At 47.5% G+C, this 144179-nt stretch overlaps 2 protein-coding genes across 2 annotated transcripts; one reads left to right on the top strand and one right to left on the bottom strand.

Moving 5' to 3' along the window:
• The first annotated feature begins 33262 nt into the window (after positions 1 to 33262).
• On the top strand, positions 33263 to 137188 carry LOC142574444 (uncharacterized). Its single transcript, XM_075683520.1, has 5 exons — positions 33263 to 33719; positions 34379 to 34585; positions 64073 to 64141; positions 107144 to 107233; positions 136959 to 137188. The coding sequence occupies exons 2-5, from the start codon at positions 34382 to 34384 to the stop codon at positions 137022 to 137024; spliced, it is 429 nt and encodes a 142-aa protein (XP_075539635.1). The 5' UTR covers positions 33263 to 33719; positions 34379 to 34381; the 3' UTR covers positions 137025 to 137188.
• A 5369-nt stretch (positions 137189 to 142557) lies between these two features.
• Positions 142558 to 143265, bottom strand: LOC142575065 (uncharacterized). The gene has a single exon (XM_075684027.1). The coding sequence runs from the start codon at positions 143263 to 143265 to the stop codon at positions 142558 to 142560; it is 708 nt and encodes a 235-aa protein (XP_075540142.1).
• Positions 143266 to 144179: the final 914 nt, after the last annotated feature.

Raw genomic sequence — 144179 nt, 5'->3', positions numbered from 1 at the left:
CCACAGGGTCCTGTGTTGGGTCCGCTTCTCTTCTTAATTTTTATTAACGACCTCCCACTCAACATCTAATCCAACATCCGCCTTTTCGCATTATCTACCGGCATATAAATACTAAAGACGATCAAGCTGCCCTCCAGAACGATCTGAAGTTTATTGAAAATTGGTGCACATTGTGGATGATGGAACTAAATACTTGGAAGTGCAGTTTTATGCAAATTTATCGGAAGCGCTCTAATTTAACTTATCCTTACTCTTTATTTTCTGAGGACCTATTGCAGATAGAATCTTATCGTTACCTTGGCATCGCAATCAATAGCAAATTAACTTGGGTTGATCACATTGCAAAAATCACGGCCGACGCTTCACGTACACTTGGTTTTATCAAAAGATCACTTCCCACTTCACTTCCGCTAACATCAGATACATAACATAACATAGATCACTTCCGCTAACATACGAAAACTGGCAAATGAAACTTCTGTCCGCAGTAGTCTTGAATATGCATCCGCGATATGGAGTCCTCATCAGTCCAACGTAATTAGCATGCTTGAATCCGCCCAGAACTGTGCAGCACGCTTCATATCGTCGACATGCGACTTTCATTCGAGCGTAAGCTCCATTAAATCATCACTTGGCCTCACTTCCTTAGCTCTGAGATAAAAAGTTGCGCGCCTGTGTTTATTCCATAACATATATTTCAATTTTCCCTATCTGCTTGGTTCCCTTACATCTCCTCCCATTCGTACATCGCGCCGCCTAGTCAATTCAAATAGCGTCCAACGACTTCATGGCTCCACTAATGCTTTTAACAAGTCAATCTTCCTGACCGCAATTGAAGAATGGAACCTGCTGCCCGATTCACTCACTAATGAGCACGACGCGACAAGGTGTAAGGCGATGTTGTTAAATAATCCTGGTTGACATGTTCTTTTTGCTCCGATTTGTGTCCATATGAAATTTTATCTTTTTTCGTGTATTGAGTTTTTTTGTTTTCTTCCCCTGTAACCATTGTGTACTCGCCCTACTGCCCTAACGATTCGCCAACGTGTGTGGCGCTTGTGGCATAAAGGCAATATTGACAAGCACCGTTTTAACTATCGCGCTCCTTGCTTCTTTTTATGTCCATGCATTGCATTGTTATATTTTTATGACCTTTGTTTCTATTACCTACCTTGCATACGCTCCCCCCTTATGTATTACCACGACAGGGTCCTTTAAGGGACAATAAATGACGATGATGATGATGAACGTTCACTTTCACCTTTTGATTTTGCTTGCACCAGTATTTTTGAACGATAGACTTTTTCTCCCGGTATATTTACCATTTACTGGCTACTTCATCCTGCGGCAACTGCGCCTTCTTTGCCTGCCTGAGCTCTTGCGATGCTTTCTGTCGTTCGGCGATCGCTTCTCGTATCTCCCTGTTCCACCAGCTTTTTGGTTTCTTTTTTCCTTTCCGACGAACATGTAATTTCTCTTTCCGTATTTCTGTCGTTATTACACTTAGAAGCTCACTATATTCCCACTCTTTATTTGGCCATTTGCCTAGTTCCTCCTCGACTCTAGTGACTGTATTTGCTATTTGTTCAGCGTTCAAATTTGGACTGGCCATTCTGCGCTCCTTGCTCTCTTTCCCAACTACATATACCATTTTCAATATGATGCGTTTATGGTCACTCCCTATGCTGTTATACCCTTTCTCATCAATGACCATTTTTCTCAACTTATCATGAATTCCTTCTGTCATGACAGTAATCAATGGTTGATTGCTGGTTTCCCACTTCCCACGTGATCTGCCCTTCACACTTAGGCCCTGTATTCACGATAACGAGGTTATGTTGCTCACAAAGGTCTAGCATTGACTTCCCGTTGTTGTCAGTATAGCCATCTAAATCCTGTATGTGGGCATTCATGTCACCTAATAGGATAATTTCAGCACCATTCGCGAAACCCTTATTATCAGCGGTTATGCATTCCACTAACTCTTCATTCTTCTCTGTGCAATTATTTCCGGTCCACAAAAACGTAACGCCCAGCCAAGTTTTTTTCGCACGCATTGTACCTGATAACCAAAGGTTCTCTTGACATTTTGAATTTATTCTTTTCCGTTTGGCTCCCTGATGGATGAGCATTCCGATTTCCCCTTCCTTTCTTTCCGACTTAGTTCTGCTGCACCCTTCCCAAACATAATGCTCAATCATTGGCCGCTCTTCTGAGTCTGTAACGTGCGTTTCTGTCACCGCATACACTCCTATTTGTTCGCTATTTAACTGCTCATCCATCTCTGCCCACTTTTCCTTTCTTCTCCGCCCTGCATGTTTATGTAGCCTATTGCATAGCGAGCTCTCTTTCTTGCTTTCCTCGTTTTTCTGTTATCGAAGGCGACGCTTTTCTGAGGTTCCCCTACGGGACCTTCTTCATTACTACGTACCCTGGCCTCCTGAGCGTCCGTGGGCCCCTTAAAGAAGCAACAGCGCGACCACCAAGTCGCCAGCCCACTTTTCGTGCCAGCCTGTAATTGAAGTGGATCCCGTCTCGTTTAAAACCTCCACACCTTCTCACTTCCCTGTTTACTTCGACAACCTCGAAGCCTTTCTCTCGGCTCATTTTCCATATGACTTCATTAGCAGCCTCTACGGCTGTACGTGACAGTGACGTACAGGCACCTGCAGCACCGTGCTCACCACAATCTGCACCTGAGGGGATAGCTCGCGCAAGTCGTCCACTCCCTTCGCCAAGCGCTGGGCTAGTCCTGTCCCTTTCCTGTTTAGGACGTCATTTAGCCCACCTGCTAATATGACAAGGTCGCGCGTGTGAGCACTTTCCGCGAGCTTTTCTTTTGCTCGCTCCATCACAGACCCCAGTGTCCGCCCCGGAAATGTCCCTACCGCCACTCTTTTATCGCCTTTCACCCTTTCCACAATTGCTTCTGAGCCCCCAGCCAGGTTTGAGTCGCCGGCGATAATAACCCTTTCACTTTCTCCAACCTCTCCCTGCTTCCCTTTGTCCTTTTCCGCGTGATTCGGATTCGACAATGGGCATTCTCCCCTGTGCTCCTGCTTTTTCCGCGTGGCAGCCTCAAGGTAGGTGCCGCTCTTTCCAGCTAACCCTTCATCACGCTGCACGCATTCTACGTACTTTGCTGACACTCACTCTGCTGTCGCGTTGGGGGTCTGAGTTCCATTGTCACGCACATTGTCGTTCAGAATGGTGGCCCTGTACAGCTTTTCCTCGACGGCCTCAAGTCTCTTTTCAACTACCTTTCGTGCATCACGCTCCCTGTTTAGCTTATTTTTGAGTTGTTACACATGTTTGACAAGCTCTTCCAGGAAAGCCTCCATTTTCTGCAGCCTAGTAGCCTTATCATAGTGTGTGCCGGTTAATTGGGTGCCTTTTCCGTTCTCATCCGTCTCCTCATCTGCTTTGAGGGACCCCACGTGCACTTCCTGCTTTCCCGGTTTTCTCGCCATATACTGCACGGCTTTTTGCAAATACTATGTTACTATATCAATGCAGAGCACGTGCCTTTTAGCAAAAAACCGATACGCACAAGATCCAAATCCTCTAAATGTCGCAAAGCAGCTCTCACCACTGTTTCAAAAGCAATCAATGCTGCGGAGACCCAAGATATGACGCGCCCACGTTCTCACTTTCCTACCAAAACACGCACAGTAAAACCACTAATAGCTATTAGTCTCAACTACTATTAGTAGTATTAGTCAACTCAACTATTAGTAGCCTCGACTAGTACTAATAACTATTAGTCTCTCTAATAAGTCAACGTCCCACCCGGCTGCATCATCCTGCAAAACCAAATGTACACGAAACACACTCGCGCACACGAAATACGAGAGACAAAGAAAGAAAAAAAAAGAAAACCACCCAATTACTATTTAAAGGCAAAAAACCGGCAAATCAAAAACCTCAGCAAACTCAAAGCATGCACAGAAAGTTATGATTTCGTCGTCGCCACGGAGCCCCGAAAAGCACGTCAATTCGGCGCAAAATCTCAAGCTCTCCTGCAGAGCCCTGCAGAGCCGGCTTTGCTCTGCAGGGCGACACCTGGCGGCAGTCACTGTGTCCAAGATAGTGTGCCCAGGAGCAAGCGCGGCCTAACAGACATGCAGAACCTGCAGAACTGCTTTTGACGAGTGGCGACTTTGAAAAGCGCGATTATTTACTTTAATGAGCACTCGATCGGAGGGCACTTGCGGCAAGGCAAATGTCATAGAATGAAGCGCGTGGGCTGATAACGTGCGCCGGTCCTTTCGCAAAAAATGAACCGCGCTCCCGGACTGTTCGAGATAAAGGCGCTTACGAACACTACCACTCGTTAATGCAACATGCGCAAGTTTGCACGTTCATCAAGCCGCGCATACTCCTGGGCACGCCGTCCTGCTACCTGCGCCAGGTGCCGTCCCGCAGAGCAAAGCCGGCCGTTCGCGCTCTCTACACAGTAGTGCGCGGCACTGTACAACGCCTCGCTGCGTAGAACTGCGGACAACAAGAAAACGCTCTGATCGACGAGTCTTTTTTTTCTTTTTGCTTCTACAGCTCAACCGCCCGCGGTTTTCATGCGATATCGTTAAGTAAAAATGATCGCGAACGATCGTTATAAGCCTCCTTCGAATATGTGTCCCGTGCAATTTCGTAAAGATGCAAGACGCCTTGCGAAATGAGGAAATGTTTATTTTATTCTATATGAATGCTCGTCGTTGCGGGATTTTTGTGCATTCATCCAACGTTGTGGCACCGGGTAAGCAGCAGTAGTTCCCGTACGACGCTCCACCGGACGACGTCATCTGAAAAAAGCAAATTACAAGGATATGCCATTTTGGTATTAACACATACGAATACTGTGCGTAGAGGCGAAACGTCCGAAATTGGCGAATGGGCGGCATTACAAACAAAAGCAGTTCGCTTTTACATACATAGCGTAGAAAATGCCCGACTCATCTCAAACAATACCGTGCATAGCACGAAAACATCGAATTTCCAAACATTTCCCCATTCAGGGGCTCTATTTCCTGCACTTTAAGAGCACATATACGCGGGGTGCTGCTGCTTCCAAAAGGACTTGGCTGCAATCGACGCGATAGTATGCTACGAATACACAGAGGTGGCCACAACACACACGCTCAACCAGACCATGCTGAACGCTCGCATAATTCTTTCTACTCGCACTCAAGACAAATGCGTGGGTGCAAAGCCCGTCTTCAGTCGTTCAGAAGACAATTTTCGAGTTAGAAGTTCCTGGTGTTTGAGCTCCTTCGCGTTATATTTTGCGCGTTCTGCCTGCGCAAGCAACACACTCCCGTGTTATCACTCTTGGCAATTGCTCATCGCGCTTTCGACAAACATGCGTACCGAAAGAGGGTTTAAGTCGTTGCGAGGACATAAAAATTGTCACAAACTTGTCGCAGTAAGATTCAGTACACGCCAAACTAACTTTGTAGCCATGGCCGAACTGCTTTTCGCTCCGTCACGACAGGCACGGCGAGTGTTCCTCAATATTATCCCAATATGCAACGAAAATCATTCTAATCATGTTGGGGGTCAAAGAAAGCGTCACGAATTTGTCCCAGTAAGATTCAGTACACTTGAAAAAACTGCGCCACACAGCCGAGCTGCTTTTCACTAACTGCAAAAAAGAAACGAACTTAGTTACAATAATGTTAGGGGTCAGAGAAAGCGCCAAAACTTGTCCCAGTGAGACTCAGTGCACGCGAAACTGCGTCACAGTGGCCTGTGCGACCAGCGCACTCAAAAACTACCGAAATAAGTTAAAATAATGTTGGGCTCATAGAAAGCTTCGCAAACATCTCGCAGTGGGAGTCATTATTTCAATTTAACTGTCTCACGATGGTCGAGCTGTTTTTCCCTAACTGCGTCACAAGTCTAGGTTCCGTGCCGTAAGCCTAATTGCTTGAAATGCGTCGCAAACTGTCGAACAAAATTTTTCACCTTGCCGTAGTCCAATAGTACAGTGGTGCCGGGTTGAAGTGCAGAAGGAAAGGAAGAATTCGCCGAGAGCCCAGCAAACTAGGCTAAATCCAAAAATAGAAAAACAGGCAGACGGATCACCGAACAGGCCAACGCTCAGTTGCGCAGCCGGTGTCGCTCAGTTTGGCCATATGGTTTGGGGGCGTGTCCATAGGCGTGTCGGACGAATGACGCATGCATCAGCCGCGTCATTCGCCTGTCGCTAGGCAACGGAAGAAAAGTAAGCCGCTAAGCCCCCCTATTCCAAAGTCCACATTTAATGCCTCAGTTCGTCTTTCGGCTACAACATTTCTTAATCATCATGTGGTTCTCTGGATTGTAGGCAAACCAAGACAGATGTTTTGGTACGCTACGCACAGATAGAAGGCAATACGCACACAGCATTTCTCGAGTTTGTAATGTTCATGCCAGAAACTGCCAATTTTGCTATATAGCAGCAACGATCATTTACCGCAGCCGACCCGCAAGTATAAGATCGCCTAGTGGCCACAAAATGCAAAATGTGATTCGTTTAATTTGCATGCCAGCTGCAAAATTACGAAATTTTCCAAAATTCCCGTATCGTTTGTTAGATTGCTCAATATTTCCCCACATTATTCACTTTATTGTTCGCATCACAAATAGTAAATATCGGTAAAATCCGTTGCTGCACTATTACAAATGTACTTGTCTATTTTTTTTATATTCATTTATGTATTTGTGGGACGAGAGAGCTAGAAGTGCAAGACGCTTTCAATAGCGATAATGTCTGCCCCTCTCAATGTGATCCTGCGCTGGCGGCTGTGTGCGTGCGCTCCGCAAAACAAACGCTGGCGCATCGGCTGACTGTGATAATTTCGTGGGGTTTCACGCTAAGATACATGCGAGTGAGATCGCAATCATCTTATTTGAAAATTGAGCTGATCAGCACTTTGTTTGAACAAGACAATTTGCTTCTCTCTATGTAGTAGCGCAAAAAGGACATTATACGAGCTTCGCACCTAACGCATGTCTACGACATGTGTATTTGCACTGGTGCGCTGTGGGAAAAGTAAACGGGATATATAGCGAGTCGCATCAGTTGCAATAGAGGGAGCAGTGCTCGTCCATTAGCGCTCGTGTGTGAGCGAAAAGCAGCCACGCCCTGTCAAATCAATTATTCGCTTATCACATTGCGGAGAAACAATATTGTTCAGCCCATTCCACACTAACGCCCCAGGCTCATCGTGTCTCTATTGCATGGGCACTCCTACGCTTACGGTCAAACATTAGCATATTCAGACAAACGAAACAGTGCGATAACAAAGCCAACTAGATGGTATCTGCAAGACTGATATCTGTGATGGTGTTCTTCGGAGGTCTGCGTTCATCTGTTCGTGGCTAAATGCAGCGCTTCGTTGCGTTCATCTCAATGTTCAGAGCGCCGGCGAATGCAAATAGTGAGGTTGGCCTTGAGGGACATCGACAGCAGTCAACGTTGCCTTGTCGCTATTAGGAAAGTACAGTGGCGTTACCGGCTGCAGAACTCTGCTTGTTGTCGCAATCTCGGGCATTGACGTTCACCAGAGGGTCCGTTTTATTAGTTCTCCGATTTTCGCTGCAGTCTGCACGCTAGAGAAGTAGCTCTCGGGCGAGAAAAGAGGCACTCCACTGCAGAAGGAGGAAGCCAGAAGTCGTTGAATTAGGCCAAGAATTGCGCGCTTACACTGGCGAAAGAACTAGAGATTCGCTGAGCGCGCGTCTCCTCGGGAGTTTTTTTTTCGTCGCAAGACGTCAACAAGTATTCGAACCAGCGCCCGACGATGGGTTTTTCCGAAGATAGCTTTCGACGCTCGACACGTATCCTCCGTTGGTGCGGTGCGTGGTTCATCCAGGATGCAACCAACTCTCCCGGCGGAGCTCCCCTGAAGAGAACGCTGACGCGTCCTTACACTTGGTACTCGGCCCTCTGCCTTTCCACGTTGTTCATCATTGAGTCCGGTCTCATATTCTGGACGCTTCTATTCAGTTTCGGTATGCGCAAAATGTTCCTGAACACGCTCTACGTCGTGCTCCACTTTACCGTTGTTACCAAGACCTTTCTCAGCGTAGTCTCGCTCTCTCTCAATGCCAACAAGTTCAAGAAACTCTTGGCGAAGGCGCGCCATTTCGAGACGTCGCGCAACTTCGTGTCGCTGCCGCAAGAGAAACGTTTCATCACCAAGGGTGTCCTCCGAGTCTGGGGACAGGGCGTACTGATCATTGTGTTCGTGATAATCCGCAACATGGACATGATGTACATGGTGGACATAAGGAGCATACCACTGCTTATCGTAATCAACGTGGTGCTGGGATCAGCCAGCGTGCTTCTCGTGGTCTACGACGGTGCTTACAGCACTGTCCTCAAGGCTCTCGTCGAGATCTTCCTCGCCTACCTGCAGAAGGCGGTGTACACGCTCAAGACGGCGCGCCACGTCACCGGCTCCACGGCCACCGCCATGCTCGAGGCCTGCCGCCTGGACGTCAACTACATCCAGGTGCAGTGGTCACCGAACGTGTGTGAACGTCATCGGAAGAAAATACGACTAAAGAGGCTGAATAAGAATTCAGGCAGGATGGATAGAATAGCAAAATAGCTACGCATTGTTGAAAGAGCAGCACTAGGCGTACCTAAATAATGCAAACGACATATCATGAGGCAAACAGAGAAAATTTTGCTGTTGCCATTGGCACCAATGAAATTTGTATGGAAAACTGATATTGAAAAACATAAATGTATGGTATAGAGCTCTTTATAGCATAAAAATTTTAACGCCATTAATCCCGATATACAATGACGAATCTGTAGTACAGAATTTAAAGGCAAACTTTCCACGTTTTCTTTTTTTTAATCAATCGCTTCAGAATACGCAAACGTATAGTATCGTCGTGGTCTGTGTGAACCTGCTGCAAACTCACAGTGATGGACCACTGATGTCGCAGCATATAAAACACTACGAAGAGTTTCTTGCTTGTTAAAAAGTGGCCACTCTTGGTATGCCTTGCGGAAGGATCAGAAATGTATATATATATATATATATATATATATATATATATATATATATATATATATATGTATATATATATATATTGTAAAGGCGTTTATTAGTCCCTGACGTTTGGGACCGCCCGTTAGAGCAGGGCAGGGCCTCTCAGCACCAGCGGCGTTTTCTGGAGAGCTTCACCCACTAGAAGGCGCTGGACAGGATGGCCCACTATAGTGTTCCTATTCTTTTCTACAATTACCCCCAGGAACGAAAAGGCAGCCGTCCGGCGACCTAAGAGCTGCTCAATGGGAGTAGATCATAGTACGGCTTGAGGCATTCGATGTTGAGAATGTCTCGTCCACGACGGTGCATTTCCAAGAACGGTTCAGTGGGTTCGATCACGTTGCTAATGGGGGATGCGCGCTCGACAATACGGCATGGCCGTTCATACTTGTGCAGTAGTTTCGAAGAGAGCCCAGGTCCAGCGGAAGGAACGGAAAGCCACGTAAGTGCTCCAGAAATGAAGGTGGGTGCAGAGGTGGTGTCACGGGGAATGCTCCTCTGGCGGCCTCGGTCATTGGAGGTTAAGGCCCGCGCAAGATAGCGGCACTCTTCAGCGTGCCTTATCACGGCAGAATGGGCGCACATTCAGATGCATCCGGCCGGTGTGGTACAATTATGTCCATGGTGTACGACGGATGCCTACCATAAAATAAGAAAAAGGGTGAAAAACAGGTGGTGCTCTGAGTAGTGGTGTTGTCTGAATACGTTGCGAAGGGTGGAATGCCGTCCCGATTTCTGTGGTTGGAGGCGACGTACATTGCAAGCATGTTGCCGAGCGTACGGTTGAAGCGTTCTCTGAGGCCATTTGTTTGAGGATGTACGCCGTAGTTGTGCGATGAAGAACGTGACACTCTTTCAGAATGGCTTCAACTACTTCAGAAAGGAAGACACGTCCGCGATATCTGAGCAGTTCCTCAGGTGGTTCATGACGCAGAATGAATCGACAATGCAAGAAGGAGGCAACATCGCGCACTGTAGCTGCCGGGAGGGCGGAAGTTTCGGCGTATGGCCTGAGGTGTTCAACCGTCACAATGGCCCAGCGGTTTCCGGCCGATGTCAGGGGATGGGGCCCATACAAATTGATGGTGATGCGCCCAAACGGCCTCGTAGGGCAAGGTAAATGTTACAGAGCGGCTGGCGAGAGGAGGGGTGGAGATTTCCGGCGCTGACAATCGGGGCAAGAGCGAACGAACTTCTGAACGTAACTGCACATCCCTCGCGAGTAGTGCTGCTTGTCAAAGGCGCTGATAAGTTTTGAAAACTCCCGATTATGCACACTGTGGATCGGCACGGAAAGCATCGAACATGTAGGAACGGAGACTCCGGGTTACTACTAATAACAACTAGCGCCCGTCGGGGTTATAATTGCGTCGGGGAAACAGGCTGTCGCGAATGGCGAAATGGTGAGTGGCTGGTGGTGCTGATGAACCAGAAAGTAAGCCTATAATAGGGATAATCCAATGCTATTTCAACTGCTCAGACGCGATGGTAGTAAGGTCGAGCGAAAATAAGGTAAAGTGGGATAGTGAGCAGCAGTCCTTGTCTTCAGGACATATAGAAAGACACTCAACAAGAGCGGACGCTCCCATAGGTCCCAGCGGCCGAATCGGCTCTAGCGCACCAAGCGGATGGGGTTGACTCCTTCTGGTTTCGGTTTTGGGCGTGCGCGTATTGAACGCTAGCTGGCATGCGCTGAGCTACTCGGCGCCTTTTTTTTCTACTGCTCAATCGCACGCGGTTTAAAATGATTGCGAATGATCTTTACAAGCCTCCATCGAGTATGTGCTACGTGCTATTTCATAAAGTAGACGCAAAATGCTTTGTAAGTGAGGAAATGTATATTTTGCTTAGTATAAATCCTTGTTCCGGGCGTTTTGTGCCTTCATCCAACGTTGTGGCAGCAGGAAAGCAGCAGTAGTTCCCTTACGAAACTCCACCGGAAGGCAACAGCTGGAAAAAGCAAATTACAAGCATGTGTCATTTTGGTATTTAGCCCTTATAAGAATACTGCGTGTCGAGAAGAAACGTGCGAATCTGGTGAATAAGCGACATTACAAACAAAAGCAATTCCCTTTTACATACATGGCGTCGAAAATACCCGACTCATTCAAAGCGGTACTATATATTGTCACGACATCAAAAAAAAAAGCAGTACGCAGGACTAGGACGACTGAAACAAAAACCACCTCTGCATTCAGAGACCGCCAGACCCGACGCGCCAACTTCGTCTTCATTTGAAAAGAAGCGTGGTCGCTGCTCCTGTCCTTCAGTCCGTTTTGTTTTGTTGCTAGCCTTCAGTCGTGATATTAGCCTCTCTTCCGAGAAAGCGTCGTCCCAATGCTTTGTCGTCACGGCAACAGGACCAGGACACGCTTGCGGTGCAGTGAATTCACTCGGACAAATAGGGCTTCATCCGGACCACGTGCACAACCTCTGCTAGTTGCCGTCGACGCTTTGAGCAATGCGGACTATCGGGAGCAACCTCATAATTGACATCAGTGAGCAAGAATTTTATAGGGCCCGAAGTAGCGCCTTAGCAGCTTCTCCGAAAGGTCACGACGGCGAAGGGGAGTCCAAACCCAAGCTCTCTCTCCGGGCTCGCAGGAGACTGGTTGGTGATGCAGATTACAGCGTCTCGAGTCGTAATCCTGCTGCCTATGAATACGTATGCGAGCAAGTTGTCGTACTTCATCAGTACGCTGAGTGAAGTCCTCAGCATCTGTTTCAATGCCATCGCATTCATGTGGCAGCATCGCATGTAGTATAGTTGTGACTTCACGACCATGTAGGAGACGGAATGGTGTCATTCGTGTTGTCTTGGTGTAACCAAGGTTGGTGTTGTCTCGGTGTTGTCTTGGTGTATACCTTGGTGTAACACTAACCCCTGATCTTTCCTGGCGCACCCATGTCACGAATATCATTTCATCGGCTAACCGATAATTAGGATTTCTAAAACGTCATCTACGTCACTCACCTACCACGTAAGACTTTTGGCTTACCAATCGCTATTTCAACCCAAACTTGAGTACGCATCACCCATCTGGAGCCCCGACCAAGTTTATTTGATCAACGCTATCGAAGCAGTGCAAAATCGGGCTGCTCGCTTGATTCATTCTTATTCATGCGATATCAGCGTGTAATCCCTAAAAAATGAATTTAGTCTGCCCACTCCTTCGTCTCGCCGCAGGATCGCCACACTATCACTTTACCCCAAGTTTTATCACATTTCTTTCAGCCATCCACCTTACATCGCTCCCGCCGCGCGCACTTCCCCCCGCACGGGCCATCCACTTCAAGTCACCCGACCCCGTTCTGGCACTACAACGTTTTCTGCATCATTTTTTTTTGCCACGCAGCTTCAGATTGGAATGGCCTTCCCCACGACATTGTTTCTATCACCTGTCCATCACGTTTTATTCAAAGTGTATCCATATACCTGTCTTGTTAAAAACCTGTGGAATTACTAACATCTCTGTACAACCCAACCCTTATGCAACACCCCCTTGTGGGGTCTTTAAGGAAATAAAGTGAAGTGAAGTGATGTAAAGTCTCTTGCTGAACCGAGTTGTTTGCGAAGGTGACATAGGCAAACTTTCATCCCAGTTCTTGCGCTCCACATCCACGTACATGGAAAGCATATCCGTGAGCGTCTGATTCATTGAGGCGTTCTGTCAGTCCGTTCGTTTGCGGATGATACGCCGTTGTTCGCCGGTGAGCTGTTGCACCAAGTATTCATGCTGTGTCCAGCAGCTTGGATGTAAATGCACAATTCGTGACAGTATTATGAAGAAAACATCTGATTTCCAAGCATTCCACCCTCTTCCCGGTCATTATTTCCTGCACTTTATGAGCACAAATGCACGCGCGACTGCTCGTTTCCAAAACAATTGGTCTCAGCTGACGCGATAGTACACTGCATGCACAGAGGTGGCCAGAACACAGGCTCTCAGCCAGACCATGCTAGACGCTCGCAGAATGCCTTCAACTCGCAGTCAAGAAAAATATGTGAGTGCAAAGCGCGTTTTCAGTCGTTCTGAAGATAGAATTTTTGAGTTCTTGGTTTTTTAGCTCCCCAGTGTAATCTTTTGCGCGTTCTGCCAGCGCAAGCAACACGCTCCAGTGTTATCTAGTGGCAATCGCTCGTCGCGTCTTCGACAAGCGTGAGAATGGAAAGAAGGTTTATGTTGCGGGGCCATAGAAAGCGTCATAAAAACGTCTCACTAAGATTCAGTACACGCCAAACTGTGACCATAGCCGGCTTGCTTTTTTGCTAACAGTTTCACAACCTCAGGCGCGGTCAGCGTGCCTCAAAAGAATCCCAAGTAGTTACCAATTACAATAATTTTGAGAGTGAGAGAATGCGTCACGAACTTGTCCCAGTAAGATTCAGTATACGCGAAACTAACTGCGCCATACAACCGAGCTGCTTTTCGCTAACTTCGTCACAACGCCCGGTGTGGCGAGCGTGCCCAAAACCTACCAAAATAAGTTATAATAATGTTGGGACTCATATATATATCTCGCAGCATGAGTCGTTAACTCAAATGAACTACGTCAGGACGGCCGAGCCATTTTTCGCTAACTGCGTCACAAGTCTCGCTTCCGTGGCGTAAAAGCCAACCGGCTTGAAATGCGTCGCAGACGGAAACAATTTGCCACCTTGCCTAGTCGAATAGTGCAGTGCTGCTGTGTCAAAGTGCAGGAGAAACGCAAGAATACGCCGGGAGCCCAACAAACACGCTACATTTAAAAGAGACGGGTCGCCGAGCAGGCGAGCTTCACATACACAGCCATCCTCGCTCGCCTGTACGGCACGTCTGACGAATAACGCACACTTATGGCGCGTCTGGCTTGCCGCTAGCTTGTTGCAAGGTAACGCAAGAAAAATAAGTCGCAAAGTATAAGTTCATTTATACGCAAAAACGTTTTAGTTTCAGCGGGAAAGAAAGAAATAGAACGTCTTTAAGTTCATTTCACATTCTTTTTTTCCGTTGCTCTCGTCAACTAACGGATAGGGTTGACACTAGGTGTGACGTGTTTCCTGCTGATAGTTTTCGCCGAGTGCCTCCTCTTGAATTTCTTTCTCCATGGCCAGGCAAGGGAGACATCGAAAGGGTGTCGGCGTTAGAATGCTGGCGTCTGCCGCGGTAGAGCACGCGATTATCCAAGTCCTGCAGGAGAAAGACGGCCTAAGTGATCTTACAAGGACGACAGCCGAGATAGTGCATGGTGGTACGAGACTGCATCAAATGGATGGTTGTACAAATAAGGCCTGAACTTGGCGAGAGCCCAGATGATAGCCAGGCATTGTTTTTTTTTGTCACAGTGTAAGTGGTCTCAGGTTTCGTAAGCGCACGACTTGCACATGCCACGACATATTCAGGAAACCCCTGCTTGCGCTGGGGAAGAACAGCGCCGAGGCCAACACCGCTGGGATCTGTGTGCACTTTCGTAGTGGCTGTCGGGTCGTAATGGTGCAAAATTGGCGGAGACGGTTGCAAACCACGGAACTTTGCGAAGGCCACATCGCACTCGCACCACCACGAAGTGAGGGGACCGTTTCTTCGAAGTAGTTTTGTCAGAGGCGATTCGATGGCGGCGAAATACGGAATGAAGCGTCTGAAGTAGGAACACACGCCGATGAAACTGCGCATTTCTTTGATGGACGTTGGTTTAGGGAATACGGCGACGGCCCGAAGTTTGGCTAGGCCGAGGAGAATTCCACCTTTGGATACGACGTAAACCATTATTGTAAGCCACCGAGAAGCAAATTGGCCCTTCTTCAGGTTTACTTGTACTCTTGTGTTTGTTAAACACGTTGAAACATGCCGGAGCTGCTGAATGTGCGTGGTGAAGCCAGTAGCAAAAAAAAAAAAGAAAACATCGTCGGCAAGATAGCAAAAGCACGTGTGCCACTTCAAGCCGCGCAGAACTGTGTGCATCATGCGTTCAAACATTGCGGAAGCATTACAAAGTCCAAAAGGCATTACGTTAAATTCGTATACGCCGTCGGGCGTGGCAAAAGCTGTCTTCGGCCGATTGGCGTCTGTCATGGGTACTTGCCAATACCCTGAGCGCAAACCTATATATGGAAAGAATTCTGCTCCTTGTAGATTGTCAATCGCCTCGTCTGTACGCGGGAGAGGGTAGACGTCCTTGCGAGTGACCTTGTTCAGGCGGCGGTAGTGCACACAAAACCGCACAGAACCATCTTTCTTCGTAACTAGGGCGACGGGGGATGCCCATGGACTGTTCATAGCCAGGAATTCCTGACATCGCTTTAATTCACTGTTTTCACACCACATGGCGCACGGACCTTCAAGACTGAAAATTCGCGCGACGGCGCACACTGTGTAGTGGACAGAAACAACATACATATATATAAAAAAACAAGACCACAATATTGGCTTTCATACTGAGCGCGAACCAAGAAACAGTGATTGATAAGCGCTACGCATACGAGCGTGCGGCTGCTCGAGTGTGCATCAGCCCTTTCGTTGCAATTTGTCGGTGTATTCGGGTGGCTGGGTATTGCTTCAAGAAGACGCAATCTCGAAAGCGCGTCTGCCCTTCTCATCCCCTGCCTCTTGGTTATGTTTCCCCAATCGTATTGTCGTTGGCATCCCCGGGTTTTTTAAAGAAAGCAAGAGCGTCCTTTTGTCACCGCAGTTTCCTGAATCTGATAAAGCTAATTCCCAAAAAAGGTATTACAAGCATATGAAATGGAGATGACTGTAGCAGGCTTCATATTGTGCAAACACAAGCTCGACATCCCTAAATTCTGTTGGCCTCAGTTTACAAATCCATCATTTTGTGTGATTGCGTGAAGTCACCCGGTCGTCTTATATCATTTGCCCACAGGTAACGTTTTCTATAGAGCTCAGTAAGCGGCACAAGTGAATATACAAATTCATTTGAAACTGATCACCGTTCAGTGGACCCTCTTCATTGAAATATTTCTATTAAGCAGTCTTAGTTTGAACAACGTTCCTTTCGTTTCTGAAGCTCGAAATAACTAACGTCGAAATACTGCATTTCCTTATGCACATGCAGCGCTACACAAACCGTCCTCGCTTGTCTGCTAAGTGTTGGTGCAAGCGCAATGAAACAGAATAAATTCGTTTGTACCACCATGAAACCCACCTCGCTGCTTCAGTAGTTATGCCTCTAGGTTTTTATAAGGTCGTGATATCAAACCTGGCTATTGCGGCCAATCTTACATGAAAGAAAAAAGCATGTTTGTATCTTTACATTATGTACCTTAAAGGGCCCCTGGCCAGGCAGCATTCAAAATTTTCATCGCACACTGAAAGTTTTCGTTTACTTATGTGAACAAGGGACCTGTAAAGGTCTTGAATAATAGTTTTTTTTTCAGTGTCGAGTGCTTGTTTACCGTAAGAATAATCTATGCCCCTCACCATGCGATGTTCTGTCGAATCATAGATTACACTGAAAGTTGTAAGGTGCCATGTACACGACATTTTTTGAACTTTTGGGGGAAATTATGCATTTGTTGGTAGAGTTGCAAGATGTTGCGTTCTTCTGTTAATGTGCCGTCAGAAGGCCAACATTACTGTCAACTCAGGCAATCTCAGCGGATGCTCCTATATATATATATATATATATATATATATATATATATATATATATATATATATATATATATATATATATATATATACATATATATATAAATATATATATATATATATATAATTCAAGGAAAAGTTCTGTAGGTCCGGTGCATAGGTAGTTGAAGGAACGAAGGAGCACGCTTCCGAAGATTGCCTTTTCTTCTGTTTTAACGTTTCGGCCGTGGCGCGGCCTTTGTCAGAATACACACAAGTGCGCACGCCCTTTATTGGCATGTGAGCATAATCAGCAGTACATGCACGTGAGCACTTGCACATAATGAAAGAATATTTATTTATTTATTTAACATACCTTGCAGGCCCCTTGACAGGGCATTGAGTAAGCGGGGTAATGAAAAGTGCAAAGTAACTTGTCAGTGTACGAACGTACGGCTCGAATTTGCAATTTAACACAAAGGAGAGGAATCGATGATAATGTGGTACGACGGCAAATATAAGGTTGGGCGGGAAAAAGGATAATACGAAAAAAAATATTGGCTGGCATTACACATATGGCAAAACTGCACACACGAACTATAAAGTACACAAATAACAATGTCAACAGGAAAAAGATAAGAAACTACAACCAAAGATAGACTGCCAAACATGCGGATTCTAGGCGCAGAAACAGTTGGCAGGGTTTCAATGACGCACAATGGTAGGGCATGATACAAACGCAGGAACTGATTGCGTGCACAGGAAAAACATTTATCAATATAAAAAATACAGTCGGGCACAAAGTGGGATACCGAAAAAAGAACAGAAAAACACCTGCAGTGGTACAAAAAATGACTGATGTTTTTGGTCTTAAAGCTGTAAAAATAACAAATAAATAAATGCATAAGTGGTATACAGAACATGGCACCGGAAGTAAAACAAAATTAGAAAACTAGTGGCAAGTTTTTATTGCGAAAAGAAAGAGTGCAGAAGTTGACGGAAGCTATCGTGGTCTGGTTCGGATGCGATGCTGTCTGGAAGACCATTCCACAAACGTATGGCGCGAGGAAGAGCAGATGAGTGGAAGGCGTGAGTTGACCCATATAATCACGCGAAACTTAAGTGATTATGCAACCGACGTGATGTAAGGGAAGGAGCATCAAGGTGAAGTGCGAGTGGTCTGTTGCTGTAAACGTATTTGTGAAAAATGCATAAAAGGGCAATGTCGCGACGAGCACTAAGGGGTTCAAGTGAAAGATTGAGCTTAATTTGCTTTATGCTGGTATGATTATCATAACTGCGTAAAATGAAACGGGCGGCCCTTTTCTGAACAGCTTCAAGCATGTTAATTAAATAATTGTGATAGGGGGACCAGATAGATGCTGCGAATTCAAGCTGTGGGCGAACGAAGGTCTGATAAGCTAGTTGAAGACCGTGAGTAGGACAGTTATGTCAATTTCGACGTAAATATCCCAAATATTTTGAAGGTTTTGCGCATATGGTGGTAATATGGTGAGACCAGGAGAGGTTGGGTGTGAAATGAATACCAAGATACTTATATTTTTTGACGCACTTTTTGACGACGTTGCGGCCCTCGAAGAGCTTCTTTGTCGGCGTCAAAAGCCGGGGGTCGTCGATCCTAGTTGCTGCGATGATGCTGCCGTACTGGAGTTCGGCACCGCGTTGGAGTACTCCGGCGTCATGTGCAGAACGAAAGAGCAGGCTTCCATATTTGATTAAATGGCTTGGTAAGGATGAGAATGGCCGTAAAATTCCGGTGCCAACCTGAGGAGGAACGAGGATGCGGCGCGTCAGATATGCGGAAATCAACGCTACGGCGACAGCCGAAACTTGCTTTTGAATCGCTGTTAGTGCGCAGGGAACAACCACGCCGTGTTCCGAAGCCGAAATGCCCGGATCACCTTACGCGTGCCACCTGGCTCGTGCGCAGGTAATGCGCGAGAATCAGACGTGAGAGACGGATGACGAAGTTCAAATGATGACGATATGGTGACCACCACGGCATCGCGAACGCGAGCATATGACCAGTGGCTCAAGTTGATAGGCGCCGCCAGCACTGCGGCGTAGGACGGACAGAGACGGCTCAGAGTGGCTGAACGAACGCTTCGCATTAATACTGCACCCTGGCTGTAAATCATAAGCTTGAACCTTGAACCTTGAACTGGTTCATGAAGACCTTAAAAGGTCTGAGCCTCCTCGCGACCTGTCATAGCACATTATTTGTAGTAACTGAACTGGTAAATACAAGGTGTGTTTTTCTTTTTCTTATCGGCAAAAAATTCTCAAAAATAATCCTTGAACTAAAGCACAACTCTATTTCTTGAGATGACGCTGACATGATCTGCAGTTGAGATGACAAATCATGCAATTGGCATATTTTGATTTTCTATGACGCTGACATTATTTGCACGAATAATCTAAATGAATATTTTGCTGAATAACTAATTCCATAATTAACGTTTAAACACATTACCTTATGGCACATGTTGCAATTCATGAATTTGTACCCGGCGACTTGGAATATCATATCCCTTTGCAAAGAATTCTGAGTATGATACCAGTTTCAATACATGCGGTCCCATAGATTTCGACGGAATGCACTGGTATTCCAGTAATTTTCCAGCTTCAGTGGAAAGAATATTTCTTTAAAAAATAAATGGAACAACAATGCTCTGTTGCCTCAAGTTTCACGATGCTCATTTAAAAACTGGTGCGAGTTTCGAAATTCGTTCCAAGTGCATGTGCTTTGTTAAATTAGTAGCTTCAATTCATACGCTGCAATATGTGCACAAAAGTATTTGGTTGAACAGTTAATGGGAAGAAATTTGACAGTAAATCATGCATTTCGTTTCCGGTTTGAATATGAGTAATCAAGCTATATATATATATATATATATATATATATATATATATACAGTGAAGTATACGCGCGTCTGCTTCACTGTGAATATTTACCCGGACCCAGAACTGCTTTTTACTGGTATATATATATATATATATATATATATATATATATATATATATATATATATATATATATATATATATATATATATATATTGCAACGGATACGAAAGGCGCGGACAAGAAGAGAGAAGATGAAGAGAATGAAGAGTTTGAGAGGCCGGGCTGCGCTGCGATCATCATCCATCGCCTGTAAATCAAACCATTTCTTCGCAACTCTTCGTAACAGTTGTGGTGGAAGGTGCGGGGTAATCGACACCCGAAGACGGAGGCTGAAGCAGCAGTTCTTCGACGGAGCCGTCGCCTTGCTGGACTCCTTCTTAAAAGATCTCTCAAAAGCCGAGAAGATTTTGACGAAACGGCGAAAGTAAAAACACAGGCAGACGAAGTAGCGCACGTCAGAATCAGAACGTGCCACAGGGAAACTGCGTACGGCGCGAATTTTTTTCGAGTCTGGTTGGACACCGGCTGCGTCAACGAGGTGTCCCAACACTGTAATCTGACGGCGCCCGAATTGACACTTCGCGGGATTCAGTTGAAGGCCGGCTTTTCGGAAGACCGCGAGAATTGCAGCGAGTCGGGCAAGGTGGTTGCCGAACGTGGGAGAAAAAAGAATAACGTCGTCAAGGTAACAAAGACAGGTGGTCCATTTGTAGCCTCGAAGAATAGAGTCCATTATACGTTCAAATGTACCAGGAGCATTGCATAGGTCAAAGGGCATGACCTTGAACTGACATAAGCCATCCGGCGTGATGAAGGCCGTCTTCTGGCAGTCCATTTCATCAACTCACATCTGCCAGTAGCCGGATCGAATATCGATCGACGAGAAGTATTTAGCTCCGTTCAAGCAGTCCAAGGCGTCATCGATATGTGGTAGTGGGTAGATGTCTTTGCGCGTGATCTTGTTTAAGTGGCGATAATCGACGCAAAAACGCCAGGTACCATCTTTCTTTTTCACAAGGACGGCAGGCGAAGCCCAAGGGTTGGCTGATGGCTTGATGACCACTTTGCGGAGCATTTTATCTATTTCTTATTGAATGACTCGACGTTCAGCATGCGATACCCGATAGGGACGCCGACGAATAGGATTCTTGTCTCCAGTGTTTATACGGTGGTGCATGACAGATGCTTCGCCAAAATGTCTGTCGCCGAAATCAAAGATGTCACTGTACGATTCAAACAGGTGACGTATGTCCGTGGCCTGTGCAGAGGTGAGGTCAGGTGCAATAATTTTCGCAATGTCATCCGTTAAGGAATCATAGCTGTGAGCTGCAATTGGCGCTAATAAGCCCAATATGAAATTCAACCACTAGACAACGGGAACCACTCTCAATGTGAAATTCGGAACCACTAGAAACGCTGGCCAAGAACATGCCGGCTGGAATCACTTGAGGGCATAGGCTGAAATTCAGAAGTGGTAGAACGACGCTGTTGGTAACCGTCACCAGCGTATGCGGAACAGCAACGTTCCGGTTCAAAAGCATGTCGATGATGGGGCGGAGCACATGTTCACCGTCAGGAACCTGTGGCTGGGCGGTCAAAGTGACGTAAGTACCTGCCTCGGGTGACTTACGCACATCGTGCAGTGGGGCGGCGCTCGGAGCATCGGAGAGTTGAGGCAGTTCCAACTGAAGAACGCTGGTCGCGCAGTTGATGAGAACAGAATGAGTGGTTAAAATGCCCTATCCAAGGATAATGTCGTGAGGGCAGTTGCCGATCACAGCAAAGAAAACAGAAGTAGGGCGGCCGGCTGTAACTTAACGCGCAGTACACATTCCATGAACAACCAGCACGCCACCGGCGGCCACACGAAGCACTCGGCCAGCTGCTGGGGTCGGGCGCTTCTTTAAGCGCCTACGTAGGCTAGCACTCATCACAGATACGTGGGCTCCAGTGTCGACGAGTGCTTGGACAGGTACGCAGTCTATTTTAAGGTCTATTACACTTCTTGTCGGCACAGATAGAGGATTTGCTGCGTTAGTACGCAATGTAGCACCACCTCGAAGTGCTGCATTTCTTAGTTTTCCGAAAGGGTGCGGCCAAATGCCACAGGGGGCAACAGGCGACGTGGCTGCGACGAACGGGAACATGGGCGACGTGTTCGCGGTTAACGAAACTGGTGTCCGCGCGGCGATGGTTAGCGGCTGTACCACGTGTTCCTGGGAGAGTTGTCGGTGCTGTTAGACTCGGCGGTGGCCGAAACATTGCGGGCATTTCCATCAAAACGGCTCAGGTTGGTCGGCGTGCAAGGTGTTGAGGGCCATGAGTTGCGACAGTATCTGGTGACATGACAAATGCGGCGACCGGTGAAACATATCGGCGGGTCGTCCGCAGTTCTGCGCTCAGTCGAGTTGCGATAACGCTGAGACAAGCGTCGGGGTGGAGCGAAAATAGTAGAAGGGCATTCGTTAGCTCTGGAATGGGTGACAGCACACACAGAATGTAAACCAATGTTTTCAAGTTCCTGGAGAACGATGGCTTGTACGAGGGGAACTGAAAACGTGGTAGCAATGGGGCTACAAGAACTGAAAGCCCCGGGTGTCATCGCATCCAGTTCACGTAGAACGATTCGCATCACGTCCTCTGAGGGCGACGCATGCGGCTATGCGGGCTGGTCTTCACACGTCGACGTTGCGGCAGTATTGGGAAGTCTGGCGAATGGCTCCAACACGCGTTGGCTTTTGGCCTGCTCGAATTGTCGGCACTCTTTAATGATTGCATCAACTGTAGAGCAGCTTTTGCACATGATCAGATTAAACGCGTCGTCAGCAATACCCTTAAGCACGTGCCCGACCTCCTCAGCTTCTGTCATGTCGTGATCGGCCTTAAGACAAAGTGCCATATCACGTCACGGATGTACGAGACATAGGGCTCCGTGGGGGATCGGGCACGGGAAGCCAGTTCCTGCTTTGCGGCAATATTAAAGGCGGCTGGTTTTCCAAACAACTCTGTCAATTTCTCTTTTATTGGTCCCAGCTGGTTAGCTCCTCTTCGTGGTTTTCGTACCGCACCTTTGCCGTGCCTCTTAGGGAGAACAGCAGGTTAGGTTTCAAGCGCAGGATCGCATCTGTTGATTCCACTCACGCGTTCGTACATGGCCACTCACTCTTCAACGTCGGCGCCATCGGTCCCGCAGAAAGTTAGAGAATCCTTGGGTTGCACAATGACAACCGAAGGTGACAGCGACGTAGCATGCGTTGGTGACGTAGGAGGCGGCAACGACGTGGATCCCGAGTGCTCAACGTCATTCATAGTGCGGACGGTGATGCGTCGTCCACTGCGGAACTCCGTTTCCAGCCGTGGTACCCAGCACCTCCACCAATATGTTAGGGGGATGTCGGGAGTATGGTAGATTATATTTACAATATATATTCAAGATCAGTCTGAGTAGTTAAGATGGCTGACCACCAACAACCCGCAGCAGCCAGCGTCTCGCGATCTTTTTTTCTTCCTCTCTTCGTTTATACTTCCTTAACAATCTATATATATATATATATATATATATATATATATATATATATATATATATATATATATATATATATATTAATGGATGCACTGAACAGTTCCTACGGTAACGTCTGATCGTAACCGACAAGGCAGGTGACGCAGAGCAGGAACAGCTGGTTGCCCGAACGACTCACACTCGTGCTAAGCACTGGCGATCCGGTTGGCCAACTGGTTGCACAGCAGGCATGGAAGAGACGATCTGGCTGGCCTTGTTCTTGTGCTCTTCTTCTTCATTACAATTACCCCCGGTGCAAAAGCGGAGCCATCCTGGCGACTTACGACGTGCAGACGAGCGGGTCATAGAAATGTTTCAGGCGGCGAACGTGAACAACATCCCGTTCACAGCGGCGCTTGTCGGATGTCTATGTAAGCGGCTCTATGACATAGTTGACCGGAGAGGTGCGTTCGACGATGCGGTATGGTCCATCATACTGCGAGAGAAGCTTTGTCGAAAGTCCACGCGTGGTAGAAGGCACGGACAACAAAACAAGTGTGCCGGGAGCGAAGTTCGGATTCGTAGAGTCGCCATTACGATTGGCTTTTTGTCGTTGTTGGTCGGCGGAGGTGAACTTTCAGGCTAATTGACGGCACTCCTCGGCGTATTGGGCGACGGCTGAAACGGGAGCACACTTTGACGTGTCTGGTGTATAAGGCAAAACCGTATCGATGGTATGGGAAGGGTCGCGACCGTAGAGAAGAAAGTATATAGAAAATCCTGTAGTACTTTGTGTAGCCGTATTATATGCGTATGTGACAAATGGGAGGATGATGTCCCAGTTTGTATGCTCCTATGAAACGTACATGGCGAGCATATCACCAAGGGTGCGATTGAAACGCTCTGTGCGCCCGTTAGTTTGAGGATGGTACGCCGTGGTGGTCCGGTTAACTATACGGCACTGAGCAAGCGGAGCTTCAACCACCTGTGACAGAAACACACGGCCTCTATCACTCAGCAGCTCCCGAGGTGGGCCATGACGAAGAATGAAACGATGGAGCAGAAAGGATGCAACGTCACTGGCGGTCGCTGCAGGTTTCAGCATAGCGTGTAAGGTGATCAACTGCGACAATAATCCATCGTTTTCAGCGGGTGTTAGCGGTAGCGGCCCGTACAGGTCAATTCCCACATGGTCGAAGGCACGAGCAGGGCACGGAAGCGGCTGTAATAAACCGTGGGCTGGATGTGGCGGAGATTTGCGGCGTTGGCATCGCTGGCACGAGCGGACATAGTTTTGGACGAAAGTAAACACTCCTCGCCTGTAGTAACGTTGCCGCAGGCGCTCATGCGTCTTCAAAACGCCTGCGTGTGCACATTGTGGGTCAGTATGGAAAGACGCGCACATTTCGGAACGCAAAGTCTTAGGGATAACCAGGAGCCACTTGCGATCATCGGGATGGTAGTTGCGTCGATACAAGAGGTTATCCTGGACAGCAAAATGGACAGCCTGGCGACGCAGGGAGCGGGAGATGCAGGCGGGCCAGAAAGGAGATCCAAAAGAGAGGCCATCCAAGGATCCTTGTGCTGTTCTGATGCGAAGGTGTCGATGTCGACCGAGAATACCGTCTTATTGGCGGAGAGGGAGGCCGTGTCGGCTGGCAGCGGAGAGTGGGACAGAGCGTCAGCGTCAGTGTGCTTGCGACCTGAGCGGTATATGACGTGAATGTCGTATTCTTGAATGGGCAGTGCCCAGCGGCAAGGCGTCCAGACGGGTATTTTAAAGAGGTTAACCAACAAACAGCGTGATGGTCAGTAACCACACTGAAAGGCCTGCCGTATAAATAAGGGCGAAACTTTTTCTGTGACGCTATAATTGCGTTCCACTTTGGTCAGCGCACGACTGGCGTAAGCAACGACGTACTCGGACTAGCCAGACTTGCGCTGCGCAAAGACAGAGCCAAGGCCAATACCACTGGCATCGGTATGCACTGCAGTTGGGGTGGTGGGGTCGTAGTGTCGCAGTATAGGCGGAGATGTCAGGAGACGGCGTACGATCACGAACGTGGTGTAGCATGCAGGAGACCAGGAGGATATCTTGTTGGCGTCACTTAAGGGTTGTGTCAGAGGTGATATTGAGGCAAAATTGCGAACAAAGCGTCTAAAGTAAGAACAGAGGCCGATGAAGGCGCGGAGTTCTTTGAGTGTCTTAGGTTTCGGAAATTCTGCTACAGCGCGAAGTTTTGATGGGCCGGGGCAAATGCCGTCTTGTGGTACGACGTGACCTAGAATCAGGAGCTTGTGCGCGGCGAACTGGTACTTTTTCAGGTTCAGTTGCAGGCTTGCGTTGGTCAAGGACGTCAACACTTGCGTAAGGCAAAGAAGATGCGTGTCGAAATCAAGGGCGAACACAACGATGTCGTCGAGGTAACAAACACGTGCTCCATTTTAGGCCGCGCAAGATATTGTCCATCATTCGTTCGAACATAGCAGGCGCATTGCATAGGCCAAATGGCATCACATTAAATTCGTATAAACCATCTGGGCAGCCAAATTCGTATAAACCTCAGCAGTCATGAAGGCATTACGGAATCAGGGTGTAGACGAGCCGTATGTAAAAATACTGAAAGATATTTACAGCGGCTCCACAGCCACCATAGTCCTCCATCGAGAAAGCAACAAAATCCCAACAAAGAAACGCGTCAGGCAGGGAGATATGATGTCTCCAATGCTATTCACAGCGTGTTTACAGGACGTATTCAGAGACCTGGATTGGGAAGAATTGGGGATGAAAGTCAATGGAGAATACCTTAGTAACCTGCGATTCGCTGATGATATTGCCTTGCTTAGTAACTCAGGGGACCGATTGCAATGCATGCTCACTGACCTGGAGAGGCAAATCAGAAGAGTAGGTCTAAAAATTAATCTGCAGAAAACTAAAGTAATGCTTAACAGTCTCGGAAGAGAACAGCTATTTACACTAGGTAGCGAGGCATTGGAAGTGGTAAAGGAATACATCTGCTTAGGGCAGGTAGTGACGGCGGATCCGGATCATGAGACGGAAATAATCAGAAGAATAAGAATGGGCTGGGGTGCGTTTGGCAGGCATTCTCAGATCATGAACAGCAGGTTGCCATTAGCCCTAAAGAGAAAAGTGTATAATAGCTGTGTCTTACCAGTACTCACCTACGGGGCAGAAACCTGGAGGCTTAAGAAAAGGGTTCTACTTAAATTCAGGACGACGCAACGAGCTATGGAAAGAAGAATGATGGTTGTAACGTTAAGGGATAAGAAAAGAGGAGATTGGGTGAGGGAACAAACGCGAGTTAATGACATCTTAGTTGAAATCAAGAAAAAGAAATGGGGGGCATGGGCAGGACATGTAACGAGGAGGGGAGATAACCGATGGTCATTAAGGGTTACGGACTAGATTGCAAAGGAAGGGAAGCGTAGCAGGGGGCGGCAGAAAGTTAGGTGGGCGGATGAGATTAAGTAGTTTGCAGGGACGACATGGCCACAATGACTGGGGTTGTTGGAGAAGTATGGGAGAGGCCTTTGCCCAGCAGTGGGCGTAACCAGGCTGATGATGATGAAACCATCTTGAGTAATGAATGCAGTTTTAGGGCAATCAACTGCTGACATCGGGACCTGCCATTAGCCTGAGCGTAAATCTAACGAAGAGAAGAATTTAGCGCCTTGCAAGCTGTCCAGACCATCGTCAATGCTCGGTGGAGGGTAGACGTCTCTTCGCGTTATCTTATTAAGACGGCGATAATCGACTCAGAACCGAATAGAACCATCTTTTGTTTTGTGACGAGAACCACCGGTGAAGCCCACGGGCTGTTGGAAGGTCGAACGACGCCGCGCTGAAGCATGTCGTCCACGTGCTCACTGATCACCTGACGCTCCTTGGTGGATACGCCGTATGGGCGCTGCCGCAATGGCGTGTTGGAGCCAGTGTCGATGTGGTGGCTGACGGATGTGGTGGCTGACGGTGGCTGACGACCCAGAGTAATCTGAGCGACATCAAAAGAAGAGCGGAACTGGGCAAGCAGGTGAAGAAGCTGGGAGCGCTGCTCGGAAGTAAGGTCATCGGCAATGAATGGTGTGAATATGTCAGGAGATGGCGGAGCAGAAGTGGAAAGTGCACAGAAGTTAGTGAGTTCTGCATACGAAGCATCCGGCACGTCCGTTATAAACATGTAATCAAGAGGCTGAACATAGCCAAGTGCTTCGCCGCAAAGAGCCATCAGGGCTGTAGGAAGCGGATTGCAGACAACGATGGCGCTGAAACCGGCTGAAATGTCAAGCGTGGCGAAAGGGAGTGGAACGTCTTTGCGGGTGATGAAGTGTTCTGAAGGAGTAAAGAGGACAGCGCCTTCAGAGACAGCGCCACAGAAAACGGGAACAACGGCAGACGAGTACGGCGGTATGGCGATGTCTTCTCGAAGAACGAGCTTAGCGGGAAGAGAAGTGGCGCCGACGAGGGGCACGTCACACAGGGGCGATAATTTGACTTCAGCACGCGCACAATTTATGACGGCGTTATTTCGCGAAAGACAGTCCCACCCAAGTATCACGTCGTGAGAACAAGACTGCAGAACCACAAACTCCACAATATAGAGAACGCCCTGAATAGCAACTCTAGCTGTGCATGCTGCTGAAGGCTGAACTGGCTGGGCGCTTGCTGTGCGAAGAGAAAACCCAAAAAGTGGAGTCGTAACTTTTCGTATAGCGCGAGAGAGGCGTTCGTTTAGGGCAAACACGGTTGCTCCAGTATTAATTAGCGCAACGGTAGGGACGCCGTCAACAGTAAGGTCGACAACGTTTGAAGGCGACAATGGAGGACTTGTACAGATCGATGGCGACGCAGCTCCTGCCTCCTGAACTGCGGTGCTTCGTTTTCTTCTTGCGTGGGTGAAGGGCGCCGACGCATGGGGACAACGAGCGGCGACGTGGGGAAGGTGAACGACGTGTAAGGACCGGGCACTCGCCTGGTGGCCTGTTCGACTGCCGACTATAATAAGTGTCGTGGAAAGGCTGCACGTCGGCGTAGGGAGGCGACTGCACAAACTCATCAGAGTGCAGCATGCGGCGGCGGCAGAGTCGTGCAACATGGCTGGGAATACCGCAGGCATAACATATGGGCCTGTTGTCTTGCGTGCGCCAAGGATTACTAAAGGCAGGAGCAGGTCGAAGAACGGGATGATGAACGGGTGGTAGCGGCCGAGGATGTAGCGCAACGAGTGGTTGACGAGGAGGCTGCGCGGCGACGGATCCGTAAGTAAGTGGCACGGCGACAGGGTGTTTATGCTGCGTTGGTAGAGCCTCAGCAACTTGGTCTTCCATAGCCCGCCGGAGCGTAGGAGCGAGCTGTGTAGGGGGCTGTTGCGGCAGCGGCTCCTGTTGGGGTAGCTCAGCGAAGGGTAGCAGAGAAAGCTGACGTGCTACTTCCTCCCGAACGAAAGCTTGGATTTGTGTGAGCAAGGGGGAGCGATCAGAGAAGGCTGTCATGGAAGAGAGGGCCTCGTCAGCCACTGAGGGTCGCCTGGTCAACTCGCACTGCCTGCGAATCCGAGGCGTTGCCACAGAATTTGGAAACCTCAAGAGAAAGTGATGACTACGACCACTGCGACTTCTACGGAAAGGGTGACACCGACTTACCTAACGCTGCTGAACCACCAAGTGCCGACGGCTTGTCATGGCGACACATTTGAAGACTGGCTGGCGGAACTCGAGCGCGTGGCTGCGTTTAACAAGTGGGACAACAACGCCAAACTCGGAAACGTCTAGTTCAGCCTCCAGGATGGTGCGCGCACGTGATTTATGAACCACGAAAGTGCCCTGTCATCCTGGCCTGAATTCCAGCGCAAGCTACTGGAGACTTACTCCAGCCCCGATCACCGGGAAAAAGCGGAGCGAGTCCTTCAGTCACGCGTCCAAAAGCCCAACGAGAGCGTCACGATGTACGTGGAGGACATGACGCGTCCCTTTCAGCGTGCCGATCCAAGTATGTGGGAAGAGAAGAAGGTGCGTCATCCGATGAGAGGGGTAGAGGAACAGCTCTTTGGCAGTCTTGTTCGGAATGCGCCCAAGACTGTCGCGAAGTTCCTCACCGAAGCCACCGCAATGGAGAAGGCGCTTTAGCAACGGTCGAACATGTATAACCGACAAGTAAATTCCGCCTGCACTCCGGATACGCTGGTAGGCTTCAGGTGCGACGTCGCCTTGCTTTGCGAGCTGATTCGCTCAGTGGTTCGCGACGAGTTGCAGAAGCACCACGGTACGTCGCCACCGCCAGTCAGCTCCCTCACCAGCGTCGTACGCAACGAAGTACAGCAGGCACTGCAGGCATCTCTTTCCAGCAGTGAAGCGCTACCTCTGCTAAGTGAGCCCCGGCGCAAGACTTGCGCAGAAACATTACTGAGCCCCGCCCAAGCTTTCGCACCTACTTTTGTTGCGCCGCCTGTCGCGTTGCAATCGGCGCAAGCCGCTCCGACAACTCCGCTGCCGTACTTCGACGACCGCCGAACACCCGCGAGGAAATGAGAGGTTTGGCGAGCACCCGATCAACGACCGCTATGCTACCACTGCGGGGAAGCTGGTCATGTATATCGGGAGTGCCCCTATCGATAACTCGGACTGCGGGGTTTTTCTAACGATTTGCCTAGACCTAGGTTTGGCCAAAGGCCTCCCGACATCGTAGAATTCATCGAAGAGCAGCGCAGGCCGTGCACATCGCAGCGGCAGTCCCGCTCACCCTCACCGCGGCGATATTTCCCTGCTCGTGATACCACCTCGAGGACGACGCAAGGGAGATCACCAAGTTCACGCCGGAAAAACTGACGTCAGTGACCTTCCGAGGCGGGGCCGCTGATACTCGACGCGCTGAAGACTTCGTATCGTGCCGACCGCAGAACAACGAAAACACGACGACGCCAGAACCAGTTCCCGCGAACAAGATTTCAGTGGGCATACCAGCGTTGATCGACTGCAGAAAAATGAGTGCACTTGCAGATACCGGCGCCAATTACTCTATTCTTAGTGGTAAACTGGTGAGCATTCTGAAAAAAGTTACGCTGCCTTGGAACGGGGCACCAGTTCGTACGGCAGGTGGCCACGTCGTCACACCGCTTGGCTTATGCACGGCGAGAGTAGAAATTCGCGGTGCTGCTTTTCTCGCCACTTGTCTGGTTCTACACGAGTGTTCCCGCGATTTAATTCTTCGGATGGACTTTTTCCGGGAATATGGCGCCATTATTTACCTCCGAGAGCGCTGCATCATTTTCTCAACGCAAAGGGCAACAACACAGACCGATGCCGTTGGACACAGATCCGCACTTCGCGTTTCGGACGACAGCATCACGGTACCGCCGCGTGCGTGTGTTATGGTTCCGGTCAAGTCCGACGAGCTACAAGACGGTGAAGCCATTGTAGAAGACAATATTTCTATGTTGCTGACCCAAGGTATTTGTGTAGCTCGAAACCTTGTGGAACTTCGTGATAGCCAGACAGCGGTCCTCGTTACCACCTTTACCTTTGAGCATAGGCACATTTTTCGTGGCACTGCCGTCGCCTACGCCGAACCATCAACGAACATCGTCGAGTGCTTTGCTTCTGAAGTGGACACAGACGTCGGTTCGCTCAGAGACATCGATTTATACTCCGAGCTTACGGACGACCAAAAGAGCGCACTGCAAGAACTCTTGAACGAATTCCGCGCGTGCTTCGCTCGGTCTACTAAGGTGGGTCAAACGCCAATCACGAAGCACCAAATAACGACATTCGCCGATGCACGTCCCATCAAACAACAGTCTTATTGTGTCTCGCCGAAAGAACGTGAGGCAATTCAAGGCCAAGTCAAGGAGGTGCTAGATGATGGTGTCATTCAGCCTTCGCACAGTCCGTTGTCGTCCCCGGTCGTTCTCGTCAAGAAAAAAGACGGAACGCTTCGTTTCTGAGTTGATTATCGACGCCTCAACGATGTCACCAAGGAGGACGTGTACGCAATACCACGTATCGATGACTCTTTAGACAAGTTGCGGCGAGCTAAGTATTTTTCGTCTCTCGATTTAAAGAGCGGTTACTGGCAAATTGAGGTAGATGAACGAGACCGCGAAGAAACTGCTTTCGTCACTCCATATGGCCTTTACAAATTCAGGGTACTTCCTTTCGGGTTCTGTTCGCCACCATCAACTTTCCAGCGAATGATGGACACCGTTCTCGCTGGTTTGAAGTGACAAAGCTGCCTCCTCTACCTCGACGACGTGGTTGTTCTTTCGGCGACATTTGACGACCAGCTGAAAAGACTGCGGCAAGTTCTCGAAGCCATCCGATCGGCCAATCTCACCTTTAAGCCTCAGAAGTGTCATTTCGGCTACAAGGAGCTCATGTTTCTGAGACACGTGGTCAGCGCGGAAGGCGTAAGCCCCGATCCCGCGAAAACTGCCGCTGTAGCCACGTTTCCAACCAACACCGACCGACAAGGAAGGTGTCCGACGCTTCCTGGGCCTTTGCACATACTGGCGTTTCATAAAAATTTTTTTCGAAGATGGCGGAGCCGCTGCCTCGCCTCACGAGGGACGGTGTATCGTTCGGCTGGGCCTCAGAGCAAGAGACTGCTTTCACTGAGCTTCGACAGCGTCTGGTGCCAGCACCAGTTTTGGCCCACTTTGGCGAGGAGGTGTACAAGGAAGTTCATACAGACCCCGGTAACGTTGGTCTTGTTGCGGTGATTGTACAATGACAGGAAGGTATCGAAAGAGTGATCGGCTACGCAAGTCACACACTATCGCGTGCAGAGACCAACTACACCACTACGGAGAAAGAGTGTCTTGCCGTCGTATGGGCGCTGGCCAAATTTCGACATTACCTCTACGGCCGCCCATTCAATGTTGTAACACCCGCCGTGGTTGCTCAGTGGCTATGGTGTTGGGCTGCTGAGCACGAGGTCGCGGGATCGAATCCCGGCCACGGCGGCCGCATTTCGATGGGGGCGAAATGCGAAAACACCCGTGTGCTTAGATTTAGGTGCACGTCAAAGAATCCCAGGTGGTAGAAATTTCCGGAGTCCTCCACTACGGCGTGCCTCATAATCAGAAAGTGGTTTTGGCACGTAAAACCCCAAATATTATTATTATTATTATCAATGTTGTAACCGATCATCACTCGTTATGCTGGTTTGCAAATCTGCGGGACCCTTCTGGACGACTGGCATGGTGGAGTCTACGTTTGCAGGAGTATAGCGTTACCATCGTGTACAAGTCGGACCGCATACACGAAGACGCTGGCGCACTCTCGCGCGCCCCTATCGACACTACCGACCAAGACATTGAGGACGACGGCGTTTTGCTTTGGGCCATAAGCGTTACTGATTGGTCCACACGGCTGTGCGCAGACGACTCACTACGGCCTGTATTCAGACAGCTGGAAGGACGAAACCCATCAATACCCCGGTACATAGCTCGAGGATTGTCGTCTTTTTGTTTACGATATGGCGTCTTGTATAAGAACACCGCTGCGACCAACAAGACATACCTTTTGGTCGTTCCAGCAGACCTCCGTGCCGAAGTTTTATTCGCCTGTCATGACATGCCTCCGTCTGGCCATTTGAGTTTTACGCGAACGCTTCATAAATTGCGCAAATCCTACTACTGGCCGAAACTTGCCGAGTGTGTTAGGCGGTACGTACAAGGCTGCCGTGAATGCCAGCGCCGAAAGTCGCCAGCTGCGAAGCCTGCGGGATTGCTGAATCCGATTGAGCCACCTGGCAAACCTTTCGACCAGGTCGGCATGGATCTTCTAGGCCCGTTTCCACTGTGATCATCTGGCAACAGGTAGATAATCGTCGCCACAGGCTATTTAATGCGGTATGCTGAGACAAAGGCGTTGCCTCGAGGTACAGCTTCCGAGGTTGCCCAGTTTGTCATACAGAGCATCGTCCTACGGCATGGCGCCCCAGCACGTATTAACAGACCGAAACAAAGCCTTTACAGCGCAGCTCATTGAAGACGTTTTTAAACTCAGCTGCACAATCCATCAAAGGAAAACTGCCTATCATCCGCAGACAAACGGCTTAACCGAACGACTGAACAAAACGATGACTGACATGCTGTCTATGTACGTAGACGTACAGCACAAGACGTGGGACGAGATACTCCCATACGTGACGTTTGCCTGTAACACTGCTACGCAAGAAACAGCGCGCTTCACGCCGTTTTACCTCGTTTACGGCCGTGAAGTGCAGACAATGTTAGAAGCAATGCTGCTGTGCGACAACATCGATCACCTCGATCTCGCCCAAGATGCCGAACTCTCGCTCAAGATGCCGTGCAACGCGCGGAAGAAGCCCGTCAGCTTGCCCGAGTGCACATAAAGAAACAACAGACCATCGATGCGCAACGTTACAATCTCCGCCATCTACAAGTTGAGTTCCAACCTGGCGATCAAGGTTTGGTCTGGACTCCCGTGAGCCCAGAAGGCCTATCCGAGACGCCTTTGAGCCGCTACTTCGGACCTTACAAAGTGTTGCAGTGAATTAGTGACGTGAATTACGAAGTCCTTCCTTACGGAAGCCAGCCTCCCCGACGTCGACAACCCCAATCTGAGATTGTGCACATTATGCGGTTGAAACAGTACTATAGCCCCTAAAATTTGACGTGTTCAGCCGCTTAGGTTAGTTTTTGTTGTTGCTCGTCCCTCAGTACCTCGTGACTATATCGCACATCACAATGATTGTGACTATAGCCTATGTGTTCGTCCTAGGCCATCTCGGCGCTGTCACGTCAAGCCTATATATGTTTTCATTCTTCTATTTATTTATTTACTTTTTTGAAGAGGGGGGTAGTGCCACATGGTGTGGCACAGCAAGGGGACTGAAGAAGAAGAGAACGAGGTTCTTCTCGGCATCGCGCGTAAACGGTTACATTTCGTGAAGTACAAACGCCGGGATCCCCATTCAGCGTGTATGCATCAGCAGGATACACGCGACTATATATATATATATATATATATATATATATATATATATATATATATATATATATATATATATGGTGTGCAATTCCGTTTGGACATCTCAAATGAACAAAATGAATGCGTTATGCTAATATACCACTGATTTTTGAGCGGAGCTCTTGTACAACCTTTGTAAACACTGTAACAGTATAACTAAAGCTATGTCAAATTTGCTTCGGATGCTCTGCTTCTGATGCTCTGCGATATTTGAGTACTAACAGAGCAGATGCAAAATATTTTTCGCAGATTTTAAGCGAGATGTGCACGTTCCTGGATTTTCATGGCCAGCAAAGAGAACATATTGTGTGTATCCGCAGGGCATGATCCGGTACACGAACCGGATCCTCAGAGTCGCAATCATGGTGGCTTACGGGGGAAACCTTGTCATGCTGTGTGGCATCGCCTACTGCCTCGTCGATCCCACGTCAACCTGGTCGCTGCGCATCTTCTGCTTCTGCTACGGATTCCTCATCACTCTCGACATGGTCGACGTCGGATTCCTCGTCGAGACACTGAATCTCCAAGTAAGAAGCTTACGCATCCACTGCACAGTCAAGCTCTACGTAAAGGGGCCCTAGGCCCTTCTCGAACATTGTGAGAAAACGCTGACGATCTGCTAACGAGGCTCCTGTGAACATGTGAACCAAATATTATTGCACAGCATGCAGCAAGGAATTTAGGACCTCCTCTCAAAAGCTGTCAAAAATTGCTTGCTCTCACTTCCGAAATGTAGTTGTTAGGAGCTACGTTTAGCGGAGGCAAGTAATGCACATTTTGACAGGTTGAGAATGAAGAGTAGACTGGCTTTATTCCACAGTAAAACAGGTTTGCCGAGTGGCAGTGGTGGCACCCCTGTCGGTCAGAAAAAGCAGTGGACAATGACGCCCACGTGGAGGCGAGTCGAGCAGTAACTGAATTTCACAGAAGCTGGTGACAAATTACAGAGACAGATCATCTCTACAAGGGCTCCCCCCTAGAATGCCGGAGGCTTAGGTGTGAATGGCGGGAGCAATGAGGCGTTAATGCTCAAGATAGGCGGGTTTCACGGGGTCGCATGGCCGTCGCTTCTTTGCCTCGAACGTCAATCTCCAAGGTTTGCTTTGAACGCGAAACCACATGAAAGGGGCCTTCATAGGAAGGAATCAACGGTGGCTTGATAGAGTCGCGCTGTAAGAAGACGCGCGTGGTTATTTCAATTGTCGGAAATCTAAACACGGGCTGCCCGCGGGCGATAGGTCGTTGGGTGTAGGTCGAAACTGGTCGAGCCTGGAGTCTAGCCTCTCTAAGTGCTTCGCTGCCGCTGACGGAGTGCCTTGCTGGGTGCCGAAAAACTGGCCTGGAACGCGGATATTGCTGATCCATAAAGAATCTCGGCAGCGCTAACTCTGAGATCATCCTTGAATGTTGCTCACAGCCCCAGTAGTACTAGGGGTAGCCTTTCCACCTGTTGCTGTCTGTCGAGCGTGGCGGTCAATGACGCCTTTAGTTGTCGGTGGGGACACTCGACCATGACGTTACATTATGGGTGGTAAGCCATGGTGTTATGCAAGCGCGTGCTGAGTACTCTCGCCAGTGCAGAAAGAAGCAAGCTTTGGGATTGCCGGTCTCGGCCTATAGTTATGCGCGAAGGGCAGCCGTACCACGATACCCACGTAGCAGCCAATGCGTCCGCCATTATTTCGGCCGTGATGTCTTCCTCAGCTTCCTCAGCGCGCTGAGCACATTTTTCGGCGTCAGTAGTTACATGCTCGTTGTCTTGACGCGGAAGCATAGTGTCCAGCATTGTCTGAACTTCCCGGCCGTAAAGGAGACGAAATGGTGTAAAGCGCATTGTTTCTTGTACGGTGGTATTATACGCGAAGCTCACGTAAGGCAAGATGTGATCCCATGTTATGTGCTGGACGTCAATATACATAGGGATCATGTCCGTGATGGTCTTGTTTAATCGCTCCGTACGTCTGTTGGACAGCGGATGGCAAGCAGCCGTCTTTCGATGCCTGGTGTTGCTCAAATGAAAAATTTCGTCCATGAGCTGTGCTGTGAACGCCATCCCTCTGTCTGTGATTACAGCGGACGGGGCACCATGGCGCAATACAATGTGGCAAATGAAGAACTGCGCTACCTCAGAAGCCGTGCCTCGTGGGAGCGCCTCTGCCTCGGCATAGTGGGCTAAAGAGTCAGTCGCAACAATCACCTACTTGTTGCTGTCGGTTGACAGAGGGAAAGGTCCAAGAATGTCCAAGCCGACTTGGTCGAATGGCTTATGAGGTGGTTCGATAGGTTGCAATAACCCGGCGGGCTTCATGGACGTTGACTTTCACCGCTGACATTCACGCCAGCCTTTAACATACTGTTTGACGCTTGCCGTAAGGCCGGGCCAGTAATACATCTCGCGCTCCCTGGCAAGTGTTCGTGAGGATCCCAACTGGCCAGATATGGGTTCGTCATAACAACCGAAAAGAATATCGTCCCGCAAGTCTTTCGGAACCACCAGGAGTTTGGCTCGGTCATTTGAACAGGCGTTTTTCTTGTAAAACACGTTGTCGCGTAGACAGGAGGACGTCAATACGCGACATAGATGGTGTAGATTACTTGTTGGGCGGCCCTCTAAGTGGTCGATGATAGATCGAAGTTAGGTGGCGTCACGCTGTCGTCTGATCAAGTCCGATGCAGTAATTGCGCCCAGGAAGCTGTCGTCGTTCTCTGACTCTCGACTGACAGGTTCGGCGGGTATACGCGACAATGTGTCAGCTTCTTCGTGCTTGTGGCCAGACTTTTAAACGATGATGACCTCAGATTACTGTAGCCGCAAGCTCCACCGTGCCAGTCGTCCTGAAGGATCGCGTATGTTTGCCAACCAATATAGGGCATGGTGGTCTGTCATCACTTTGAAGGGACGGCCATAGAGGTAAGGGCGAAACTTCGTGATCACCCGCACAACCGCGAGACACTCTTTTTCTGAGGTAGAATAGTTCGCCTCGGCACGGGATAGTGAGCGGCTAGCATAAGCTATTACTCTTTAAATGCCGTTTTGACATTGGACGAATACTGCTCCAACACAAATGTTACTGGCGTCAGTATGCACCTCGGTGTCAACGTCGTCGTCAAGATGAGCCAGGACAGGTGCTGACTGCAAGCATTGACGTAGTTTACGAAGGCCGTCTGTTGCTCACTCCTCCAAGCAAATGGCGTGTCGTCCCTTGTCAAGCGAGTCACGGGTCCCGCTATCTTAGGTAAGTTTTCGATGAAACGGCGATAATACGCCCAGAAGCCTACGAAGCGCCGCACGGCCTTCTTGTCGGCCGGAGGAGGAATTACTGCTACCGTAGAAAGCTTGTCGGGATCTGGCCGAACTCTTCTGGCGCTTACGACGTGTCCGTGAAAGTTGAGCTCTTCACATTCAAGTGGTGCTTTTCTGGTTTAAGCGTGAGATAAGTCGATCGGATCGTTTCTAGGACATTCTGCAGGCGATGATCTTGCTCAAATGTTTCAGAAAAGGCTACTACGTCATCAAGCTACACGAGACAAGTCTGCCACTTCAGTCCAGCTAGGACGGTATCCATGATTCGTTGGAAAGTAGCTGGGGCTGAGCACAAGACGAAAGAGACCACTCAAAATTCGTAGAGGCCGTCGGGAGTCACGAAAACAGTTTTCTCGCGGTCCTGTTCGTCTACCTCAATTGGCCAGTACTCGCTTTTCAAATCATGTGACGGAAAATATTGGGCACGCCGCAGTCTTTCTAACGAATCGTCGATACATGGCAGTGGGTACACGTCCTTCTTAGTTACGTTGATGAGGTTCCGTTAGTCCACGCAGAAGCGTTGCGTTGCGTCTTTCTTTTTGACAAGAACGCCCCGAGACGACCATGAGCTCTTGGATGGTTCGATAACGCCGTTTTTAAGCATCTCATTTACATGCGTACGAATCGCTTCTCGTTCTTTCACCGATACGCGGTAGGGCCGATGGCGTATCGTACGTGCCTCGTCGCATGTGATGATCCTCTGCCTTCTGATAGAAGCCTGGCGTGCCTTGGACAAACTTGCGCAGCATGCCCTAAATTCAATCAAGCAAGAGCTCGCTCAGTGCTGCCTGGTTGTCTTTCTATAGCTTTGAATTGATGTCGATGTTGCTCAGTGACTTGTCAGGCAACCCCAAGACTTCAGAGGCAAAACAGTCAGCCACGTTCTCAATTTCGTCGGCAAACTCAATCGAAGTATGACAGAAAAGGTGGAAATGCTCGTTACTGAAGTTGGCGACAAGCAACTGAGAACGGCCATGACTAAGCTGTAGCACACTCCTAGCTGGACAAACACCTCGCGTCAGTAGACGGGATAAGTTGCTTTCTGCAACGACTTCACGTTCGTGTATTCCACCGCACATGACTTCGACAAGGACACTGGATCGTGCAGGAAGCGTAGTGCTTTTGGCGGAAGCACAAAGGGCGTTGTCACGTCTGTTTTCGCCGTATCCGTCGATTGCTCGGTCGGCTGAGAAGGTGAGTACACCTCTTGGTAGATCAATAACAGCGCCATATTTTTGCAGATAGTCAACCCCGAAATGGACGTCACGGGAGCATTCGCGTAGGTAAGGCAGCTCGCCACAAATGTCGATCCTCGAATCCACACTCTGGCCACGCAGGTTCACAGTGGAGTAACGACCACCAGCCGTCCGAACCTTCGAGCGATGCCAAGGGGTAATTACTTTCTTCGGAAGCGTCGCCATCTTCCCGCTTAATATAGAAAAGTCCGCACCGGTATCCACTAAAGCGCTAACCACGTAACCATCGATTACCACCGGTATGTCGAGCGAAAGCCGGTCATTCTGTTCAGCTGCAGTTGACGTCAGATCGGTGCCCGTCCTTGATCGCATCGATCGGAGGTCTTCAGCGCGTCGACTGCCAGCGGCCTCGCCCCCAAAGGTCGCTGTAGTTATTTTTCCCGGCGAGACTGGGCTATCTTGCGCTTGATTCTTGCCGGAGTGGTGGAGAAAATCGTCTTGGCGACGGCGAGCGTGACTGTCGGCCGGTAGGCGGTGGCATGCGCTGTTCATCGAGATAACCATCAATATCCCGTGGTTGTTGGCCAGGCCTGGGTGGCGGCGAGCAGGCGGAAGGTCCTCGCAACCCGAGACGTCGGTATGGGCGCTGGCAGTAGAATTTATCTGCCTCACCGCAGTGGAAGCACAGACTACGGTTGTCCGGTACGCGCCAATTTTCCGACTTCCGAGTGGTCATTCGTCGATCATCGGCGTAATGCACTGGCTGCTGCGCCTGAAGCATAACAGGAGGAGCGGCAAGGGGAAACGCGGGAGACGTGCGTTGTTCTTCGATGTATTGTTGCGGCTGGGCTGCTGAAAGTGCAACTGGATGAGCGGCGTGAACAAACAGCGAAGGTGATGGAGCAGAGAGTCTGAGGGCTTCTGCGTAGGTCATACGCCGGTGTTCAGTGGTTCAGGCATGGTGCTGGCAAGAGTAAAGGTGGACCGGAGCGCTTGGTGCATTTCATCTTTTACAACGCTCGCAATAGAGCTCACCGTAGCCTTTGACGCGCCATAAACATTCTGCATTTCATCACGCACAATGGTGCGGATGAGTCCTCGGAGGTTGTCATCGTGGCCTCCGGTGGCCGTGAAAATATCGGAATAGGATGCCCCGGTCACTTGCCGCTCGTAGAAGTTCGATCGCTGCTGAATCATCTTCTCCATACTTACAGCCTCAGACAGAAATTCGGCGACAGTCTTCGGAGGGCTCCGCACAAGACCAGCGAAGAGCTATTCCTTCACTCCTCGCATCAGGTGACGCGAAATCTTGCCAGTGGTCCTTCCTGGGTCTGCTCGTCTGAAGAGGCGCCTTGTGCCTTCGACAAACGTGATGACACGTTCGTTGGGAAGGTGAACGCGGGCCTGGATTGCTCGTTTTGCTCGTTCGCAGTGATCAGCACTGGCGTAGGTGGCGAGCAGCTGACGGCAGAACTCAGGCCACGACGTCAGTTGCTCCTGACGGTACCACGTACGCGCACCACCCTATAGGCAGAAATGGGCATATATAAGTTTAGTCGAGTCGTCCCATTCTTTGTACTCGGCCACGGGCTTGAAGTCAGCCACTCAGTCTTCGACGTCTTTGAACACGTCGCCATGGAAGGACTTTGGAACCTGTGGGTTCTGAAGTGTGTACCTGATAGGGAGGGGGGTTCACCATGCTATCCGTAGCAGTTGAGGTGGTTGGAATCGCTGTGTTCTCTTGCGAAAGCAGTCCCCTGAACCTACGGATGGTCTGAGGGACGGGCGTGTGGATTGGCACTGGGCTGGTGGTTCCGCTTCCAGGAGGGGTGTGCTGCATGAGTTAGAAATACCCAGCACCTCCACCACTTTGTCACGTTTCTTTAAAGAGGACTCGCGGCATTTAATGAAGACAGCTGGCTTCTGAAAAATACGGTGGTGGGATCTGGCTATCGAGCAGGCGGGGGTAGCACGCGGGCCTCTTCCTTCTTGTCCTTCCTGTCTATTCTCTTGCAATGTGCCCACTAGTGCAGGTGGCAATCTATATATATCTATCTTCTTTCTACACTAGCAGGACTTCAATTGGTAAAAAGTTTGGCTCGAATAATATTTTGTGGTGTTATTCAATGATTTACCCTCTGAAGTGCTAGGGCGCTATATCGTAAAACTACTCCAAAATGTTTTATTCCAATCTCCTTACGTCACATTTGCGTAACCGCCGACGCAAGCATCGGGTGATCACACGCAGGGTTGTCTGAACAGACCAATCAAAAGCTCTCCACGTTCATAGGAGGCCACTTTTTTGCTTACAAAACGAATAAAATTGCCTACACTGAGCGGCTTGTCTTATCTAATTGGCTGACAAGAGGCGGGGAGCACGCTCAAGTGGAGAGGGATTCAATGGGGCCGAGCCACTGTACTGAAAATCGATAACGGGATGACGAGAGTGGTGCCGGCGTTTGCGATTGGTCTGCTTTCCCTTACTTAGCTTGCGGTGGCCGGTCTAAAATCGCGGCGGCATACAACGGAAGCTTAAGAATGACGCTAAAACGGATCCTCAGCAAAGAATAGTTGGCAGAATGAGGTCGTAAACGTGCCGAAAGTGCTCGAAAACGTTGCACGGCCACGCAAAGAGTTTTATTATACGCAAATAAACTCATGCTCTCCGGCAGGTGCGAGTACCCAGTGCCTGAGCGATCGGTGGCAGCCATCTTTTATTCCTTTCGGAACGGGGCAGCTTGCAGCTATTCAGAAGAAAATACAGTTTTATTCGGCATATTAATGCATCTTTAGCGTGTACACGTCACTTTGACGCGGTGGGCTTCTGCGGTTTTGTGACGTCGCGTGACAGCAGGGAAGAAGTTTGGGCGTGTTGGTGGGATACATTCAGACTGGGATACATAGCGCAAAAATTTTTTTCACAGGGACAAGCAGAACACAGGACGAGCGCTAACTTTCAACAATTGATTTATTGCAGCTGGTGAGTACCTATATACTCACTGGGACGCCACTACAATAGAACACACTGAAGGGAAGGAGGAAAAGACAGTCATGTGACCATTATGCCCAAAAATTCAAGCTCTTTCCTTGATAAAAGCAAGCATCTTTTGTGACGACGACGTGAGGCAAGCACGCCAAAGATGGTGGGAACACTCAAGGCTGTTGACATACTCCACTGAAACCTTCTGGCACGGCGTTCTGGACGCCCTTCGTCCCTTGGCTTCACGCAAGGTCGGGCATAGTGAGGACAGGCTCCACACTATAGGTGACGCCGACGTTCCTGAGGAAGTTCACCGGATTCGGTGCCTCGGTCCAAAATTCGCCGTTCAGCCTCGGAAGGATCCCGCTGAGCTTCTGACTTGCGTCCGTGATGTGGCTAAGAGCGCGCCAGTGGAGGAACGTGAGGCCTGTGTTTCTCAGGGAGTCAAGGTGCTCTCTTGTGGCGGACATGAGCGCACGGGTGACCGGATCGGTCGAGTAGCGGCCTCACTTCGGGAACGCAGGCTATGTGTCCTGCCTGCGGACAAGGAAGGGGGTTTCGTGGTGCTTTCCCAGGGTGCTTACCGTGATAAAGCCTGTGCTGCGGTATGTGCCGTCTTTAATCCTAATCGACATGTTTCGCTGAAGAAAGTAAAGTTGCGGGCTAAGCAGATGTGTAAAGATTTTAATTTGGCAAACATTGCAAAGAAAATCAATGGCACGGACGGTGACTGCCTAGAAATGTTTTTCATCGCCAAGACCCATAAGGATGATTGTCCTTTTCGTGTCATTGTTTCGGAATCCGGGACGTGGCAGAAGTGCGTCGCAGAATTCCTGCAAAATAGCCTGAGGCTCCTCAACGTGGCGGATCCGTTCCTTACCAAAGATTCTTCAGCTGTGATCAACTTTTTAAATGGAGCTGACGGCGAGTGTTCAACTGCATTTTCTGTGGACATAAAAGATTTGTTTTATTCTTTGGCACATGAGGGTTTGCCGTGCAGTGTTGAGGCGGCAATAGATGAGCACGGCGCTGTCCTTTTTTCTGACGCTTGTAGTGTTAGTGTGGCAAGGTTTTTAGAGCTTTTATCATTTTATTTGAGGTCCACTTTTGTTCAATTTGACAATAACATTTACCTGCAAAAGCAGGGTGTTTGCAGAGGCTCTTGTATAGCGCCCATATTACGTGACCTGTTTTTAGCTCGATGTGACAAAGCTTTTGCTGCGCGGTTGGGTGATTTGGGCGTTGTGAAGGTTTTTAGATATGTAGATGATTTTTTGGTATTTTTAGATAGATCACTACTTGATCCGGCTGCCAGTTCTCATGTAGATTGCCGTTTTGACTGTTCAAACCCTGCTGTTAGGTGTATTCTTGCCTCATTCAATGAGTATTATAGGCCACTTACGTTCACTACTGAATTTCCAGCGCAGGGCAATATCAGGTTTTTAGACGCGTTTGCATTTCAAAGCTGAACACGTGTGTTGGGTATATGAGCCCAGAGCTAATAAGCCGCCCTTGAGGTACAGTTCTGCACACTCTAAACTCATAAAAAGAAGTATCGTACGTTCTTTCCTGTCATGCGCTCTATCTAAGTCATGTGCTCACTTGCTAGATGAAGGCCTTAGTAAGCAGGTGGCTCGTCTGGAAGCAGCGAACTATCCGACACATATCATTATCTCGGTTTCTGAAGGCCTGCATCATCAAAGGAAACGAACTTCACGCATGAGCGATGAGCAGAGAGCGGATGACGAAAGAGAAAGGAAAGAAAAACGGGACAAACGAAAAGTGGCGGTAATTCCTTACTTTCATAAGGTTTCCCACAACCTAAAAAAGGTTGGGCAACGTTCTGGTGTAAACGTTGTGTTTACAGCACCTAACAAACTCTTGACGTTGAGTGTGATGAGCTGTCCCATGAGGAAACGAAAGCCTTTTGCGAGTGCATGTAACAAAGATCCTTTTGTTACATGCACTCGCAATGTTGTGTATAAGATCCCACTCTCGTGTGGGAAGTACTACGTGGGCCAGACGGGCAGATGTTTAAACGTGCGTCTGGCGGAGCATAGTAACAAAGTGGAGAGCATCGCAATAGATGGGCATCTGGCTGCGCCAGATGCCCATCCAGATGCCAGATGCCAGATGGCATGTGACGCGATGGCACCATGCTTCCCGCTATTAAAACAAGCTGTTGTTGTCTATCGCCACAGGAATAAGATTACGAGGGAAATAGTGGAACCAGCCGAGATAGCCAGAGCAGGTGACGAGTGCGTTAGCACGCCGTCTATATTTTTATCAAGGAAAGAGGTTGAATTTTTGGGCATAATGGTCACATGACTGTCTTTTCCTCCTTCCCTTCACTGTGTTCTATTGCAGTGGCGTCCCAGTGAGTATATATGTACTCACCAGCTGCAATAAGTCAATTGTTGAAAGTTAGCGCTCGTCCTGTGCTCTGCCTGCCCCTGTGTCAAAATTTTTGCATTATGTATCCCAGTCTGAATGCCGCGTGACAGGCAGGTGAAGTGGGTGCAGTCCGAAAACTTTTGACCAATAGCCGAGGGCTAATGGGGAAAAGCATCGAATCGTAAATAGAGAGAGAGATAGCGCGTAACCTTTTATTTCAAATCAACAAGATTTGAGTCCGGCGTCTTTTTAGTGGGTCTGGGCACCCGCCGCGGACGCGGTTCCGAGACCTTGTCTCGAAGCGGCTTCCTCGGCTCGCTGGACGGCCCAGAGTTGTGCTGTCAGGTCAGAGCTGAGCAGTGCGGTCATCCAGCGTGACTGGAGGCTGGCGGTGGAAGAGACGGAGGGGTCGGCACTGCCCGACTTGTTTGTTAGGTCCCGACACTCCCATAACATGTGATTTAGTGTGGCAACCTCGCCATACGATGTACATCTGTTTGTAGTGTACATGTCTGGATACATGGCGTGCATGAGTCTGGGGTTTCTGTAAGAGTCTGTTTTTAATTGTCTGAAGTGTACTGCTTGCGTCCTGTCTAACCTAGCGTGAGGGAATGGGTATATGCGGCTTTGTAATTGGTAGTGTGCCGTGAGGTCGTGAAAACTGGTCATACTATCCTCCCATGCCCAGACGTTTGCAGTACCCCGCGGGGGCTCTTCCTCCGATGCTGCTCGGTGAGTCAGGCCTCGAGCAACGCTGTGAGCCGCTTCGTTGGGGGTGCCCATTCCAGTGTGTGCCGGGATCCATAGCAAATGCCTTCGGATATCAGCGTCGGCCTCTCCCTGGTGTATGGGATGTCGCTGGAGTATCTGATACGCCTCTTGCGAGATGCGCCCATTTGCAAAATTGCGAATTGCCGTTTGCGAGTCGCAGATCACGTATGTAGCTTTGGTTTGTGTGAGGGCCAGTGCTATGGCCGCTTCCTCTGCCGCTTCGGCATGTGCCGGGTTCACGGTGACGCTCGTGAGGTGGTTGCCTCGGTGGCTAGTAACTGCCGCCACGAAACTCTTCCTGTCTCGATAACGGGCTGCGTCGGTGAAGACCGCCTCCTTGTCGTTAGAGTAACTTTTGTTCATGTGTTTTGCCCTGGTTTTACGCCTCCCCGTGTGGTGTTGGGGGTGCATGTTGCGAGGCAATGGGGGTACGTATAGTTGCTCGCGTATGGGTCTTGGAATGTCTACTTTGACGCCGTGTTGCGAATGGTATGTGATGCCGAGATTTTCAAGTACGTGTCTGCCCGGGCGGGTCTTAGATAGGCGTTCAAGTTGGGACACTTGTTGCGCCTCCACGAGTTCTTCGAGCGTATTGTGTAGGCCTAGTTCTAAGAGCTTGGTGGTGCTAACTCCAGGCGCAAGTCCCAACGCACATTTGTACGCCTTGCGTATGAGCGCGTTGAGCTTGTTTTTTTCCGCAACCGTCCAGTTGTGAAATGCTGCCGTGTACCTTATCTGAGAAATGACGAAGGCTTGTATGAGTCGGATGACGCTGCCTTCGCGCATGCCCGCGTGTTTATTGGTGATGCGTCGAATGAGCTGCATCGTGCTGGTGGCCTTTGCCGTTATCTTACGAAGTGCTTCGCCATTGCCACCCTTGTGTTCTATCATCATTCCTAGTACCCGGATTTTCTCTACTATCGGGATGGGTAGGCCGTTTGATGCCGTTAATTGGATCTCTTGCTTTTCCAGGGGGGTGTAGCATTTAGGTGGGCGCCCCTTTCTGATTTATCGGCCGAGCAGGCGAGTCGCGTGCCCACGAGGTAGTTTTCTACGCATTGGATGGCCTGTTGTAAACGTTGCTCGATCGCTCCGTCGCTGCCCGTTCTCGTCCAGATCGTAATATCATCCGCGTATAGCGTGTGATGCAGTCCTTCGATTTGAAACAATCGGTCGGGCAACCCCAGCAGGACGAGGTTGAAGAGCATTGGCGAGATCACCGAGCCCTGCGGGGTGCCCGAGCTGCCGATGTTGATTTGCTCTGACTGTAGTTGCCCCACTCGCATGCGAGCGGTTCTTCCCGTGAGGAAGTCTCGGACGTCGTTGTACGTGCGCAGGCCGAGATTTAGCTTGTATATTTGTCACAATATGGCATCGTGGCGAACGTTATCGAAGGCCCTCTTCAGGTCCAGCCCGAGGATGGCTCTCGTCGAACGCCCTGGATTGTCTATGATTTGGTGTTTTAGTTGCAGAAGGGCGTCTTGCGTGGAGAGATGTCTTCTGAACATAATCATGGTGTGTGGAAATAAGCCGTTGTCCTCGAGGTAATCCGTGAGTCTATTGAGAAACGCGTGCTCCAATAACTTGCCCACACAGGACGTGAGGGAGATGGGGCGCAGGTTCTCCAGCTGTAATTTCTTGCCGGGTTTCGGTATCAGTGTGATATTTGCTTCTTTCCATTGCCGGGGTAGCTTGCCTTGCGCCCAACACTCGTTAATGTATTTTGTTAGTTTCTCGATCGATTCGTAATCGAGATTGCGTAGTGCCCTATTGGGTATTCGATCGGGGCGAGGGGCCGACTTGGTGTTCAGCTTTACGAGGGCCGCCTTGATTTCGGCAACGGAGAATTCCTCGTCTAGGGTGGTGTCGCTTTCTCCTGAGTAGTCTGGATATATTTGCGGTGGCCTTTGGGATATGTAAAGGCGTTCCGCATCTCGTAGGAATTGTTCTTCCGTTCCCCCGTAAGCGTGTATGATTTTGTATATGCCTTGCATGTGTGTGGTCTTGGTGTTGGCGGGATCGATCAGGTACCGCAGTATCTACCATGTGCAACGCGTGGTGAGTTGACCATCCATCTCCGCGCATTTCTCTTCCCATTGTTGATGTTGCAGGTTAAGCGCATGCTTTTCTATTTCTTTGTTGAGCTGTGCTATCCATTTACGCAGTCTCCTATTGTGTCTCTGTTGTTTCCATCGGTGCTGCAGGTGAGTTTTGGCTTCCCACATGTGCAGCAACCGGGAGTCTATTGTCTCGAGCCCAGCTGTCGACGGGATCGTTTGCGTCATGCGCTCGATATCCCACCGCAGTTGGTCGGTCCATTGTTCTATATCTTTGACGTCTTTCATCTGTTGCTCATCACGATGTTTGCGTAGCCGATTCCAGTTGGTGATCTTCATTTGACGACCGGCATTGTGTTCCTGCGGACCACCTTCTGCTTCTATGGAAATAATGTAGTGATCGCTCCCCAAGTCTTGCATGGTGTTTGTCCAAGTGACTTTGCCTGTGGTGCACGTGAAAGTAAGGTCCGGCGTCGCGCAGTGCTTACGCTGTTGCCCTGCCTTGTTGGTGCCGCGGGTTCGGTGACCAGCTCGAGTCCGGCGTATTGCGCCGTTGCCCATAGATGGGTGCCTTTGGGGTGATCGTGCTTGTAACCCCACGCCGTGTGCGCCGCGTTAAAGTCCCCCCCCCCCCCCCCCCCAATGAACAGCTGTTGCCCTTTGGCGATGTCGATTGCCCGTTTGAAGAGGACATGGAAGCGGTGCTGGCGGCATCTGGGACTGCTGTAGACGTTGAGTACGAAGATGCTGTTGCGGGTCTTGCGGGGTGGAATTAATTCTACGAGAACGTTTTCGATGTCTCTGATTTTGGTGTCGTGTTCGATAGCTGTGTGCGCTCGCTTGACCAGTGTGGTGACGTTTGGTTTCTCCGCCTTGCCTGTTATAGACTGGTACCCCGCGAGTTTGGCGGGACCACTCGTTTCCTGCAGTATGATGACGTCTGGGCGTTCGGGGATCGTTTTAAGGTATTGTTGTAAGTGCGCTCGTTTGTTTTGGTAACTTCTGCAGTTCCACTGCCATATCGTGTGTTTTTGTTTCCATGAGTGTCGGGCCATGTTTATATCTTGTTACATGTGTTGCGCCACTTCCCTATGCGACGGTACGATCGTGCTGTTTGCGGCTTATAATCTCGACAGTCTGAGGTGAAAACTCTCCAGGCTCCGCTGGATGGTACGCGTGATGGACGCGATGATCTTTTCCTCGAGATTGCTTAGGCGAGACTCGAGTGCATCTATTCGCGCGTCGCGTATCGCTGCGCGCGTGCGCTTGGGTCGTGTTGCCTCTGTAAGGGTGGGAGTGGGTCTTCATTTGGTATCGGGGAACTCGACCTCGTCGTCCTCTATGGGTTCTTCTTCTGTTACCTGCGTGGCCTGAGTGGTCTGTGAGGGAGTGGGTCTGCATTTAGTGTCGGGGTATACGACTTCGTCGTCCTCTATTGGTTGTTCTTGAGTTCCATGCATGGCCTCTGTATCGGTACCGCTACTCACGGCATGCTGGTGTTGTTGTATGAGGTCGCCTTTTGCGCGAATCTGTGTCTGCATGTGTTCTATTTGCTTCTGCAGCGCTTGTATCGCCTGTGTTAATTTAGTTACCTCCGTCTCTGTTTTAGCGGGTGCTTTGTCGCCAGCCTTCGCGGTTGGTGCTCGTTTTCCCGTGACCGCATCTGCCCAGCTCACCTTCTCGGTGGTTTCGGTGTCTCTTGTTGAGGTCCTTCTGGGGGCGCGGCTGCGAGACCGGCGTTGCTGCTGCTGCCGTGGGTTTGGGGCGCGGCTCCGGGACCGGGAGCGGCCTCGGCTGCGGGTCCTGGATCTCGAGCGCGGCTTGCCGGCGGGGCTGGTGGCTTTGGCGGCCGCCTCCGCTTCCTCGGCGGCCCTGTGTCGTTCCTATTGCCTCTTTGTCACGACGTAGGGGGTCTTGTACCTTGCGCGGCAATTGCGATCCGCCGTCATGTGTGTTCCCCCGCACAGCTTGCAACGTGGGGAGCACTGGTGGTCGGGGCCTGGGTTGAGGGCGTCACAACCACGGCACACTTTGTCCTGAGGATTGGGGCACACGTCCATGCGGTGACCGAGTCTCCCGCAGCCGTGACACATGTCGATTTGCTTGCGATACAGGGCGCAGCGAAGGAGGGCGCCGCCGTAACTGACGTAGGAGGGCACTCGCGGTCCTTGAAAGGCCACTAGGACCGTCTTGGTATTACTGATCCGTTTGGCTGCCAGGGCGTGGGGGTTGCGGGCGTGAACGATGTTGGTGTGAATGGACTTGGCGTCCTCCTCCAACGGGATTCCCCTGATGATTCCCTTCACCGTGTAGTCGGGGGCCGTCTCATAGGCACTAACCTCGTGGCGGCGGTCACCGATGGTGATGGCTTCTAATTGTCTGTACTTAGCGGCGTGAGTAGCGTGAGGTGTACTCACGACTATGATGTTTTGGCGGTTGTTGGTACACACCGTGTCCTCCCCTGCTTTTTGCCCCGGTACGTTCGCCGCCCGGTAAATGGCCGATGCGAGGAGCACGGTTCCGGTGGCGGCAACGTCGAGGCCTCCTCTTGGTCGTATCGCGACCTTGAAATCACTTCGTGGGAGTAGTGGCATTTTATTGTTCCTGATGACTTGCTGCTTGACGCTACGCTGTCTTTGACGCGAACGCTGTCGGTCGCCGTTCGCTCCCTCGCCGGTGCGGGAGTGGGTTCCGTTCTGGGTGTTACTTTGCGCGGCCTCGCGGTTGAATTGGGTCTTGTATCGAATGGTGCACCAACCGTTGCCTTGGAGAAACTCTTCAGGGGAGATGTCCTCCCCGCTCACTTGAACTTCCATCACTGCTCCAGCGAAGCGAGCTCCGGTGAGGGTTAGCGTGGAGCTGGTCAAAAGGCTCTGTGATTGGGAAGCAAGTCGTTTCCCACCTTGAATATGGTGCCAGTAGAATATTGGTGACTTCCTGCATACGCTGGTGTTACATTCATGAGGTGAATGAGCGATAATCACAGCGAAATTTTTTGGGTCAAATCATGCGTAATCACTGGGTACACGTCATATCCGATGGCGAGCTATCGCGGTTTTCGGTGACGTCGCGTGACAGACAGGCGAAGTGGCGGTGGTCCAAAAAAGTTTTTGACCAATCGCGGAGGACTGATTGCGGAATTCGAATAGAAAAGTTTGGAATAATCTTACGTTATAGCGCCCCACACTCTGAAAGAACAGGAAAGAGTTTAACAGGATTGACAACTGGGCAGAATATCCCGTCCGATGTCGACAGAAATGAAATGATCATCATTTATAGTGATAGAATAATGGGCACTGTTCGCGATTTGATATGAATTATAATCTTAAATTGGCAAAGAAACTCTGAAGAACCAGTAAGTAAGTAGCGTTGCTTGCCAGAAAAATCTTGTTACCTCGAATGTAGTATATGAGAGTTCTGTGCGTAAGTGGGCTGTTTTAAACTACAGCGTACTTATTGGTCAATACTGCAGTTTGTATTTTATTTAGCGCTTGCGGCTTCACTCTGTGCGTATTGTGCCACGTACTACGAGCGGCGCTCGTGCCCTGCAATGCATGGCGGCACACATGCTATTATATCTCTGCGAGTTTCCAGGTGATTACCCCGGGTTATGTGGTATACCAGGGGGATACTAAACGCCATCGACTATAGTTGTGCCGTAAATGGGTGCCAGTACTACATTACTAGCACACTTGTGGCTATGGCAACATACTGAAATGCGTTATCACTTGAATACTTTCTTTAGCGCAAAACAACAGACACAAGAAAGACGACCAGGACAAGGCGCTACTCCCAACTGACATCATTTTATTGCGTCACTCCTTTATAGAACAGCTGAAACTAGAGGAACATGCGCAGTGAGCACCAAGCGGTGGAGCCACCAACATCCGATTCCAAGAGCGCAGTCATGCTACAGCATCCAAAAAAACCAAATTCAGCGCTGTACAAGGTTAAGGAAGGCACACTAATGCACTGTGACCCCAATGAGTGAATGAAGAATGCTTCCGATAACTCTCGGGTGGTGGTGTCACGGCTCTTTTTCAAAATCGTGGTATCACGAAACATGGGTTTGCACTTGCATATTTTACAACGCTGAGCCAAATGGGAACCTGTGCCTGTTGGTATAGATCGCTCATGTTCTCTAAGGCGCTCGTTAACACAGCGGCCTGACTGCCCTACATACACTTTGCCACATGAAAAGGGAATCTGATAAACCACACCGACGCTGCAATCTACAAACTTCGCGTAGTTCTTTTCACAATCTGTTTTTTTACTTGTTTTACAAATACGGCTGCACAACATTGACTGTTTCTGAGGAGCAGAAAACACTGCCGGAATTTGGTATCTAGTGGCGACATTCTTTACATTGTGAGCCAGTCTGTGGCAATACGGCACAACTTCGGGTCTCTTCTCTTGGGTAATACAGCTATTTTCGTGCCGCTTCCCTTTCAGCGTATATATATATATATATATATATATATATATATATATATATATATATATATATATATATATATATATATATATATATATATATTGGGACACGCTGACGGAGAAGATGTCAGCTTGGTCGGAAGAAGACGACACTCTGGACTTCGCGCGCTGTATACCATCTTGTCAGCTGCCACAATCATTTTAAATATCCTGTAAATATATGTCTGATTGTTTTTAACATCGTAACATTTTTGGTCGATGCTTAATTGGTTGCCCCGCGAGGCTGAGGAGTGTTCTTGTTTGCTGCGTTCTGCGCATGTTCTATTTGTCTATATGTGGCCACGGGCTCCCGTAAATGAACCAGTTGAAAGTTACCGCCCGTGTCGTTTACGTGTTCTCTTCCGCTGTCCCCGTCTTTATTTGCGGTCAATATGATATGCACTTTTTGGTGGAGGTTGCGGGATCATTATCAAGACGGATTTACGCAGCGGGCGCTCCTTGGCTGCATCTACAATGCCAGCACAAGGCGAGGATGATTCGGGCCAATCGGCACCCACACCCACCGTCATTCTAGCACAACCCCGCGACCCAGGAAGCTTTTCTGGCACCGACGACACTTATGTTGAAGACTGGCTGCAACAATATGAGCCGGTAAGCTCCAGCAACTACTGGGATCAGACCGTCATGCTCGCTAATTTGATAGTTTACCTCGACGGCACGGCACGCGTCTGGTTTCGGACCTACAAGGAGGAACTTGCCAGCTGGCACATTCGTAAACAGAAGCTCAAGGATTTGTTTGGCAAGCCTGTTGGACGTCAGTGCGCCGCCCGAAAGACCCCACTTCGCGTGTCCAGAGGTGCACTAAATCCTACCTCACGTACATCCAGGACGTGCTCGCTTTGTGCCACAAAGCGGATCCGAAGATGTCCGAAACTGATAAAGTTGCACATGTCATTAAGGGCATAAGCAGATGATGCCTTCCACCTCCTTGTGTTCAAGAATTCTTCAACTGTGCAAGCCATTATTTCCGAATGCCGGCGGTTTGAAGAAGCTAAAAGTCACCGCACTGCCCAGCCATTTCCCGGCCTTCCCAAGACGGCTGCTACGTTCATCTGCGAAGACCTCAGCAGTCGGGCCCTGCCCACGCTCCTCAGTCCGACTACTGCCTGACTACACTCCATCCAGCACTGTCATACGCACCCGCAGCCTGAATGCCCCCGCGCGGTATCTCAAACCGGCCGAATGGCGCACTCCAGACGACAAGCCTATATGCTTCACTTGTGGCCATATCGGTCATATTTCACGCCACTGCCGGTCTTCGTGGAATTTGACCACCTGGCCCTACCTCCGATCCCAAGGCCCTCATGCTGCTTTTCGGTTCCCCCTGCAAACGCAGCCAGTAAATTCTGGCGACACTTCTCTGCCTACCCGCTCTAGCCGCTCTCCTACGCCACGTCGCCACTTCTCCCGATCGCCCCCATCTAATCGATCACCATCCCCTAGCTCCTTCCGGCGAAGCCTTCCGGAAAACTAACGGGTGCAGCACCTGGAGGTCATGCTGCCAAACCGACCCGACGCAAACATGCTCTTCTGACCTTGCCCACACATCGGAATCTCAATAAAGTGAACGTGCATGGTGTGCCTGTTACGGCTCTGATTGACACTGGCGCGCACGTATCTGTTATGAATGCTCAGCTTCGGAATCGTCTCAAGAAAGTCCTCACTCCTGCCCCGTCGCCCGTGGTCAGAGTCGCCGACGGTGGAACACCAGCCGTTATTGGCATCTGTTCAGTTCTCGTGAGTGCCGCCGGACATTACACGTCCGTTTTATTTTATGTTCTAGAGCACTGCCCTCACGACCTCATCCTGGGCCTTGACTTTCTGTCTACACATTCCGCTTTGACAGACTGTTCTGCCAGTGTTGTGCCGCTCGCTCTGCCTGCTGCTATTTACCCTCCCGATAGTGCTCCGATACGGCTATGTTCCACAGAGCATCTTCGCCTCCCTCACCGTGCCGTTACATACATAGGTGTCTCCCTCGTTCCACCTATACCAGAAGGTGGCTACATTGTAACCCCTAATCCGTGTGTCCTGCTCTCGCATAACGTCGCTTTTCCTCACACCGTCATTACCATTTCGGACAACACGCCCTGCCTTCCGCTCGTGAACTTTGTACACAAGTACTCCCGCGCCGAATGTGCCTGGCGCAAATAACGCCGGCCCGAGGCTACCACATTTCGGCATTGACTTGTAACAGCTCCTCGTGTTCAACTCTTCCTTCGCCCCCTGTTCCTTCAGACCTGAATGCCCTAACGAAAATGATTGCTCCCGATCTTCCGCCCCAGCGTGCTCAAGAACTACGTTGCCTCCTAGCCTCATACGGGCAATATTCGACCTTGGAGAGCTCCCTCTAGGACAAAGATCTGTCGTAAAGCTTCGCATAAACACCGGTGATGCGAGCCCCATCCTTCGGCGACCCTATTTCGTCTCGCCTACTGAGCGACACATCATCCAACATGAAGTTGATAAGATGCTTTCTCGAGACATCATCGAACCTTCTTGGAGCCCTTGGGCATCCCCTGTTGTACTAGTTAAAAAGAAGGACAACAGTTGGCGATTTTGCGTGGGTTATTGACACCTGAACAAGGTAACAAAGAAGGACGTCTATTCGCTACCACGCATTGACGATGCCTTGGATTGCCTGTATAGAGCAAAATATTTTTCGTCCGTCGACCTTCGCTCTGGCTACTGGCAAATTGCCGTCGATGACATGGACCGCGACAAGACAGATTTTATTACTCCCGATGGCCTTCATCAGCTCAAAGTGATGCCTTTCGGTTTATGTAATGCCCCGGCCACATTTGAACGAATGATGGACGCCCTCCTACACGGTTTCAAGTGGTCCATCTGTCTTTGTTACCTGGACGACGTGATCGTATTTTTCCGACTTTTGCGACACACCTCGAACACCTGTCGACGATCCTATCTGTTTTCCGTCAGGCGGGACTACAACTAAATTCTTCCAAGTGCCATTTTGGTCGTCGTAAAATTTCTGTGCTCGGGCATCTCGTGGATTCTTCTGGTGTATGCCCTGATCACGATAAAATACGGGCAGTGAAAGACTTTCCCGTGCCAACATGTACCAAGGATGTTCGCAGCTTCTTGGGCCTTTGCTCCTACTTCCGTCGGTTTGTCCAAAATTTTGCGAACGTTGCGTGCCCTCTCAATCAGCTGCTCAAGAAAGGCGCTGTATTCATTTGGGGCCCTGAGTAAGCTGGTGGTTTCACCGAGCTGATTAGGCTGCTAATGTCCCCGCCCATCCTCGCTCACTTTGATGCGTCAGTTCCAACAGAAGTCTGTACCGATGCCAGTGGCCGCGGTATTGGAGCTATCTTGGCGCAGAAACAAGGCCGAGAACGTATTATTGCCTACGCCAGCCGCCTTCTTTCCTCTGCTGAGCGCAATTATTCTATAACCGAACGCGAGTGTCTGGCTCTTGTTTGGCCAGTGGGTAAATTCTGCCCCCATTTGTACGGCCGCCAATTCACAGTCATCACTGATCATCACGCTCTGTGTTGGCTTTCGCCCTCAAAGATCCTTCAGGGCGCCTTGGCCGCTGAGCTCTGCGCCTTCAAGAATACAACTATTCAGCTGTATACAAGACCGGCTCGTTGCATCAAGATGCGGACTGCTTGTCGCGTAATCCTGTCGACCCTCCTGACGTTTCTGCGGCCGGCAAACCTGTCACCGTTCTCTCTCTGGCTGCTTTTCGCGATATTTGAGCCGAACATTGTCGGGACGCCACTTTACAAGACCTTATTCAGCGGCTCACTTCAATCACGCCCAATCCTTCCCTTCGCATGTTGGAACTCTAAGATGGTATATTGTACCGCTCTGACATGCGCCCGGACGGCCCTGCCCGTTTCTTCGTTGTGCCTGAGCATCTGCGTCAGACTGTTCTCGCCCAGCTTCATGATGTACCGACTCACCTTCGCGTGTCACGGATTTATGACCGCGTTCGTCGGCGCTTCTCTTGCCCTGGTCTATACCGTGGCGTCTGCCGTTATGTCACTGCTTGTGACCTTGGCCACCGACGCGAAAAGACGACCATACTCTCTGCTGGTCGCCTTCAACCACTTGACGTATCATCAAAACCATTCTTCCGTGTAGGTGTTGATCTTTTAGGCCGTTTTCCTACGTCTGCTTTGAGAAACAAGTCGATTGTGGTAGCAACAGACTATGCCATCCAATATGCAATCACACGGGCGCTTCCTACAAGCTGTGCAACCGATGTCGCCGACTTCCTCTGAGAGAAAGTCGTCCTTCACCACGGCGCCCCTGGACAGCTCCTCACCGACCAAGGCCGCTTCTTTCTTTCTAAAGTTGTCAATGACATTCTACACTCGTGCGCGACTAAATACAAATTTGATACTGCTTACCATCCACAAACGAACGGCCTAACCGAGCGTCTTAACTACACCCTTACTGACATGCTGTCCATGTATGTCTCCGCTGACCATTGCGACTGGGACGTTGCGCTGCCGTTCGTTACTTTCGCCTATAATTCCTCTCGCCATGACATCGCCGGCTTTTCTCCATTCTTCCTCTTGTTTGGCCGCGACCCTACGATACCTTTCGACACCGTTCTGCCTGCTAGTATGAATTCCACATCCGAGTACACCCGTGAAGCCATACTCAAAGCACAAGAAGCACGCCATATTGCCCTACTTCGACTGGTGGAGTCGCAGGACAATGAGCGGTGCTTACATGACGCCCGCCATCGTGACGTCCAATACACACCGGGCCCCCTGGTCTTCCTTTGGTTGCCGTCGCGACGCGTTGGCCTCTCGGAGAAGTTACTTTCACACTACTGTGGCCCTTACCGTGTCTTGTGTCAAGTAACTGACGTCATGTACGAAATCGCCCCTCTTGAGCCAGCCGTGGCTTATGGCTCCGACGTGGTCCACGTCGCACGTCTTAAGTTGTATCACTCGCCCGCCTCCTAACCAGCACCGAGCCGGTGCTTCAGCCGCCGCGGCTCATGTGACACGCTGACGAAGGATATGTTTTCAGCTTGGTCGGAAGAAGACGACGCTCTGGGTTTTGCGCGCTCTCTACTACCTTGTGAGCTGCTGCAATCATTGTAAATATCCAGTAATATATGTCTGACTGTTCTAACCCCGTAACAATGTATATATATATATATATATATATATATATATATATATATATATATATATATATATATATATATATATATATATATATATATATATATATATATATATATATATATGCACATTGTTACGAAGAGTTGCGAAGGAATGGTTTTATTTACAGGAGATGCACGATGCTCGTAGCGTGATCGCAGCGCAGCCCGGCCTATCAAACTCCTCGTTCTCTTCGTCTGCTCTTTCTTTTCTTCTGGTCCGTGCCTTTCGTATCTGTTACATTTCCCCGCGAGCAGACGAAACCCGTGGGGCGAGTCAGGATGGACAAGCAGGGTAGAAAGGCTTCAGGCGAGCAATATGAGTCGGCTGAGTTCTCCTTCATCGCCGACCATTGCACAGTAGGCGAGCTATGACGTAAGTGAGTTAACTCAGGCGGTCCACAACTACAAATGGGCCTGAAAATTGTGACAAGAACTTTTAGCACAACCCACGCTTGCGTTGCAGTATCCAAAGAAGGACTAAGTCACCTTTTTCCAGCGATACTTGTACGTGATGGTCGTCGTATCCCTCTTTCGAACGACTTTGCGAGGCCAGATTACGAAGACGAGCTATTCGACGCGCTTCTTCGGCGAGATACAAAGTCTTCGATACAGAATCATCACTTTGCAGAACGAAGGGTAAGAAAGTGTCCAGGGGGCTTCGCGGTAACTTTGAATACAGGAGATAAAATGGGCTATAGTTCGTGTTTTCGTGCTTCGCCGTGTTGTATGCGTAAGTGATGAAGGGCAGCACATCGTCCCAGTTCTTATGATTGGAGGAGACGTACATGGCAAGCATGTTGGTCAGCGTTCTGTTTGTCCTTTCAACGAGGCCATTGGTCTGTGGATGATACGGCGGAGAATGACGGAACTGTGAAGTGCACAAACGAAGTAACTCTTCAATGGCCTCAGCCGTGAACTGGCGACCACGGTTGCTGATGATGACACGTGGTGGGCCATGACGAAGGACCATGGAACGCAGCAGGAAGACCGCCACGCAAGCAGCGGTGGAAGACGGTATGGCTGCAGTTTCTGCATGCCGTGTAAGATGGTCTACGCAGACAATTATCCAATGGTTCTCGTTGTTAGATAGCAGGAATAGACCCAAAAGGTCAATGCTACTTGCTCGAACGGCGTACTGGGTGGTGTCAATGGCCGAAGGCGACCCGGGGCTGCGGTGGTCGGTCGCTTGTGACGTTGGCACGTTTCACAACTAGTGACATAGCGCTTGGTTGTTTCATACATCTTGGGTCAGTAAAAGCGCTCCTGCATGCGGTTCAGCGTTCGTAGGAAGCCGAAATGACCGGATGTCACATCGTAATGCATGGCGCGTAGAACGTTGGAGCGGGGACTCTCGGTGACAACAAGCAGAAAACGCGCTCCATGCCCGGAGTCATTAGTTTTGTAAAGCAATTTATCACGGACAGTAAAACGACCGCTGCCATTAGAAGTACGGGCGGCGACAAAAAGCGGATCGAGGGTAACATCATCCCGTTGTTCTCGCTGAAAGTCTGCCGCGTCAGGGAACGTAGAAGTAACAGCAGCGAGACAGTCGTCGAAATTCTCAGCATCGCAGTCGGTAGTCGCAAGAGGAATCCGAGAGAGGCCGTCTGCGTCAGCGTGACGACGGCCACTCTTCTACGATACCACAAAGTCGTATTCCTGGAGGCGCAGCGCCCAGCGTGCGAGGCGACCAGAGGGATCACGCAAACCGACCAGCCAGCATAAATAATGATGGTCGGTGATAATCTTGAATCATCATCATCATCATCAGCCTGGTTAGGCCCACTGCAGGGCAAAGGCCTCTCCCATACTTCTCTAACTACCCCGGTCATGTACTAATTGTGGCCATGTTGTCCCTGCAAACTTCTTAATCTCATCCGCCCACCTAACTTTCTGCCGCCCTCAGCTACGCTTCCCTTGCCTTGGAATCCATTCCGTAACTCTTAATGACCATCGGTTATCTTCCCTCCTCATTACGTGTCCTGCCCATGCCCATTGTAGTCTGTGCGAGCGATGCAGCTTTCCCTCCAATAACTGCACCATCTTCTTTTCCTAACGGTAGTCAGGAGTGCTGGTTGCAGGTTGCAGGGGTGATGTCGAGCGTCGGAGAGGGGAGGGAGAGCGGCGGCGACCTGGACGGTAGTTGCGAGGAGCTTCGGGAGGTGGAGAAAGGGAGCGTGGGGAGAGCCGGCGCTGGTAAGGACTCGGAGGAAGCAACGGCTCTCCCTCATAAATATCGTAGCCACGGCGTTCGTCCTGTTCTCGTCTTCGGCAAAAACGCGATATGTGCCCGCGAATACCGCAATAATAACAAATGGGGCGGGGCCTAGGCCGGGTAGTGTAAAATCCTGTGGCAGGCGGATGGGGTGGTACAGTCGCCAAATGGTTGGGGCCAGTAGCAGGGGCAGGAGGCGCTGTCCGAACGAACGCTGCTTGCATAGCCTCGACCTGAGCATGCCAGGTGGATGGCGAAGGAGGGCCACAACTCGCAGCGCAGGTCATGGAGGACAGCTCCTCTTTGATGATGTCGCGCAAGCCAGGAACCGAAGGCTGGAGAACGGGAGGGCTGAGCAGGCCACACGCTTGTAGCTCTTCCCGTGTGAGAGTCCGAATCAGCAGACGCAGGTTGGTATCCGACGAAGGAGGCGCGTCACCGGCGACAGGTTGTAAACGGATGGCCTGCAGTGCGTCCAGGTGTTGGCAAGTCGCGATCACATCGTTTACGGTATTTGGATTCTTGATCGCCAGTGCGTTGAACGCGACGTGGGCAATGCTCTTTAGGATGTGACGAACACGATCAGATTCCGTCATTGTGGCGTCAACACGGCGACAAAGGGCGAGGACGTCCTCAATATAAGAGGTGTATGTTTCCCCGGGAAGTTGCGTGCGTCCATCAAGCTTTTTCTTGGCGACCTCAGAGCGAACGTTGGGAGCGCCAAAAATCTGCCGAAGCTGGTGTTTGAATGCAGCCCAGTCAGGCAAGGTACTCTCGTGGTTGCGAAGCCAAGTCCTGGCAACGTCAGTGACGTAGAATGCGACGTTGCGAAGCTTCCATCCCTACGCGCGGTCTTAATTGTCCAGCCAGTCATCAACGTCATCACTACGAAGGCCACCAAACATGGTGGGATAGCGCTGCCACGTGCTGACGGTCCATGAAGGATCTTCTTGGGGCATGCTGGCAGAAAGGCGGAGCAAGCGGCGGCCTGAACGAAGCTCCAGGGAAACTCGAAGGTGTAGAGGACCAAGGGAGCGAAAGCAGCCTCCACGACTTGCGAGACAGCTGTTAAGCCTCAACGGTTTTTATTTCGCAGCTCGCGCGCTGAAGAACATGACGCTGGCCATGATGATGAATATATACAGATGGAGAACATGAAGGGGTAATATAATGCTCATAACATATATATATATATATATATGTATGTGTGTGTGTGTGTGTGTGTGTGTGTACGTGAATATGGGGGGGTGTCCGTGTGCGTGTTTGTGAAGAACTACGCAGAGTAGGAATAGACAAGAAGAAACATACACCTTATCGACTATCGTTTATAGAGAGTCTAAAGACGAGGAATGAACAACAATAAATAGAGACTGTATCGACTTTCGTCTATAGAAAGTCTATAGACAAATAATATAAAAAATAAAGAGACTGTATGGACTTTTGTCTATAGGCATCTGTTGTGGGGGAAGTAGACAAAAAAAGAAGCAAACATCATATCGACTTTCTTCTATAGACCGTCTCTAGACTGCGAATAGACAAAAAGAAATAGAAACTTTATCGACTTTCGTCTATAGACTTTGTATCAAGAAAAGTCCAAATCTATAGGAAGGCAAGGTCGTCTATAAAAAGTCTATAGACTTTCTATACACAGTCTAAAGTCATTTTTGTAAGGCCTGAGAAACACAGAAGTTACTGCAGATGCCATTATGCCATTGAGAAGAACTGCTTCTGGCGCTCTGTCTCGTCTCCTTTCATGTTCCTGTGTGTGTTCGCGCCTAGCACCCAAGATTAATTTGGAACAACTCGCCCAACAAACGTCCCTTTATGCTTCAGGCCAGCGGGCATAAACGTCTACATAAGCGAGTATGTAACGAGAACGTCGGAATGATGGCAGCAGGCTGACGATGTCGATGTGAATGTGATTGTACCGGGTTCAGGCTGGGCTTCCTCTCTAAGCCCTTCTCACATACTGTACCGGGCATCAGGTAGACGAAAGGAATTAACGGAATCCGCGTTACTTCATCAAAAAGAAATCATATTAGATTGTTTAGAGCGTCAACTTTACATACTTGGAATATTTATCGACTATTCGAAAGCCTTTCATCGGATTAATAATACCACACTTTTAAAAAATTAGAGCATTACGGATACCGTGGGGCATTTTACACACTTGTGCAAAGCTACTTGAGTGATCGCCGGCAGCAGGTACAACTTAACAATTATAAATCAAGCCTTGGATCCCTAAACAGCAGACTACCGCAGTGAAGTATCCTAGGGCCTCTACTTTTTAATGTATATATTAATGACGTAGTAAGAATAGATCAAAATGCCCATTTTGTAGTCTATGATGACGATACTAGCTTATTTCTTTAGCATCACATTGTTGGAAATACAATCCAGAAGAAGTAACGTACTCGCTAAACTGCACACCTAGAGTTTGAACAACTCGCTAACTATAAATAGGTCAAAAACAAAAGCGATTTTATTTAGAGCTAATAAAAAGAAAGTCAACTTTGATTTAGCGCTTCCTCCTGGTACATCACAAATTGAGGTGGTTCCTGCTGTGAAATGTCTTCGCATACTCTTTAATGAAAACATGTCCTGGGATTCGCCGTCTGATTCGATTTGTTTGTTCCAGCCTTTCTCGCTCTGTTGGTATATTATCACGCACACGTTTTCTTTTGCCTGAGAAAGTAAAACGGTTTGTCAGGAGTGACAAGCGTAAACGAAGAAAGAAGGCAAGGAAGAGTGAGTGAAGCGAGCTCGTGGAGCCGCCATCTTGGAGAAGGGGCGCGCGCAAAGAAGGACGTGGTGGCCGTGGCGCAGCGTTCGAGGAGAAGACGACCGGAGATCGCCTCTCTGGGTCCTGCGCCAATTTCTAGGCGACGCATCGACGTCCCGCCCGAGGACCAGGTTCGGCAAGCGAATGACCGACGTCCCCGGAACTACCGCTGGCCCGGACCTACCTGCCAGGACACGTCAGCCCTCACGCCGCTGAACGTAGACGCGTGGAGGCTGGCTGCAGCCAGTCACCGTCCCATCTAGGAAACTAAGCTGGGTCGGCACGCACCAGGAGCGCTAGCCGGCACGAGCCCCGCTCTGCCGGGGCGGGGCGGGCGGGCAGGGTCGGAATGGAAAGAACGGGTGTGTTTGACCCTTCTACAGGTCGCAAGTGACCGTAGGGGCACGTCGGGCCGCGCTAATGACATAGTAGAGGACCAGAGTTCCCGAAGTTCGACTTTAAGTGCTGCGCCGTGGCAATTTCTTCGAAGTACAGCCATCGGTATTGCGTCGATACGAGAGAAGTCATGTGCCGCTGCCGTGACTCGGCCTTCGGTGTACCGTATGTACATCGTGAACTCGGAGATGAAATTGAGGTGCCATAACTCAGGTGCGGTATGAGTGTTGTGATTACCGCGAAAAGCGGACTTCGAAAGCTTGTAATCCGTCATGACGGGAAAGCTTGTTCCTTGCAGCAGGTGTCGGAAATGCCAAACGCCCAAGTATACACGTTTTCATTCGCGCGATAACAGCGGAGACAGTGCGGCCCCAAGGAACTTCCGGTCACGGGCCTTATCAGTCTACTGCGCCGGAACGCGAGGCGTGTCTTTAGTTGTTTGAATGTGTGGAAAGTCAACTTTTAAGTTTTGAGATAAAATACATGCGTATTACGCCCTCAAGACTAATACATAAAATGTTCGTATTACTTACGGCAACATTCACTTGTAAAACTGTCGTTAAGTACAGATGAAACGCGCTGAAAATTTGCGGGCTTAGATTTTAACGCACTCCTGCTACTCGATATTGCAACCAATCTCTTTTTTGCTCGCTACATTTAGCGGGCTACGTCGATGAGCGAAACCGGAAGCTGTCCAGGGCCTATGTTCGCAAACGGTGAAAGGGCCTATACCGCAAGCAGTTCGCGACTGAACGTGCTGTAGCGCGTTTCTGCAGCCTTCAGTATGGGAGAAAAACTCTAGCGAGCACCATGAGGTACGCTGGGTCTTTTGTAAAACGGCGCCGACAGCCGCCCTAGATGCATCGTTGATAAGACGCACTGGCGCAACATGTAGAAAATGCACAAGCAGGGTGGCATCTGCCACTGCGTTTTTGGCACCCTGGAAGGACTGTTCGGCGTCGGATGTCCAGGACAGTGGCGTAGCTTTAGGGGTCTTGAGAAGGTCGGTCAGTGGTATAATAATTCGATCGATGTTGGGAACGGCGGGTGAAGTTGAGCAGCCCAAGGAACTCACGGAGGTCACCCAGAGACGTCGGGCGAGGGTACTCGCGCAAGGCTCGAACTTTCTTTTGGAATGATTCTTTCGGCAGTCGAGTGGTGTCCGAGGAACTCAATGTCGTTGACACCAAAGACGCACTTTGCGGGGTTGATGAAAAGGCCATGTTCCTGGAGCCGAGAAGATGGGAGCAAATAGTTTACCGCTCGGATGAAATAATAGCCACCAGGAGGCCATCGGGGAATGCAAAGATGAAGGGGAGTCTCCGGGTGACTTCGTTCATAAACCTCTGGAACGTCTGAGCAGCGTTTCTGAGCCCGAACGGTATGTGAACGTGCTCGAAAAGACCGAATGGTGTCGCAGTTGCAGTCTTTTGGATGTCCGCTGGCTCGACAGAGATTCGATGGTAGGCCTTCACTTCATTTAGCTTGTTAAATGTTACAATTCCAGCTAGGTTGACTGCGAAGTAATGAATGTGAGGGAATGGATAGCGATCCGGAACGGTGTCTGTGTTGGGCGCACGTAGTCGCCGCATGGGTGCCAATCGCATGGGTCACACTTTCGTACCAACTGGGTAGCTTGAGACCGACTGCTCGACCAAGGACGGATGATGCCCAGTTACAGCATGTTTTCGAACTCTCTCCGTGCGATGGCAAGGCGGTCTCCAGCAAGGTGTCTGGGTCGGCAGAACACTGGGAGGCCTGCGGTTACATGATGCGTGACATTGTGACTACCAGGTTCTGTGGCAGGCGCTGAAGGAACAGCTCACGTAACAGATGGCTCTTTGCCTCCATTCGAACCGATGGCAGAAGCCGAAGAAGCTCTTTTTTTAATCTCCTCCCATTTTCTTCTGATCTCGACGCACGACACATACCCGCCGCAGCGCACCATATATTTCGAGGCAGCCAAGGGAGATGACGATGGCTGCTAGAGCACTCTTACATCAGTTTTCTTTCTTTCATGCCTAGATGCTTATATTTTCATATTGCGACTTTATTTCAAACCAATCATAATATTAACACACCGCCCTAGCGAGTTCACTTACTTGGCAGTCGGTAATGTCTGATGCTTTCTCCACTGCCCTTAATATGCTGATTACATAATTCTGTAAGGAACGACAACTCATTTAGCATATTTCTTTGTTTTGCTTGTCTCCACTTGATGTCTTACACTACGCCACATGTTGCAGAACGCTATAATTTTTCACTGTTTTCAGACGTCGAAGATGAAATGGACCCTCCAGTCAATGAACTTTCTTGGACTGCCCGACAGCTTCTCGAAACAGGTAAGCCTGATTGTTTCAATTAGCCATACGCAAAGAAGGTCGAGAATATTCGTATTCGTGAATAGAACACAAAGTCGTCACTGCACGTTTAAATATCTGCCTGGGTAATGTTTCTTATGTTTTTCGCACATATTAAAGAATATTGTTTTCCTTCACTTTGTATGAAAGTCGCGCAAGCATTCATTTTGGGTAATGTCATCGCCATACCAGGATTCATTTTTCTTATGTCTCTATATTTTCTTTGCTCGGACATAGCCTAAGAGGAGGCACAGGTTCTGAGCTGCCTTTCCATAATTACACCTCAAATTAGCATTTAACAATCTGAGGGTCGTGGCTGAAGGGTCACATCGTCGGCGATTCGCAAACACTCATGTTTCCCATCATTCATGGTGTCGCCATATGGGCTGGCAGAAAACGTCACCATACGTTTCGGAATGTTTATGACTGTGCCTGATCTCGCAGATAATCCGTCTCCAAGATGATGTCTTTGCAGCTGTCGGGGAGAATGACGAAAGTGGAAATGAAGCTGGAATCACCGATGTGAATTCGGGTGGTGAATGTTCCCGTTGGTGTCATTAATTGACCCCCGGCACTTCTTATGTGGGGCCCAGTCCATGGCGCCTTCCCTTTCTTAATGTGGTCAGCCAGGTCTTTCCGCATTATCGAGGATTCTGCGCCAGTGTCAACAAGTGCATTGATGTGATGTCCGTCCACCCGAATGCTGAGATCGGCACGGGCAACGTCGTTGGCGTGAATAGTATTCGTCGTTGTGATATTGACTTCATCGGCGTAAGTACTCGTCGTCGTCATGCCGTCTTGGTCGGCGTTAACATTCGTCGTCGTCATATTGTCTTCATATGGAGCGTGTAGGGTATTTTGGGCGCCTCGATACAAGACAACCTTCCTCCCGGAGGTCGCTGCCGTTAGCTTACCCGGTGCGGACTAGGGGAACAACCAGCCCTGCCGACGTCAGTGGTGAAAGTCTGGCGGTTTGGCGAAGTGTAATGCACAGGTAATGGGGACTACAAGTGACGACGTGGTAAATCTGGTTGACGGGGTGACAGCTGATCACTGTTCGGGGCGCAACGGTCATCGAAGTGCAGAGAAGCGGCAGGCAAAAGGGAGCCGGTTCCAGCATCTGGATGGGGGCAGTAACGGGCAATGTGACCTGGTTCGCCGCAATTGAAGCAGAGTGGTCGACTGTCGGCTGCGCGCAACAAGGTGAACTGGAGGTCGTCTCACAGACTCCTGTTGCCACCACGGCACGGGAACGGGTAGTGACTGAAATGGCGTTACCGGCGGCGAAGGGGGAGGATGTTGGACCATGTCGGCATAGGCCGGTGGATCTGTTGCTGGACATGTTGCTGGACATGGGGCTTCACTTTTCACTTTTATTTCCTTAAAAACCCCTCAGTGGGGGTATTACATAAGGGATTGGGTTTACAAATGTTCATTTTAATTAGTGGCCACATGAGTTCAATGAAGAATATTAGTAATAAGCTCATCATTAAACGTCGTTGAACAGGTGATTTCGGATGTGTGACGGGGCAGGCCGTTCCAGTCGGTTGATGATCGGCAAAAGAAGGATGCAGAGAAGGTTGTAGTTCGGCTGCGTGGACGGGTTACTTGCAAGGAATGCCCTGTATGCAGGGAATGGCGAGGGGGTGGGGCCAACACATATGGTGCATGATGGAGCAAACTGTAATAAAACTTGTGAAAGAGGATTAACGAATCAATGCGATGCCGGGATGATAGCGTGTTTAAGGCGGACTGTGCTTTTAGTAGTGATACGCTAGTGTTGTAAGAATACGAAGAATGAATGAATCTTGCCGCATGATTCTGAATTCTTTCAAGTGCATTGATGAGATAAGTTTGATCTGGTGACCAGATTGGGGATGCGTATTCAATTTTCGGACGTAGGAGCGTCTTGAATGCATGTAGTTTGACGTGTTGCGGTGCATGACGCAGATGGCGTTTTAGGAATCCCAGTGTTTGGTTAGCGTCCTTGGCCGAACAGTCGGTCTCAAGCTCGCCAAATGGTACGAAAGTGTGACCGATGTGATTGGCGCCCATGCGGCGACTACGTGCGCCCAACACAGACACCGTCTCGGATCGCTATCCATTCCCTCACATGGGCGTTACATGAGCAGACCAGTCTAAGTCGTATGAAAGGGTGACGCCGAGGTATTTACATGTGTTCACTTTTTCTAAGGTAGTATTAGTTATATTATACGGTGAGTATAAGGGCTGATGGCGGCGAGTGAAGCACATTACTTTACATTTATTGGCGTTAAGGGTCATTAACCAGTCGTTGAACCAGTTTTGGACTTTGTTAAGGTCATTTTGCAAAATACTGTGTTCATAGTCGTTAGTAATTGTGCGGTAGATAACACAATCGTCAGCGAACATACGGATTTGAGAGGAAACATTAAGGGGAAGGTCGTTAATATAAATAAGAAAAAGTAGGGGGCCTAGAACGCTACCTTGTGGGTCGCCAGATGTTACAGGGAGGGTTGCGGAGGTGCAATTGTTGACATCTACTGACTGTGATCGATTAGTGAGAAATTTAATAACCAAATTTAAGATTTCAGGGTGCAGGTTCAGCTGGGAGAGCTTGAGTATTAGGCGTTGGTGAGGTAACTTGTCCAATGCTTTAACATAATCCAGAAAAATGGCATCGATTTGGGTGTTAGCATAGAGATTAACGTGTAAGTCATGGACGAACACAGCAAGTTGCGTTTCGCACGAGAGACCCTTACGAAAACCATGTTGGGATGGGTGAAATAAGTTGTTCGTGCCTAGGAAGTGCATAATTTGGGTGAAAATGACGTGCTCCATTATCTTGCAGGGTACGCTGGTTAGGGAAATAGGTCTATAGTTACGAGGTGAGTTTTTATTACCTGATTTGTAGATTGGAACGACCTGCCCTTTCTTCCATGTGACGGAGATGCTACAGGAGGATAAAGACTGTGAGAAGAATAATGTAAAGTACGACGAGCAGATGAGTTTAGTATTTTTTAACCGTTTAGAGTAGATGTCATCCGCTCCCTATAAAGATGAGAGTTTTAGCCTTTCAATTATTGCCGTTATGCCATGTTCAGTAAATTCGTTGGGTGCATAACAGATTGCACAGGTGACGGTGGTATAGGTAACAGAACATCAGGTTCAGTGGCGAATACAGATGAAAACGCGCGGTTGAATGCATCAGCACACTCTTCTTCGGGGATTACTATATCGTTGTGGTCGGTGATAGTGATAGCATCCGGTGGCTTGAGGTTTAGAAATTTGCGAGAATTTCTGGGGGTTAGTGTTTAGTACTCGAGGCAACGTGGGGGGGTCATGGAAAAAGGAGTGTTTTTCGCGGCGTATAGCTGAGAGATAAACTTTGTCTGCCTGGAAATATTTGTCCCAGGCCACAGCACAATTGATTTGCTTTGCCGACCGGAAAAAATCGTTTTTTTTCCTGTTTTCTAAGGTTGATAATTTTTTGTGAACCAAGGTTTATTTCTGTTAGTCGGTACTGAAACAACTGGAATGTGGTTATTAGCAAGGTCGGTGATCTTTTGTTGGAAGATCGACCAATTTGCTTGAAGTGTGCGGTTGTGGAATTCATCACTGAAAGTGGGGTAGAAGGACATAAGTTCGTTGTTAGCGGCTTCGTAGTTGCCTTTGCCGTATAGGCGTATTATTTTATTCCATGATTCTCGTTTTGGAAAGGTAAATTTAAAGACAGTGTGGATTACTTTATGGTCGCTAATTGCCGGGAGATAAGATATCGAAGATAGGCTAGACGGATTGTTAGTTAATATGAGATCTACAATGTTGGCCGAGTCATTCATTACGCGTGTTGGTTCTAAGACTAGCTGGGTTAAGTTGAAATTAAAGCAGACTGCGAGGAAATTATTTTCGGTTGTACTATGCGACGAAGGTGGATAGCTATCCCAATTGATATTAGGGAAGTTAAAGTCTGCAAGGAGTAAAATCTGAGCGTGATCGAGTGTATTTTTTTCATTATTGCATCTAGGATGCAGTTGAGCTTCTCAGTAAAGCTAGCTTCTGCTCGCAGGGGGCGGCAGCGAACGCTAAGTAAAATATTTTGCGGGGTTGCACGAAAGTGTAGCCATAATATTTCAAGGTCACTTCTGTTGTGAACAACGGAGCAGGGTATCGTATTACTAACGGCGATGACCACCCCGCCGCCTCTAGAGCGCTGGCGATCGTGACGGAAAACGTGGAAACTAGGTAGGTCATCCATGACCTCCGCGTCGGATACGTCAGCCGTTAGCCAGGTTTCGGTAAGTATCGACGAGTTCCATCCAGATGATAAGACCAGATTAGATACAACGTCACGTTTGGAAAGGAAGCTACGTATGCTAGAATATATTGCTGAAATAGTACTGTTAGGGTGAGTTGTCGTTATCGAACGGTGTGTTGTATGACGCTGATGCAGCGATTGCTATTGGATTTCTTTTACACATTTTGTAGTTTCGTCGTACATGTACTTAGCAGATTCTATAAACAGAGTTTTGTAACGTAATGAAAATGCAGCTGACTTGGTCCTAGCAAAAGCCAAAAGATGTTTCCGGCCATTTTGCACAGTACGAGAGTAGTCTTCGCGAATGCTATAGTTAGTCTCTTTCAACTTTTTCTTTGGTTTTATAAAAAAGAAATTTTACTATTATAGGACGGTCGCGGTTATCAGAATGGCGGCCGAGATGATGCGCACGTTCAATCTCCTCAGGATTCACGGTCATGTTCAATTGGTCTGCGCAAAGCCGAATGATTTTTTTTCCTCTGCCTGAGCGGCGGATTCAGACGCACTTGGTTCGGGGATACCGAAGAAAATAAGGTTGTTGCGGCGGGCTCAGTTTTCTGCGTCATCGATGCGCGCTTCTATATCGGAGAATGCCCGTGTCGTCACGGCCGCAGAAGTCTTAAAAGTTTCAACCTGCCGCTGCAGGTCCTCAATGTGTTTACAGTAGCTCTCGACGGCATGCATGCTTCGGTTTAGTTCGGAAATCGAATTGTTAGTCTCGACTAGTTCGCTTTTTAAACCTTTAATCTCGTTAATTAACTGTTATTTCCCAGCGGACAGTTTCTTTAGTTCAGTTAGTAAAGTAGAGTCAGGACCGGGGTTAGTTTCTATGTCGCCTGACAGTAGCAGCAAAGAGCGCGAGACATGAATACAATTCATTGCGATGGCAAACAGACACTGGGGCTCGGCAGCAGTACCAGAACATAGTCGCTAGATTCCTTAGCGTAAAGATTATAACACTGAATAACCTGCATAATAAACAGCAGCAGTTTATTGGACTGTATCGTGGCACAGCCACCGAGCCCACAGGTTGGCGCGTAAAGGCGTTGGTCTTTTATAGGTGATCTGCCAGATGTTGCTGACGCAGGCAGCTCCCTGGTGATAGGGTTGATCACGCTCGTGGCTAGCGTGACTTGGCGATAGACAGCAGAGGCACGGCCAAGGCACGGTTCCAGGCAGATTAAAGTTGCGTGTGGGACAGCCGAGATGGTAGCGGGGAGAGCTGCGCCGATCAGTGCGATGATGAGCACCTCCATATTAAACAGCAGCAGTTTAGCGGACTGTATCGTGGCACAGCCACCGAGCCCACCCACGCTGGTGAGGAGAACGCTTGCATTAACTCCTGACGCACGACTTTGGCAACAGAAACGACCGGTGATTCTGCAGGAGGAATGCCCAGCGCTCGCAGCTCTTCACTCAGGATTTCTCGAATCATGTCCCGTAAAGAAGTGTGGTTAATAATCTTAGCTGCGGAGCTGAGTGGCGTGTTGTTGGCCTGGCGGTCCAAGTGGCGGCAATGGTGCTGGAGCACCTGCTCGATGACAGTCGCTTCCTTGATGAATTTGTCGACGGTTGTTGGCGGGTTTCCTACAAGACCGGCAAGACTGGTTCCTTAACTTCCCGTATCAGATGACGCACTTTCTTTGCCTCGGTCATATCGGGGTCAGCTCGGCGAAATAGACGGGCCATATCTTCCGCATACATGGCGACGGTTTCGTTGGGTTTCTGTACCCGAGCCTCAATAAGTTGTTGCACGCAATCGCGCCTGTCCGAGCTCGAGAATGTATCCAGGAGCTGACGACGAAAATTGCTCTACGTTTGGAAGTTTGGTTCCCTGTTCGTATACCATGTACGAGCGCTGTTTTTTAGCATCGGCGAGCTTTTGTTGGTCGTTCTAGCGATTTACCAGAGCGACGTGTTTGTACTGGTCAAGCCAGTCCTCGACATCTTCAAAAGCATCGCCGTGGAATATTTCCGAGACGCGAGGGTGTTCAAGAGACACCTGGGAAAAGGCTAGCCACTGTTTGTGAAGGAGGAAGAAGCGCCGCTGATGTAGCCATGCTTGTGGGAGCGGGATCGAATCCCGACCACGGCGGCCGCATTTCGATGGGGGCGAAATGCGAAAACACCCGTGTGCTTAGATTTAGGTGCACGTTAAAGAAGCCCAGGTGGGCAAAATTTCCGGAGTCCTCCACTACGGCGTGCCTCATAATCAGAAAGTGGTTTTGGCACGTAAAACCCCAAATATTATTATTATTATGCTTGTGGGAGTCGCAACAGGAGTGACGTCCGGGCTCAGGCCGAGCAGGCGCCGACTGAAACGGTGCACTCGATTCGCTACGAGAGGTGGAGCTTAGGAACTGGCTGTAAGATTCCTAATAGGGGTTGTCCGCATGGGGTTGAGGCTCCAGCAGCTACGCCACTGTTGCAACTTCAACAGGTCGTATTGCAGGAGGCACAATAGCAGGGGTGCTATGCAGGATGCGCCGAGTTTGGCGAAACTCGGGATCTTCACGAGCTCTGGCGACACCCCAAGATGAAAGCACAAATGGTACCGAGACACAGTTTATCTTTCGACAAGCCTCCAGTTTCATTGGTTTATCTAGATTCACTCTAGTTGGCTATCATTCCTTGGGCGTTGCCTTCTGGGCGGTCGACAAACTGGGGCTCACGTGATCATACCGTCGGTGCATGGTCGCGCCTTCTTTCACTTGTTTGTCGTTCCACCGAGTGCATTACACGCACAAGCGAGTTATAAAACAAATGCATTTAATACAATATTATTAGTTAGTTTGACGTGGTTTAAAAGCATTTTAAAGCTTACAAGATGTACACTGAATGTGTATTCAACTAATTTGTAATTTAGTACGCTTCGCATTATACCACGAGGGAACGCTGTGGTGGCGTCATCACATACATTCATCGGGCGAGCATGGCGGCTAAACATCGAAGAGGCCCAGTGTAAACAAACTCATACAACGAGCTTGCAGTGCGCAACGTAGTGATCAGGCTCGACAATGACCACTATTTCTTGGATAGTTCTGTTCCTCCGTGAGCAATCTTTCCGTGCACCCCGAAAGACTGCGAATAGCTTAGGCGATTTTACAGATCGCAACGCGTACCTACTGTTCACGGCACAATCCTGAACAAACAACTTATCCGGTGCTGCTTCTGTGAGTGCGCTGAGTTCCTCCACTCTGCGTGAGTGCGAGCGTCACGAATATTGCATAGTGTGTGCAAAAGGAAGACAGCCGATATAGCTACGATGTGACAAGGAGGTGGTGCCGACGATGGATCTCGCAACCAACACAGTGACGGAGGCATCGACAAACTGCAGATAAGTATATTTCTACTGTTTCATATTTAGCATAATAATAGTGCACGGATTAAGTCACTTTCGTAGTAACGAACTAAATGTCCAGCAGTTTAAAAAAAGCATTGAGAGCCAATGAGTGTTTGTGCTTTTACATGTACGTGGGCCCGCGAAAATATGGAAAAGATAAAGGTAACCTTCACTAACTTAGTGATACAACAGACATTCATCAGTGGCATTCAGCCCGCAGAATCTATGGAAGAGTATCTTTATCCAGGCAAAATATCAATAGCAGGTACTGATATAAAGCAGGAAACTTACACAAAAATTTCATGGGTTGAACAGCACATGGGAGGCATTCCCGAATCGTGATCGCCACGTTACCGATATCCTTGAAAAATGTTTAGAATCGTTGCGTTCTACCGGTTATGCAATATGGGACACAAACCTGGAGGTTAACAAAGAAACTTGAGAAGTCGAGGACTGTGCAGAAAGCGAAGTAACAAAAATAGTTGGAGATAGCATTAAGGCAGGAAGACAGTGGCGTAGTAAACCATGGCAACTGATATGCTAGTTGAGATTAAGAAAAAAAATGGAATCGGTAGGCAGGCCATGCACGTCTTCAATCACTTGTTGCCAATTTATAACAGGTGATTACATAAGCATGACAGAATGGATGTCAAGGAGAGACAACTGCAGCTGAGGATGGTAGAAAATTACGTAATGGGACAAAAATGATGTTTGTATGCATAGGATGCAATCAGCTCGCATAAGACGGGATTGTAGGGAGCGCCATTGATTTTGCAGCGAACAAAAATAGGTTTGTGGTGCTGACAGTAGAGACTCGTGAAAGTTCGAGGACACCTCAGCTGTTGGCACACTAATAAACATTACAATTGGCTCTAAAAAAAACAACCCATTATGAAAAATAAAGCAATGTTGTCCCGACAAAGTGTTTTATTATGCATACACTAAAGGCCTCCACAGTTAAGGGCAGTTAGTACCAATAGTGCAATGAGCATTTTTATTTGTAAATAATGATTTATATGCGGCTGATTCATTCCAACAATCAACTTTTTTTGCAGCAAAACATTCTGCTGCTGGAGGCACTCAACCACCTGGTGGCAGTGGGCGAGCGCCAGGCACAGGCTCTTGAGAGTGTGGCAAGGTCCAGAGGGCTGCTCTGCAACAGTAGGATCAGTGCACTCACTGCTTTCCAGTCGAGCCCCAGAACACACCTTATAAAGGAGCTTTCACTTTATTATTTTGTTTATTATTCAAGAACATGAATAAAATTATTGCAGTAAACATTGTGCTGTGCATATTGGGACACTTGTAACATGCACTTGATGTCTCTTGAAAATCGGCGAACACTTAAGAACCTGGACTGTGTAAATGAAAAAGACACTAATGCAGCATATACGTCATTGTACTGTTTGTTCTTTCTATGTGCAAGAATACAGTGGGTGTTGATCAGCCACAAGATGAACGGTGTGTGTATTTCGCAATGAAACGACAGGAAACGGCATGACCTTAATTATGCTATCACCTATAGACTGCACATGAATGCAACACTCCCCAATTTAAACGTGCCATTACATGCATGTTCGATACCACATATTCTTTAACAATGTCATATATTTGCATATACTAATTTTCACATAGCTTAAGCCCATGCATAGCTCACTTGTGATGTATCCATTTCATAGGCCAAATAATTGTACACTTTGCCCTTTTGTGTTGTATGAAAAGCGGCATCCTCTAGTCGGATACAACTTCACAAGACAGGAGAGGCCCCACCCAGATGACCAAAGCGCAGCAGCCGATTGCCTCCACGTCTAAAGAAATAGTCCCTCTCCAATGAGCGGGTATTAGTGCGTCCAGCGGCACGACGTCAGTGTAGAGTGTGTGCCCATTGGTGCAGGCTTGTGTTCACCTGCCGTTGAAGAGCAGATTCTGCGGCCTCCTAAAGTTGTATCCGACTATACAATCACCTGCCTTGCACTGGTTGCATAGACTTTAGCAACTTGATAGCACACAATGATCAGGAACAGAAATCTATAAAGGCACCCAAGTAAAGCTGGCTGGCCACACTTCCATTATGAGGGGCTGTAAACAGTTCTCGCCAAATATTCCCATGACATCCTTGAAAAAGAGGTGGTGTTTGGCACTTTAGAATCAAAAACAGATTACAGTGAATGTTGTGTACCTCATTAAAACAAACTGAGCTTGGTTATCTGCACAGCATGTAATGAAAGCATGTGCTTCACATAGGAAACAAAGTGCTCTGTCCAGAACAATTGTCGAGTTTGCTGTAGCACCTATTATGTCATTAGTGTCAACATACAAATTTTCAAAGGCCATTCATTTCACCATTATTTTTGTATGTTGGTTCTATCAAATAGTGCTTGTATTACATGAGTAGGTGGATTTGAAAGCAAAGCTTTGTTTGCAAACCTTCAGACTTCCATAATTGTGTGGCAAGGCACTGGCATGGTGTCGAATAGCTCACACTTCCTCGGTCCTGCACCAAAGAGGCCCAATGCTCTATTTGAAGTTGGATCGCACAACAATTCGACGGCACACAAAGAAGTGTAACACACACAGCGGAGCGTTCTGCTGTGTGTATTTCTCTTTTTTGTGTCCCATCGAATTGTGGTGAAATTCAGCTTCAAGCTTCTATACCGATACAACGAGTCTTCAACCTCACCAATGACCTAGTTATTAAGCCACAATGGCGCACATCTTTGAAATGTCCCAACACGAATTAGCTCTCCAACAAATCACCACAAGCATAAAATTTTGCTGTACAGGTGTTTGCACGTGGCATATTCTGTACCACTAAACTCGCAAGAATCAAAGGGGCAAGCATTAACCAGCCTTACTGCTGCCATTACCATCATCATCATGACACCAATAGAAAGACAGTGCTGCGTTTCAGTAAAGGGAGTGCCGGAGGGAAAGGCGTGATAGCGAGGCTTGAGGCTCACAATAAAAATAGCATTTACAAGACATGTTCAATGCCAAAATATGCTGCATATTGCTCATCCTACTTCGGCATTGCGGCAAGCTTTTACACGTTTGAGCATGTCACAGTTTGTGTAATCATTGCTCTAAAGCTGTACAAAATGTCTATTCGCTCTGCAATCTTTATTTTTATCATGGTGGGTTAAAGACCCACTTTTCATTGGCATCTGCACCACATTTCTCCCGATATGTAATTTTGCCTTGGTGGTTCACGACATCTTCACGCACACTGAGTTCTGCAGAGCATTGGATCTGCATTGTTCTACTGCTGAAGAATTAGAGCCCCATTATGAGACGAAAATATACGATTTGTCCATGCAGAATAACGCTGACCCCCCCCCCCCCAAAAAAAAAAGAAAATACACTGAACCACTGGCACATGCACCAACAGTGAACACAGCAAACACTCCGAAGTATTTTCTTCATGCAAGCCAGCACACGAAGATTCTCAATGCATTTTCATTTTGCCATAAATGCATAGGCACAACAGGCTTGGCGCGACATCCGCATCTCGCACTGCAACGAACTGTGCAATGCCTTGCTGTTTCATAGTGCGGCCGATACATGACGCATGACCAAAATTCAGAATTATGCATACTAAGTAATTTGTGCTACGTACTAAGTAATCTCATAAAGAACCCCAAGTTCTTTGTGAGATTAGCATTCACAGGGTACTTCACACAATTTGTGATATCCATTTATCTATTTATACTTCATTAACCTCCTTCCCCAAAAAGTGAGCCATATGGAAGGCACCCTGATAGACAAGTAGAACAATCGGTAAAAAGTCAGCAACCAGCGAAAAAGTCAGTATCATAGGCTGCCGCATGTGTGACGTCGGTAACACAAAATTTAAGTCGGCTACACAGAAGTGACAAATTTGGCAATATGGTGCGTCTACACATTGCTTCAATGCTAATCACAGTAACGCTGACATTGAAGGCACCTTAATTCCTACGTACGTTCCGTCGACATACCCGACTACGTTCGTAATGTTTCCGCGAAGTAAGAAGCGTTCTTTTATAAATGCCCGCTCAGCCGCAGTCTTCGGGAAAGCCAGCCACCGCTTCCGCACTGCCGCATCAATAAGCGCATCAGACATCTCTGAGACAGAGGCTCACAGTAGTTTGATGACGTCCAATGTAACGCTCGGCGCCGACGCTTCCCTGAAAACTCCCAGTCCCGCGGAAACGGAGGGCGCAGAGGACTTGCTATTCAACGGTGAGCGAATGAAGCCCGTCACGCTGTCTCCACAGACGAGGGTCTTCGCCTAGCTCGTCACACAGCCAGCACACTGATGTCTTCGACAGGCCAAAATGACGCTGAAACTCCACGGCGGTCATGTACGCGAACGGGTCCAGACGGTCATACTGACGCTTGCTGCCGCTGGCTGCAATAACACAGGCTGCTGCTGCCGCCGCCATATTCCCGAGTTGAACTCGGAGGGGGTTTCGCGATGTACGAGTTTAGCACGAGTTCGCCTGTCAATCAAAGCCAGAGGTCACGCCCCGCGCGAGGCACGTAACTCTTGTGCGCGCACCCACCACGGTTGGGCCACGCCCAACTTATCTTTCGGCAACAGCGACGCGGTGCCGAGCTGAGAGGCAGCAACAATATTCACCACCGACATAAAACACGCACAACACACTGTCATCGGTGATGTACTGCGCACTACTATCAAAAACAAAGCGTTGACTGTCGCTGGCTTATGCATATATCTTCTCGGGCTGAGAGGGCCACAGAGCACGGTTTCATTGCCTGCATTGTGGCGACGTAGCGCACAGTAAATAATTATCGGCACGCAACTGTAGCTGCTTGCAAGTGGTCGATGTGCCGAGGGTGACGACGATGCTGAGGAGTGCGTATCGCAGCAGTCGTTTGAGATGGCTGCTCTGTCATCGGTGATGTATCGGAGCCACAACGTCGTAAACACGATCAGCGTCCGAGAATCGCTCGCTCTTCTAGACCCAGTGCAATGGCATTTCTTCATCACAAGCACTGCGCACACAACAGTTCCAACGCGTTCCTCAGTTCGAAGTCTCATTTCATAACCGCACACAAGAGCCCTCGCCTGCCAAAATGCGATTGCTGCGGTGTCGTTACGATATCCTTCTGCGATCGCTGCTGGCTCCAGCATAAGTAATCCGCAAGCACCTTGGTGCGCACAAAACACTCAAATACTGCGTACATGCGCTCAGAGGCACTGTCACTGGGCCAGCGATGACAAGCGATGAATTGTGTCGATGGGAAGCACGCACTTCGCAATGCATCGCCGAGGCTTCGCGCACAAAGATAAACTGGTACATTTTCACTAAACTGCGTCACTACGGGCACTACGGACCGCCATTTTGCATCGACAGCCGTTGCTCCCGTATTTATGACTAGTGTGTCGTTTTTAGTTGGTAAAGTGGAGGCCTTAAGGCGCCTGCGATGAACAGCCGTACCGCGGCGCTGCGTTTCTATTCCTGGCGTTTCTATTCTATCACTGGGCCTCTTCGATTTTCGGAGTTCTGGCAGCCCGCTGGCAGCCAGATGGCAGCCAGCTAGTTCCGGTTCTGACAGGAAGTCACATGGGCTGGGATCCCAAGACAACCCGAACCTGCCCGAAGTTTGCAAAATCGAACGCCGGTACAGCTGGCCAAATGTAAACATGCTAGCAGCATGGCAGCGCCCGTCGAGGCCGGCGCGCGCTCGGCGTAGTCGGCCCATTTATGCGTTGCCAGCTTGAAAATATATTGTTGCATTCAGGGATACGATCACTTTCGCGCGACTCGGCGCAGGACGCGTACTCGGCCAACCTCGCTTAATTGCGCAGCGCAGCATATGGCCTCCGACGCGGCGGATGACAAGGTGCGAAATCGTGATTGTATACTCGAAAGCGATAGCTGGAGGATCCCTGCTCGCAGCGATCACGTCGACCACCGGCGACATTGATGAGTTGGCGTTGTGTCATCACAAGACATGAAAAAGCAGGTTATCGGGTACGTCTAGCTCATACGCATAAAATTTCGCGCCGACCTGCTTGGGCTTCGATTTCATAAAGTTTGTTGTGGCTGATGGTGCTTCTCATTTAAGGAGCTGGGGACGCGGCTGGCGCATGAAAATGCACGTCGCCTGTGACGAGCGAAACATTTCACACGAAAAACAACATTGGTCGCAATCATGAGAGCAATAAGCCAATGCACGTGTGTCTAAATGTACCGAGTGCAATCAGTGTATTCTTAGATCAACGGCCTGCAGTTCGAACACATATCGGTTTCGAGCTGCCACAGCATACGACGGAGAGACGGAGCGAACACGGGCTAGCTGCAAAGCCTTCGCTAACTGCAGAGAAAGGAGTATACATACGCGAGATATGTGAAAAGGAACGCCACCAGAGAAAGACGAACCCAAAATGTACCGCAATGCGTGAATGAGCGTCTACAACTTGCGTGGAACACGATGGAGATAACATGCAAGCCGTGAAGAAGCAATCAGCTGGGGACACGCACACAAAAGCTTCAAACGGTTCACCACGGCTCGTATCACACCGCTTCGCGATGCGGAACGGTGCGTTAGCACCTAAAAGGATAACGCTAGAAGTAAGGAAATCCGAAGATGACCGTAGACAGTTGGCTGAGCGAGGTAAATTTAAGTCCTCAAGCACCCGCGTTGCAATCCGTGAAGTCCCCGAAAAGATGGCGGCGAGCGCCCATCGCCTCTTTTAGTCGTCTGCTAGCCAGAGAACTTCCAGAGAGCAGCCAGACCAAAATCGTCCTGGCAGGTTCTGGCAGCCCGCGGGTAGCCAGAACCGTCCAGCGCGAGCAAAACGAACGCCCGGCGGAAGTGCGTAGCGCGGTGGGCGGAGCAACCCGAGAAAAACGAAGACGCTCTGGCTGGCTCTGGCAGCCCGCGGGTAGCCAGAAGTGGAAAATCGAAGAAGCCCACTGGCGCGGGCGGACGGTGCGGGCGGCGGTACGGACGCTCCTGTGGTCGAGGCTTCAGCGACTTCGTTCGTAGCTAAGTACCTTTTTATCTTTATTAGCTAGTGTTTTGAAGTATTTTCTGTTGCATGGAGTAGGGGCGCAAATTTTGAATTCTTGGTAAGAGTAGCAAACGCACCGGCTTTGTCTAGGTCTGGCGGCTCCCCCGTTAGGCCTAGCTGGTAGGAGGGACCTATTGATAGGCTTCGTTAATTATTTCAGCTAGCTCCTCAGATTCTTGCATGGGGTAGGGAGTGACAATTCTTTATTTTAGTTTGGAATAGCGGTCGAGGTCGGCTTTGTTTGAGTGATTTGGCGAAGTTCCTCGTTGGGCCTAGGAACGTAGGCCTAGCGATGAAATCGAAGAACGCGAAGGCCGCGGGGGACGGGGAGCAAGTGCAGTGCGACGAGTGCCTGCGATGGTGCTTCCTCGACGAAACTAAGTTCCAGAATTTAGCAGACGCGGAGGGGTCTAGCTTCACGTGCAGGTCGTGCGAGGGCGTCAGGGAAGCCGTCCAAAAACTGGAAGGGAATTGGGCGGCTAAGTTCGACGAGCTTAAGGCAGAACTGAGGGAGGAACAGGCGAAGCGGGTAGCACTGCAGGCGAAAGTTGACAATTTTGTCAAGGTGGAGGCGGCCCAGGCCGCGCAGTTAGTAAGGACCGTGGCCGAGCTTGAGGCAGAAAAAGAAAGGAGCGCCGAACTGGAAAGGCGGCTCGACGCGCTGGAGACGCGGGCAGCGGAGAAGGTCGGGTCAGGACAACAAAGTGTTGGCAAAAACTCGGAAAGTAGGGTAGACCCTACAGGCGAAGCGGGAGGCAGGGAGCCAAAGCAAGCCGTCGTCAGCTCGCCGCCGGTGACACGGCGTAGTTATAGTGAAGCTGCACAACGCGCCCCGAGTGAGGCGACGCTGCAGCCACAGGGGCGCCAGCGGGCGCAAAGGGAGGGGCAGCAGGCACAGGCTGCAGTCGAACGGTTTGCACGTAGAAGGGTCCTGGTGATAGGGGACTCCAATGTGGGGAGGGCCGAACAGGGCGTGATGGCGAGAGTGAAGGCGGACGGGCGAGTACAGGTGGAGGTGCAAGCGGGCAAGGGTATGGCGGAAGCAATGACCAAGGCGCGGGAAGTAATTGGGGTCAGCACGGAGAGCGACAGCTTGGTCATTATGCATTCTGGGCTCAATGACGTGCTTAAGGGGAGAAGCCAGGACCTTGAGAGGCACATTGAGACTGGGCTGAGTAAGCTTAGAGAGGCCTCCGGGAGGGTGCATGTGACCATATGCACTATCCCAGAGGTCCAGGGCCAGGCTTACCAGGTAGAAAGGAGGGTGGTTGAGGCCAATCGGGTCATTAGGAGTCTGAGCGGACGACTCGGGTACAGCGTGATGGAGGTCAACAGGGACGTGTACGGAACCGGCTTCCGACCTTTTGTGCAGGATGGTATTCACTACAGTGGTGCCACTGGCAAAAGGATAGGGGGCAGGATGGGTCGCCAGGCAACAGCTTTTTTAGGGGGACCCAGAGCCCTGAAAGAAGCAGTGTAGGCGTGGACGATTCGAGGCAGGAGCCACAAACACGCGAACATCGGTACTGTAGGAGAGGTGACAGGAATAAGCGCAAGAGCCAAATTAAGTCAGACATAGGGTTCATTAACATGCAAGGTGGCAGAAATAGGCTAAAATGGGAGGAAATCGAAGAACAACTAAGGCAGGAGAACTTAATGGTTTATGGGTTTGTAGAGACACATCTTAGGGACATGGAACAACTGCCCTGTAACCCTGATTATGCATGGGAATACTGCAACAGAGTGCAGGGTAGCAGAAAGGGTGGGGGAATTGGAGCATTCATTCATAAAAATACAAATTGGCAAAGGGTCAAACAGGAATGCAAGGAGCATTTATGGCTAGAAGGAAAAGTAGCAGGGGCGAAAACACTTCTGGGCTTTGTATACCTTTGGACAGGATCAAATGCTAAAGAGGAAAACAAAAAAATGTTGGACTGTATAGCAGCGGACATCAATGAGCTAGGAAAAGGATGTGAAGTAATTGTATTAGGAGACATGAATGCGCATATTGAAGATATGGATGGGTACACAGACTCCACAGGTAACATGCTGCTGGATATGTGTGAGAGGCTTAACTTAGTTGTCTGTAACTCTACTGAAAAGTGCGACGGGATCATAACATGGTAGGTAGGGGGTTGACACTCGACAATAGATTATGCGTTAATGTCACATAGGATGTACGATAGATTAGGAGCCATGATTATAGATGAACAGGGCTCCAGAAGTATAGGTAGCGACCACAAACGTATCAAGTTGAGTTTTAAGAGGGAAACTAAAGCACGAACGACGCGCGAGGAAACGCCAGATGTGATTTTCTACTCAGAAGACCAAGTGGAAATAGCGGCCAAACAAATTGAAGAGGAAATATCAGAGGGTACTGAAACTGATTGGACTTACCCAAAGTTAATGAGACTATTTGAGCGTGAGCTAGGTAAGGCGCGAGTCAGGAAAACAAGGCAAGGGATACGAAAACTCAAGAGCTGGTGGGATGAAGAAGTTAAGAAGGCCATAAAGAAACGTCAGGAAGCCTCCAGGGAACACAGGTATTCCAAAAGTAAGGGAGAACCTGAAGCAGAAGTAGAGAGAAAATGGGTAAACTACATAAAATGCAAAAGGGAAGCATCTTATTTGGTCAACGAGAAAATCAAGACAAAAGGGTCCCAATGGCTGTCAAAAATAAGCAATAAAAAAGATAAACAGGCAGCTAGAAAATTCTGGCAACATCTGAACTCCTTGGGTAATAGGACAAGCCTAGAGCAGAGGTATATAGTAACAGCTCAAGGTACTCGGTTAGAAGGAGAGGCGGCAATGGAGCATATAGGAACCATGATGAGGGAAAAATTTACGAAACAGACAAATGGTACATGCAGTACGTCGGAAAGGGATAGCCCGGTCAACCCACTGCTTTCGCTTGGACAAAAAGAGTGGGAAAGGGCGGAGAAGAGGGTACCAAGTAGCACATCGGCAGGCCCCGATGGTATTCCAATTATGTTAATAAAGAAATTGGGCCCGAAATCTAAGAAAGCATTGAGGGAGGTGGTGAGCAAAATGCTAGTGGATGGTAAAGTACCTGACGAATGGAGGCTAAGTAGGATGAGAATGATATATAAGGGAAAGGGGGACAAAGCTGACATAAATAACTACCAGCCTATAACAGTGACGTCAGTGGTTTACAGGGTGGTTATGCAGATTATAAAGGACAGACTGCAGGCATGGGTAGAGAACGAGGGGGTACTTGGAGAGCTACAAAATGGGTTCCGGAAGCATAGGAGGCTAGAAGACAATCTGTTCTCGCTAACACAGTGCATTGAAATAGCTGAAAAGGAACACAGACCCATATGGCTGGCTTTTTTGGACATCAAGGGAGCCTATGACAGTGTACTTCAAGAGGGCTTGTGGGGTATTCTGGAAACTTTAGGAGTGCGAGATGGAGTAACCAATTTCTTAAAAGATATCTATGAAGGTAACCGGGTGATTATACAATGGGAAAAGCAGGTTTCGGAGCCTCTGATGATTCGGCGGGGGCTTAGGCAGGGGTGCCCATTGTCACCTCTGATGTTTATGCTGTACCTACAAGGTCTAGAGGCCAAAATACAGCAAAGCGGACTCGGCTTCAACCTATCATTTCTCAAGCAAGGAAAATTGATTGAACAGTCATTACCAGGACTGATGTACGCGGATGATATTGTATTAATGGCTGACGATGCAGAAGATCTGCAGGAATTAATGGACATATGTGGTACAGAAGGAGACAGGTTAGGCTTGAAGTTTAGCAAAGAAAAATCAGCAGTCATGATTTTTAATGATAACAGTTGCGGCGAGCATAAGATACAGGAGGCCACGCTGGAGATAGTCGATAAATACAAGTACCTTGGGGTGTGGATAAATAATGGCATTGAGTATCTGACAGAGTACGAAAAATATCTAACGACTAAAGGCAACAGAAGTGCAGCGATTATGAAGAGTAGGGCACTGTGGAACTACAATAGGTACGAGGTAGTACGAGGGATATGGAAGGGGGTAATGGTACCAGGCCTGACTTTTGCCAATGCAGTTCTATGTATTAGAACAGAGACCCGGCAACAGTTGGAAATTAGGCAACGTGGTGTGGGTAGGCTCGCTCTGGGAGCACATGGCAAGACACCAAATCTTGGAGTGCAGGGGGATCTGGGATGGTCTTCTTTCGAGGGCCGAGAGGCTAGTAGCAAGATAGCATTTGAGGAGCGATTGAGAAAAATGGGGGAAATTCGGTGGGCTAGGAAGGTTTTCAGTTACTTATACACGAGGAATGTTGACACGAGGTGGAGGAAGCGAACTAGAAAATTGACAAGCAAATACTTGGGAAGTAGCGGGGGAACAAGTAAGAAATCATCTGTCAAGAAAAAGGTTAAGGAGGCAGAGAGGGGTATGTGGAGTACAGAGATGCAAACCAAATCGGCATTGGAGACATACAGGACGTTTAAGCAAGAAATAGCCAAAGAAAATATTTACGATAACTCTAAGGGAAGCTCATTGTTGTTCGAAGCCATGGACAGGTGTACTGAGGACTAAAACGTACCGAGCCAGATACCAGGAGATAGATTTGGTGTGCGAGGCGTGTAGAGAGGAGGAGGAAACGGCGGAACACCTGATACTTGCTTGTAAACAACTTCACCCTGCAGTTGAATCTAACGGGGAACTATTCAAAGGCTTGGGTTTTAAAGACAGTGAAAGTAGAATAGACTTTTAACAGGTAGAAATAACTAAACGGAGGCTATCTGATTGGTGGACAATATCAACGCAAAAGTAAAGGAGTAAATACATAGGTATGCATGCATATAGAACCATTAAAGGCTAGGTGGCGCGCGCCGCCGCCGCCCGATTCAAAGGGTTGAGCCACAATCATCCATCCATCCATCCATCCTAATAGAGAAAGAGTGGTGATCACTGACATTATTGAGAATAGCACTGTAGCGCCCCTAGGCGACTTCTCCCCGTATGAACTGCCTCGTGCGTGCGACCCGCTTCAATGTATCTGCTTCTAAGCTTTCGCCTCACTGTCGCCACTCGCGGCAAGAAGTGCAAAATTTAATAATTTGCTCGATCTCCGTTTGTCATCACAAATTTCTAGCATTCAAAACGAAAAACAGACACTTAAAGAAATAAAAATGTTCGTTATTTTATTTGCTGTATTTTAACGTATTCGTTTGAGCGAAAGCGTAGGTGCAAGAATGCGCCGCATGTACCCTGTTCGCATTCGATGGAGGATAGAAAGATAGTGCCCGAAAGAGGAGTCACGTCCTTGACGCGCCCGAGAAAGGCGTGTCAAGCGGCTCACGGCAAGTGTGCAGACAGACAGCGGGACAGTCACAGTACTGCTAAGTTGGGATAATCCGTTGATAACAATACGCGGCGCTGGCGCGTTTCGTTGTGCAGCCTTCTGCGCTTGAAACGTGGAAGCAGCGTGCCGCGCAGGGTGCGCTCATGTTGTCATACGCGGCTTTTTGTCTTCATAATTTTTTGCCTGTAGCTTTTGCGCGTTGCGCGCTATTTCCGCTCACTGACTGCCGTCGAGCAAACTCGGGTAAAACTCGGGGGAACGAGAAACTCGGCGCATCCTGCATAGCACCCCAGGTCGCCGTTTTTATTATGAGCGCAACCGCGACTTCTTTTCTGCTGCGCCTTGACAAATACGCTTCTGCACACTCGCGTTGTCCTTTTCTTCAACAGAGTACAGGTGTGGCAATATATGCAGTAAAAGTAAAAGCAGATGAATTCAGGCTTGTACTTGCGAACAATTATTCAGTTTTAGAACAGGTAGAGATAACATAGGTAATGAATGACGCTGTAACTGGGCTGATTTCAGTAGCAGCACTTGAAGTGGGCGGTAAGGCACCAAGGCAACCACTAGTTAAGCTATCTCAAGTAAAAAAGAATGTAATAAAGAAATGAGACAGCATGAAAGTGTCTAACGGCAGAGATCACATAGAATTAGTTGAACTGTCAAAGCTGATAAACTAGTAAGTGATATCATCACATCATAACAACATATCGACATCATAAAGACTGAGCAAGCAGTAAAAAGTAGCCACAGCATGAAATCAGTGATAAAAAAACTAGTAATAGGATAGGGCAAGATGTATGCAGTGCAAAAAAGCAGGGTAATGTCATCAGCAATTTTGATGATTTAGTAAAAGCAGCACAACAATTCTATACTGACCCTGTACAGTTCGCTCAGCAGCAAGGCAACCTTCACTAAAAGCATTGATCAACAGGATACAGAGGATCCTCCTATAACTAGCAATGAAAATAGAAGGACCTTGCAAGACATGTCCTGGGGAAAAGCCACAGGAGATGGAATAACAGTTGATTTATTGCTGCGCCTTGACAAATACGCTTCTGCACACTCGCGTTGTCCTTTTCTTCGGGTTTATTATTTATTATGGCGGGTTTATTAGTTTCAATGAAAGAGGGATTTAATGAAAGAGATGCAGCAGTGGCGTAGAGGGAGCATCCGCCTCGCGTGCAAGAGGACCAGGGCTCGAATTCCGGTGCCGCGCAATTTTCCACCGGATTAAGCAAAATAAATTCGCGTGTTGATAAAGTTGAATAAACAAGCCTGGAGTGCAGCCTGATTCCGGTGACCAGAATCGGTAGCACACTCCCTCACCAGAGCAGGATTGGCTACCCTGGTGCAGTACTTGGCCACAACCTCCTATATGAATACAGCAATCAAACCCCGGCCCTCAGTCTCCAGTAGCTGCGAAGCAACTTACCACAGCGGCGGTAAGAGTTATGACGCAGCAGAGGGTGCTAAGAATCTATGGGTCCGGACAGGCCACCATTGGAATCTGAACCTGGCAACGTTTAACGCTAGAACGTTATCTAGTGAGGCGGTCTAGCATTGTTATTGCAGGAATTACCGGGCACTAAATTGTATATAATAGGGCTCAGTGAGGTTAGGACGAAAAAAGAAGCATATACAGTGCTAAAAAGCGGGCCCGTTTTGTGCTACCGGGGCTTCGCGGAGGGACGAGAACTAGGAGTCGGATTCCTGATTGGTAAAGATACGGCTGGTAACATACAGGAACTCTATAGCATTAACGAGAGGGTCGCGCGTCTTATTGCGAAACTTAATAAGAGGTACGAATGGAAGGTCGTACTGTTCTATGCACCAACATCCACTCATGATGACCAGGGAGTCGAAAGCTTCTACGACGGCGTGGAATCGGCGATGGGTAAAGTCAAAACAAAATAAACTATACTGATGGGCGACTTCAATGCTAGTGAAGGCAAGAAGCAGGCTGGAGAGAAGGCAGTGGGGGAATATGCCATAGGTTCTAGGAATTGCATGGGAGAGTTATTAGTAGAGTTTGCGGAACGGAATAATATGCGCATAATGAATACCTTCTTCTGCACGCGGGATAGCCAAATTGGACGTGGAGGAGCCCGAATGGCCAGGCTAGATATGAAATAGACCTCATGCTCTGCGCTAACCCTGGCATCGTACAGGATGTGGACGTGCTCAGCAATGTGCAGTGCAGTGACCATAGGATGGTAAGAACTCGAATTAGCCTTGACTTGAGGAGGGAACAGAAGGAACTGGTACATAAGAAGCCGATCAATGAGTTAGCGGTAAGAAGCAAAATAGAGGAATTCCGGATCAAGCTACAGAACAGGTATTCGGCTTTAACTCAGGAAGAAGACCTTAGTGTTGAGAATATGAATGACAATCTTATGGACATCATTAAGGAGTGTGCAATAGAAGTCGGCGGTAACTCCGTTAGACAGGATGCCAGTTAGCTATCGCAGGAAACGAAAGTTCTGATCAAGAAACGCCAATGTATGAAAGCCTATAACCCTAAAGCTAGAATAGAACTGGCAAAGCTTTCCAAGTTAATCAACAAGCGTAAGACAGCTGACATAAGGAATTTCACTATGGATAGAATTGAATATGCTCTCAGGAACGGAGCAAGACTAAAAGCAGTGAAGAAGATACAAGGAATAGGCAAGAATCAGATGTATGCGTTAAGAGACAAAGCCGGCAATATTCTTACTAATATGGATGAGATAGTTCAAGTGGCTGAGGGGTTCTATAGAGATTTATACAGTACCAGTGGCACCCACGACGCTAATCGAAGAGAGAATAGTCTAGAGGAATTTGACATCCCACAAGTAAGTTCGGAAGAAGTAAAGAAAGCCTTGGAAGCCTTGCAAAGTTGGAAGCCAGCTGGGGAGGATCACGTAACAGCAGATTTGTTGAAGGATGGTGGGCAGATTGTTGTAGAAAAATTGGCCACCCTATATACGCACTGTCTCATTACCTCGAGCGCACAAGAATCTTGCACGAACGCAACATAATCTTAATCCATAAGAAAGGGCACGCCAAAGACTTGAAAAATTATAGACCGGTCAGCTTACTGTCCGTTGCCTACAAAGTATTTGCTAAGGTAATCGCAAATAGAATCAGGAACCCCTTAGACTTCAGTGAACCAAAGGACCAGGCAGGATTCCGTAAAGGCTACTCAACAATAGACTATATTCACACTATCAATCAGGGGATAGAGAAATGTGTGGAATATAACCAACCCTTATATATAGCTTTCATTGATTACGAGAAAGCGTTTGATTCAGTTGAAACCTCAGCAGTCATGGAGGCATTACGGAATCAGGGTATAGACGAGCAGTATGTAAAATACTGAAAGATATCGATAGCGGCTCCACAGCCACCGTAGTCCTCAATAAAGAAAGCAACAAAATCCCAATAAAGAAGGGCGTCAAGCAGGGAAATACGATCTCTGCAATGCTATTCACTGCCTGTTTGCAGGAGGTATTCAGAGACCTGGATTGGGAAGAATTGGGGATAAAAGTTAATGGTGAATACCTTAGTAACTTGCGATTCGCTGATGATATTGCCTTGCTTAGTAACTCAGCGGACCAATTGCAATGCATGCTCACTGACCTGGAGAGGCAAAGCAGAAGGGTGGGTCTGAAAATTAATCTGCAGAAAACTAAAGTAATGTTTAACAGTCTCGGAAGAGAACAGCAGTTTACGATAGGCAGCGAGGCACTGGAAGTAGTAAAGGAATACATCTACTTAGGACAAGTAGTGACTGCGGATCCGGATCACCAGACTGAAATAATCACAAGGATAAGAATGGGCTGGGATGCGTTTGGCAGCTATTCTCAGATCGTGAACAGCAGGTTGCCATTATCCCTCAAGAGAAAAGTGTATAACAGCTGTGTCTTAGCAGTACTCACGTACGGGGCAGAAACCTGGAGGCTTGCGAAAAGGATTCTACTTAAATTGAGGACGACGCAACGAGCTATGGAAAGAAGAATGATAGGTGTAACGTTAAGGGATAAGAAAAGAGCAGATTGGGTGAGGGAAGAAACGCGAGTTAATGACATCTTAGTTGAAATCAAGAAAAAGAAATGGGGGCGTGGGCAGGAGATGTAATGAGGAGGGAAGATAACCTATGGTCATTAAATGTTACGGACTGGATTCCAAGGAAAGGAAAGCTTAGCAGGGGGCGGCAGAAAGTTAGCTGGGCGGATGACATTAAGAAGTTTGCAGGGACAACATGGCCACAACTAGTACATGACGGGGTAGTTGGAGAAGTATGGGAGAGGCCTTTGCCCTGCAGTGGGCGTAACCAGGCTGATAATGATGATGATGATGATGTCCAGACCACCCATTTCCATGAGGGCCGGAGACTCAAAAAGTCTTCCCTGAATTCAGTAGGTACCACTAACTGATCTAGAATCCTACCCTTTCTGTCTGTATAGCTGATACAACTATCCTCCTTTCTCTTGTATCATCACGTTGCGCCTAGCAATGCCTTCTTTAGCTGTGTGATGTAGTTTAGGTAAGCTGTCATCCCGCTTTTGCTCGGCTGCCAGTGACTCTCTGTCCACTCGTAAGAGCTCATCAATGTTCTTTGAGGCCGGTGATAGTAACGACCCTGTCTCGCTTGTGTGTGCGTCAGCTGGCTCTTCCTGCAGGCGTGAACTTTGACACCCTAGTGATACGCTCTCATTGAGCTGGTCATCTGGCAGTGTTTCCTCAACCGTTTTCCCATTCCTTGAGCCTAGCTCGGACTCGGTTACTGAAGTAACCTGTTTTGCTACATCCGCTGGAGCAGCTTTTGCATTTTCGGCCGAAAGCGACGCGATTTTACGAGCTTGAGCTTGCGTGAATGCCTGTACTACGGCCTCTCCCAGTTTAAGCCCTTTGTCACGCAGTAACTGATCCGACCGATCTGAAAAAATGTGTACTGAAGCTACAAGAATTTGGAAACTGCAGCTTTGGTCACTAGCTCCCGGAACGGTCCACTGATTTTGACTTTGGGCATGACCAGGCACACGCTGTGTTCTTCTACAAACGGTTTAATCCATGCTACTGCTCCAGTGAAGTCATCTACCGTCACGTAAGACGGATGGACAATGTCCATCTTGACGGCACTGTCTCGCAGCACCCTGCATGGTTTGCCATTAAATTGCAAGTCGTGAAAATATGGGTTCAAAAGCTGTATATTCTCTCTTTTTCATCCACGTAGGAGAAAACTAAGCTAGGCTTCCCGCAGTTTACCGCGATATGTCCGAGTTTGTGGCACTTATAGCAGCGGGTCGGTGTATAAGATTCAAATTTTCTTTTCTGCTCTTTTTGTACGGTTTCCCCGTTAGACTTCTCCTCGCTGTTTTCTGAGGCATTTTCCTCCACTTCTAAAGGCTCCGGTCGCCTAGTCTGCGAACCCTAGTGTGTGGTCCATTTCGACCCTCCCAATTTCCGTCCTCCGCGTTCAGCTTTCTACGCGTTGCGTACTCTTCGGCTAATTCCCCCGCCCTTCTCACAGTGTTTACATTTCCCCTGTCTTGCACCCACAGCTTCACAGATTGTGGGATGCTTTTGTAAAACTGCTCTAGACACATGCGTTCAATGGTCCTGTCTCTGCTCTCGTACGCTTCCGCGCTTTTCTGCCACTCGACTAGATTGGCCTTTGAGCCGTATGCAAACTCCGTATACCCATCGCTATCCTTCTTGCCTGTGCTCCTAAACCTTTGCCGAAAAGCTTCGGCTGAAAGGCGGTATTTCTTCAGAAGACTAGCTTTAACTTTTGCATAATCATATGCATCCTGTGCACTCAGTCTGGCTATTACTTCCGTAGCCTCACATGGCGACATAGACAGCAACTGCTGTGGCCATGTACTCGGACCGAAGTTCATCTTTTTGCAAGTCCTTTCAAAATTTCCTAGGAACAAGCCTATGTCATTTCCGACCTCAAATGGCTTTAACAGCCTGTCCACGCGGTATGATTCTGCCTCACTTGATCGTCCCAGAGCTCTTCACTTCTTTGAGACAACTCCAAACGTTTGCTTTCAAGTTCAAGTTACATTTTTCTTAACTCGCGAATTTTCTCGCGTTCCTCCCTCTCTCTCTGTCCCGTTCTTCTCTCTCTCTGTCGGGCTTCTCTCATTTTAAGAAGTTCCAACCCAATTTCAATGTTTTTCACACTGGCCTGTTCCAATATTAGCTGCAGTAATTCCGATTTGAGCATTTCCTTGCGTACATCTAGGCCCAGTTCCTCACCAACAATCAACAATTCGTCTCTCAGCATTGTCGTTAACTCCATGATTGCTGCTTTACTGCCTTGGTCCTGCTCGCTAAATTTACCTAGGAAAACACAACCTAGATAACAATCAACAATCTAGCTTCCCTACAGTTCTAAACAGAACAACCACAAAATGAAGCCTAGAGAGTCAAAGCAAGAATCAAGCACTCACCGTAGACGCAGCACCACGTCACAAAGTCCACCTCACCGCTGCCAGACAGTTTTGATGTTTGGGGTCGGGCATGAAATAGTAGCTGGCCCATGCCGTCGTCCAATTTACCCACGCGGAGGACGTTGTTGTAGGGAGAGACTTGTTGTCATCGAGAACGAGGAATGTGGGTTTATTTATAGTCTTTACAAGACAACGTTACAGTTCATCAGCCTAACATGACTGAATCAGGAATGCACACTGCGGAGCCGCCAACCACTCCTTAAATACAGTGTGTCCTCCCTAGATCCCTAGGTGAGGGAAAACGGCCGTTCAACCTGCTATCAATTCGGAGCCTTCAAAGTCATCGTAGCCCACCCGCCTTTGAGGCGGAGGGTTCAAACACACTTCCGCACAGGTTTCACTGACCACGCCGCGGTAAGTGGGTCCTCGCAGACACGGGTTTTGCCCCGAGCAGGCTCCTCTTCATCCCAGTGTTGACTCCGCAGACAATGGCCGCGTCGTCTGTCCATGACTTCTAAGCCCCGTGAGACGGCCGCCAGACATCTCCCAAGAGTTCCAACGCTTCTAACAATCCGTGGCGGCCACGGCGAATCCACGAACAATACTTCGTCTGCCGACCACGTTTAGTCATAGCTGCCCCGAGGGGGTGTTGATGCGGCACAGCGTCTTCCCTACAAAACGAGTTGCCGCGGCAGGTGGGGAAGGTTTCCATGGTCGCTTTTGGGAAGCTAGCCACCTTCGCAGCTGCGGCTGGCTGGGAAAATTTTGTAGGTCGGTAGCCTTGCAGGCCGTTCGTAACAGTATGTACTGTGCTTGTTTAAAATAATATATCTGGTCAGTTCTTGCCATCCTGTATATGATAACAATGCCCGCGTTCTTACATATGTTCTATCTGCACTTCATAAGAAGCCAACAAACAAGGACACCAAGGACAACAAAGGGGAAATGGTAGTTGCTAATTGAATTAAAGAAATGATAAAGCACTGAAATTAAATAAGGGATGAAAAAACATTTGGCTGCAGGTGGGGGATGATCCCGCGTCTTCTCATAAAACTGGGATGAGAAACTGGCACCTTCCGCGGTGCCAGTTTCTCATCCACTTTCTGGGGTATTTATGTTTTACTACTAAAACTAACCATGGGATTGTTAGCCAGCGCCACCACTCACCAACTTTGGCGGCGGATGTGGAACACCCTTTCTGCCACAGGCATCACGAGTACATGATCATTTTGGGTGACGGAACGTGGTCAATAAACCCACACATGCCACCTGAAGGCATCAGTATGGCCGGATTAGAGACCTTCGTTATGTAATGAACGAAAAAAAGGGAACCAAGGGGCCCGGTTTTATTAGTGATATCATAAGAAGCCAACAAACAAGGACACCAATGTGAACATGGGGAAACTTACTTGCATCCCACGCATAATGCGAAGACGTGGGATCGTTCCCCACTTGCGGTTTTTTCATCCATTTTCATTTGGCGGGGGGTGGGGGGTTGCGACAAGCTTAAAATTTATGGTACATTACATTATTTTTGCTAATTTCGTGCGACAGATGTCGCGGGATCCACGGCATTCTAATTTGTTCATATGGTAGTAAAGAATTTGAGGAAAATTACCATCATATATTTGTTTTAACACTTAGTAAATGTTCTGACTGATTATTACGTTGCCTTGTGTTAGAACTTCATTTCATGAACAGTGAATTAGCTCTTGACGAAAACCCTCAAGTTGAGAGGGTGTCATAAAACACATTCATAAAGAAAGTCCTTTCTTTTTTATTTGTTGCTGAGTAACAAAAATATAGGTAGGTGCTCGCTAATATCACATGGACTGGTTCCTGCTCTAACATCCTGAGAATTAACGTTCGTGAGAAAGACGTTGTGGGATGTCATGTCTGCCGAAGGACGAATCCCAACATAAAAACGTAACGATTCTTTATTCGATTAACGATGGCAGCGGACGGGCATACCAACGCTACTTTCGTCCCAGTAGCGGAAGGTAGAAAGCGCTCTTTCTCAGCCAGGCAGCCTGTTTTTATAGCCACCGTCGGTGACGCATACCTAGGGTGACGTGGCGGTGGCGCTATGTTTTATCGACCAAGCAGTCCGGCGTGGAGCTGTGTTATGCTGCGCCAGATGATAAGAAGACGGAGGGTGCGCAGAAATATGCGCGGAGTGTGTCGCCACAACGTCAATTAGCATAGATGAATTGATGGTAACTCTTGCTGGCATATTAATCCTGTTAAGTAGTTCAAAGCTCCCAGGCAAACACGTCATCTCATGTTTAAAGGTTTCCTTAGACGACATCTTCGACTTCGCAGTGGAATGCGTTTTATCTCAGTCGTGTGCCGTGGATACTTTGCCAGTGCGGGACAGCAAATTCCAACTCTGATTTGTTTTTTTTCCTAAGTTATTAAAATTCAGTAAATTTGTGTTACTGAGTCGTTTGATATCTCCTCAAAATACAAGTGTGTTTGCTCATGTGGGAGCCCTTAGAAGGGTTTCCATGCAAACTTAGCAGGTGGCCGACCAGTGTTTACCGACCTACTGTATAGCTAATTGGCGCCTTTAGTTGGCCGTTGCACAAGCAGCGTGTTGGATGCAAATTCTGAGCAAATAGTTACCAATAAGTTCTGCATTGTGCTAGGGAAGTTTCTTAGTAAGACATGAGTGAGTCAGAAAACATCATTAACTAAAACTAAATGACACACGGAAAATAAATATATGCTTGCTCTCAGGTCTAAGGCAATAAAGGAATTTATAAGGACCTTGCTGCTTAGAAAACCCAGGAGACCTGTGTAGGTGGGCCTGCTGTTAGATGTGCAGCATTCTTTGTAAACCTCTTTTTTGGCGTCTGCACTCCGGAGAGACAGTCGCTGGCGAGCCTTCTGCATCTGGGCGGTAAAGGATCAGTGCTCAGACAAAATATTCTTTAGGTTAGGTGCTGCTTGAATGCCACATATGGGGCACTTTGGCTGTTCTCTCTCCGGTGACGTACCAGCTGCGGCACCACTCTATTAGTCACCATCGAGGCGTCACAGCTGGGGTTTTTTATGTTTGTGATCAGAGTACCAGCCCTATGATTGGGCATTACGCCATCCAATTTATGGTGGAGATGTGAGATAGTTGTGGCAATGTAGTGAGTTGTATTTCCAGTGGAGGGAAAGGTGCGTCGTAGACACTATGAGCGTTGGTCGCAATGCCAGCAGACACGCCCTGGTTACAAGAAATGAGTAAGTAAGCGATGGCTACAATAGTGGAATGATAATAACATTGTTAGAATTTTGGCAAATTCGACCAGCTTATTGCATCCTAGAACGTTTCGATGAAGTGTGCGATTAATTAAATTAGTGTATTAAACAGCGTCTTCGTTTTTGAAGAGTACCGCCAGCAGGACCAAGAAATTGCACAATTTCAGGGGAGGCCACATATGGACCCCTTGTCATTGAGATTGTAATTAGTTGAGCCGCTGTTACTAGCACGTCAGTGACAGTAAAGACAACGAAGACAGCAAAGCCACCCGTGCCTGAACTTCATATGCCACGTTTTGAGGTAACATATGGACCCCTTGTCATTGAGAATGTAATTAGTTGAGCCGCTGTTACTAGCACGTCAGTGACAGTAAAGACAACGAAGACAGCAAAGCCACCCGTGCCTGAACTTCATATGCCACGTTTTGAGGTAACAACAACAACAGCAACAACAACAACAACAACAACTTCATATTGCCTCAAAAGAAGCACGTGGAGTAGAAATGCGGCGTAGACTTAGCAGCACTTGATCAGGATTGCGCTGATATGCCTTTATTATTACTATTGGATTGTAGCAGCAGCAGCATCGGCGTCGCACGAGGGATGACGTAGGATGCTCGCGTCTACACGAGGCACGAGCGGCTGGCACGCTCCGGCACGGGCTAGCGTTCCGAAGGAGATTAATTAAAAGAATGCTACGCTAAGGGGAGTGCCGGTTCTTCCTCTCCTGCGAGAGTCCGAGACTTTACCGGTCTACGTGGTCGCTCGTCGCCGCAGTTTGGTGACTCCGGACGTGATACTGCCATACGCTCCTGTGGTAGAGACGACCATGGACCAGACCGACGCTACGAGAGCTCAAGGCCAGAACCCTTCCGAGGAACGCGGTGAACCCTCCTGTTCCGCCATCGCTGTCCGCCTCCCACAATACTGGGACCAGCATCCTTCGGCGTGATTTCGTCAGGCCGAAGCGCAATTTCAAGTCGCTGGTATCCGTTCTCAAGCCTCGAAGTTCCATTACGCCGTCGCAGCGCTCTCGCCCGCCGCCATTGACGAGGTAGCAGATTTGTTGAACTCCCCATTGTCTGCCGCCGCCTATGACGATCTCAAGGCAGCACTGCTACAGCGCACAGCAGCTTCACAACGTTCTCGCATCCAGCAGCTTCTGTCCGCTGAAGAACTCGGCGACCGACGCCCTAGTCAACTTCTTCGCCGAATGAGCCAGCTGCTCGGAAACAACGCGAGATCCATCGACGACACGCTGTTGCGCGAACTGTTTTTGCAACGACTCCCGGCTAACGTGCAGATGGTCCTGGCGACAGCCTCTACCATGGACCTTACCGGACTTGCCGCTTTGGCCGACAAATCATGGAAGTAGCCACCCCAACAATCGCAGCCACGTCACCGTCTCCGGGTGACAATACAACCGCTCTGCAAACTCTTCCCTGCTCTTCCGCAGTGCAATCTCCGCTCGACTCCTTGTGTGAGCGCCTGGAACGCATCATCTGTGGAGCGGAACATCGCCGCGCGTCTCATCGCCCACGCAGCCGTAGTTCCAGCAGATCAAGACGCACGGGCACTCGAAATGAAACCTCAACTACAGCGCCTGGCGTTTGCTACTACCACCGCCGTTTTGGAAACGACGCTCGTCACTGTCGGCGTCCCTGCGCTTGGCAGGGAAACAGGCCGGCCGACCTCTAACAGCGACGAGTGGTCCGGCCCAACACACAAGTCGCCTTTTCTACGTGACGGACAGAGTTACGGGACAACAGAGAGTTTTAGCAGAGCGTTTACGATCCGTTCCGCTCAGACCTGCCTATCACAACAATTTGCACACAGCAGCTCAGCAGAACGTGACCGGGAACACTGAGGCGCATGCGCACAGCAGTCATAGCGGCAACGGAAAGTTGGACACTGACTAGGTTCCGCTAGGGACCCGATATAGAGGTGCGTCAGGGAGCGTGTAGTTGCTTCCGTAATCATTTTACAGCCAAACCGGGAGGACGTCAGTGGCGTCTCTGGGAGACGCTCTTGTTAGATAAGCGAAATCAATGCAGTCTCTGCAGCCACCGGTGCGCGTGAAATGCCTGCGGAGCGGAGCGTAAGCAAACGCTCTACTAAAACTGCCTAACGATTCTTAGTCGACACAGGTGCTGACGTCAGCATTCTCCCCGCCCAGCGCTCCGACCGTTATACACGGTGGCCAGAAGCTACACCTATATCTGACATCTCAGCGCCCACTGTTGCAGCAGCTTTCATGTCTACGTGGATTGCAAGGTTCGGCTGCCCATCCACAATAATCACAGATCGCGGTCGGCAGTTTGACTCAGCACTTTTCAACGAGCTACTCAACCTACTCGGAACGACACGTTTTCGCACAACTGCTTACGACCCTCAGTCCAATGGACTAGTTGAACGTTTTCACCGGCATCTCAAGGCCTCCCTTATGGCACATGAATCGCCGGAGAAGTGGGTCCTACATTTGCCCCTTGTCTTACTTGGCATCAGAGCCGCACTCAAGAGTGACCTAGGTTGCTCCTGTGCTCAGCTAGTCTACGGCACCCACCTACGCCTTCCGTGCGATTTCTTTGTCGCCACCCCCCAAACGCCTATGCCATCACCTGCCGACTACGTTGCCGAACTGCAAGCTTTCTTCAGCCAGATGCGCCCCGTGCCTACACGTTCACAAGAAGCAAGGTCCCCATACGTTTCTCCCGCACTCAGCTCTGCTACCCACGTTTTAGTGCGTAACTGTGCCGTGCGGAAGCCTTTGCAACCACACTACCCCGGGCCATATTGTGTTCTAGAGGGTCGTCCGACGACGTTTGTTGTGAATGTCAACGGCCGATCAGACACAATTGCCCTGGAACGTCTCAAACCCGCCTACATAGAAGCACCCACGCCATCAGCTCCACCGGTATGCGACGCGACCCTGCTGCATCCTTCGCCGCCGCCAGTGCACGTGACACCCAAGACCAACGCCAAGACACGCGGCGTCACGTGGACTTTCCATCGTTCGTCGAACTTTCCTCCTCTCTAAGGGGGGAGCCCTCTGTAGCGGCAGCAGCATCGGCGTCGCACGAGGGATGACGTAGACGCTCGCGTCTACACGAGGCTCGAGCGACTGGCGCTCCGGCACGGGCTAGCGTTCCGAAGGAGATCATTAAAAATGCTACGCTAAGAGACGGACTGTCGGTTCTTCCTCTCCTGCGAGAGCCCGAGACTTTAACGGTCTACGTGGTCGCTCGTCGCCACATATTAAAATATTTTGCGCGCACAATTGACAAGGACACAGTGAAGGGGGGACACACGAGCGCTTACTCACAACTATTTTATTTTCGGAAAGATATAGAACATATATACCCCAGCTATCAGCGCTGAGCATGTGCTGAGCATGTCAGTAAAACAGAAACAGATTAAAAAACAGATTAAGAAGGTTCAACCAGTATTTAAAAAAAGCGAATTCATTTTCAGTGATTACAACCGATGGTTGGCTTATGCATCTTTCAGCGCACTTTTTTATGTGAAATGCTTCTGCAATTTCACGTGTTAGTTTATTTTTATCTGAAAACAAAATGTCAGTGTTAAAAAATACCGGATCACAGTGGCGTTGAGTGCAGTGGTTTGACAAGTGCGAATGATTTTCTTTACCAAGAGAACGTCCATGTTCTTTTAGACGGGTGTTTATGCACCGACCGGTTTGCCCTATGTACATGTTGCCACAGGTCAACGAAAGCCGGTACACAACACCTATTCTGCATTTAGTGAATTTTTGATCGCCTTTTAGACCGCAGCTACATTTTTTCACCCTATTGTCTAATTTATTGGAAATAGCTTGGCACAGTTTTTGCACCTTGTTAGGAGCGCTGAATACCACTTCAACGCCATACCGGCTGGCAACCTTCTTTAGCCCATGGGAAAAATAATGTACGTAAGGTACAACTGCAAGGAGTTTTTTGTTCGTGCTAAGCCTGTTCCCTGAATGTGTGGGTTGTATACCCTTTACTATGTTTATTACCTTTTCGGCCGCTCTGACTATAATGTGTTCCGGGAATCCCACGGAAGCTAGTCTTGTTACCTGATTATCAAAGCTTTCTTTTAGTCGGTGGCAACAAGATTTTACTAACGCAGCCCGAAGGCAAGACACCGCAATTCCGCTTTTTACAATCTTCGAATGCCCTGATTTGTACTGTAATATGGGCTTTTTTGATCTAGGGCTCTACATCCAGCATGTGTGATTGGGTAGCAATCGCAGAGAAAGATCTAGAAACTGTAGTTCATGTTCTTTAGCAATCTCATGAGTAAATTTAAGGCCTAGGCCACATTCACGGAACACTTTCAGTACATTAACCACATTACAGCCATGTTCATTTCCATCAAAAATAACCAAAAAATCATCCACAAATCGGAAAATTTTTGCCAAGCTTCCTAAAGCACTATGAATACTTTTGTCTACATAAGCTAGAAAAATGTCGCTTAGTATTGGTGCTACCTTGGAACCTACACATATACCTGATTTTTGCACATACATTGCTTCATTCCAACCGACAAACGTAGAACTAAGATAAAAGAGTATTATTTCCATAAAGCTTTCCACGGTTTCTCCACTGTCATTTCTAAATTTTACTTCATCATTATCTTCGCAAATACACTTTTTAACATTTTTTAACATCTCTGTGTGGGGAATCAAGTAAAATAGATCTTGTACGTCAACACTGAAGGCGCTGCAACCCTTTGTTTTGTTTTGCCTCAAATATTGTACAACAACCTCAGAATTACAGATTGCTAACGGATCTGGGATTCTTAACGAGGAAAGCTGTTTCTGGATAAACTATGCTACCTGCTGCTGCCAAGTGCTTCTTTCAGTAACAATGGCTCTGAACGGCTCTCCAGGTTTGTGCGTTTTACATGAGAAAAACACTTCAAGATGCAGGCCCTTTGCTTTTTTGACTGAGGCACATAGGTTTTCTAAATTAAGGGAACGCAGTAATTCAATAGCACGCTGTTTTTGTTTGGCAGGCTTAACATCAATTCTCTTGAAATTTTTTTCTATAGCTTCACAATCTTTTTCACGAAACATGCCATCAAATAGGACAACAAAACATCCTTCTTTATCGGCGGTAAGAACACGTAGCCCTCTAGAAGCCAAGTCTCCTGCCACTAGGTTGAGTCGGTTGGGACTCACACATGCAGTTTTTGCCTTCGCGATAGCGTCTACACATTCAGAAACACACCTTGCACGTTCTTCTTCAGGAACCAGTCGGGAGACGGCTCTCGATGCTGCCAGCTTCGCAGGTGGACACAGTGCCAGTTCCAGCGCGAACTTTGGCCCAAGCTGCAGAAGCTTGTTGTCCTTTTCTGGAATAAAATATTCCCCGAGCCGTACCACTCTTCCTTCTGTAGGAGGTGCCTTCTTGACAGTGGGCAAGAGCGGTCTCACCGTGTTCCAGAGGAACACGGTGAGACCGCCCTAGATCAAAAAAGCCCATATTACACTACAAATGAGGACATTCGAAGATTGTAAAAAGCGGAATTGCGGTGTCTTGCCTTCGGGCTGCGTTAGTAAAATCTTGTTGCCACCGACTAAAAGAAAGCTTCGATAATCAGGTAACAAGACTAGCTTCGGTGGGATTCCCGGAACACATTAGAGTCAGAGCGGCCAAAAAGGTAATAAAAATAGTAAAGGGTATACAACCCACACATTCGGGGAACAGGCTTAGCACGAACAAAAAACGCCTTGCAGTTGTACCTTACGTACATTATTTTTCCCATGGGCTAAAGAAGGTTGCCAGCCGGTATGGCGTTGAAGTGGTTTTCAGCGCTCCTAACAAGGTGCAAAAAGTGTGCCAAGCTATTTCCAACAAATTAGACAACAGGGTGAAAAAATGTAGCTGCGGTCTAAAAGACGATCAAAAATGCACTAAATGCAGAATAGGTGTTGTGTACCGGCTTCCATTGACCTGTGGCAACATGTACATACATAGGGCAAACCGGTCGGTGCATAAACACCCGTCTAAAAGAACATGAACATTCTCTTGGTAAAGAAAATCATTCGCACTTGTCAAACCATTGGAATCTATGCCACTGTGATCCGGTATTTTTTAACACTGACATTTTGTTTTCAGATAAAAATAAACTAACACGTGAAATTGCAGAAGCATTTCATATAAGAAAGTGCGCTGAAAGATGCAAGCCAACCATCGGTTGTAATCACTGAAAATGAATTCGCTTTTTTAAATACTGGTTGAACCTTCTTAATCTGTTTTTTAATCTGTTTCTGTTTTACTGACATGCTCAGCACATGCTCAGCGCTGATAGCTGGGGTATATATGTTCTATATCTTTCCGAAAATAAAATAGTTGTGAGTAAGCGCTCGTGTGTCCCCCCTTCACTGTGTCCTTGTCAATTGTGCGCGCTAAATATTTTACTATGAATTCGTACTAACTCGCCCAACTATAAGTTCTGCTACGGCAAATGGTTATAATGGTTATTAACGCAGACAAAACTAAACATCTCAAGTTTACTTCCGCTGCTAACACAAGTCCTAATGCCTACACAGTTAATAATACTATTATTGAAACTGCAGCGTCGGTAATATACCTCGGCGTAAATTTTACCTCTAATTTATCCTGGAGCACTCATATTGAACTGATTACTACCAAAGCCTTAAAAAAACTTGGTCTTCTTATACACCGACTACACCAAGCCAACCAGGATATAAAACTTCACGCCTTCAACATGCTAATCAGGCCTGTGATAGAATACGCGTTAGTGATCTGGAACCCTCATTATACCTATCTTATTAACATGTTGGAATCTATGCAAAACAAGGCTGCACGATTCATCCTTTCCCGTTACTCTCGGTTTCAAAGTGTAACATCACTGAAAATATCGCTCCATGCCTCTGGTCATGCGCAGAAAATTCAGCCGTTTATCCTTTTTCCAGACTCTCTACCACAGCAAGACACCATTTCCAAGTTCACATCTCCCGGCGCCGCACACATCGGCTCGTGTAGATCATATGAAGAAGACTAAACCCATTTTCGCTCGAACAGAACGATTCAAATACTCACCTTTGGTCCTGGCTATCGAAGAGTGGAATTCGCTTCCTTCTAGCATTGCGGCTATCGCTGAAACATTATCATTTCAAACAGCTCTTTGGTCATACTTAGAAAATTCCAACGTAAAATGATCAACGTAAAATGATGTGCGTCGTTGTTTTTTCCTTTCTTTTGTTTTTTGTTTTTTTTTTTGCGTGGCGGCCGTATCGTTCCGTGAAATGTTAGATGCCATGCTTTGCAACTTCTGAAGGTGCTTTTTTATTTTTTGTCTTGTGGAATTTGCTATATGAGCAATTTTCCAGTTCCTGTTCCTAGCCATTTTTTTTCTTAGTAACTTGTACCTAGCTTCTTAACTTGTTTATTTCTGTCTTCAGCCGTTTATAACCTGTGTTGCATATTTATAAGTTTTCTTTGATGAATCTCCCCCTATGTAATGCCCGCACTGGGCCTTTAGGGTATTGAAATAATATAAAAATAACAAAATAAATAAATGCCAATCTAAGCGTGACACTGTGCTCGAGAAGGCAAGAAAGCTGAAACTTTCGACGCGTGACTTTGGCCATAAGTCTAGGACCTCTACTTTTCATTTTATATATAAATGACCTTGTTTTGACTGTTAGCCAGCGGAAATTTGTAATTAATGCTGACGATGCAAGTTTATTTTTCACAGGTAGTTCCATACAATCTCTGGTTTCTGTTACTAACAATGCACTTGATAAACTTAAGGAATGGTCTGAAGCAAACTCTTTACTCACAAACACAAAAAAAGCTAAAGCGGTTCTACTCAGTACAAGACAGTTTCCCACTCAACCCGATGTACATTTATACATAGGCAATTCACGTGTCCAGTTTGTAGACACTGTCAAGATTTTAGGAGTAATCTTTAGCAAAACCATGAGCTGGGACAGTGAAGTTCAGTTCATTATGAGTAAACTGGCAAAGTGCACCGGAATTCTCGCAAGATTTCGGCATTTTCTGGCCGAACACATAAAATTAATTATTTACAATGCGCTTTCTGTATCCCATCTAAATTATTTTTTCTTGGTTTGGGGTACTACCACTAAAACAAACATTAATAAAATATACATGCTTCAAAAGAAAGTTGTAAGCTAGATTGCAAACGTAGACTACCTTGCTCACATTCAGGAACTGTTTGCTCGTTACCAAATTTTGCCGATTAATACCGTGTACGAATATTACTTAGCATAAAAATATAAGCGTTGTATCCAAAATAACCAGCTTAGTTTTCTTGAATTACCCTGCCTCAGTCAAAATCTTTCAGAATACTTCTTTCGCAAGAAAGAAATTTGGCACATTCCCTTCTCCCGTACAATGTACACGCAACAGATGCTCCGACGTAGCCTGCCCACTGTTTTGAATAAATTATTGTCAAGGGGTATAATTCCTGAAACATGTTCAGTAGTTGACATGAGAAGTGCATTAATTCACTAATATCTTCTTTTTGAAAGCTGCGTTCATGTATTTTTTTCTTATCTTGCTGCGATGTATCCTGTGTAATTTTATCTTGCTGCGATGCATTTCTGTGTTTTTTTACTATTATGCTGTGTTTTTTTCTGTTCTTATGCTTTGTTCACAAACTCATGTATATACGAGATGTTTTGCCCTTGTTAAATAGCCAGAGCGTTACTATGTCTTTTACACTTTGCGTTTTCGCTGTATGCCTTGTACAGGGGGGCTCGGGCGTACCTCAAGTGATTGTGTTCACTTTTTGCCCGGGCCTACCCGCATCGTTGATTTTTTGGCGATGTAAATAAACTCGACTTCGACTTCGACGAGCACGGAACATCTAATACAGACGTGGGGGAATCGTCGATGGGAGTAGCGTTGCCGAGTGGCTTGCGTACTTAAACCAAAATTTAAAACAGGAAGAAATACCCGGTTATTTGCGATAGTCACAATGGTTTGAAGAACAGCAACTGTGCGTAGCAGCAGAACATTGACATTAGGAGTCAGCATATAGTCACCGTCAGGAGCAAATGGGAACATGAAGGCTTGAGGTGGCAATCGTACTAAGTCTACAGAACACAAACGAAGCTCAGCTGATTTTGGACCACAGCTGTGAAGAGGCAGCTCGAGTTGCAGGAGGCCAGCAGCGCAGTCAGTCAGTGCTGTATGGTCCGATAAAAAGTCGAGGCCGAAGATCAAATCATGGGAACACCGTTCCAGAACAGCAAATAACACGGAACTGTTCAAACCAGCAGCAGTTATTCGGGCAGTGCACGTTCCAAGGGTAATGGGCGTTGTTCCATCAGCGACCCGGATAGCACGAGATACGGCAGGTGCAAGGACTTTCTTGAAGCGGCAACGAATACGGTTGCTCATCACCAATATTTGGGCTCCGGTATCAACAAGCGCTGCGACAAATATACCGTCAACTTCTACATCGACTATATTGCGTCTGCTCGGCAGGGTGAGTTGCTTTGGTGGACACGTCGACAATGCAGCGTCACCTCAGGGAGCTGCATCTTTTACTTTTCCGAAGGTATGCGCTCAGGTCGGAATGACGGGTGCGGGCAACGGGACTGGGGTGAGCTGGACGACAAGCGACGACGTTGCGGCGAATGGGACTCATGACTGCTCGGCGACGGCGATCGACGGCGCTATGCGGTCGTACCGTCGGTGGCGTGCAAGTTCGGCTCACTTTGCGGCTGGACATGGCGAAAACCGCCATCTGGACGAGGGCTGTTCCAGAACGGCACCGAGGACCAGCGGCTGCGACAGTATCGGGTGGATTGACCGATGCGGCGACAACTGAAGCAAATAGGTCGGTCATGTGGCGTTCGTGGCTCCACCATGTTGCGAAAACGTCGACGGATCCATTGATTTTGAGTATGCACAAGCGAAGGACGGGAACTGGTCACGGTACAAATTGACTGCAACACGGCATTGGCGAGTTCATATCTCACACTAGCCCTAACAAGGGGAACCATAGGATCTAGTGTATCCTTGATAGGTGGGCACAAAGCCGGCGGACACATGGCTTCCAGATCACGCCATACGATCTCAGTCACCTGCTCTGAAGGCTGCTGCTGCCACAAATGAGAGCCCTGTCGGTCTTCACAAGGCGATGTTGAAGCCGTATTGGGAAGTCGTGCAAATGACTAATAAATACGAAGACTTTTCACCTGATCGGAACACTTGCATTCAATGATAATGTCATTAACCGAAGTACAGTTCTTACAAATGAGTAAATTGAAGCCGTCATCGGCGATACCTTTTAATTCATGCCCGACTTTTTCAGACTCCGGCATTTCTGCGTCGGTCTTGCGCTAGAGTGCCAGCACGTCTTGTATATAGGCGACATAGCCTTCGGTGGACATCTGAACTCGTGATCCTAACGCTTTCCTGGCGACCACCTTCCGGCTCAGTGGTTTTCCGAAGCGATCTCGCAGCTTTTGCTTGGAGGTATCCGAGTAGCGGAGTTCTTCTTCGTGGTTTTCAAACTACACTCGCGTAGTTCCCGCCAAGTAACAAAATATGTTCGTCAGCGTCCCTGTGGGATTCCGTTTGTTGTGGCTGCTCGCCCGCTCATGCATCTGCAGCCAGTCGTCGGCGCCAATGGTGCCACAAAAGGTTCCTGGGTCACGCGCATGCGTGAGTACGACAGTCGACGCAGTCGACAGTGGCGTTGCCGAACTAGGCACCATCTCCTGCGACATCGCTGATGAACCGAAACGGTGGCCACTGCGAAGCTCCGGTCTTAGTGGTTACCCCAGCCTCCACCAAATGTTACAAAGGGGAAGCCCGGTGCGCAAATGTATGTACAACTATTTACATGAGGAAAAGTTAATGGTAATCGCACAGGCTGGTACAAAGGTCATAGCTGCAGGAGATAGTCTACCACTCCCTCTTCGTCTCCCTCTTGCGTGCACGGGCCTGTCCAAATGCACCGTAACAATATCTTCAACAGCAGACATTTTAATTAACATGTGTAAGGAACTTATTTCATTTCATCTTACATTCCTAAAAAAATGATCATGAATGCGTTTTCACCGCCTGATCCACAGCCGAACCCCCGGAGTCGGTTGCGCCAGTTCACTAAGAAACGAGCACAATAAGTTCAGCATGAGATCGAGAATATGCAAAATAGGTGAAACTGCAAGAAAAGCTACGTAGAGTGGCAGGTCGAACAGAGTACGAAGATTTTATGCCATAAATGTGACGCTGCCTCAGAACATCGAAGAAGGGCCTCCATGAATCGCACGGACACTAGAAAAGCGAATAGTTGGCCACAGTTTAGCCTTTTTTTTTCTTGAAAAATTGTCCTTGTATCATTTATTCACGAAATTGATATTCTAGGCTTACTTTCAGATTAGATGTGTTTCTATTACAATATTTTATGCTTACATATTCAACTGCTTTAAAGAATGATGAGTTTGCAAACGATTGCGTGCTATTTAAAAAAATATTGGGTGCTTTGGAAAGTGTCTCGCTGGAAACAGCATTTAGTCTTCTAGAATTTTTATGCTGAAATATAGGACAAAGTATTATTTTTGCCGACAGAAATATTTCTTCGACCCCTCAGAAACGGTCATTCTTACGGGGCAACATGGGTACGCAATAAACAATACTAATGGCGTCTACTCGTGATATATACTGTCACGTGGTGGTGACGTTGAAGAACACAGTAGCAATACTGTGAACGACAAAACTAACTTTTATTGGGCGAACCTGTGCCCACAAAACAGGCTACACATATAGCACAACGATAGCGGCGAACACGGTCGGCGATCGTCGGAAATCTCATAAGCGGGTCAAGTGCGTCCGCTTTTATACATCAATCTTCGAATGTTCCAGAGTAATCGCTTGGATCCGCGTGCCTTCTACAAAGTTCTACATTATTCGCGTCGCGCACACATGCGATCAGATTACACAAGGTTCGGTCACAGGCAGCGGATGGAAGCATCGATAACCTTCCAGAAGCTTCCGATACATGCAAGCGCGTTCTGCGCTGTACGATAGATAACATTTGTTAGGCGGTGAAACACGTCGCCCGATAAAGACAAATAAGTACACGTGTCAATACATTATGGCACGCAAACTTCCGGTATGAGAAATGCGTAAAGTGCAGCAAAGACTGCGGTCTAAAACCAGCAGCTCGCTTTTTGTTTGTATCATTTAGGTTTCCATAAGAAACAACGATGACTTCAAGAGAATTGCACTTGAAGCAGGCATTTTCTCTAGATATGCAAGAAGTGGAATTGGCATTTCATGCATCTTTTAATTATTACACAAGGCATTATAAAGAAATAAGAGCGTTTAGTACTGAACAACGATTACGAGGATGCTCACGCAATCGCTTTAACTTATTTTTTCTTTATGCAAATATTCCGGAACGTAGAGATAATACGTAACTTAATACATTCCAAAGAAAACGTCATCGCTCTACGGTGATGACGGTTTCGATTCAGACCAAGAAATATTTCGCAAAAATTCAGGAACAATTCTAAATTTCGAGAACTATTAAAGAGAAACTTTACAAATAGATAACACTCCCAATAAATTATAGATGGCAATTCTCTATACCCAATTCCTGATCGATCCGTAAAGTGAAAAAATATAATGTGTTAAACGCTCACTACACTGCTGCCTGTTTAATAGCAACATGGTAAACGTACCTAAATACTGTGTCTAGCCCTTGAAGAAATTGCGTAGCAGGTGTGCTAAGTGCATGGGAATTCGAGCGCTAGCTGAGAACTCTCTTTTGGGTGTCTATATACGCTGTGCGTAACACGAATATTTTGCGAAATATCATTTTGTATCGCCGTGTGAGGAAGTCGCATACTTCTAGTTGTGTCAAATCGAGCCATTACCACTGATCTTTATGAAAAAGCTAATAGCCTAAACCATAACAAACTAAACGTAAAAGCTATTACATGACTTGTTTCGAATGCAAGAATTGTTTCGCGTCTGGTAATCCATCGTTGAAACCGAGAATTTTTACATATTATAAGTATTTCATTGGCAAAATATGTGTCGTAAAACATGAGCCAAACCGCATTGCTAATAAATCGGCATGCTAGGACCTGCACATTTTTACCCCTTTTGTTCCCGCGCCTCCTTCGTCGGTTTAATGTTTCTCTTTTTTTTATCATTCTATTTTCGCTTTGCAATCTTTCAGCACCTAGTTTCTCCAATAACAATGAACTCTAAGCCATGAATCTCTCCGCCATTAAACCTAGCTAACCCGGAATCAACCACGTGTATTTGCTTCCCCACCCCTACCCAGGTCCGCTTCCTTCATGACTGCCTGGACTCGGACCAAATGTGCTTGAACGCCTGCGGTTTCTTCAAGGTCAACCTGACGCTCCTCGTATCGGTAAGGCTGCGAGCGTCAAGCAAAGCACGCTGCTATATTTACCGCCAGGCAGTGGAATACAGAGAGAGACGAGCGCAAGCAAAGCGCGCGCGCCCTTCTCGAACTTGTTTGAAAATCCCGCGAACGCAGCGAGCAGGATCCGAGCAGCGGCTCCGCACGAGGGCTTAAGCACTTCAGAAGAGCACAGCTCGATGCGAAGACAGCCTTGACAGTTTAACCAGCCTCGCCGCGAGTGAATCACCACGGCGAATCGGTCTTTCTCCCTGGAATGCTTGCGCGTGGAACGAAAGCTAGGAGTCCGCAGCGCCAATATATATATATATATATATATATATATATATATATATATATATATATATATATATATATATATATATATATATATATATATATATATATATAACGTAAGAAGCAAACAAACACTGACACCAAGGACAACATAGGGGAAATTACTTGTGCTTAATAAAATGGAATAATGAAACGATAAAGTACTGGGAATTAAAGTGGTTGAAAAAACAACTTGCCGCAGGTGGGAACCGAACCCACAACCTTCGCATTTCGCGTGCGATGCTCTACCAGTAGAGCATCGCCAGTCTAATCTGAAATCAAAATACGTTTCTTTTTCTATTATTCATTACTGACATCAGTTCAACCATTTGTGTGGAAACCTGAAAGGTGCCGAAAGTCCAATGTAACGAGTTTCTATCATGCATTATGGAGTACGAATGGATGCGCCTATGTAATACTAATAAAAATTATTACATGAATTACGGCGCGCTGTGGAAATCGGTATTATTCAAAGTATCTTTCAGGTCATTTGAGATTCTACGAAGCGTTACAATATGGACAAGCATGTTTTTATTTTTAGCCACCCGATTTAATATGAGGGGTAGGCGCCTTTAGGTGGCGCGGGCTATTCTTCTACGCCTGGAAAAGAAAGAAGATTGCCGTAAAATTTCTAACAAATTATGGCACAAACGTGCTGCAAAACTCAGTCAACATTAGCAGAAAGTTTTCAGCGTAAGTCCAGGAAAGCACAGTAGAGCGCTTGTAGCCTCAGCCTTACTAGGGTATGAGCCATTGCATTTTTTGCTTGTTACAGGGGGTACAGCCATTGAGAAGGTCACTAGGATTTTTTGGTACCACTCGACAAGACCTCGCGTTGCTGTACGTTGTATGCCTGATTCCAGTGAACGCATGCACTATACGCTTCACTTTCATGAATGCTTGTAGCCTCTACATTACGAGGGGGATGAGCCATTGCCTTTTTTGGTTGCTTAGGGTGGCTTGAGCCACTGCGGATCATGACAGCTCTGTTCCTTTGGACCAGACGGCGCGTTTTTTCAAGGCCATCGGCGGTATGAGCCACTGAAGGCATTCGCCTTTACTAATAGGCATTTGGCTCTCAGTCGGCACTGTTGTCTCTCCTTCTCTCACGTTCTATTCTTGCACTGTCTGCGCTCATGTTATTAACCAACCAGCTCAAATGCGCAGGCTTGTATTATCAGGCGTTGATACGGACGCACATCTGTAGTCATTCAAGGTTTTACGTTTTTTTACGTTTTTCTTCATAAACTTCAGTTGTTGGACAGCGATCTTCCTCTGTCCTTCCCTTTTGTGTTGCCATCGTTTTCCGTGCTGACTCAAAAAAAATATGATTCGAATGCACTCATTTTGCAAGCATGTAAACCGCTAAGCATTTACGCGCTCTCAATTTCGGCCAGCCATCGCCAATTGGTGTCACTGGGTATGTGTCACTGAGCATGTTTATACCGCTCTTCAGTGAAGATTGTTCACGTCAACTTAGGTTACTGGGTAGGTTCCACTGCGTATCTGTCGCTCTTCAATGAACCTGTTTAACGCGAAGTTGGCGAAGTTGGCATGTGCACCTTGGTATGTGCCGCTTTTCAATGAGAAAACAATTATAGAAGAAATGTACACGGTACTGGATGACATCGTACCCGCGTTTGATATTTATAACGTTACATATTTATTTAAATTTATATACTGAGACAATCTTGTCTGAACATATCAGAAGCCAATGGTTACGCCGCAGGTAACCACATTATTCGAGCGAGCGTGCGACCCATTGCTGCCACCCCGAGTGGTGATGCTGGGTACGTGCACTGCGAAAGAGGAAATGCACAAGTAGCGCTCACAATACATTCGCACACGCTCCACGCGCACACTTCGTGGAGTCTCCACTAAATGGCGCCGCGTGTTCAATGGGATGCGCGAGAAGGGAACCCGCCTGCACTTAGGCATTACAGATAACGCTTCTCTGCGGCGGCAGTGTCGTGCGTCACTGCACTGCTTAGTCGCCATCCGCATTAATGTCGACATTCATCGGGAGATGGATTCTGCCGGAGTTTTGGAGGTTGCACGAGTGTCGTCTGAGGCTTAATTCCACGCTGCTTTATGTCGAAAGGCTCTCTTTGGCAAGTCATGTGTCCACGTTCTGCGCTCTGCGTGGTACTCAGGTCGGTTCACATATAATTCAAAGAACTTTCACTCGAACAAAAACAACTCCTGAGCGTTCCTCACGGAGAGCCCCAAAGCGCCAAGGCAGACTGTTTGGTGCATTTAGTACGTTACTTAGCTCCATGGACATTGAACATTCTTTAACAAATGTTCGAAATTGTAGGAGTGACAAAGTAACAACGATACTGTCACGTGTAGTGACGTATGAAGAACACAGCAGCAATACTGTGAAAGACAAAACATTTATTGGGCGAGCCTGTGCCCACAAAACAGGCTACACTTATAGCACAACGATAGCGGTGAACGCGGGCGGCGATCGTCGAAAACCTGATCAGCGGGTCAAGCGCGTCGGCTTTTATACAGCAGTCGTCGAATGTTCCAGACTAATCGTTGGGACCTGCATGCCTTCCACAAAGTTCTACACCATTCGCGTCACGCGATGAAATCAGATAACACAAGGTTCGGCGACAACAGACAGCGGATAGAAGCATTGATAACATTCCAGAAACTTCCGATGCATGCAGGCGCGTCCTGCACTGTGCGATAACATTTTGTAGGGGGTGAAACGTGTCGCCCGATAAAGACAAACAAGTACACGTGTCAATATGACGCCTGCATAGGCAGAAATATTGCCAGTCTTTCAGCCAGTTTGAGTAAAGTCCCTTATGCCGGAGCATAATGCCATTACATGAAGCTCTTGCACGCACAAGAGGTCCCAGTGACGAAAGAAATGGGCACATAGACAAAGGTCCCTCATAACGCTGACCACGGGTGACGTCAAATTTAGAAGAAACTTCACATTTACAATCAATTCACTAGTTATGTCCAAGTTAACTTGGACCAAGATTTTTTTTAAAAAAAAGCCAAGAGCTCTAGAGGAATCATACCGACTGCATAGTATCCGTAGTCAACAAGAATTATTTTTTTTGCATGACGAAGTAATGCTTGATAAATTATAATTGAATGGTTAATTAATTCATATTAACTATTGTCCTTTTAATTTTAAATTTTAATTTGAAAAGCCAGGAAACCGTGACGGTGCACTTGGGACTGTAATTTTGCGCACTCATCTAGTTCTGCAGATACGCGCTTCCGGAGCGTATGTTCCTTTTGTTGCCATTAGCAATAGAAACAAACGTTGTGCAAGCTATGTCCACCTAAGGCTTTTTGGCGGATCTGTACGGCCAGAATATGCTGCTATTGATTACGTAAATGATTTTTGCTTGACGTGTCAGCGCGTAGATAATAACAGGAGATCTCAGCGGTACCACGCACGTGACCTGCTCTTTAAGAAGGCAGTTACAAGAAGGCAGCTTCACAAGAAAGCGACACAGGACTGTCATGCCGTCTTGCCACTGCACCAGTATGGCACCCAGACCAACATTGCTCGCATCCGTGTGAAGTGCTGTAGGAACACGCTGGTCTAAATGCGCAAGAATAGGAGGCGTTTGCAGGCGTTCACGTAGTTCGCTTAATGCTACTTGCTCATTTTCCCCCACAGAAAGGGAACATCACCGCGTGTCAGAAACGTTAACGGTGCAGCAATACATGAAAAGTTCGCAATAAAGTGTCGGTAATAGGCGCACAGCCCCCAGAAGCGCCTCACCGCCTTCTTGTCGGACGGTGTGGGGAACTGTGCCGCAGCGTCTGCTTTGGCTGGATCAAGTCGTACACCCTCGTGACTGACGACGTGGCCGAGGAAGGAGAATTCACTCAAACTAAAGTGACATTTCTCGGGCTTTCATCATCATCATTATTTACTAACCCTAAAGGAGCCTTAATAGGGCATTACATAAGGGGGGGGGAGTATAGAATTTACATATAGTGGAGCGAATGCTATTCAACAATGAACTAACTACGTTACTGGTAGGGAGTAGGGACGGAGCCAGGGGAGGGGGCTTAAGGGGCTTCAGCCCCCCCCCCTGACATGACATGACAAGAATTTTATTTGAGTCCTGAGGGACTGAGATCTTGGGGAGCCCAAACCGGAGACTCCCGAAGATCAAGTCGGTGGCTCCGCCCACGATGGGACCGGGAGATCAACTCCCGCCGCAATGTCGTGGGCCCTCTGGACAGCCTGGAGTTGAATGTGGAGATTGATGCTCTTGAGAGATTCCTGCCAATGATCTTTCGTGATGAGTGGAGAGGCGTTAAGGGCTGGGCACAGCCACAGCATGTGGTCAAAAGAGCATGAGTCATGACCACATTTGGGGCATGACTGTGAGTGTTCAGGATATATCTTATTAAAAGACCGAGGAGGGGGATACGAAGAGGTTTGCAGGAGTCTGAGTGTGGTAGCCTGAGGTTTGTTCAATTTGGGGTGAAGAGGTGGAAATGTGCTCCTGCCTAGTCGATAATGGCAATCAATTTCGTGGAAAGTACATAATGGATCTTTGTGGATGTTGACCCGCGATAGCGCGGTGCGTGAAATCGCGTGCTCTCCGGTGGGCCTGCTCGTTAGGGTTACATCCAAGCGGATTAGTTGAACTATATAGATGGGCTGGGAACCACGAGATTTGGTATCCCACTTCGCTGCTCTCCTTAGTCTTTTGAAGTGCTTGTTACGCCTGTTCCGATACGAGGGCGGACGAGAAGGATCTAACCGCCGTGCGCGAGTCCAAGAAGACGATAGCGGGAACTTTTGAGCTGTGAAAAGCCAGAGCGATCGCCGCTTCCTCCTCCACATGGGCAAACTTCGTACAAACAGAGGCTGCATTGACCAGGTTGCCTCCCGCGTCTACCACCGATACAGCGAACTTATCCCCACTGTCATATATGGCAGCATCGACAAAGAGGGCATCTAGTTTCTTCTGATTGATCTTTTTAAAGATGGACTTGGCTCTCGCGAATCTTCTACCCTCGCTATGCACTGGATGGGTGTTTCGTGATACGAGCTCAACCATGATGCGAGTTCTGGTTTCCCGGTTCAAGCTAACCTTGGTCGCCGGTTCATGTATGGGTTGGATGCCCGCTTCTTCTAAAATCTTAATCCCTGGCTTAGTGGATGAAAGTCTAATTATCTAAGCCGCTGTGTGAGCTTGTATTAGCTAATCGATGGTGTTATGGAGTCCTAACTCCAGCAGCTTCTCAGTGCTTGTGGACTGCGGAAGGCCGAGCACTGAGGCCGGTTCTGATCAGGGAGTCGAGCTTGGCCTTTTCCGCTTTACCGCAATTATGGTACGGCGCGATGTAGATAACATGACTGTGGAAGGATGCCTCATAAGCTCGGAGCAAATTGTCATCTTTGAGACCACCGCTTCGATTTGAGACGCGGGCTACAAGTCTTAGGACATTACTAGTCTGTCCAGTGAGCCTGTTGAGAGCCGTCGACTTACAGCCCTAGGCATCAATGAGGAGACCTAGAATCTTGACCGAGTCCATCCTCGGTATGGGATGCCCATTTTTAGCTCGAATTTCTATCGGAAGAGTTTCCAGAGGCGCAAGATTTATGACCCGCTCTCTGGACTGGCGATATAACAGTAGCTTTGATTTAGCGGGGGAGAGTTCAAGGCCCGTGTTTGAAAGAAATCGTCGGTAGCCTCCAACGTGCTTTGTAACGAGTGTTCGAGCATGGTTAGCGATGCACCCGGCACCAAGATCGTGATATCGTCCGCATAAATGGCGTGACCCACGTTCGGGATTGCAGCGAGGCGAGTGGAGAGTTTGTGCATGGCTATATTAAGTAAGAGTAGGGAGAGGACCGAGCCCTTCAGGATGCCGAAGGTGCCTAGTTCGGAGAATCCTCCCGTGACAATTACTAGTCAGAGGTGTGCCTTCCGATTCACGAGGAAAGATATGGTGTAATCATGAAACCGCTGGACCAGGTTGAGAGACGAAATCTCCGTCAGGATGCGTTTATGCGCGACCCTGTGGAAGGCCTTGGAGCGGTCCAATGCGAGGATCCTTCTCACGTCGCAAATAGGGTTGTCAAATATTGCTTTCTTAAGCAAAAGCATAGCGTCCTGTGTGGACAACGCCTGTCTAAAGCCGATTAGGCTGTGTCTAAAGAGCTCCTTGTGTTCAATATGTTCGGTGAGCCTGTTATGTATCGCGTGCTGCTCCGCAACCTTGGCGATGCATGCTGTAAGGTAAATAGGCCGCAGAATATTTATATGTGGAGTTTTTCCTCGTTTGGGTATGAGTACCACTATTGCGGTACGTCAGTCTATCGGGACCTGTCCACCTTTCCATACCTCATTTATTTTGGCCGTGAATATCTCGATTGCCCAATCGTATAGGTTTCTGAGTAGTTTGTTCGTGATTCCATCAGGTCCCGGGGCTGATCTGCCATTTAGATTGAAGAGAACGTGTCTGATCTCTGACACGGTGAAAGGTTCGTCTAGATCAGGTGCTGAGAATCCCATTTAGTTCACACGCTCTGCCGGGTGATCCGCGTCTTTGGATGGAAGAGATAAGTACATGCTAAGTTGTTGGCTAATTCCCTGTCGGTGAGACCTAATGCGGTTTGCTTCTTAATGAGCCTATCCGTTGAAAGGCTAAGGGTGTCGTTAGATTGTTTATGGTTGACGAGACTTTTCAGTAAGCTCCATTTCCTCCCTCTTCGCATACGCCCGTTCGTTTCGGTACACGTCTCATCCCGTTGCTTCCGGGCGAGCTGGGCCGAATAGGTTTCAATCTCCTTGTTAAGAAGCGCGATTTTCGATCAGAGTCTATGATTAAGCTTCTGGGTCTTCCACCTGGCTGAGAGGGCGTGTTTGGTCTCAAGAAGGTGAGCAAGTCTCGAGTTCACTTTAGGAACTTCAAAATCCGTAATGATTTCTTTGGTTGCTCCTTTAACCGCCGCCATGTTCAGATTCTGTAGCAGATCTGTATACGTTTCGTCTTGCGGGACTGTTTCATTTTCTTATTTTTCGAAACAGGTCCCAGTTCACATACTCATATCTCGTGGGTGGTCTGGGTTTGACACGCAACAAAATTTTATGTATCTAATGGTCACTGCCTAGCCCCTCCCCCCCCCCCCTGGAGGTTGTCCCACGTGCCTTCGATACCTCGGAGGAAGGTGAGATCGGCAGTCGTGTCTCGATTGACCGAATTACCGGATCTGGTGGGGAGCCTTGGGTCTTTGACGAGTATTAAGCCGAGCTCTGCAGCGTTCAAGGCCAAGTTCGTCCCTTTTATACTTTTGTAACCGTACCCCCATTCCGCATTGGGTGCGTTAAAGTCACCCGCAACAACGAGAGGCGCGCTTCTCGCCGCCCTAGACGTGGTGCCTAGCAATGTTTTGAATTCTCTTTTCCTGTCCGATGTTGTGCTGTACACGTTGAGAATGAAATTGCTGGAATTCATTGTTATGTTGGGTACGATCTCTATTAGCTGGGCCTTGAGGCCCGCTTTGTACGCGCGGACTTCGTGATCAACGAACGAGATCTTCTTTCTGATTAGGGTAGCGATAACTCTGCCCTTTTCTCTCCTGTATGCGACCGTGCGGTACCCCGAGAGGGAAATTTCAGCTTTACATAGCGTTGCCTGCAACAAAATAACGCTGCTTGTCCGCAATAGACCTGATAAGCTGTCCCAATGGGGCGGGGCCTTGCGCCTCTGGAAACTTGTGCAGTTCCACTGCCAGATTTTCAGATTGTTGCTATTCGCGTTCGCCATTTTGCCTACTGAGAATGATGAATGAGCCCTTTAGCCTCACTTTCGGGATTCGGGTTTGCTTGATTCTGCACTGTCCACACCGCAAGCCTGCCTTTGGCTTGGACCTAGGGTCTCTCTAGTTGAGTTAATCTCGTCTCCATCCCGGAGAGCATTTCCATCATGCGTCCTAGGGTCTTTTCTATGGCAGCTAGCTTGCCTCTGCTGTTTATTTTGGCAGGAGGATCAGCGGCGGTAGCTATGGCTTCGCTCGACTCAGCCCCTTCCTCTTCTGTCTCGCTCACCGGTTCGGCGTTGGGAGCTTTACACTTGGATTTGCCAGAAAGTCGGCCTAGATCTTTAATTCTATCGTCACTGCGGTTCGAGATTTGCCCTCTAATGCTAATTAGGCCTCTTTAAGCTTTGCAAGTTCACGCCAGAGCTGTTGATTTTCTGCCTCAAGTGATTGGATTCGGGGGATCATTCACTCCCTCTGACTGTGCTTCACCACTTGCTCTTTTGGCCGTCGTAGTCTCCTTTCCCATCGACGGCGCTGTGCCGGTGCCCTTGACTTTGTCGGCCCACGTTGCATGTTTCGCGGGCTGGGAGCGAGACCGTGACCGGGATCTCGATATGGATGCTCTGGATTTCCCGCCTTTCCCTGAGCGGGTTCGCCTCCTGGAGCGAGAGCGCCCCCTCTATTGTGAGCGGGCTCGCACGGTGGAGCCACTATATGCTGCCGCAGGTGTCACCGAGCTCTGTGCGTATGAGATACTGATGTCATCGCCGCTAGCCATCTGTACTGTTCGCAACATTTGTCGTCGCCTTCGACGCCGACGCCTAACCATATATGGGACTAGGTAGCGTTGTTTGCATGCCCTATCCCCGGTGATATGGGGGCCGCCGCATGCTTCACATTTCGGTGTGCATAGGTGTCCCTCCTCTTGTGACTCTGATGTCTTCATTTTCCCACAGCCGCAGCACTTCTTTTTTTCCTCTTCATTACTGGGGTGCACACATCGGCTCAGTGACCCCCGTGGCCACACGCGTAGCATACATCCACCTGCCGTTTGAAAAGAAAGCACGGAACGATGGCGGTTTCACACATGACCATGTTGGGCACTCGCACGCCGTAGAAGAGTATAACTACTTGTGTGTTTTTAATTCTGCTGACTTCTAATGTAGAATTTCTTGGGTTAAGGATCATCCGCTTAAGGGCTCCTTCGTCAAATGAAGGGTCGACGTTCCTTATTACACCTTTACACGTGTCATCAGGGGCAGAAATGTAGGCTTACACCTCAAAGGCGCCGAGATTAGTATGTATCTTGCTGATTCTTGCATATGCGATCGCGTTTTGATCGTGAGGGGCAGAGATAACCAAAATGTTCTGCATCTTGTTTGGGCACACGGTGTCCTCGGCAGCCTTCCGTTCCGTCGAGGCCGCCGCCACGGCCAGGGCTTGGGCGAGGAGTATGACGTCCGTTTTGGAAACGTCGAGGCCTCCCTTGGGGCGCACGATGATCTTGATTTGATCCTTGGAATAATTTCGGTAGCCTCGAGGCTGCCGTTACCTGCTTCATGAACCTTTTGGCGGGCGAGTTGGCCGTGCGGCTGCCAGCCGGCATCTTCTTGCTGACTTGTTGCCCGCTATATGACGGCGTACTCGTTGGTTGTTATCGTTTGCTGCTGAGGACGGTCGTCCATCCCGCTTCATCGAGCTCCTCCGGGGCGATTTCCATCCCCTCGACGGCTAAGGTCCCGGGCATGGTTTCTGTTGGTCAGTAGTTCGCTTCGAACGCCGGTCGTCCGCGCCGGCGGGAGGGGGTGGGGAGGATTAGGCCTACGCCTTCTCGCGCTACCTCGCCGTAAGTAGACGTAGCCCGTTAGGATTGGCGCTCTCGCGGCGTGGTCGGAGATTCAAGGTGCCACAAAATGGTGACAAGTCCACCCACCGATAAGAGTCAACTATCTGCGCAATCCTAGGAACTTCCCAGGTAGCACACAAAGTCTTGAAAACGTCGTATTAAGGGATTCAACGTCTGAAACGGATTTTTGACCAAAATCGACGCATCAAAGACGTTCCAAACAAGATAGCTTAAAAACGAGGGGTGAATACGTTTTGATAACGTTGGAAGCCAGACAGCTTAAAAACGAGGGGTGAATACGTTTTGCAAACGACTCAAAACGCCACCGCCACGCCACGGCGCGTCAGCCTCTTTAGCGGCTTCTACAATATTCAACAACCCATCAACGCGATCCAACCTTGCGCAAGGTGGCGATACCGTCGTCAAATCATGTGACCAAGGTGGCCACGTGATTCGTGATGCCGGGCAGCCGGGCGAGCCGGGGCATAGTCGCGTCGTCATGGCGTCGTCGCGTCACCGCACTCGCATTGCGCTGTGGTGTGTTTGCGGCTGTTCTGAACGTGCTGCCGCTGCCCTTTGCTATGTAAGTGTTGCAGTGTTTTGCTGTCAAGAAAACGATATTCTGTGATCAGTTTGGGTTGTGCGATATGTTTGTGTGGTTTTAATTTGGAAATCAGTAGTGTTTTCAATTGTTATGTGATCAAGGCGGCCACGTTATTCGCGAAGCCGGGCATAGTTACGTTATCGCACTCGCATGGCACTATGGTCTGTTTGCGACTGTTCTGAATGTGCTGCCGCTGCCCTTTGTCATATAAGTGTTGCAGTGCTTTGCTGTCAATAAAACGACATTCTGTGATTAGTTTGGGTTGTGCGATCTGTTTGAGTCGGGCATAATAACGTTATGGCACTTGCATTGCGCTGTGGTATGATAGCGGCTGTTCTGAATGTGCTGCCGCTGCCCTTTGTCATGTAAGTGTTGCAGGATTTTGCCGTCAAGAAAACGACGTTCTGTGATTAGTTTGGGTTGTGCGATCTGTTTGTGTAGTTTAATTTGGAAATCAGTAGTGTTTTCAATTGGAGGGCGCGGAGTGGAGGGCACTAATCAGCTCTTCAAGTTCATTGTCATGTTATGTGAGGCGCCTTTTCACTGACGCTGTAATTAAGGCGTTAAGGGCAGTATAAGGACGAAAGTTAGAGGGACGAAATCGTGCCTGTGTGTCCCTAGCGTCGGGGTCGGCCGCTATGCGTGATCCTAACAAGAAAGCATTTTGCAGAATGCGAAGAAAGGCGGCAAAATTTCTGTCTGTGCGCACCTTGCCGATCTCCGCAATAGAGCCATCATCGTGGTATTTTAGTCTCCCGTTTAGCAAGAGTGTTGCAGACAAGGGAACTGGTTCAAACAGGCTTTTTTTTAATGATTCACTACTAGTTCGGTATCCCAAAATGTGAGGTCAAGTGCTCGCCCTATTTTCTTCCCTCGCGCTACAGCGCACTGACAGAATTTTGCGTGCACCATACCGTGCTTTTATCGTTTGCGCTTCAGGTTCTCGATTGTGTTTTCGCCCCCTTTACCCACGTGATGGGTATTTCATGGTATTACCGGGTACCACATGTGTCCATATATTCTGTACAATATATGAAACGGCGAAATTCGATTTTATTTGACGCCTCAAATGGTAGTAATGTATTGAGTCCCTTGTAGCTTTGTGCTTGTTATCAATTTTACTATTTGACGAATGGATGCAGCATGTACGCTGCATAACTCGCTTGTGCATACTGCATACGTGAGTGGAGTATGCCCTTGGTATAAAATAACTTGTGTGCTTTAGGTAGTACGATTGTTTGCAGTTTGGGACATGTGTCGGAATGTACGCTGTGCGCCCTTCGCGCTTTACGGCGGCCTGCCGAGTTCGTGCGGGTGCCATGTGTGCGCATGGAGTTCGCGAAGCGCTCTCGCAGTTTCTTTTAATATATATATACATGTGTTCTGTTCGCGCGCTTTGCACAACAGGGCATGTCGCAGTTCTTTGTCCTTGTGCAACACATTTTCCTAGCGTACGTCTGTGCATTATTTGATACCGGTTTCACACGGGGCTCTTTTAGCCGCTATCCAGTCCGTTACAAATCGAATTTCTCGGTCGTGATGGCTCCTCTGCGCAAGCTACGAGAGTGAGCCAGTCGCATCGATAATTTCGATCCGGATCGGGCTTGATCGCGATCGAGAGTGGTCGTGTGACACCGGTTTTACACATGGCTCCCACATAGGGAACACTTTAAGTTCAATGCTACTGAGTGAAGAGCAAGTGCATATATATGCCAGTGGTGGTATGTGGGCAAGTCTCTCTGGTGAAGCCAATACTTGTGCATTCAAAGCATTTCAATTACCAGCGTAGTGCATCAATGTGTCTACTTCGACAAAATGGAGCACCAGTGCAGATATCTGAACATACCTGTCCAGGGCAGCAAGTGTGTCTAGATTGAAACCACTACCAGCATGTGCGGCAGTTCTATTTCCAGCAGCGGGACTGCACAATAATCAGTAGGGTGCTCTCAAGCTGTTTATCTATGAAGCTCTGCCTGGACTGTGTGCCAAATATTTTTGGACGTGAAAGTGGGGGTGAATTGGTAAACATCAGTGGAACTGTGCCTGGACTTTGTGGCAAATGTTTTTGGATGTGAAAGTGTGCGTGAACTGGCAAAGAATTTGCTCTGGGCTACATGTGTTAAACGTTTTTCTCATTCAGAGTGCTTTTTTTTACTTTAGGAGACTGGAGATGTGCGCAAAGTGTGACATGTCAGTGTGCTAATTAATGTATTTGCTGGTTTGCAAATTATTCGTTGCAACTTTATTTTTGCCAGAGAGGTACAACTTTGCCTCTTGTAAAGGGCTTTTTAGATAAAACACTTACTATTTATTATGACCATTGCTTCCTTTGTTACACAAATGCAGCTTCCAGTGCATTCCATTTTATTTCCATGTTTATGTAAGTTTCTAATATGAGGCTTGCATATTCATTTCTCACGTTCTGGAGTGGCAAGATGCAGCATTACAGTCTCATCGTTCGCTGTGCTACAATAGTGTTCACTTGTTACACTGAATCCCCCATTTAAGTATTCTGTACTAATTTCACTTTATTGCTTTTTTGTTGTATGGTTATTTTTCTCGCCATTACCTTCTTTGATATATCCTAAAGGCAATATTTCCAATTTTGCATTGTTCGCATTTTTTTAAATTTCTGTCACAGGATTGTTTTGTGATGGTATGCGGTGTTATTTCTTTTTGTGCTCTTTTCAAGCTTCTAGATGATTGGTAACATTGCTTGGAGGCAGTTACCATCCAATTCATACTCTTGGATTTTTCAGTCTACTTCTTCCATTGGCTCCGATGTCGCTTCTGCATAACTCTAGTCCATCTAATAGCACGCGCACTTTACTATGATAAATTAGACACTTTAGTACACTCCAGGTTTTTCTGTTCATTTTTGTATGTGTACTTGGAATTTTGTTTATGTGCTAGTGAATGTTCACTTTCGAGTTCATTACGAATCCTTTCTGCGACTTTTGTCATTGTTGATGTACTTTTATTTCTATTTGCAGTTCTCACACAGTTTGTTCGAACCTTGCATAAGCATTACATTTTAATAAAGTGTTCTTGCTTTGTCACAATGTTCTCATTTCATGCACTCTTGGCATGAAGGGCTTGGTCTGGCCACCTGGCAAGACGTGGCCATTTGTTCTTTGCAGGATGTCATTCCCATTGTGGTTGTAAGCATCGTAGCTTACTAAAGGCGGTATTAATGATTTATTATTCCTAACAGGCTCATTTTCGTGCGACTTGGTAGACGATGCGCCGGCCATGCGGGGAACAGTGCTTGGCACTGCGCCATGGCTCTTACAGTCAACACCGACGCTTCTACTCATCTGGGGCGCGATTGGAGATCGTTGTTCGAAACGCCCGATCAGTTTCCCCTCACGCGATTGGCCTAGGCCGTGCCAACGGGCGCGGCTGACGACGTCTGCGCGGCATAGGCCAGTCGCGTGAGGCGAAACTAAACGCGTGTTTTGAACAACGATGTCTGATCGCGCCCGTCACCCGCGAAAATTAGCTTCAGATGATCGTAAACCTTTCAAGACCGCTTCTAGACCAGCTTTTTGATAACGTCCTAAAAACGTTTAGAAATTGGTTACGAATAGTTTTAGCAAAGGGATTACTTGTGTCTTTCCCAATCCTATTTATAGACCAGCTTTTCGAATACGTCTTGCAGACCTGTTCTAGATCGTCTCAAGAAAGTAATTAAGCCGGACATTAGCAGAGATATCCGACGTTTTCCCGCCGAAGTTCTCTCATTCGTGTCTTCTTTAACCCGTTTTTATCGTCTTGGATAAACGCTACGAAAACGTTACGTATCTCTTTTGTGCTACCTGGGTTGCCGCTTCATAAAAGGTATAGTTTCCGTTGGTCGGCTTCGCAAAACAGCCGAAAACCTTAGAAAGTGGGAGCCAAACCAAAACAACCCCCGGCGCTGGAAATCATGCTCGATTATGTCTAGAATGCCCTTTTCACACTCGAAAAGACATTTCAGTGCGAACATTGCGAAATAGGGCTGGATTTCGCAGCAACGCTCATGCACTGCGAGTCACACATCGTAACGCCAAGGAGCTCCATCCGAGCACAAAGTTTGAAAGGCGTTTTGATGGCGAGGGGGCTCGTCGCGGCATCTCGCGGAGACCGTGGAAACCATTTAGCGCTTGGGTTTCAATTCTGAAACTTTATGGGTACAAAGGTCTCATAAACATTTCATGCTAAAGGTGCATTGATATTTCCAAAGTCATGCCTTAGATTTTCAATTCCGGAACTTGGTGGGTTTAATGTTTAAAGATTTCACAGCAAAGGTGCATTGACTTTCTAAAGTCTTACATCAGAACCATACAACAAGACAAGCCAAATCAACACACTATCAGACACGAGACGTTCATTTGAGGGATCGCCAGCCATTTGTGCGCAGGTGCGAGTGAGAGCGGGCGCGAGAGACAAAATGTGGGTGTGGCTTTTGCTCCTTCAATATGTGACTCTGCCTAGGCACTACGGATGAGGTTTCTTAGCGCGGGTCGTATGCGTTTGTCCCCCAGGCATGGGCCGATGCCGAAGATATTGCAATGCCGGGCCGACCCGCGGCGGACGTGAAGCAGGAGTTAAGCAGTCCCCATACGTGGGCCGATCCAGTAGATAGTGCAGTGCTGGGCCGACCCACAGCGGATGTGAAGCAGGCGTTAAGCACTCCCCATGTGCGGGCCGATCCCGAAGATAGTGCAGTGCCGGGCCGACTAGCGGCGGAGGTGCAGTTCGCAGTTAAGAGACCCGCATTACACAGCTTCGCTGCTCATCCTTCTTCCCAGAGTGGAAGGACACTGAGTTTCTTTTTCTCTGGTGGAGTAGATTTTCACCTGGCAGAGCTTTGGACGCTTTCTGGCAAGCTGACGAGAACAAGAAACAATGGATGGTCGCCCGCCGCTATCACTGTGGGGATTCGGCGGACTGCAACCCGTTCGCTTGAGCGCAACCTCTCCGGATAATTGTCTCGCCGGTGTAGGATACCGAGCAGTAATCGTATTGTTCCCCATGAACTAAGCGTATCACGTTTTCTTCGCTATTCCTTCGGTAGCCACAGTAGGTGCCCAAAGTAGGCATTCGATAGTAGCCAACATGAATTTCCTTTGCGTTATTTCGTTTCGGTGCCCCCCGCCCCACAAAAAGAAGAAAAGACATTGTTGCAGCGCAGCGAATTGTCGCATGGTGAAAGTTTGATTTTTTACTTCTTTTGCGGAAAGTAATGGGCCACGGCACGCTTCAGTTGCCGGAGACTCTTATTATATTATTGCGATAGCAGTTGTATGGACACTCCAGGCGCATTCCTTCCGTTGCTGTCACCCTCATGTTCCGCATAAAGTCCAAGGGCAATAAAATCGTGACCGCGTGCCGCATGCTGTATGGGCGAGTGCAATATTAAAGGGGGGGGGCGGAATGGGGGGCCCACAATGGTGGCTCAGTCTAGTGTGCGCAAGGGAGAAAAGGGACGAGGAAGCGCTTCCCCTTCTGTCGCACGCGATACATCAGGGGGAGTGGAGGGAAGGGGTGCTGTGATCTGTGAATCTTTGGTGGCGCAACATGTCTATTTGCCTTGTTTGACGCATCATATATAGTGACGTTTTCCTAGACACGTACATTTATTGGAGACTTATAGATATATTTAAATATCTTCTTGTGAGGTTTTGTGAATATGTGCGTGGAACTTTGTTTCCAGTGACTCTTTTTTGCCCTTTATCAAGTTGTATCTTTGCATTTGTCCATTCCATTGCACCTTCGCAATTCTAGTGTATGAAGGCGAGTGAAATGAAAATGAGCCAACCCACTCTGGGCAATAATGGCTCGGTTCATTATCTGCGAGGCATGCATATGGCGCAGTGGCATCTCTCATTTACAAAAGTGGCACGCAGCTCTGAGGATAAACGTTCTTTAATGTTCTCTCCAACGCATACTGTCACAACAAACGAAGAGATACTTTATAATAAGAGATTGACACCCAACCGGACATACCAATACAAGTCAAAGTATACAACGCATAATGCAAATCAATATCTTTATTGGACAACGCCTGTAACATAAAAATGGTGCGAGAAAACAAAAAAATGCGTAGTTCAAGTTATTTAACAAAGAGTGCAGTTAAGGACTGCCAGAATTTTCTATATTACTCTCAAGAGCAACTGCTTCGGGAAGGCAATTTCAGTCTTCAATGGCGGCGGGAAGAAAGGATTTGTTGAATGCAAGAGTCGAACCATCTAAGGCGTTGGACGCTGTTGGAGTTGAACAGGGGGCGAGAAGTTAGAGCCGGTGGCAGTAACAGTGTACAATGTAGGTGAGAAACGTTGTGATATAGCTTATGCAACAGGCCGAGTCGTGAGGTTCTACGTCTTAGTGCTGAAGGGGGTAGTTATGATACTTGAATATCTTCCAAATAGAAGCGGATTCCATGATGTCATTGCGACCAGTGTACCATGTTGGTGTGAAGTCATTTACCTTTTACGTGTCAGCGCTTTTAACGTCTAAGAAATGTTATCGCTCAGCGCAGGACGCATCTACATGTATCGGAAGTTTCTAAAATGTTATCCATGCTTCTATCCGTTGTCTGTTGTCGCCGAACCTTGTGTAATCTGATTGCGTGTATGCGCGCCGCGAATGGTGTAGAACTTTGTGGAAGGCACGCGGGTCCCAGCGGTTACTCTGGAACATTCGATGACTGATCTATAAAAGGCGACGCGCTTGACCCGCTGATCATATTTTGACAATCGCTGACTGTGTTCGCCGTTATTTAAATGTAGCCTTTTTTTGTGGGCACAGGTTCGACCAATAGAAGTTAGTTTCGTCTTTCACAGTATTGCTACTGTGCTCTTCATACGTCATTCCACGTGACAATATGGTATATAAGTGTACTTCCTGACTTGCCGTCTTGATCACACAAACTGGTCCGTTATAGGCCGCCTTCAGGCTTGGCCCTCTTTCTACTAGTACGAAGTCGTCGATGTCGAGTGTTGGTAACGTTGTATTTGGCCTCTTGTCGAAATTTCTCTTCATTCTTTCATGATACCTTGATCTACTATCTTCAGTTCTTGCTGCTTCTGTGAGCCTTATGTTCTTGTCAATGCCCTCCATCTGCAGGCAGTTAAGGTGGTCTCCCAGTTGCAGCCAACGGAGGAGTGCATCCCATGCTAGTTGTATACGAGCGGTTGTTGTGAGCCACTGCCGCTTCTAGACAACATTTCTAACCACCTGTAAATGCTGGATATATGCTAATGTATTGTTTGATGTCCCTGATAGCCCTTTCAGCTAGCCCATTTGCTGCGGGATGATAGGGCTCAGTGGACGGTAACTTGATGTTACGCTTTTCAGCCCATTCCTGTAGCCGACAACTTCGAAAAGCAGGTCCATTGTCGGAGACAATTACTTTTACTTTGTCAGACATTTTGCTGTTCAAAAAGGAAATTGCGCTGTTAGGATCCTCTCTGCCAGGTCTTGCTGCAATCACCAATCACCGTGCCCAACGGGAAGGCTTGTGTCTTCTTAACTCCTTCAGACTTTCTTCGTAGTTCACTGAATGACCTCAAATGGCGTGTTAGAATATCTTGGTATAAACATTTTTTCGTTGGTTGTTTAAATTTTACTTTGTTAATCTGGAATTTATGACACAATAATGCAGTGTTTTGTTTCTTGCTTCATAATGAGGTCCTGACAACCTTTCTGTCGATTTTTCATTTCATTTTTTCATTTCATTTATTTGTTATTTGAGACATACAGCTGTCTCAAGTGCTGCAGCAAAAGGCAGTACTCTTGCCTGACAAAGGCTGCAGCACCCAAAGCATGTTGACACTCTGAAGCAAACAACAGCACAACAAGTGTTACAATTTTCGAAATATGATAACATATCAAAAGCGATTAATAATTTGAATCTCAATCAGAACATGTTAAAAAGGAAAACAAAACAATGACATTGTGGTACATAAGGAAGTTATACAATAAAGCAGCGAAGAAAATACGTTTTAACAGTTTTGTTGAACCTCAAGCTTGATTTCGAGGTTAGTAATTGTTCCAGTATTGTGGGATTATTGTTTAATAAGGTTGATATTTGAAAGTCTAATGCCTGTTTCCCGTAGTTTGTGCGAGTAAGCGGTATAGAGATTGGGTCATGTCTGAGATTATACGGAGTTTCTTTGGTGGCGAAGGTCTGATTAAACTGTATGTGATCAGCTTGACGGAGACGGAACGCCTCGAGCGAGAGTTTATGCAAAAATAGGTGGTCTATATGGAGTATGCCAAGCTTATCAAAAAACGGTTTAGTGTGTGCAAGAACAAATAGGTTACAAACTGCCCTTCATGTAGTTCCTCCAAAAGCCATCATGGCCTCCTGATTCGGGGTTATAATACAGTTACAATATTTTGGAACCGAGGAAGTCGGAACGGCAGCTCGTCCATTTTTAGTACGGTGCAAAACCTGGGTTCCTTCCCATATCCTTGCGACATTTGCCTCTTCATGATTGTCTGGAAGCATAATGGCTAATCGTGACATTGCATCCGCGTCCTTCATAGAAACTGCCGGACGATGAACTGCTTCAAAATCAAACTGCTGAAGTTCACCCACCCAACGAGCTATCTTTCCTTTCAGTTCTGCCATATTCAATATATACGTTAGTCCTTCATTGTCTGTGTATAGCATGAAGTGTGCACCTTCCCAGTATGGACGGAAGTACCGGACGTTTTTTTTTAACGGCGAGAGCTTCTTTTTCTGCCGTGGTATAGGTCAATTCAGTTTTGTTGAATGTGCAGCTGTAATATCCAACTACACGAAGCTGTTGTTTTGGTGATCGTAATGAGTCTCTGATACAAGAATGCTCCGGTGCCTTAGTTAGATGCATCGGTATTCAATTCGAAGTGCACCGCAAAGTTTGGTAAGCGCAACACAGGATCAGGATCAGATGAAATTATTCAGACCAATTCTCGGTAGGCGTCATCACATTCTTTTTTCCAACAAAAGAGAACATCTTTCTGAGTCAGTATTGTCAGACTTTTGGGAGCATAATCTTGAACGAATGCTCTGAAATGGGCCGCCAAGCCTAGAAACACACGAAGTGAGGGTACATCGTATGGCTTTACTAGTTTTGCTATGCGAGTTATCGATCCTTTTTTAGTATTCTTCGTAGTTCCGTCCAAATCTATGCCAAGAAACGTCACCTTAGTTTTGAAGAACTCAATCTTCTTGAAATTAACATTTAGCTTAGCATCAGATAGCGCTGCCAGAATATGACCCATGTGCTCTTCATGAAACTTTTCACTTTCTACGGTATATGATAATGTCGTCCACGTAGACAGTGCAAAAGCGCCCAATGCAGGGATTCAAAACTGTGTTCATTTTTTGAAACCAACTAGGTGATTTTTTTTTCATCCAGAAGGAAGGCGGTTATATTCGTATGAGTCAAATGAAGTCGTAAATGCGGTGTATTGCTTGGTGTCTTCTTGCAGTGTCCCCTGCCAGAAGTCCTTGCACAAGTCTATACGAGAAAAGCAGGTACAGCCTCCGGTTTCATCGGTGATGGTGTCAATCCTTGGCATTGGAAAAGGATCAGCAGGGTTTGGTTATTTACTGCTCTGTAATCCGTACATAGCCGCCAGCTGCCGTATGGCTTTGGAGCAATGGTGATAGGTGAAGCAAAGGGAGACACCGACGAACGAATTACATTAGCACATTACATCTTTTGTATCTCTTCTTTTAGACGACGCCTTCGTTTCTCTCGCCAAGTTGCATGGCTTTTTTCTTACAACTGTTTTGTCGGAAAGGTGAAATGCAACTTCGAACTTTGTTGTCACCGATGGATATCCTCCCAAGTATACCAGTTCGGGGTAGACTTGAGGAATTACACTTCCTTTCTTCAGCATCAGTAGATGGTCTCCTTTTTGTCCCGACTCTGTTTGGTCAGCCTCTTGATCAACATACACATTATCGGCCTAATAAATATTCAGTCTCAATAACTCCATGTCCGGACGAGATAAGAGAATGTGTACTCCACAGTGTCGAAAACTAATGCAACCACTTCTGCCTGTTTATATTGGTACTTGACTTTCAGGCGTACCTAATAACAATACTGTCTCTTGCTTCCATTATACCCGCGCACAAGAACTGATCTCCCTCGAATACATATTGTACGTTTGCGTTGCTTTTCTTAAGAATGGATACAGTAGCTCCGCTGTCTATAAGTGCTGTTGTACCTTGTCCATTAACCTCAATTTCTATATTCAACGAACTCGCAGAAATCAAATAAACAGTCTAGTTTTTTGTCTTAGGGTGAGATTGAGGACCCTCATTTATTAGCTTTTTTCCAATCGGGGCAAACTGCGTTCCTCCGGCAATGACTTTTTGGCGGTATGCAATTACCTATGGTGACTTCCATCTTGGTAACCGTTCATGAAATTCTGTTTCTCGATGCTCGAAGTTGAAGTAGTCGACGCTTTTCGAAGAAATACTGCTCCAGACCTGTAGCGATAAAATATAGGTTGTTCTCATCGCTCACGCGGGCTGCCACGAAATCACAAGATGAAGCACCCCTTCCACGTGCTCCATGCAGGTCCTGTGATACACAGCTCGTACCATTTTCTTGCGATGCCATTTAGAAAAGGGTGCATATGCTTCACTCTTCTTTCATCTGTGTCCGTTTTGTGGACTGGCGTATTCAAAGAACGCCCCAATCCAAGCTTCTAGATTCCCCGACAAAGCATCAAAGGGTCAGAGATGCCTTCTGCGGAACGTTAGACACGAGCTCACCTGCCGTCACGTCGACGGAAAGATCGACTGACCGGTCTCCAGGGAGCGCGTACTTCGGGAAAACGAGGCGGTCTTTGGCTGGCTGAATGAAGAAGGTTACCCACATCATGGATCGCATAAAGCCGACTGGGCAAAAATATGTAATAACACTGCACTTAGCAGCTTCACGACACAGACTCCATTTTGTTATGTCGCACTTTTTTTTCACTTTTCTCCCCTTGCCCCTTGTCTTGTTTCAACTTGTATTTGCAGGCCGTCATAGGATTGCTTCAATAGACGCTCCATTCTCTTGCCCCGTCTAGCCTCCACAAGTGAAATTCCTTCCCTGCGTTCTCCCATACAGGACCTCGAGAATCGCGTTACGCATACGTCACGGGCCCCGCCTTCATTTTTTTTCTCCTCGCTTTATTGTGGCGCGGCGCACTTTGGCTGATGGCGTCACGTGCGAACTGTTGCGATTGTCTCGTTTCGCGCAGTACACGATTTTGCGCGCTGTGCACGAGGACACCTGACTAGCGGTATGTCTATGCTACACGAATACTGAGGCAGAAACAAGCGGACCACAGAGCACGGTCCCCTACTGGTACACGGTCGAAAACGACATAGTTTCGGTGTCTGTATGTGCGGCCGCACGACGTGGGAACAAGCAGACGAAACGGAAGCACATCTCTCTTGCTGCGGTGCGAAGTAAAACAAGAACATGCAGACATTCGGTTTGTGTGTTTTATTATTTCTCGAAGCTTTAAATGAACTATTCTAGCAACATATTACACAAATAAAGATCCTGGCTTGAATAATTCTCGAAGTCCCGTGTCACCACTAGCGACATCACAGTGCGAAAATGTGCACGTAGGCGCACTAGCACGTCTACGTCCTCCTCCGGCTTGGAGCACGACGGCCACGAGAAGGAAAAACGGCGTTTCGTTTAAAACTTCAGATCCTTCCGCGGCGCATAGCCGCGGAAGCATGTATTACTTCGCTGCACGATCGTCATCGCACATTGTATGCTCTGCACTTGTCAGCTCAAGATGGCCAGACCTGGTGAGGGGCGCTTTAAGAGCTGCGCTCTAAAACTAGGTCGAATGGACGGCTTTAAAATACATGACGTCCAAGTGTTCAAGTGTGGGAATTTCAAGGCGGCGTCGCACTCTGTCTTTCGCTTTCGCATCTTTTCTGGCTTAACAAGCACTTTCTCGCGGTAAGGGTGGCTTTTTTTTTTGGTATCATGGAAGAGTAATTTGCTTACACACCTAAATAAATTTACGGACGATTACGATACTCCCTAATGCAAAATTTGAGTGCAGCTCTATAGTGTTTTCGTTTCGCGGGTCAGTATTTTGTATTGTGATTATATAAGTCAACGATATATATTAGGAAGAGAACGCTGGGAGTAGCGTCACTGACGCGGACAATCTACCTCGTGCGGCCCATTTCAAATAAGTGAAGTTTGGCGCGACTGCCTCGATAATCGGGAGATCACGAGAGGGAGCGCAAGGCTGACGCGTGGGAGCGATTCACAGCAGCAGCAGCAGACAGACTTCTACTCATGCAGCGCTTTGTTTCCATGCAGACGACACGCGCTACTCTGACGCCATATCGTAGTCATTGTCGCCGCACAGTCCGTCTTGCGCGACACTACGCCTTTCTTCGCACGCTTTCGTTCCACCAACAGCGAAAGCAGCCCTTCGTCGCGGAGAAATCGTGCCACCAGTGTCAACGACGACAACACCCAAGAGAGCGTCCCGTCGAGTCTTACTCGTAACCGCTAGCCTTTGCAGGAGCAGATATCACCTGCAAAAATTTTAATGTGTTTTTAGAGTCTTTTGAATTTTTTCTATGCAACATTATTGTGTTTATTTTGATTACCTATAGAATTTTCCTATAGAGATCCAAGCATTATTTGGCCACCGTATTTTTTTAGGAACTCTAAAGACACGTTTCTATAGAACATTTCTATGTAGTTGCTTTTAAGATCCTATAGACAAATTTGTGTAAGACACTTCTATCGAGTTTCTTTGCAGATGCTAATGACAAATTTCTATAGAATATTTCTATCGAGTTGCTTAACGATGCTAAAGACAAATTTCTATGGAACATTTCTATCGAGTTGCTTTAGAGATGCTGAAGGCAAATTTCTTTAGAATATTTCTATGGACATGTTCCTGTGGGTGGGCAGTGCCACCCAGACGAAAGACGAAAGGAAGTACAGAATACGAGCAATCACCAACTCGCCAAGCTTGCCATGTTAATTTCTATGGAGTTGCTTTGAAGGTGCTAAAGACAAACCTCTATAGAACATGTCTGTCGAGTTGCTTTAGAGATGATAAAGACAAATTTCTATAGAATATTTCTATGCAGTTGCTTTCGAGTCCCTACAGACAAATGCCTATAGAAGCTAGGCCTATGTGTGTAAAGTGCTTGCAATTTACCAAAGTTCTTGAGAACTGTACTGTAGGCAATAAGTACTACAGTGAAGGCCGTGGCAAAAAAATTGGCGCTACAACCACAAAGTATTCCGTTTGGAATGTTTATTGCACTTCAGACTAGATACATGCTTCATATATGTTACATACACGCTTGAGACTAGAACTTGCAACACACAAACTGTAGCTGCCAACATGCTTCTCGGGGAAAGGTGGTGGTGCGAACGCCCGAAACATAAGGCAAAAATATCAGTGGCAGACTTGATTACAGTTGACACCTGGCAATAACAGGCACGACTAGGACAAGAAGCCTTACCATTAAAACTGCAAAATGACTGCCTGTTCCAGCATTGCACATTAAATGGTTGAATACTATAGCCTGAAAATAGTCTGATGTGAATGTGCACTGCAATGTTGTGTCAGCCTGACGAAACCACACAGCATTTTAGTTTATATTTAAGTGCAAAATTAACACTCGCAGTCCTTGCAATAGTGTGGCAAATAGTGGCCTTCATAGATTAGTCCACCATATATCGTACAAAGTTTAAAAGCTTCAATTTCGTTGTAAGCGAAACAATTTTAAGATCAGAGCCAATATTCTAAAATTAGGGTGACAAATACAAACCAGACCGACACACGCAATGCCTAAAAGAAAGATTTAGCTCGGGAGCTCCTATGTAATGCACATGAACAGTAAAATCATTTTTCTCGGCAACTGTGAGACCAAATTTGATGAAGTTGGCTACATAAAAAAATTGGAAATTATAGTTTTTACATTGATGCCATCAAATCCTATTAAAGATTGCTGAAGATAACAAAACTTGAAGGGAAAGAGCCTACTCAGTTTGCAACTGTAAACTGCAAAAAAATAACTAGCACGATTCCGTTAATTCTGTAAGTTTTCCTACTCTAATACATCCAAAATACAGAAATACTTTTGAGACAGCCACAGGACTAATTTGAATTGGGTTTTCGGCATCTGAGAAAGTTAAATTCCACTTGTTGCAGGACGAAATATTTGACAGGTTTAAGAAATATAACACAACGAAGCTTAATAACACACATCTCTGTGCCAGAAACAGATAACGCAGTTCTACAAGCTCCATCTGCTATGCCTAAGGTCAACAAATTCGATATATGAATTTACAGCTTACATGATATTGTTGCAATGCTTGAGAGTCTTGCGCATCTACTCACAAATTAGTGATTGTATATTAGAGCAGCATATCATACTCAAATTTTTCAGATTAAATTATGGTATTAGGTCCAATAGAAATGTGATCTCATTTTTTGCTTATGAGTACGATTTGTTAACCTTGCAGCTTTGTTTCTTCAAATTTCACAGTTTTCATGAATTCGTATTAAAAGCAGAGTAGTTGCCTAAAAACGTTTCATCATGGTGCTGTGCTACGTAAATTATGTTTTATGTTTAGTGTGATGCAACGATATTTCTTTATCTTACCTGATTCCTTGCTGGAAACCTATAATGCATTCATGACATGTGAATAAATAAATATTAAATGAATAAGTAAACAAATAAATATTGCGGTTTCTCTTAGCATTCCACCACCAGCATGACCTGTATGAAGCTTTGGCTACTGCTCACATGTTGCAAGTTCACTCTTACATGATCACCTGCTATTTAACTTCTCAGGAAAGCAGCGAGGAAAGGCTAGTTTTTAGCCTCATTTGGTCCGTCTAATAATCGGCGACGGTGGAGCCTCGAAAATACAATTGAAATTAACTTTCGAAAGGTGTAATGAACATTCAGCCATAATGTATTAGCAGGCACAAACATGCCACGAATATATATATAGTTGTGGCACTACGCTAAGTTTCATTTCAGTATTTCAGAAAAAATCGTAACAAAAAAGTGGCAGAACGCCCCACATCCCTCACCACTCTGCCAAACAGGGGCAGTTCTTTTGAGAACCACTTTTGAGAATATTTTCACTTTCCCAAGATTCTGCGACATTAGCACTGGGCCAATGTGCCTGGCACTAGAATAACATTGCTAATGACAAAAAGTATCTCCAAACAACAACAGTCCAGTCGCACATTAATCTCATCTTGCAATGACAACACATTCCCATTTATAACATAAGCAAGTAGGAACACCCATCAACTAAGAGGCGTCACAGAAGTCACACTATGCATCGCAAACAATTTTTTTGAAAAGAAGGGGATGACCTACTAGCTTCTATTGTTGAGCGGTAGACAAAATTAATATTCCATCCGCAATTAGCCATAATTGGCATGTACTATGCTTAATATGGCAATAATAAATTTTTCACACGGATATTGAGATTGAGAAATCATGATGATGCATGTAGGTATCCATTGCATGGGGACCAATAATGTCTTAGGGTTGTTTTCGCAAATTATGTTGGATAACTGCCAAATTGTGGTATTTGGAACACAGTCGCAATGTGACTGTCAGATACAATGGGCACAGTATATTTGTGCTTGTTGAGTTATTGAAACAATTAGTTTCTAATCTAGTATGGGTATGTACACTGATGTGTATCCTAAATGCAATGATAAGACTCCCAATTTTAATTGAAAGGTTAATTCAGGTTTAATTAAAAAGGGTCCTTCCTTCAACATAGCATGTGAAAAACGGAAAACAAAAATTATACTCAGGAACTACGTAACTTTCAAAATTGATTGCATAACTGCTCTATAAGTCAAGCAGAAGATTTGACAAGAAATAAGGGGCCTGGAACTAGTTGCAACAAACAAATTTCTTACTACGGAGATTGTGGACAATTCAGTAAACAGATTGTGAAGCAGTCTTTTTATGTGGCATTCCTCAGCAATTTTGTTGGTAAATTGGTTGCCGTAGGTGAACAAAACATATGAACAATCTAAATCTGGCGCGCAGCCCCAGTCCCATCAGTGCATGGTCAAGTGGGACGAAGTGGGTCAAGCGGTCCGGTGAGTGGATTATGGTGCTCTCTTAGGCACGTGTGCGCCGGCAAATCTGCTGCATGTACATATGACCAAATATACACATGATCACAAGAATAGACTACACTACCCCTGACAGACACAGTACAATTTTAGTGGTATCCTTAAGCAAGCCTTTCTTGTCAGGGTGCCATATATCAGGTGAAAAACAAAGTATGCAGAATATGCACAGCAGTGTGCAAGTGAATTGAGAAGGGCAAGCAAGTAAGCGAGGTTTGGTCGGTTCAAGATACCACCGGAAGTTGCCCAGTCTGTGTCACAGGCAGTGTACTGTATCCCTTTCACATGTGGTCAAGCGTACATAGGGCAAACTGGCCAGTATCTTATCATGTGCATAAGAGATCACCGTATTTCATTCAGAAGACCAGTACGGTTGTCCAACTTGGCGGTACATTTCCACGACGGGGCTTCATGTTGGGTTACAATTGTTCATCTGTTTTCATCCACCATAAAAATTGGCAAGTGAAATCACTGAGACATACCACATATATAGCAAGACATGTGGGCAAGCCCCCATTTTTAATGCAAAAAAGGCATCTTGTGTAGGTCACAAGGGATCCAAATCAGTCTGTACCTATTTACTACTGAAGTAAATGCAGCATAAAACATACTGACCTTCATATTAATTTTCGAGAAATTCAAGCTCGCCAAATGTGTGTTTGCCAGTGGCTGTTACTACGGGAACACAGAAGTAACTGTAAATATATCAGTGATAAACAATGGTGTGCACACTACATGCTTAGACGTGTGACATGTTTAGCCCACGACACTTTCAATTCAATTCAGAAAACTGCACGAGATTGTAGCACAAAAAGATAAAAGAATGTAAATAAGGAGCATAGCATAGGAAATAGCTTTCAAAGAATAAAACCACAATAAAAAGTAATAAACATACTATCTACAAAGCAAAAATAAAATTTAACTTGCAGGCAAGCAACTTGTGCAAAAGAAATACTGAAAATCAGGAAAGGGTAGGTATAGTTCTATACAGAACACGATAATGTGCGCGTAATGGCTATGTACACAAATAAGCAGCAAGTTCAATAATGTTGCATAAATGTTTAGTTTCTTTAGTAAGCTGCGTTAAGTAATGTGTGGATAAACTTCACTATCAATGATACCAAGCCTACTTTTTGGAACACGTACATTCTATACACACCTGACATGACCATCCAGATCACGTGCCATGCCGCTGCAGTCGTATATCCAAGGGGTCTGCATTTCTGGGGGCTCTCGATCGTGTGGTTTATGTTGGGGGTCACGGCCTCACCACTACAAAACGAGTTCTATGTTAGCTTATAGCATTGGCACAATAAAGCTGTGATATCGTGAAAACATGCAATCAGCACCTAAAAGAGTCATGAAAACAATGTCTGCACTAATGTGGGAAGAGAGTGAATGCTTGAAATAATAATAATAATAATAATAATAATAATAATAATAATAATAATAATAATAATAATAATAATAATAATAATAATAATAATAATAATAATAATAATAATAATAAATCATTATGTCATAATAGGGACCTCATGGTCAAATAAAATTTTGGACACGCCGCAGCAGTAGATTACAGTGTAATCTTGTTTTTTCCATTACTTTGTTTAAGCAACTTTCCGCTCTTATGTTTAGTTAAATCATAGTTATGTCAACGCATCTTGTCTTGAAAATAAAGCTGTACCAGTAGCAAGCTCTGATTGGCTTACATTTTTTCCCTAGAACTGTTCGTTAACTGAAAACCTCTTAAGCAGAGATTGTGCACAACGTCGAAGCATTTGTAAGCGAGGAAACGTCAAACGAATAGGTGCAGCAATTCGCGCTACATAAAAGCTAGAGCTGCATCACGAGCAGCATGAACAGCGGAGGCTCAAACGACGATAACCACCGTTTTAGTCTCGAATTCCTCATCGGAGTTCAACTCAAACAAAAAATACGTCTAGCAGTACGTGTCACTTCACAGATAGACCTGCACAGCAAGCAGCAAGAACAGCGGGGCCGAACTAACATATGAAGCGCAACATTCGCGTCTTATCCAAGAAACGGTTTACACTACAACGAAACGAAGGCGCCATGAAATGTGCGCAACATCATAAAGTCTGCCGAAACAGAAGCGTGAACGGCGAAGCTCAGACAACCTGAACCATGGCTTTTGTAGCAGCGAGTGAACGTTTACAACTACTACCATGCCGAACGTTATTTAGTGCGATGAAAGGCTGTAGGCCCTCGCGCTTCTCACCAAATCTTCCGAAAAAAATACAAGTGACTTCTGATGAACGGCCAATTACCTCACAAAGTCATGGATACCGCGCATTTTCAAAGCTTGCCCGGCGTTTCTGCGCAGCTAAATCTTTCGACGAGCTGCGTTGCTTCTTCCGGATAGAATAACGAAAAGTCTTTTCCCCTTGCATCCTCGATTGTTGCACCCATAAGCACAACACCGGCTAGGCAATACGTAAATGGCGCCAACGCTAGCTAAACACTTCCTGCCAAAACTCCGCCGCCAGAAACCAACCGAAGCGCGATTTCAACACTCGGAAATAGCGCCGGCGTCTCCTACGGACCAAAAAAATCGCGCGCTAGCACGTGACCATGGCGCTTCGACCAATAGAAGGGTCGGCTCTCCGAAGGCGCGGCAAGCAAGAGAGAAAGCAGCTAAGTTCAGAGGAAGTCATTACTTTTTTCTTTAGGGGCTTTACCACCGGCCACTAAGCGCATGTACCAGACCGTCTCCCCTCCTCCTCCACTTTCCTCCTCATGTTCTCATTGTAGCCTCCCCCTCAACTTTCCTCCTCGCACTCCCTGCTTTCCTCTCCCGCTGCACTCCGCGTTCGCTTTCTTTCGCTGGGATCATTCGCTCGGTTACGAGGTACAACAACGCCGAGGCTCTCTGACGCTCAACCCAGGAACGGGCACCTAAGAGCTGCGCTACTATAATTTTTCTCATTAGTGTCTCTTTAAGCTTTGTTGACCTATACGTGTGATTGAAATAGCGATGTTCTCCTTTTTTCTCGTCACGCTGCAGATGGGTGGTGCCATCATCACGTACACTGTGATCTTGGTGCAGACCAGCCAAGGCCTCAGTCTTTGAGAAGTTGTGCCTTCAAGACACAACCAAGGGGAGCCTCCCTTTAACATCTCATCGCAGACCTTGCGTCATCCCTTATTTCATGCTGGTACAAAATAAAGACACGCACAAGTACTCACACGTTCATACGCGCACGCATGCAAGCACAAAACTTGAACGTTGTAGCTGGTAACTTCAATGGGGACGGCGGCGTGTAATGTAAATGTGCATTTTGATCTTAGGTGTGCTTGTGGTTAATAAGTTTCTCGCTGTGAAAACTAGTAACAAGAGCGATCAAATGTTTCTTCTAGAAGAAGCGAATCGAGTACGCTCTCTTCCGTGATCCGCAACACCATAGAATTCACTGTAGTTCACAACGAAGTGTAGGCTGCTTAGGGCTTACTCGCCTCCCGTTGGCTGATCTAAGAGGGCAGCTGTGACGTGTTCACACTGCTGAATGTGACGCCTGCTTGTGCCACGCGAAGTAGGATGTAACGAGCTAGTTCGTCTGTTACACGTTAGTCTTTCCCTAGGTTTCCTGTTTATCGCGATGTCCACGTAGCTTTTTTGAGCAAGTCTGATATAGCTAAACAAGTTACCTAAACAAGTTCTCACTTTGTACTTTACTAAAAAAGTTCCCTGTAAAAGCATGACGATTGTGGCTTGGCGGCTACTCTTCTCTTTTGGAGTTCAATGGTGAGGCTTCGGTCCTCTGCCTCCGTGGCCGCAATTCAGTGCAGATGAAATTGGGAAAAAAGTCATGCACTGAAATCTAGCTGCAATTGAAAAAAGTCTGGTTCATCAAAATTAACAAATTGTCCTTTCAATTACAGGGCCGCTCAGCTCAAGTGTAGTTTTGGGACTTGAGACTTCATCATTGAGACTTCAGAACATGTGTTGTACCGATTTTTGGCACTTCACTTTCAGCATGTCGTACCGACAAGGATAAATTTCTAAACTTCACCATTCGTGTTCTTTCTGAACCGGCACTTGATTCTTTGTTCAGTAATAATAAGGCAATGCAAATAAGCTCTCAAAAAGAACACGTCACGGGGAGCGGATATGTTGCAACCTAACTTATCAAACCTCGTAGCATTATTCCTTGATACACCCACACTAAGTTTCTACAGCCAAGGTCTTGAGTGGTTTGTTGCCTTCTTCATACCTTTTATGTATACGATTCCTTGGTGGTATTCCCAGTAAAACTTGCTGTTTAACAGAGTCGCTGGTAATAACCGGCATTCCGAACTTTGTCTTCTGTTTTTCATGCTGTTTTTAACAGTATTGAGCAGCGTGATGAAGATGTTCTCATGTACATGTTTAAATTTCGCATGGACACATAGCATGCTGTAATCACGGTTATGCAAGGTCAATATGCACATTGAGCATGAATTTGAAAACTTGCTCACTATCTTCCAGTAAAAATATTGGCTTAAATGGCTGTCTCTGCCTGCTTGCCCGCATATCTCTCTGAAAGATACTCGTCGTTGCCGGCTTGCTTGCAATAAACACCTCCTGGCCAAAAACCCACCAGTGTTTCCCAACGATAGCGTAATCATGGCAATGTGAAACTTCTCACACATAAATCAAGGCACATTGAGTTGAATACAACTACAGCTGGTCCTGAGACCGACGGCCAACTGGTTTCAACATAATAATAATAATAATAATAATAATAATAATAATAATAATAATAATAATAATAATAATAATAATAATAATAATAATAATAATAATAATAATAATAATAATAATAATAATTTTATTCACTTCAATTCATACAACGTGTTCCAGCCTGCATAAGCGTTGCCGCTTGCGTGCTGAGCTGGGCAGCCAGGTTAAGCACATGAAACAACAACGAGTAAATCATAGTTGAAAAGAAGAGAAAATAAAATCAACCAAATACTCAGCAACTGCTTGTGCGACATAAGAACAAACAAACAAACAAGAACCAACAGAACAAATGATAGCAAAGTCACCGTGCACACTTTCGTACACGAAATGAAAACATTAAGAACATGGCCAACAGCAAATTACCTCATTCTATATTATCGTTCAGCCAAGGTCGAAGGAAATTCTTAAGGTCTTTTAATCCGGTAATACTCGGGAGGGTTCGTATTTTATTGAAGTATTAAGGAACATAGTAGGTGCGGGTTCTTGTGCCATAAGTGGTGAAGATGCGGGGTATGACATACTTTTCTGATTGACGGAGAGGCCGTACTTTAATGTTGGAAATTTTAAAGGAGCTGTGAAAGAAATGCTTTTAGAATATGTCAAAGATAAATTGCTTGTGTACAGGTAGCATGTCAAAATATTCCATACTGTCTCGGGCTGACTTATCATGATAGTTGGTTCCATAGGAGAGATTGGTTGCAAACCTGTGCATTATGCGGCTTAATGTGTTTAATTTATATAAAGATGTGGTTCCGTAAATTGTTATCCCTTATCGCAATATGGACTCTCCCAATCCCTTAAATACCATTTTTCTAACCGATACATCATATATAGATCGTAGAACATATGTATAAACACACACTAGGCGTAGGCGTTTGGCTAACTCTGCAATATGAATATTCCATGGCGGTGTTTCGTCAAATGGGATACCAAGCTATTTAAAATTGGATTTAAGTTCCAAAGGTGGGCATGAACAGCACGTACAGTTTCTCTCATGAAGATATATATTTGATAGTATTCTAAACACTTTATATGGGCTATGAAAACGAAGTAGGCAGGTTTTTGTATTATTAGTAAAAATCTGATTAGTGTTTAACCATTCTATCAAAAGATGCACATCCTGTTGCATCCTGTCGGAGTCCTCTTCATACGTTTCAATTGGTATCGCCAGGGCAGTATAATCCGCGTATAAAAAAGAGTTGTGAGTTCAGTGGAAGACAGTTCATATCATTGACGTAAATATTAAATAACAAGGGTCCTAAAATTGATCCCTGAGGAACAGCTGTCGAAACGTTCAAAATTGCGCTGTATAACCCGCCTAGTTGGACACATTGGGCTCGATCAGCAAAATAGATCTTAAAGAACGACATGTATGGACCTCTAAAACCAATACTGTCAAGTTTATTTAATAATAGATTGTGATTGATAGTATCAAAGGCTTTTTGCAAATCAATAAAAAGTGCAAGGACAATGTTATTGTTATCTATTTCTTTGCAAACTAGGTCATGAAAATCCTCTAGTACGTTTACCGTACTTTTGCCTTTGCGGAAACCATACTGGGCTGCAATTAGTAGATCGTACTTATCAAGCAGAAGAGTGAGTCTAAAAATTAATCTGCAGAAAACTAAAGTAATGCTTAACAGTCTCGGAAGAGAACAGCAATTTACAATAGGCAGCGAGGCACTGGAAGTCGTAAGGGAATACATCTACTTAGGGCAGACGGTGATGGCGGATCCGGATCATGAGACGGAAATAGTCAGAAGAATAAGAATGGGCTAGGGTGTGTTAGGCAGGCATTCTCAGATCATGAACAGCAGGTTGCCATTATCCCTCAAGAGAAAAGTATATAATAGCTGTGTCTTACCAGTACTCACCTACGGGGCAGAAACCTGGAGGCTTACGAAAAGGGTTCTACTCAAACTGAGGACGACGCAACGAGCTATGGAAAGAGGAATGATAGGTGTAACGTTAAGGGATAAGAAAAGAGCAGATTGGGTGAGGGAACAAACGCGAGTTAATGACATCTTAGTTGAAATCAAGAAAAAGAAATGGGTATGGGCAGGACATGTAATGAGGAGGGAAGATAACCGATGGTCATTAAGGGTTACGGACTGGATCCCAAGGGAAGGGAAGCGTAGCAGGGGGCGGCAGAAAGTTAGGTGGGCGGATGAGATTAAGAAGTTTGCAGGCATTGCATGGCCACAATCAGTACATGACCGGGGTTGTTGAAGTATGGGAGAGGCCTTTGCCCTGCAGTGGGCGTAACCAGGCTGATGATGATGATGATGACTTATCAAGAAATGATGTCATGCTAACATGTATAATTTTCTCTATGACACAAGCGAGGGAGGACAAAATTGCGATTGGCCTATAATTATTATAATCCTTTTTGGAGCCTTTTTTATGCAATGGTCTTATTACACTTACTTTCATGTACGTGTGAATTCGCCCAGTTATTAACGTTTCGTTGATAATGAAAAGTAATACAGTTTTAAGTATGTCAAAATGCACTATGAGATCTCTTATCCTAACACTATCATAGCCTGGTGATTTTGTTATTGGCATTGTTTTCAATACATCCCATAATTCCGGCTCAGTGACAGTAGGCATGTAAGCTGAATGAATGCTCGAAGCAACTGCAGTAGCACTCGCTATTTTGCTTCCCTGTCTACACAAGAAAGTAACAGATTCTACAAAGTGTTTATTGAACTCAGTGGCCAATTCTACCTTGGTTTTATCTGGAAAGGCCTGTTCGAAAGTATCCTCAATGCTTTTCTTGGATGGCTTTCCTATGGTGGTTTGCACTAATTTCCAAGTTTTTTTTTTACATCCCTACTGCATGCCGAGAATTGATTAAGCTGGTACTGTTTTTTTGCCAGTCATATTTTTGCTGTAATCTTATTTCGCAGTTGCCTGAATTCTTCTCTTAGTGCAAAGTTATGAGGGCTCTCATTGCGCCTTCTTAAAAGTTTACTTTTGATGTAAGATAGCTCAATAATTTTCTTGTTTATCCAAGGACTTGCCTAATTTCGCCGTTTCATCCTCACCTTAGTTTTCTATTTATTGTAAATTGATTTTAGTTGCTCTACGAGCAGTTCGTAAGCATATAGGTGATTGTGCTGCAACAGGGAAGTCCAGTCATACAACTTAATTAGTTTATCTACTTTTTCATTGTTAATTACAAGCCTTTCTGTAGATCTCTCCTGTGCCACTATTTTACTATCTTTTAACAACGTAAGCGCAACGAAATAATGATCAGCAACTTTTTCTTTGATCATACAGCCGAACGTTTCCTGCTGCGCTACGGTTGTACTGATATGGTCAATGCATGTCTGTGTGAATTTACTTCCTAGAAATTCTTCTCGCGTATAGCCCTGAATTTTATTCTCCAAGCCAAAACTGGCCAACAACGTTAAGTACTCGCTTACACCTACCCTATTGGTCACCGAAATGTCAATGTTGAAGTCTCCTGCGAGAATCACACGTTTATTTACTCCATATTTTTTCAATAATCTAGCGAGCTCTTCAAAAAACTGCAATATTCTTGCCAGGAGGTCTGTAAATCGCACAAACTAAAAATTCATGTTCATTGTTAGAAAGATAAAGCGCTATAACTTCCGCTTCATCAAATTCAACTTTCAAGCATTCACAGAACCAGCAATTTTTCACAAATACTAACACTCCTCCACCACGTTTGCTCTCTCTGCATAAGGCGAATGAATGATAGTTAAAACATTCTCCAAGTACATTTGTGACAGGTTCCAATTCTTGTGAAGACTTCTCACATTCACATGGATTACATCAAAACTTGTACAAGATTCAACTGACATGAGTTGCCGGCGTATCTTCATCCACTCAGAAAATGAATGTACAATCTTAGTCATCACGTTAGCTTGCGCAGATCCGCTTCGTTCTCAACAAGAATAACAGGGGCACCTTCAATTTTCTTAACAAATATACGACCGTTTCGCACCCAAACATATTTGTAGTGTTTTTCAGTTGCTTGGCGCTTTGCCATCCATCGAAGCTTCTTGGCTAGATGTGTCAAATTTTCATTTATGTAAATGTTCTCATGTTTCAGGATGTTTCGTTTTGCAAGCCACTTTTCTCTTGTTTCTCTCTTGGTGAAACGGACTAGTATCGGAGCCTCAGCATCTGCTTTGCCTTTAATCCTGTGCACAACTTCGACTTCCTCATTCCTGGGAAGGGATAGTTCGAGTCTCCCTGCAAGGGAATTTATAACTGCTCTCAAGTCTTCCCTTTCATGGCACTTGATCCCATGAATTTCCAAATTATTACGTCTTGAATATGATTCCATCCTATTCACCTCCATTTCCAGTTGAGAAAGTCTAGTCTCTTTTCCTATCAGCTGAGCTTCCATGTCCGTAGTTTTTTTCTTTAGCTCTTTTACTTCTAGATTCTGGGTTTCAAGAGGTTTAAGCACTTCATCATATTTGGAAGAGATCAAATCGAGTGATTCTTGTATGCTCTGTATTGTTAATGCTTGCTCCTCAAGTATTCCATTGGTGGTATCATGTTTAGCCAGCTGCTCCTCCTGCTTTTTTTCGAGCTCATCAAAACGGCGTAGCATAGTGTCAAGCTTCGACATGACGTCAACCAAAGAAGGTTGCTCACTGCCTGCCATTAACTTCTTACGCTGCCAGCCAGCCAGCCAGCCAGCCAGCCAGCCAGCCCCTTCTTCAGCGTTCGTCAGTCCTGTTTTGTGGTTTGCACACGTGGGACATGACCAAATACGGATCGTTTCTACTGACATGCTTTTTAGGTTAGTCTTTGTGACGCCAGAACATTTGCCGGCATGATAACGGTCATCACAATCGCTGCAACGAAGACACTGGCTATCAGGTGCAATAGCTTTTAGGCACGCGAGGCAATCATTGCTAGACATTGTGAACACAACTTTGTGCAGTCGGCGGAGCAGAATTTAAAATCAAACACAGAAGTAGTTATGAAACGCTGCTCTCACCTACGTAAGCGAAGAAAGAGCGTTATGCCGCGCTCATGCAGTCCACCGGACTGCGCTGGTTCACAATCGGCGTTGGCTTTTTTAAGCGTTGTCGCCCGGTGTCACCTCCTGGATTGGCTGCCCCCACGATGACGCACTCGCAGTATGGACTGTGTAGCTATGGGCGCTCGCACCAAATCTTCTCCGGTATATCGCGTCAATAACGGCGCCGAAGATGGAAGCATCCGAAGCCAGGGAAGCGACAGTCAGGTCCCTTGGGCCTGGCGGTTCCTACGTAAGCGAAGAAAGAGCGTTATGCCGCGCTCATGCACTCCGCCGGACTGCCATGTTTATATAATGTTTATTTGCCATAAGACATGTTAGATGGGAGGGTGGAGGGAAGAAATCTGCTCGCAGGCAGCTTGACGAGCCTACATCATTACATTACATCAAGGCTTCGTCCATACGTGTGCCTCAAGTGACGATGCCTCACGTTGCTGCATCTGGTTAGCGCGCATAAAGCTAAATGTGCACCTAGAAGG

This window comes from Dermacentor variabilis, chromosome 3 (assembly GCF_050947875.1).
Source record: "Dermacentor variabilis isolate Ectoservices chromosome 3, ASM5094787v1, whole genome shotgun sequence".
Classification (NCBI taxonomy): domain Eukaryota; kingdom Metazoa; phylum Arthropoda; class Arachnida; order Ixodida; family Ixodidae; genus Dermacentor; species Dermacentor variabilis.
The sequence above is the reverse complement of the archived record's forward strand: the minus strand, read 5'-3'. Positions and strand labels throughout refer to the sequence as shown.

What these genes read in the sequence shown, in the direction of transcription:
- LOC142574444 (XM_075683520.1), top strand. Translation starts at nt 34,382, where the DNA reads ATGATCCGGTACACGAACCGGATCCTCAGAGTCGCAATCATGGTGGCT. An exon ending in TCGAGACACTGAATCTCCAA is followed by an intron (nt 34,586 to 64,072) that starts GTAAGAAGCTTA and finishes CACTGTTTTCAG; the next exon opens with ACGTCGAAGATGAAATGGAC. An exon ending in CCGACAGCTTCTCGAAACAG is followed by an intron (nt 64,142 to 107,143) that starts GTAAGCCTGATT and finishes ACCCCTACCCAG; the next exon opens with GTCCGCTTCCTTCATGACTG.
- LOC142575065 (XM_075684027.1), bottom strand. Translation starts at nt 143,265, where the DNA reads ATGCTACGCCGTTTTGATGAGCTCGAAAAAAAGCAGGAGGAGCAGCTG.